This window comes from Aedes aegypti, chromosome 2 (assembly GCF_002204515.2).
Source record: "Aedes aegypti strain LVP_AGWG chromosome 2, AaegL5.0 Primary Assembly, whole genome shotgun sequence".
NCBI lineage: Eukaryota > Metazoa > Arthropoda > Insecta > Diptera > Culicidae > Aedes > Aedes aegypti.
The window spans coordinates 434,478,183-434,622,361 of record NC_035108.1 but is presented as its reverse complement, the minus strand read 5'-3'; the positions used below and the strand labels follow the sequence as shown (position 1 = coordinate 434,622,361).

Sequence of the window (144,179 nt, the reverse complement as noted above, 5' to 3'; positions counted from 1 at the left end):
CCCATTTTCAAAATTCTTTCACGTTTTAGTACGATAAGAAATAAAATGTTGCTAGGGGTTTTCAAATTTCCCCTAGAGCAATGAAACCAATACAATTTTTCCACACGCTAAAGCGGTATTGGAATCGTGCTAAGTTTCACCGCAAATGTTATAATTTAAGGTTTTTCTAACCTGGTTACCCTGGTTACCTAGAAAATAATGCATGTGAAGAAAAAAAAAATATTTTGGGCATCACTAACGATGCAGATTTTTGTAGATCGGGAATTCGCATGCCAAAACCTTTGGTGCTGTGAGTATACATGCTAGAGATTTAGAAACTTCAACAAAGTATCTCGGACTTGATTTCGGACTAAGTTGCACTACATTATGATCCCCTTAAAGGACCACTTTGGTTTGATAAAAACAAGTTATAGGATAGGTGTACCATAGGATACGATGGGCAGGGCATGTTGCAAGACTGCCGGACAGCAACCCTGCAAAATCGTTGTTTGCTTAGGATCTGTTTGTTACAAAAAGGCGTGGAGCGCAACGAGCCAGGATCAAGTGCGTATTCGAAGACGAAGTGACGTCTGTTTTTTTTTCCTGGTAACGGAGTAAATTTCTAATCTAATAATCATCAACAATTGGTTCTATGCCTCGATCTTTCCAATAGAAATATTAGTAGAAGAACGCTAATGGCGTTGTTATCACAAAACTGATTTTAATTATTAATTTTTATGGATTTTCATTGTTTGTTCAATACCATGTTGTTGTTTTGATTCCTAAAATTAATCTGACACTTTGAGGCCCGGTACTAGAGCTGTCAGTTCGTGGCAAACTAGATATTGGTAACACGAACAGCAGCGACATTAGCATTCTTAGGTTAATGCTTCTACTATCTTTCCCTATCTCGATGGTCCCTTCGATATCGAGAAATGGAAAGTCGACTATCATGCCAAGTTTTCATTTTGGTGTCTTACAAACAGTCAATTACTATTAGCTCCTTATTTCGTAAATTTAAATTCTATGAGGAATCATTACTGCAATTTTGGAGCCGCATCCACCGCGCACCCATAGTCACTCTACTGGATGATTGTGACTTTTATTATTTTAGTCTTGTTTAAAAACGACACACAAAAAAATTCATTCAAGGCAAGAAAAACATTTCTTTGAAAATCTTGTTTTCTTGGTAGTAAACACAATTACCTATCTTTTGACAAAATTTCATCGAAATAAAAAATGGACTTTTCTAAATCCATACGATATTTTTTTAAGCCACTTCTTACTCAGTTATCCAGAATTTTTCGTTGAAATCTGGAGAGGATGCTACCAACATATGTTCGAGCTGGCGCGAAATGCGTCAAATTTTTTGACACCGAACATGTGTCATACGCAGGGCTGGGAAAAAAAATCTGAAATTCACTCTACAGTAGCCAAACAAAGTCAATCACAGTCAGCGAAGCCAGTTAAACTCACGCCCATCGCTGCTGTAGGCAAAAAGCCTTAAAAATTGCAAAACACCCGTTGCTAAGGGCAACCCTAAACTACTGTAGAAAAATGTTCTATTTCCCACATTTAGAGCCTTCAATGACACTAACGATTTAGAAAATTCATTCTTCCAACATAGGCTACTTGATGAGATTCACGTTTTTGAACTACTGTACTGGGAAGAGCCACGTGACTTTCTCGAAATTCAAGCCTACTACTATTACCGGTTCCAGCACTGGTCAAACGTTCAAATCGAAGTTGGAATTGCAAAAAAGAAGTCCGTACTTCGTTGGGTTTCCAAACCACGACTCCCTTTTCACTAGATGGGCGCTTCGACCTAAACGCTGCAATTCGATTACTTCAAAGGTATTATAGAATTTATTTGGTAAAGTACTCTATTTAATTTTTTATTTACTTACTAGTATTTCCCTAACAGTTCGAACATTTATTTTCAAGTTTAATACCCTAATTGCAGTTCTTAAGACTAAAACGTAATTATTAATTTACACCCTCTCCAAATTCACCCCGACACAAGCCGTCCAATAGCTCTGAAATATACCTTTCATCAAGCACAAGGTCAAAAATGTCCTTACAAAACCTCTCGTCCATGCTCATCACAAGAAAAAATTCAAGCTTACTAACGCGTGTCCATCAAGCTGATCGAACGCATCATACTTCCAACCCTCCCGCAGTCACTTTATCCTTCAGAGCAATATGATTGCGAGCGGCGCATGGTAGCAGGTAGCTTAGCTAGGTACACACAACATCCTCAATGAACACCAAACTTGAACTTCCATCCGACCATCAAGTCCGTCATAATGCCCTCCCCTTGCCGTCTCGCCACCTTCAACGTCATCATCACTCTACAAGTTCAAACCTTTGCCACAAAACACAGCATCAGCTTCAAGCGACCGAACCGCTAATCGTCACATCATAATGCAGAAAAAATCGCACAAATCTCCTTAGGTAGCCGCCCGGCTCTCGTTCACCACTACCCGTCCTACGCTTGGATATAGGTAAACGCGGCAAAGACATTGAATTGGCTAGTTCTGTTGCGCAACGCAGAAAAATGTTTAGTTAGGCCGAATACCACCATAGCAGGTAACCATTTGGAGGAGGGTGATCGATCACGAATCGCACTTCAGCTCACCGGCTCAGCTGCTGAGCTGCATCCTTCCCCTCAGACTCAGCGTGTGTTCGCAGAGTCATATGTGTACCAGCAGAGTCGATTCTAGCGTTGCGTTCGCTACGAACATTTTTTGCGACTCACAATGCATTTGCCATCACGATTGACCTTGAACGTGCATCTCTTCGGAATTAACTTGGTAGTTTTCCGATGCGATCACCGTGCGATTGGAAATTTTCGGCAATTTAATTTCCGAGTTTAATGAATTTAATTCCACTCAATTGTATACACATTAACATTGGCGTAAATAGGGTGGGGCCAGGGGGGGCCTGGCCCCCCTGAATCATGGGGTTGGCCCCCCCGAAAAAAAATTGAAAAGTAATGACTATATAGTTAAAAATACTGTTCAGTATCAAAAATTCCCTTATGATACTAAACACGTTTAATGCATGTTGATTGAATGTACTTTTCTGGATGGTCATTGTTTGACAGGTAATAGCAATATGTAGTTGTAAAATATCACATACTGCCATACTGTTTCCTTTCCGTCCTTTCCCGATTTGAAATTCATTGAAGAACGTTTTAAAATTGGCAGACCTGGTTCGATCCATTTGTAGTTCTATTGTCAATTAGAAAACTAAAGTCTCTTCAAATTTTAAAACAAACTGCGATATTTTGTGATCCATTATCTAGAACGTATTGTTGTAACTGGGAAATATTTGTGTATGAGAGTTATGGTTAATTAAAACAAAAATGTCCCAAAAAATAAAAATTGATGCATCAAGCCAAGTTTATATTTTCACGAACTTTGAATTATTTTGTATTCAAATTCAGGAGTCATTCGATCCCAGGTCCTCGGCGTGTGTTCTAACCACTACACCAGGTCCGTCCCCATATCAATCATGTTCAGAGTTGTTTTATTGTTTTAAATATATCTGCATTCATGTAAAATTTCCGTAATTAGAAGACGTTGCGTTACTTAGATAAAACTTGCCTCTAGATTGATGACGAAATATCGACGATGTACTGCTTTGTTTTATGTATATTTTTTTATTGCAAGTTTGAGCAAATCTAGAAAGACTAACTGCAAACGGTTTTCTGTAAGTTACACTAACATTAGAATTTGATGCATGTAAAATCACATTTTTTTTTTTCAAATTTCTGTTGGCTCAGATTCCTTATTTTACCAAGTTCAACGACACAGCCGTTTGTTAGACATTCACTTACATCTATGTCAGTCTCCCTTATGAAAATTTATTGTTTTTCAAGAATGAGATTTTTTATTTTTCAGTAAATATGTATTTTTCAGTCTTACATTTATTTTGAAACCGGATTTCTTTTTCGATTTTTAGTAGCCCAAAATTGAACAATAGAGTAACGTGGGCCAAAGTTTCGAGATTTGGAAAAAAATATAGCTATTTGTTGTATTTTAACGTAAAAATTGTAATTTTTGGTCAAACTTTCATTGCATGAAAAAAAAAAAAAAGGATAAAATCTTCTTCGATTTTTTATGTAAGGGCGTTTCTAAGCCTATCATCAGGATGCTCTGAGCTATATTAGTTACTACATAAATGCTTGGAATCAATTTTTGGGCCATAGTGTGGCAAAAGTTCGAATCAGCAGGACAAAAGTTCGACCCACATATAAACTCGGAGAGAAATTTACAAATTACTCCAAATCCACATATTATTTTTAAGTTTAGCAAAATTTGCCTGATTGTGTGGCCAGCGGCCTTTTGCCTTACACTAGATTCTAACTCTTGCTCCATCGGTGGGGCAAAAGATCGTTTAAGACAATCAATTTTGAAACTGATATAACTAAAAATGGGTAAATATGTTGATACAAGTTTGCTCAGCAAAATTATAAAAAAATTAGTTGATGGTTCACTGTGGGTATTTATTTATTTACAACTGCTATCGTTCTTATGAAAAAAAAAAATGATTATACCACTAAGTTTGAACTTTTGCCCTACTCTACTCTAATTGGATATTATACCTTCCATTTTGCTTTCTTCAAACCACTGTAATCGTACGAGTTTAATGAAGACAGTTTTTTGAAAATATAAAAAAAAACTTTCAATCCTTCAATATGATGATCGCCAAGCAGCTTTAAGATGTAAAGTCCTTAACTCTAACAAAAAATGGTATTACAGTCGAAGCTCGTTATAACGACAACTTTTATAGCGACAAAAGCTCTCTATAGCAACATTTTTCGATCTTTTGAAAAATATATTGATGTTATAACTATTCTCTATACAGGGTGTCCGCAAATTATCCGAACAGCAAAATATTGGAAAGATTATCTCACATTGAAAACAATGAAAAATCAATGTCCATGTACCTTTTATAATACATCTATATGTTAACACAAAATACAACTTTAAAAAATTTCAAAATGATTGCTTGTTACTGAGGTAAGCAAATTTAAATTTTTCGGAGACGTTTTTCCTGAGGGCCGCTAGTCATACTGGGGATGTGTTATCCCTAAAACCTAACAGAGGTGAATCCAAATTTCCTATTATTATTTGAAGTAATCTACAGGTTAGTGGCTTTAAGTTAGACTGGAAATAGAAAATTGTATGGTTCAAATCCAGCGAGCTCTATGGACATTTCTCTTCCGTCATAAAGCTCGGAAAACAGCTCCCTTTAAGATACCTAAATACATTTGGGTTGGTTTTGCAATAATTTGAAATCGGAAATGTGTCAAACTTATTTCTTAAGAATATAATAAGCCAATGTTCAAAACCATGCAAGAATATTGAATATATTATGCTTGATTGTATAGAGCCAGGTCTTCAAAGTTTGTACGGATAATTTGCGGACACCCTGTAGTGACAATTCCTTATTACGACGGTCCCTTGCGATGTCGTTATAACAAGCTTCGACTGTATTCAATTCTAGGTTAAAATTTTGGTTTCGAGAGGTTTAGAGAAATGAAATGTCGAGCAACAATAATTCATATTTTCTAACGAACAAGCGGTTTTTTTTTCTTTAAAGGCTAGGTTTTTTTTGGCTCAAAAGGGTAGAATTTCACATTGATCTTGAACCTTGATTGAGATTGGGTTGAATACGTCATCTAGGAAATATAAAGGAAAAAATAGATTTTTGAATACGTTTACTATTTTTCCATAAAAGTGACATTTGATAGCATGGAAAGTTGATCAATCAATTTTAGACGATTTTTAGGTTTTGGTAGAGATAGATCTGTATGAAAGTGCGCCACTTTAATCAGTTCACTAATATTATCGAAACAAACACTGTAAACTTATCTAACTCCTTTACGAATTTTATCTCTCATGAGAAGGGGCCGTGGCCCCCCTCAAGTCTGACGGCTATTTACGCCCATGCACATTAAATGTGAATGCAATCGCAGGACTGGTAGTTAGTCTCTTTTTAGAGACTTGGTCACTTTTTTGAACGAATTTTCTTGAAAATCTCTATTTAATTGAAGGGCTTTGAAGTCTTATTTTTACCAAAATAGTCTCCAAAGTCATTTTTCTCCTTATTCATATTGTTTATTAATTTTGGTGCCAAATCTAGAAGCTTCAAAGGTGTCTTCAGAGATTATAACGCGACTTTTGTGCAAGTTAAAAGTAAATTATATGAAATTTGAAGGTTCTTTAGGAAATTATTTTCAGTAAAAGCTCCAAGAATTCTCATAGTGGTTTCTCCTTAGGTTTCTTCTGCAATACTTTTAGTAACTCTTGCATTGATATTTCCAGAAATACCTCCTCCTTCAATTCTTCAGAGAATTTATCCATAAATTTTTCTAGGATTTCTCAAAAGATGCTTTGAGAAATTAATCCAGAATTTATCTCAACATGTTCTCCAGCATTCCAACCCAATCAACGCTCATTCACATATTTCATAATGCTCAAATTGAACATTTTACATACCCACCCACCCCCTACGCAACGCTTTTTGAATGATCTTTTTTCAGTTTTTGTATTAACCGTAACATTATTAGGAAACCTCGTCCACCCTATCGAGCATGATGAAATTTGTAAATGGACCAAGCAATTTACGCAGGAATTACTCAAAAAAACATTTCCAGGGACTATCCCGAGATTTCCTCCAGACATTTAACAGTTATTTTTTCACTGATTTCTCCAGTTGATACTCCTGATAGATTGTTCAAAAATTCATGCAATGGTTCTTCCAAGAAAATCCAATATGGTATCTTAATTCAATTGTGTTTTTTACAGAACTCCAGTCTATGTGAGTATTAGATTTTGTCCCTTAATTTTAAAAGAGTTATGTTCCGAATGGTGAAACAAGCCAGGTTTGGACGGAATAATAATGTAATTGAGGCGATAACCCAGCATGTTAACTGTGGAAATACCGAAAACCTCTCAGAGATTTTATAAGAAATCTCTCCATTTCTTTTAATTGTGCCAGGATTGTTTTAACTTCATACCCATCCTCGACAGCGACCCACGCTCTCGAGGTCCTGGTACACTTCAAACCACCAGCTCGCTGCCCTCCTCGCCTTCTTGTGCCAACCGGATTCGAAACGATCACCATATTTGCAGCTTTAGCCACCTTCTAGAGTTGGGCGAGCTCGTGGTTCATCCTTTGCCGCTACATACCGTTTTCCTGCCAAATATATGCTACACCGCCAAATATCGTCCTGAACACCAGGCGTTCGATGACTCCAAGTGCTTACAAGTCCTCCTCGAACATTGTCCACGTTTCAAGCCCGTAGTGGACTACCGGTCTAATGAGCGTTTAGTACATGGCATATTTGATGCGGCTGTGAAACTTTTTTGACCGCAACTTTTTGTGGAGGCCTTAGGCGTAGCTAGAGTTTTGGGGCCTAGTGCGGAGTTCGATTTAGGAGCCCTCAGAATGAAGGTGAACGCCGTCTCAATATAAGACGCTAATGTGAAACCGACTGTTGAAACGAACATTGAACAAATAGCTTTTGTAGAATTATGACTAAGGTGATAGAACGTATTTTGATATGTTGATATGTTATTGTAGTTCAATGACAAAAATGTCAATTAATGAGCCCGCAGTTTTACTTTTCTTAATTCTTGTTTAGAAACACATTAGTTCACTGAAAATTATCGAGAGGACTTCTAGTACAGTGACATGTAAGTGGAAATATTTGCTGGTGAAGTAGCACTGGAAAGCTTTGATTCATTACACCTTTAATTAGGTATTCTAAGAAAGTTTGGACATTTCCTCAATTTTGAGTTTTTGCATTGGGATTGATTTTCCAATTCGTGATGAAATAAATGCTTGTCAGATCGATAAGTTTGCCTAAGGTTTAATTTAAATAAATTACCAAACGAACTGTAATGATTTCTTCAGTAGCTCATTTTGTTATTTTTTTTTCATTTTTTGTTTTTTTTCATGGACTTCCTAAAGATTTCGTTTAAGACCTTTAACAATTCAATGTAGAATTTTTCTAGGGGTATTCATAGACGAAACCTCAGAGATTCCATCATTAATTCCTTCAAAGATTCTTTCAGACATTGTTCAAGAAATCATAGGTGCTCAATGAATGTAACCAATGATGTTATCATCATTTTCTCAAAACTTCCATCAAGATTCTCGTTTACATTCTCCAGGGTATCTCTAGCATTTCTTTAAAAACATATCGTCTATATTTTAACCAATAAATTCCTTAAGAAATTTCTCCAGTGATTGTTGCTAAGATTCCTTCAGGAATTATTCTAAAAATTATAGAAAAGAAGTTCTCCAGTTATTTCCCAGAAGTATCTCTAGGAAGAGATCAAGATTTTTTTTTTTAGAAATTATTGGTGATTTTTTTCAAAAATCCGAGAAATATTTCAGAAGAACATGGCAAAGTAACATCTGATGAAACCCGATTTAGTTTGAAAGGACCTCTGGGTTTTTTTTTTTATTATCGTACAAATTGGGCCGAAGGGTCTCAGATTTTCATGAAACTTTTTCCACAGGCAGGGCTCATGGATATATGAATAAAAAAAAATTGAGAAAAATTCAGAGTCGCCTATTTTTCCGGAAAACTCAGGTGGAAATTTTTTGTTTTTCCTTGACACTACTTACTTTGAAAAATCATAACTCAAGAACGAAGCATCGTAGAAACAAAGTTTTTATATGAAAATTTAAGCAAATTTTCTCAGAAATCAAAAAAAAAATGAACTGGAAAAACTTTTCCACAAAACTTTTCACCGTTCGGGAAATTTATAAAGAAAAGCTGGAAAATCTATGCCCGAACTCGCGGAAAATTTTTATTAAAATATTTTTGAGAAGGAAACTTTATAAACTTCAATTCTAGTTATTTTAAGGATGTACTTTTTTTTTTTGTTCCTGAGTTATGGTCAATTTTGTGAAAAATGACCATATTAGCCTTTTCTTTGAAACCCCATATTTCAATTGAAGCATCAGAAAAACAAGTTTTTTTTATCAAAGCAATTGCAAATTTTCTAAAAGATCTGAAAGAATCCCATATTGGTTTTAATGAAGTATAAGTCGGATTGGATGATATTTTTCATGAAACATTACACCGTTAAGCAAAGCTGAAAAAACTGTTTCTTTTCCATTCCAAGGGATTCTTTCTTTTCTATGGAACAAATAAGATTCTTTTTATATTTTTCTTTAATTTTATTTATTCAATTATTCAGTACATAACTTACATTTTATCTTAAAACTATCTATTTTTTCAACCGGGAAGATTGCCTTTGGTTGCTACCACCAGAAGATTTTCGTTTCTTTGTAGTATTAAGAACAAAGCATGCTGTATTTTCTTGGTTTTCATGTGCATCTGAGAATTCACTCGCAAAAATGCTTCGTTCGTCTTTTGGAATAAATGAATGATATTTTTTTGTTCCAGGAATTGGAACAAGGTTAGAAAATCTCTGCTGAAGTAATTTTTCAGCCTCTGAATAGTAATTTTCAGTTGCATAGATGAATTCCCAATCTTTTTTTAAATTGGTCTTTCACCTTTTGCGACACAGCCCAGTCAAAAAGTTGTTTGGCTTTATTAATTTCCGCTGACTCTCTAATACTAGCATCTCTAGCCATTCGCTTAATATTGCCACCGATACCATCACATGGACATTTTCCATGTGAGGTTGGGAAAAAGTGCCATTCTGCTCTAATTTTAAAATCATTTTCATGGTTGCATACATTTTTGAAATTTGATTTATTTTTGTACTGCTCTCCGCAACCATCAGAAAGATAAATGATTTTTTCAAGCTCAGGAAATTTATTTTTCAATCTTGAAATTAGTTTTGTTTGAAAAGCATAAACTGATGTCATGTCAGCAATTACAACAAAATTTAAGACTTTGATCGAAGATTTGTCTTTGTAATAAATTACAAATGGATGTATTGTTACTTGAGGTCGTACAAAGTAATGGCTCTGAGTGGAATCTTGTATCACGCACGAATTATTTTCCGCGAAATCCATCTGGCACATTATTTCTTTGTTTTCAACTAGTGATCCCTTTTTAGCTCTTATAAATTTATTTTGTTTATCTACTTTGAATTGATGCACAAGAAACTTCTCTGTGAGATTTTTCAAGTTTTCTATAAAATCATTTACATTTTCCTCTTTGTTGATTTTTTCACAACGAGGAGAAATAATCCAAAAACAATACTTAACTTCTTCAACGTTGTTTTCATCTAAGCGATTGGCAACAAAATCTAATTTCTTTAATTTACAATCCTCACAGGACCTCAAGTAACAATCATCATAGTACAGATGTACATATCATTTGACTAGTCAAAAAGGTGTTAAGTTTTTTTCTGTGTTATGAACTTCAAGGCAATTAGTTTTTTTCAATGCATCAACCATGAATTGCATATTCTCATGTATCATGCAAACACAAACATTCATGGCCGATGAATCCTTTGTATAAACACATTGTTTTGGTTTAAGTTTCCAGAACGATGTGAATGAGACAGATTCCTGTTCACTCTTACAGGTTTCCAAATATTGTTTATATAAAGTATCCAAAGGGTCAAGCAAAAGGCGTTTTTGAACGTTTTGGCGCACTCCATTGGGTAACTTAATAGATATGGTATCTTTCAAGCCAGGAAATGGCCGACTGATATCATCCCTTAGGTAAAAATTTGAAACTATGTCTTGGACATCTGATCCAGGCGAGGGTCGTCCTACTTTTGAAAGTGGTTGAATCCCTAAATTGTATTTTTTTGATTCAGTTATAACGTGTTGAGACACGTCAAAATGAGCTTTAACTTTGGCATATGACCAATTCCTAGGAAGTAGTTTTAGAAGTTCAATTTGCTTGTCAGGTTCGGCTTTTGTAACAACTGAGTTCAAATTTAATAAAACGTAATTAAAATCTTCTGTAACATCGACAATATTAGACGGAAACCAAGTCTTTATTTTACCCAAAATTTGATTGAACATTTCGTCAATAGAAGCATTGCGATAGTTACTATTAGAAGCATCCAAACGTGAAGATTTTACTTGAAAAGAAATTTCCAAGAATTTAGCAAGCTCTTGTATTTTTTGTACATTATTTATAGAACCAACTGACTCACCCGAGGAAGGAGTTTCCTTTGGCGACGCCAACGAAGATAGTGGTGAAACTTGTTCCTCAAACGCCATTGCTTCTGGAAGATCCGTTACGAGAGCCTTCTGGTCACCGGTAATGGAGCACTTCACGCAAATTTTCATCTTCTCCGTAATCCACCGAACTCCATTCGAATGAAGCTTACTGATGAGGCCTTGGCTGATCGATCGTAGATTTGTCCTTACTGATTTGTGGCCGTCCAGTCCGAAGGGGTTACAGCATAAAGAATTGTATTCGTAATATTAAACTTTGCCCATTTCAACAGCTTCGGGAAAACTTTTTTCACTTTCCAAAAATTAATAACGAGGAATATACAGCTGATAGACGACACTTGCACTTTCTCACTGCTCTTTGTTAGTTTTTGGTAAACTTATGATTCTCAAGCCATTTCAGCGCTTTCAACTTGAATTTGTAAATACCTATTTGTCATATTGTCTACCCATTTATTTAACTGTCAATTTTGTAGTTACCTAACAGGAAAAAAATACCTACATTCTGATTGAAGAAAACTTTGTTTCTATGTAGTTTCGTTCTTAAGAAATTTTGTTTATGAACTTATAAATTTGTAAATATATGGTTCAAACATCTCATCCTAGCAATATTTGATCATGTTTTAGGAACGAAAAATGAGCGTATTGAAAAATATTGTAGGATTGGATCTTATTGATCGCTCTTTTCAAATATACTTTGTTTGAAAGCTGGAATAGCTAATCGGGGTTTCATTATTTGTTTTCATAAACAGTGAAAAATGTCCTGGGAAACTGATTCCATTTCAAAAATTTCATATTTTTTAGATAATTTGAATCCGGTTCGACAAGTCATCATGACTCATCATGAGTCTTAAAAGCAGGGTTTTGAATTATCGTATCAATGATGCGAAATCTACGATTTTTCGCACGTAAGGAGAATGCTTTTTCGCCTCACGTGAATATCTTTTTTCGCACACACTTATTTTCCCTAGAGTTACGATGGAGGATAACCGAAAATCATTCCACTCCGGGGATAATTTCTTTTTCACCCCATCATATTTTCGCTCACCAACTTCTCCCGAGAATTATCACTATGTGGATAAACAACAACCGGTGCCGCCGACGGGATTCGAACCTACAACATTGCTAAAATCAGCCGCGATGCATGCACGCTATCCTTGCAACCACATCAACTTGACGAAAGTAGTAGTTAATTTGATGCATAGAAGCAACTGCTGCTTGTGGCGATGGACACATGAAAAGTTCTCCATGGAGAGGAGAATGATAAAATAAAATTCCCACAGCTGTGGAGTTGTGCCATTATCTATTTTCGCTTTGTTTTGTAGACGGATAATTTCGCAAGGCAGCTTTTCGCTGAAAATTGTGGTGATGGAGAAATCCATTATCGTGAGAGTGAGTGAGAATTTGAAAGCTTGGTCTTGAGTCATGATTTTTAAACGAAAAGGCATGTATGGCAAATCTTTGCATTTTTTACAAAATTGACCATAGATCAGGAACTAAAGAAAAGTACATCCTAAAAGTTACCAGAATTGAAGTTTATAAAGTTTTTATCTTAAAAATATTTTATTAAAAAATTTCCGCGAGTTTGGGCATAGATTTTCCAGCTTTTCTTTACCCAACGGTGGAAAATTTTTTGGAAAACTTTTTCCAGTTCCTTTTTTTTTAATTTTTGAGACAATTTGCTTAAATTTTCATATAAAAACTTTGTTTCTACGATGCTTCGTTCGTGAGTTATGATTTTTCAAAGTAAGTAGTGTCAAGGGAAAACAAAAAAATTCCACCTGAGTATTCCGGAAAAAAGGCGACCCTGAATTTTTCTCAATTTTTTTTTATTCATATATCCATAAGCCCTGCCTGTGGAAAAAGTTTCATGAAAATCTGAGACCCTTCGGCCCAAACCCGTACGGTAATAAAAAAAAATCCCCTGGTTCAAAACGACCGAATTGGTGGGGTAGAATGCCATTTAGTATGGAGAACTAGGAGTAAGCAACCATGTTACTCTATGAGTTTGCTCTGTGGTTTGGAAACGCTTATTCGTTAAAAAAGTCCTCAAAAAACCTTAATATTTAAGCAAAAAGTGAAAAATGTTGAATTTCACCGGGAATTTAAGGAGAAATCAATGAGTTTATGTTCAAGGGTTGTAGCGGCAACTCTTGGGTAAACATATTTTAACATCGTTTGGCAAAGAATACAAATGGAAACGCTGTAGGAACGATTTAATGAGGTGAGCTATTTTACCGCATCAGTGCGTCTTGGACCATGTTCCCCAACGTTGTTTTTGACGCATTCAACATCAAGCCGACTTTTGTCGTCCATGATTTTCCATAGCTCTTCGCGGTCGAAGCCGCTCTAAAATCGATGAACATGTCAGCTTTACCTTGGATTATCAATAAAAATTTAAAAGTTCTTGGCGTATCTGTACATATACTTCAATACTTGTTGCTTTTTAGAGAGGCTTTCCTAGAGAACAAGTACCGTGATGCATCAATACCCGGACGCTTTAGCAGTGCCAAATGTTCTGATACTAATTTTAAATAATATTCTTTAAATTTTTGAATGAACCGCCAATTCACAAATCATTTCGACATTAATTTTTATGAAAATAACAAGTATTCATGTTAAAATAAAGAATTTAATGCAAATATAACGAAACCAGTTGCACTAGTCTTGTTTTTAAATCCGAACACATGAATCAAAAAGCCGGACTCTTTTGGATCAAATTTCGGACACCCGTACCGTGGTGAATCAAAATCCGGACGGTACCAATATCCGGACACTCTGATAAGTATCATTAATTAACTGTAGAAACGAACAATATTTTGGATAATTTTATCCTTAACTTCTTCTTTCAAGGCTATTAAGCATTTTAGTTACGTTCATGATCTAGTTACCTTTGCCTGATAATTAATAAAAATAAAAACAAAAATGTAGCTTCAGTTTGACGTGATTTCTCTGCAGTGTTGGTCATATTTAAAAGAAAGCCTTGACGAACGCACAACTACGCGTTGCAATGTTCAGTTGACAATAACATGTTTAATCAACCTAATTCTCGAAGTGTTCTGAATAATAAGTGAACGTAACGTATACTAACGAACATCATTGGAGAGCACTGTATTTTACTTTCGTAAGCCAATATTTTTAAAGTTGATATACTAGAAAGGCAAAAAATATTAAAATTAAGGTGTTACGAGTGATTATAAGTGCTAAGAAAATCAGTGCGATGTGTTATTTGATGCTTATTAAACACAAAGTACCCAATCGCATGTGTTCGCAAGACTCCTGGACAAATAGAGGTAAATTAACCACAAACTCACTGAAATTTATTTCTTTATGTGCCCCACAGATAAAACGCTTGCATCAAATTTTCTATCAAATGATCCTGTAAGTTAATTAAAATGCAATTTTATCGATTTTATTCTAATAATTCATGTTGCGATACAGGTGTCCGGATTTTGATTCACAAGTGTCCGGATTTAAAACCAAGGTATGAGTCAGATGTCCGGATTTAGGGACAGAACATGGTTGATTATTTTCATGTTTTTCATTATATTTTCAACACTCTTGACATGAAAACCATCGTTTATACTAAGATCTGGTATATATCTATATGTGTCAATATTACATTTCAATTTAAATCGAAAAATACTTGTCTAAAACTGAGTTTAAATACTTGTATCTACTTAAGTGTCCGGGTATTGATGCATCACGGTACTTAAGCTCGCTAAATTTATTTAGAGTTAAAAAAAACGCATTTAAATGCGGCTATTTAACTACAATTTTTGAAGTTCATTACATGAAAATACAAAATAATGCCTTCAAACATGACCTGGTAACAATATTCATGTTTCGTTTACTTACTTTCTGTGGATGTAGTTGGACTCAGGATTACCTGTAATTACCAAGATTGTTGGAACAATTTTCAGAAATTATCTCATTTTTGAACCGTTCATACACTTTTTCTCACTATCCTTTAAGTTTTTACCGCGAATAGATATCTTATCCAGCAATATATAACTTGAACGCGGGGCGTCCGGATTTGAAAACCATGGTTCACATAACCGGACACTCACTAATCGCTCGAAAAACTATTCTTTTGTACTATTTTCGCCACTTAGATATGTTTAAATTGTTTATTACTAAGTTTTTACACACTAATGTTCTCAAAAATTCACAAACAATGTATTTTCAACGAATTATCGTTCACTCAACTTGCACTTTGTTTGCAGGCAAGCTTGAACAACAAAAACTGCACTATGGAAAAACACTGTCAGACCGGGGTTACAATTATGTTTTTGTTTTTATTAATTTTCTGCCAATGATTACTAGATGATGAATCTTACTAAAGTAATAACTGATGTTACAAGACTCAGATGTAAATAGTTAAAAACACATTATTATTCAAATTCATACCTAAATTAGCTAATATTATTGGAGTGTCCGGCTATTGGTACCGTCCGGATTTTGATTCACCACGGTATATCTTAATGTGTGTATTAAATAAATCATCAGTCAACTTATACCGTGCCGCATCAATACCCGGACACTTAAGTCGACACAAATGTTTGAAATACGTTTTGAACAGGTTTCATTCAAAATTAATGAAACTCTTTTTATGTAACGGACACTTTTATGTTTAAATTTAGTAAAAATGATGAGTTTTCCGTTAAAATTGAAGTTTTTACCATAAAAATAATCTAAACGATGAAACGAGTTCTGTTTGATCTTTCGACCTTGACGCTTGCTTTTGCCGGAGCGAGCGACGAGGGCAGGATCAAATATGTCGCGCGTCGGTCTAGTAAGTGAAAAAGTGGCGTGATCGGGGAGTTCGGTTGGAGTAAGTGAAAAAGTGCCGCGATCGGTTAGTTCTGTTTGATCTTTCGACGACCTTGACGCTTGCTCCTGGGCAGTGCGTCAAGAAAGCCCGAGCTGTCGTCCGTGTTTTTTTTTTTTCGGGTCGCGCGCCTATTTTTTTTATTTTTTTTTTCTGAGTGCTAGCCGAGCAAACGAGTGAAGCTGAAAGTGGATTGTGGCTGCTCAGTCAAGGATAACGGATCAATTGGTGAGCTCGTTTCATGCTACTATTTCTAATCTATAAAATATGTATGACTGCACATTTAATCGTTACAATGGTGGGATGTAAATATGATGTTTCAACAAACTATGGATGGTTCGTCACTGTGAGTGTCTCTGATTCATGATTTATTTATGTTTAACATTTTTTTTTCAGAACACCCCTTATATACCTTTATTTTTGTAATTAAAAAAACTTTGAATGGTTCGACACTACAAGTGAAGACTTGCGAAAGGTTCACTTTATTCAACAAACTTTGGATGGTTCGCCACTGTAAGTGTCGGCATAAGAATAAGAGTGTTCTATGATGTCCCAACCAATTGAGTCTTTTGTTTCTTTTCAAATGAGTAAAATATAATAACACATGCTTTCGTACTGACAGCTGTAGGAATGTTACATTTTTTTTTCAGAACACCCCTTATATACCTTTATTTTTGTAATTAAAAAAACTTTGAATGGTTCGACACTACAAGTGAAGACTTGCGAAAGGTTCACTTTATTCAACAAACTTTGGATGGTTCGCCACTGTAAGTGTCGGCATAAGAATAAGAGTGTTCTATGATGTCCCAACCAATTGAGTCTTTTGTTTCTTTTCAAATGAGTAAAATATAATAACACATGCTTTCGTACTGACAGCTGTAGGAATGTTACATTTGAGTATTTGTTCAACAAACTTTGAATGGTTCGTCACCTCAAATGTCGGCATAATTTTCCTCTACACAGAAATTATATGAACAATTATATTTACGTATAAGCATGTATATATCTCACAAATCATTGTTTATCATGGTCTAATCGCTTATCAAAGTGAATCCTTTGACCCAACGATCCTCCCCATTAACAAACATCCCTCCCAGTAACCTTTGTGGAGATGCAGAGGCAAACACGGTCTCCAAATAGCAAAGGTTACACACTAACATTCCTTCCCTCAATCCCACCTGACTGCAAGGACGTGGCCGGCGCCGTTATTGACCTTGTATAAATAGAGGCACTGAATTATGCACACTGAAGAAGATTATGGCCAATCCCAGCTGAACTTCTAGTTGATTCTTTGTGCATTTTCACTGACTTCGGTCAATCACGGAATAGCAACCATTGATATGTGTAGTCAGTCTAAGCTAAGCTAAGCTAAGCTAAAAATAATCTAAACGATGAAACTTGTCTTGTTCTTAAATCCGTACACCTGCATTGAATCATGTCTATAAATCCGGACACTAACGAATCAAAATCCGGACATCTTACAAAACATGCAATTATTCACAGAAAAACTGCAACATTTTCAAATCAACTCAATTTTTCACGCTCTTAGGAACATGTTCATGTTCTGTGATGAATAACACATTTAAATATATGTAAAATTGGTAGTTTACGGTTACCTGAACTGAGATGACTGTGGTTTGAGCTGCAACAATCACTTACTAGTACCAATGAGTTACATAGAATATCCAATGTTGAAACATTGGAACAAATGTCAAATAAAATTATCAATAATTTCAGGCAAAAATCGTTACAATCTTCTATTGCCACGATTAATGCATTATATGTTTAGGTTAAGTTAGGTTAAGTATATTTAAAGCGTTTTCTTTTTCTCTTATAAGCAGGTGAAATCAACTCACCTGTAAAAAATCTGAACTGCTACGGCAAATGAAATGTTATATGTTGTTAACAAAATGTTAATAAAATCTTAAATTTGTTTTACCAAATTAGGATGATAGTGTTGTCTAATAACACAGAACACCTAGATATAAGAAATGAATGTAATGTTTGGAATGATACTAATAAAGAAATTAAAAAAAAAAAAAAAAAATCACTTACTAGTTCAATTTTCCTGCATAAAATAACGCATAGCATTTTTTATTACTCTTTCCACGTTCATTACCCAGTGAACATTTTGGTTGGTATAACTTTTGCTGTACATCATTCTATACGAATCAATTCAATCGTATAGAATGCACGAAAAGGCTATATACCTACCAAAGTGGAGGCTATATGCGTACTTGGCACGACTTTTTCGGACTTTCTGCGATCAGATATACGATGCCACAAAATTTGGAAGAAAATAAAAAAAAAGATTCCAGCGAGTCTCGAACACGGGACCTCTGGATCCGGAATCGTGCACCTTACCATTGTACCACCAAGGGTTACTTGTCAGAAAAGCGAATATTTGCCAATCTTAATACATGTTTCATGTACAGCAACACATACTTTGTTGTTCTTTGAGGCCCATCGTCAGCAGATAGACAAAGTTTGGGTGGCAATTTTTGCTAAGTTATTGCGATTTCATACGATGCTTACTGGATTGATATATGATCTGTCAAATTATATAACATAACGTGATTCTATGTTGCACTATTTACGACATGTTTTGTTGTCAACACAGATTGTTGTTTATGAATCGTATTGGGGATTTATATACAACTTGTATTGACATTGATAACGCTTAATATGGCATCTTGTGCAATTCTGATTTTGGACGTATGAATATGTGATTTTGGATGCACATTCTTATACGATACGTGGTTCACTGGGTAGTAACTTTACAAGTTTTCTGTCAGTGTTCTCATGCTTTATAAATGAACAATTTAATTGCAATGTCCTGATTTAAAAACACTTGGCTGCATTCCCGGACAACCTCTTCTCCTTGATATTTTAACTATTTTAAACGTTGATTTACTTCATATGTCTGCAATGTGGTAGAACTGTACACTTAAGCCATCCTTTGATGAGTTGTTCAGTGTAAACCACTACATGAATGCATAATTTTCATATGTTCTCTTCAACTAAACATAATCACTTGCCTCACGAAGAAATGACGTTCAACCGAGGCAACTTTTTAGTTTTGGTTATTTTCAACTGATTGGCAATGATAACTAGATTATAAATCAATGTAAAAAGTAGAAGCATTAACCTAAGAATGCTAATGTCGCTGGTGTTCGTGTTACCAACATCTAGTTTGCCACGAACTGACAGCGTGAGTACCGGGCATCAAAGTGTCAAATTAATTATAAAAACCAAAAAAACGACATGGTATTGAACAAACAATGAGAAACCATAATCTAAGGTAATAATAATTAAAATCAGTTTGGTGACAGCAGCGCTACTAGCGTTCTACTACTAATATTTCTATTATGTAAAAAGATCAGGTATGTTCATAGTACAAATTGTGAGTCGAAATTAAAATATTAGTATTTAATTTTGCATTTAATTAATTATTATCATCAGAGTGTCCGGATATTGGTACCGTCCGAATTTTGATTCACCACGGTATCATTAGGAATTCTAAAGAAATCTCAGTAATATCCTTAGAGAAATGTCTAATTATATTCTCTGAGGATGTTTCTGAGAACTCTGTTTAAACTGGGACAGAGCATACTTCTCAGCGTAGTGTTCCTCAGAGCAATTCAACTGTTTTCAATGTACGAAGATACACTATGTCCTGGGAAGGTATCTGAACCAATCAGTCGCTACCAGTCCTACAATATACGCTCTAAAGCAGCGCAAGGATCCGGGCACGTCACAAATGATGAACGAAGTAAAATTCTCCCTCATAGCTCAAAGCAAAGTTCGAAACGCCGTCACCAAGAGCCAGCAAACTTTATTTGCAGACATTGAACGCAAAGAACCAAGCGTAGAAGAGTGGCCGACTGACTGCCGGTTGAGCTGCCGGGCACTTGTCCAATTCTTCGTCACGCGGTTCCCATCTGAGAGCATGGCGGATGGTGGAAGTGTGCGAACCATAATGAATAATTGCGCTTAGCCACTTGCGCTTTCTATTGTAATGTTTTCAAGATCACATGCGTCTCTGTGAGCGCCACTCAGTCAAAGCCGGTGGCTGTGGAGTTTTTTTGTTCCTCTCTCTCACAGATGGATGACGGTCAACCCTGAAAGAAACACAATCGATCGAACGTTTCAAATTTGTGAGGTTCGTTTGAAGGTACAATTGCACGAAGCCGGCCACCCATCGCTGAACAGTGCCGAGCGAGATGAAGTTGAAGTACAGCGGTAATTTAATTTGAAGGCGATTAAGAAGAAGACCTTTGGAATCGGTAAATGGCGTTCGGAGAAGAGAAAAAGTGAGTTGGATGTCCTTTAAACAGTAACGGACTAGAGCAAAAAGTGCTGAGTCAGTATCTAGCATTGAACACAGGAATTAAAATCGAGCTGCGGTTAGTGGAGGTGTTAATCAGACCTTATGATCGATGAACACTCGGGCATCAACGAAGAACAGTACAAAAATATCACTCAAACTGAAAATTACTTCACTGCATGCACAAATGTACCCTACATCATACATTGTAAGAACCGTCTCGAAGCCGAGCATGATTGGATGTGCTAAAAAGTTATCGCATCGTCATCAAAATAGCCATTACGCGATTCGGATTCACCCATCATTTAGTAGCCCAGAAACCGCAAAATGCTTCGGTCGGAGCCAGCCGTCTGTAGTAGCTCGATGACTGATTCAGCTTGACATGGCCCAAGGCCTGATAGCCCCGCTTAGCTGTAGCAAAACAATATTGCCGCGAACCTTCATTTGGTTTAACTTAGATTCGTTGCCAGACGCCGGTGAACTTTTGGTGGGCTTCTTTAGCAGTTGTAGCTGGTGAGGTAACGAATAAGCTTGAGGGTTTCACTTTTGCCGTTAGTGATAAGAAGATCTTTGTTATCGATGTTAAAGCAGAGCTGCCCAACATGCAGCACGCGACTTCATTTTATGCGGCCCGCGGATTGTTCAAAGATTCTTCTCATAATTGGCCCATTGACTGTTCTACCAATATGAAGTTAATTCAATTAATTTTCGAGTTTATACTCTAGCTCTGTATTTATAATTTTCAATTATTTTTCCGAATCTTCTTAAATATTAGATTAAGGAATTTTGTATTCATGTAGTTCAAATCCAAATTTACATTTTTCAAAATTTCTGGATGTTTCACTATTATATTTTAAGCTAATTCAATTCAAGATTTAAATAACCAGTTAAACTGTTCTACACATAAATCTGACTTGAAGATCGATTTGAAATTATACGATTAATCTTGTAAGAATTGCAGCAACATTTTTTTTTCCCATTTCAAAGTAACTAAATCGCACTTCAATTCACACTCCGTGTTAATATATGAGGGTTATTATTGAGCTGAAAAGTTAAAAATGTGTTCGTGATTACTAGGTAGACTTTCTTCACCATTAGATAAATAATTCATGAACAAATCCATCTCCAAAAGGCTATTATGTTAAACATAATTTCATTGAATTCAAGGATGATATTCTTACCAGTATTCTGTAAGCTTAGTAACTCCCAGGAGTGATTTACGCAAAATGTTTGGTGCAATTTTTAAAACATAGACATGTTTATCACAATTGTGATTTAAATTAATTTAAATTAATTATAAAGATTTAAATTTAATTGAAATGAATTTTTTTAGATTATATTAAAAAAATGATTTCGTGAAAACAACTACCGAAAAGCTAAACATTACATATAATTTGCAATTGGATTAGATGGACAAATTGATGAACACATCAATTTGTCCATCTAATCCAATTGCAAATTATATGTAATGTTTAGCTTTTCGGTAGTTGTTAAACTTCCACTCGGCTGGTTGGCCGTAAACCACGATTCATAATTAAAAACAAGGATTTCGTGAAGTTTTCTAATGTGGAGAGAATTTTACCAAAATCAAAAAGGACGCAACTCAAAATTTCGACGATCTTCTAAAAAATAATCCCTTCCAGAGGTTACAAATAACTGAAAACAACAGCTGTGACCAAGTTTTGATGGCATACTTCTTCTGATAAAATCAGTCAATGAAGTCCCGCTCATATTTTCTTTGAATATGTGGACTGATACCATCGTAAATGTGTAATTTCATAACAGGCCCTACGATTTTTGAAATATTGTCCCGACATGCCATTTAGCCATAGAAAAGGAGTAATGAGCTCAGATTTTAAGGAAAATTTCTGCACGGGCTGGGGAGCACCGTGTATTACTATTGTTTGTGAATTACAGGAAACGATACTTGCTTTTATAGACGCATTTCGCGACAAATCGTATTCCGAGCTGGCAGCACACTCTCAGATTTCACTGGAATTTTCTAGATGTGTAGACCTTGACAAAAAAGCCGCTTTGCATTCCTAGTTTTTCCAAAAACAATCTGGATTATCATTAGAAATGGGCCAAAATGTTTGAATCAAAATACTAAAATTTTTTTTTGTAGCGAACACTGAAAAAAAAAGGCTGAGAGCGTCGAAATGCTTTGCAAATATAAATAATCTCAGCTGAAATCGAAATAAGCGGCCCGTAGCATCGTCAACGATGCCGGATGAAATACATTCTATGAAAGATTACCAAGAAATTAATGAAACGATGATTTGTCGTGGTTGTGGTTACGGCTGTGCCTTTTTTAAACCTTTTTCGGAAATAAAACGGATTCAATAAATGGAATGGAACTAAAATTGCAATGTAAGAAATCCATAATGCAATAATGAAGACAACCATTACCAAAAAAAATCTATTCATGACAAGGAAAAGTTTTTTTTTATGTACCCATCTCGCAATGTATGGGTGGTTGCAATTACCTTACATGCGACAAAATTCCATTCAAATAAAAATGGCTCATGTTTTTCAATTGACATAGAACTTTTTTTTTTTATCTTCAGTGTTGTAGGCCACAAATGAGAGCAAAAATATTTACATTTATATATTAGTCATCCATGCAATACTTTTTCTTAGGATTTATTTCGATTTTTGAAAAAAAAGGTTGCCCCTGAGAAAATTGATTTCATCGCAGTTACCATCGGGGTGTCAGTTAAAAATAATACCTCCACTATTGGTACACTGTTCCTTTAGTTGAGGTAAATTTTTAATTTGTGTTCCTATAGTTGCGGTATCCGTTGTTTTCTGATGGGATCCTCCATTATAGGTACACTTCACCGCAACTATTGGTACAAGTGAGAAAAGTTTAAGCAGTTTTGGTGGTATTTCATCAATTTTGAAGCAATTTGAACGATGTTTTCAGTCATTCCGTGTATCAATAAGCCAACACGTCTAGTGGCGGTTGTGGATCTGCAGCTAATTCAATTAAATCAGTGTTAATGGCACTACCGCAACTATAGGAACACCAACAACTAATGGATTACTTACCCTTTTCGGTTTCGTTTACTATTCACATTCTTTTGAAAAACGTGCGGTTGATATTTTTGATTATTATTCAAGTAAATGGCGTAAGGGTTTATGAGGAAAGAAGTTGATTGTAATAACTTACACGCATTTCAAGCAAATGATAACCTAACTTCATGTAGAGACGAGGAGTGTTGGAAATCACGAAAATTTATTCAAATACTTCATATGTAGCCATTAGCACATGGTTAGCAAACGGGTGTGAGTCAGTTTTCTTTTCGTTTCAGAGAGCGAGTAATGGCGTTTAAGCCTAGGCTCCAAAGCCAGGACACAAGGGAGAATTACCTGTGCTCCATTCCAGGAAATGGACCACAAACAACAATAGAGTACGCATTGCCATTTTTAGCTATACCACTCCCAACGATTTTGCCTATTGTCCCCGTTTCTTCCTCCACAGAATTTGAAATTTTTTCGTCTATCAAGATATTCATTTATGAATAACCTGATCGCCCTAAATTTTTGAATTACCTTCAAACCCCAAGGCTGCAAGAGCGAGCAAAGGCGCTTTAACCAAGGCTCTAGAACCAGGACATAAGGAAGAAATGCCTATGTCCCATCCCAGGAGAACAACAATGAGGTGTGCATTAACTTTCTTAGCAACGCCACTTCCAACGATTTTCCCTATAACCCTGAATCGAAACGGTTGGTACGGTTGTCCCCGTTTCTTCCTTCTTTTAATTGAAAATGTTGCGTCTATCAGTTTATTCATGCGTGAATAACCTAATCGTCACGATTTTTTCAATCTTTTTCAACCCCGAAGTCTGCACAGTGGGCCTGGCCATTTTAATATTTGTATCATATCATTGATATTCTGCAAATATTAATACTGACAAGAAAATACCTGAATAAATTTAGGTATTTCCAGGATGCTTTTCAATATTGGCTGTGCAAGGGCTTAGAATAGAATAGAATAGAATACCTTCAAACCCCAAGGCTGCACAGTGGGTCTGGCCATTTAAATATTTGTATCAAATCATTAATATGCTACAAATATTAATGCTGACAAGAAAATACTGGAAGATATTTCGGTGCTTCCAGGATGCTTTTCAATATTGGCTGTGCAAGCGCTCAGATTCGATTAGATTAGATTAGAAAAATTAAAAACTTTTTATCTTTAAATCTGATAGCTCTACACAAAAACTGTCTTCAACAAACTTGACACTGTTGATAAAAGAGATTAAGGTGAAGATGAATCGAAGCCAAAGTTCAAATTTTCAAGAGCACGGATCTGGAGAACCGAACATCCGTTCAAGCTGAAAACTCAATCGATTGGTCACTAGCTGGTGGTGACCAATCGATTAGGCTTTCAGCTCAAACGGATGTTTGGTTCTCCAAATCCGTGCTCTTGAAAATTTGAATTTTGGCTTCACCTCAAATGTATTAGATAACATTAATACCATGATCATGTTAACATAATTTTATTTTTGATCAAGAAGGCGGCGGTTTTCATGCATCGCTTCAATACAGAATATTGACATGTTAACCCTCTAATACCCAATTTTTTATTTTCGATCTAAATATCATTTTAATTTATCTAAAATCGTTCTAAACTTGTTTTGGGAAATGATTTATTTTTATTCTCAAATCTATGAATTTTTGTTTTTTGTTTTTATAATTTTTATTTTTTAACATCCCTATCCTTTTTTTTTTTTTTTCTTGAAGCTTCTTCTATTATTAGTATTAGAGAGTTAAATGATGAAGCATATTGTTGGTATCTAGCTGGTCTCCGGTAGCTAAATTGTTATTATAGCTAAGCTTAGCTTAGCTTAGACTGACTACACATATCAATGGTTGCTATTCCGTGATTGACCGAAGTCAGTGAAAATGCACAAAGAATCAACTAGAAGTTCGGCCTGGATTGGCCATAATCTTCTTCAGTGTGCATAATTCAGTGCCTCTATTTATACAGGGTCAATAACGGCGCCGGCCACGTCCTTGCAGTCAGGTGGGATTGGGGGAAGGAATGTTAGTGTGTAACCTTTGCTTTTTGGAGACCGTGTTTGCCTCTGCATCTCCACAAAGGTTACTGGGAGGGATGTTTGTTAATGGGGAGGATCGTTGGGTCATAGGATTCACTTTGATAAGCGATTAGACCATGATAAACAATTATTTGTGAGATATATACATGCTTATACGTAAATATAATATTTTCATTTGATATGAACAATTTCTATGTAGAGGAAAATTATGCCGACACTTGAGTTGACGAACCATTCAAAGTTTGTTGAACAAATACCTAAATGTAACATTCCTACAGCTGTCAGGACGAAAGCATGTGTTATTATATTTTACTCATTTGAAAAGAAACAAAAAACTCGATTGGTTGGGACATCATAGAACACCTTTATTCTTATGCCGACACTTACAGTGGCGAACCATCCAAAGTTTGTTGAATAAAGTGAACCTTTCGCAAGTCTACACTTGTAGTGTCGAACCATTCAAAGTTTTTTTTTAATTACAAAAATAAAGGTATATAAGAGGTGTTCTGAAAAAAAAAAAAGTTAAACATAAATAAATCATGAATCAGAGTTTGTGTCGACACTCACAGTGACGAACCATCCATAGTTTGTTGAAAAATCATATTTACATCCCACCATTGTAACGATTGAATGTGCAGTCATACATATTTTATAGATTAGAAATAGTAGCATGAAACGAGCTCACCAATTGATCCGTTATCCTTGACTGAGCAGCCACAATCCACTTTCGGCTTCACTCGTTTGCTCGGCTATAAAAAAGCACTCAGAAAAAAAAAAATAAGCGCGCGACCCAAAAAGAATAAAAAAAAAACTGTTCGGACTTTCTTGACGCACTGCCCAGGAGCAAGCGTCAAGGTCGAAGGATCAAACAGAACTAACCGATCGCGGCACTTTTTCACTTTCTTCAACCGAACTCACCGATCACGCCACTTTTTCACTTACGAGACCGACGCGCGACATGTTTGATCCTGCCCTCGTCGCTCGCCCCGGCAAAAGCAAGTGTCAAGGTCGAAAGATCAAACAGAACTCTCTCCGGTAGCTAAATTGTTATTATAGATCAAAAACAGATATGATAAAAGGTAAATTTAATTATGTGTAAGTAGATGATATGTGTAAGACATACACAAGTTATAATAAATGAATTGCAGTTGCATTGCAGTTTCTAAAGCTTCTGTGAGCTTCACAGCAGCAGCCTCTAGATGCAAGCAACAATTACATCTATATAAATAAAAATGGAGTGGTGTTTGTATGTCACGAAATGACTTGAGAACGGGTCAAAGGATTGACGCAAGTTTTTCACCGTTACACTCTACAAGGGATGCGACGTGTTTGTGCGTGGTAAAAGTTCGGGAAAGTCTCCGGACCAATTGGGAAAACGGAAAAAGGCTAAGGTTCATTTTGTATGGAGGAACTCTTGACGTTTTCCAACAGCCTACTTGATGGCAAGACGAAGTTTGCCGGGACCACTAGTAGGATATATAATCCTTCGTTCTGGACAGAGGTCTCATCATCACACTAGGGAGATTGAAAGTACATTAACATGTTCAGGAAAAAAAGATACTGAATTGTTTTTCTTCTCATTTGTAATCAAATGTCGGTATTGGAACTTGTACTGCCGTGAATCGCTAGTCAGTACCATCTGTATTTTCGTTAAATTTCAGTTGGGTTCAATTTTCACCATATCTTCCAATACTTTTTCAAGCTGCACTAATGATACAATATGATTTGTTTGGATTACTAGTCAAATTGTCCCATAATGAAAAGTAATCGCATATCAGTCCCACTACAGATTTCCACCCGTGTAACACAAAAATAAACCGCGTTTTTATCATCTTTATATTTTTCTCAGAAAGATATTGTTGTGAAAAGCAAATTGTGTAAGTTTCATTAAGATTTTACAGATGGGACTGACTTGCGATTCCCGGCAGTGGAGCACGTAAAATACGGCTAAAGGTTTTCTGTCTCCTGTTCCGTTCCCTGGCTCAAAAGCAGACAGCTTAAGCGCCACCTCTGAAGAAAGCCGTCTGTCGAGTTATGTTTGTCACAGTGAATAAATTGTCACCCAACACGCAGCAACAAAGACATTTTCACCTCCTATTCTTGTTGCAACAATTTTATTCCGCAACATGAGTTTGTCATCACCTGAACAGAATATGACAATGATCGATCACCACGTGCGCGGCGATTTTCTGGGCTTCGCTTTGCAATTTTCGAGAACTTTCTCCGTGTTGGTAAATATTGACACATTATCAAACAGCATCCATAAAACAAATTTGGTTTTGTGTTTAAAATTACTGATTAATCGCGAGTTGAAAGGTTGTAACAATATTGCGCTTTGTGATTGTCATGACAATTCTGCTTTTAATTGTGTCCTTATCCGCAACAGTTGTGACAAACGGTTGTGAGCAAGCTTGCTTTGTTGTTTGTTTTTCGTCTATTTTGATGATAATTTGATTCACTGGGCCCGGCAAGAAACCAAACCTCAGGGCGGGCTTGTTTTATAAGAGTCCAAATAGCAATTTCGGAAACGATACAGAAAACTCAAAAGGCAATGAGAATATATACCGAGGTGAGGAAGAAGACATTTAGTGTGCGTAACATACGTGTACGGTGCAAAATATTTCACTACTACAAGCGAGCGAGTTCCCATAAGAAGCCGTGTAAATTAGTGACGTAGATAATTTTGTTTTCGTTTTTTCTCTTTACTAATACAAAGCCATTGCTTCTTCTACTACACCTTAGTATAAATATTCTCATTGCTCAAAAGGTATAGTGTATCGATATTTCTCAGTTATAGAGGTCACCTTAAGCGATTCTCAAAAACAGATGATGCAGACCGTAGTTCTACCGACACACAAAGACACCACTCACGAGTATCATCACTGGAAGCACGCATACTAATTCAATTTTCCCTGTCCGCTTCAGACGCGTGAGTGAAGAGACTGATTTTCCAGGCAGTCTGTCCTGGCGTTCAAAAAAAAAAACGGAAAAAGAAACAGGTAGAACGAAGCAAAACCTGAGGAATCTCGAAGACCAAAAACTGTTACAGGGAAAAAAAAAACATAATTTGGTTGAGAACAACAAAACATTCAGAAGCTTATTCAAATTGGATAACCTAAGTTTTTATTCATGATTGTGTAGAGAAACTTAAAAGTAGATGGAGTACCGTGTACCTTTTAATTCCGCTCCTAAATGCTTATCTTTGACAGATACGCGTATTTCGACTACCACTTGCAGTCTTCTTCAGTGTCAGTTACTCGTATCCAGTGTGGATCCTAAAGAAGACTGCAAGTGGTAGTCGAAATTTTAAGTTTCTCTATTTGAGATTCTGCTCAGAGGGTTCGAACATTCATTAAAGAGTCATGATTGTGTGTTTTTCCTCTTCATTCTTCTTCCTACTTTCCCTAATGTGTGTGCGGTTTTTCTAATCTTATTCTATCCACCTTTTCTTGTTCGATTGTAGTTTGTCTTGGTTTTTACTCACGGACCCTTTTAGAAGCTGCGATGAATGCCACCGGCAAAGCAGAAGTGTCGGACGAAGAATGCGACGGCAAAGCAGGATTTCGCATTTAGCACATTGACGATGGTGGTATTGCGACTACCACTCCAAATATGACAACGAACTGCGACTTTTGGATTTACCAGATAATGAAGTGTCGCACGCTGGTAAACACATGCGTCAGTGACGGATGGCGCAGCTGACGACGGTGGAGATCGTCGGGCTTGACACGTGGCTTGTCCACACTAATAGGAATTTGTAATGGCCGCTCTGTCGTAACGGTTTTGTACCTTCCGGCTTTCCCCTCAAACCGTGTCTTTTGAACGCTGAAGCGTGGGGTCGAGAGCAGCATTTAGCGAGTTGACGCGGTGTGCCGAGCTTGGGCCGTTGATCGTTAGATGCAGATCCTGGATAAAAAGCCGTTCGGCTGTGCGATAAAAAGCCGTTACGGCTATTCAACGCATTTAGCAAAAAGTTCTCCACACAACAGCAAAATTCACAAATACCTTTTTTATTCACAAACGCACGCACGAAACTAAAAGACCGCACCTAACCTCTTGACTTAGGTTATTGACTTTTCTAGTCTAACGAAAGGAACAAAAAGTAACATTAATTTTAATCTACAAGACTTCTCACATTTTAAACTATTACCAAATTTAACACACCGCGACACTAAACAAATTAACACGCACTCTCGCCTCTTCCACGGTCCAGTTCAAAATGGACGAGAAGAAATTCTGAAAGTCCTCAGATAGGATGTGAATTTACATCTTCGTGAACGGAAGTACGTAAAATTACCGAAGTAATTTTAAAACCTTTTCAAACGACGATCCTCATCAACTACGAAAGAGAATCGATGTATGTGTAATGTGGCAGCTGCGGTAGCTTTTTGTTTGTTCGTAGAACGGAAAGTTATCTCTTAAATTGCAATATATCTAGGTGAACTATTGAATTCTAGTAAATTTTGACAATGACATAATATATGGTTAAATGAAAATCAAATTAACACGAATAATAAATTAACATTGAAGAACATGAAAAACTTACATAATAATATAACAATTTATGTACATTTACATATATATCGAATAAATCTCATAATAATATTTACAAAAAAGTGACCATGCTACAAATTTGGATTTTAGATAAAGTTTGCAGTACCTACATGATCTACATAGATCGAGTAGACTTGAAGCATAGTGTAATATTCATTACCTGAGAGTCATCTTTTTGTCGTCGTTGTTTTAGACTTATTACTGAAATTGTAAAATTTTTCGCTTTAATCGCAGCTCCACCTCCCTCTCTTCCAAGTATCCAGTGTCTCCTGGTAGTGTATCTACAAATTTACTATTGAGGTATTTAATATTATGGGTTATTTCGTGGGGGTCGACTAATACTAATGAAATGGGTGCGAGTCAATTCAACTCATCTCACTTCAACCAACTTGCAGAATAAGTCTATTGAAACAGAAACAAATGTTAGAAGTTCTATCGAGCCCAGTTGCAGATTTGGTCATCAAGACTATTACAGTAATACCTCGATATAACGTAAATCGATTTTTATCTTCGTTACGTTATATCGAGGTAACGTTATATCGAAGCGAATTTTTTTTTTCAGAATTTCGATCATCATGTATTATTTGGTGAGAAAATGGGTCTTACATTGATATTATTGAACTAGCAGGCATTTTCAGTTTATCTTACATATTTTTTAAGAATATTTTTCGTATGAAATTTTTTAATATTTTTCTTTTTGTTTTATTTTTTACTTTTACCTTTTAATTTCAGTATTCCCTAATGAAATGTATTCAGGAAAAAACTTTGGAGGAATCCTTGAACACTCGGAGAAACTATACAATAAATTCATAAATGAGATCTTTCAGAAATCTTTGAAAATGTTAATGTTGAGCAATCTATGAACATTTCTAGCAAGCAGTTATGGAATTTCAAGAATTTTGTTATGAGGAACTCGTGGTAAAACTCTTAAAGCAAATCTTTTTGTAATTTCTGGACAGAATTTTAAAATGAATGTCCCAAGAATTCTTTGAAAAATGTTTTTTTTTAGAATTCATGAAGAAATCACTAGAAAACTGTCAAAAACAAAAACTATCTTCGAGTAATTTTTCATGCGAAAGTTTCTGAACGAATACGTTGTGAATTTTCGGTAGTGTTTTAGGAGAGATTTCTGGAGGATCTCCGGAGGAGGATGCTCAGTTTTTGGAATCCCTGAATATATTTTTGTAATAAAAAAATCCATAGAAAAATTTCTAGACTTATCGTCTTTAAGAATTACTTGAAGAACCCAATGAAATCATTGGAATCTTTCTTCAGAAATTCGTGTTGGAATCAATGAAAGATTTCATTTCACATAGAATCCTTGAAGAATCTAAAGTAGTATATAGAATGGTTTCTGCATAAATATTTGTAAAAAGTTCTGCAGAAAATCATAATTAAATTGGTGGAGAAATGCCAAGAAAATTGTTCTTCAGGTTTTTGGACGAATACCTGTACGGTTTTTTAAATAATTTGTAGAGCATTCCAAGAATCATAACTGGATTGTTCTCTAAAAAGGCCGCTGGAAGAATTCATGAAAAAATGCTGAAATAATTTATAAATTTCTAGACTCCGGAAAAGTATAAGGTATCATATGTGGAATTGTTTGTAGAATGTATAGTTGAATCCACTTTGTATCCTGGAGAAATAACACATGAATATCTGGAGGGTCGACTTGTAGAATTTCTGGAATATCCCTGTCGGAATAATTTTAAGAATAGGTTTTAAGTTTATACATGAATACCAGGACAGTTTAAGATAAGCCCATGGAGCAATTATTGTCGGAATATCTGAAGGCACCCTCAGAATCCGTCGAGAAATTTCGATATCGATTTATGACTGTATTCAGTGATAGTAAACGCTTGAATTGCTTTGATTTAGTATTGGTTGGTGTTTGAATCTTGAAAAATGTTTAAAGCAGTTCATAAACCATGTTTTTGATAAAAATTGTAAAAATAAATGGGGTCAAAAAATAAGTTACGTTATATCGAGGTAAAAATTACGTTATATCGAGTTACGTTATAAAGAGGTTACGTTATATCGAGGTTACGTTATATCGAGGTATTACTGTATCTAGCATGATCTTAATTCACATTTGCTGTCGCGGAAGTTATCACAACATGTGAAACAACCGTGCCTTCATGATTATCGAGTCACAAAAGTAGTAACCAGCACTTAAATGATCAATTACACATCTCAAAAACCTTGAATTTTAAATATTCATGCTAAAAACTGTAAATTACAGTGGGGGGCCGAAAGCCGAAAAGGCTCAAAATCCGTCACTTCACACAAACAGTAGGCATTTTGTATGAAGTGGACGGATTTCGATTCCACACGGTATACCTGCTACAATACTTTCTAGTTTCTGACAAAAAGCGTATTTTGATTGTGGCGCGTACCTCATGGCATATGGCATACTTGTTCTATCGCTGAATGTTTTTAATGAGTATTAGAAGTATTGGACAGTGCGCATCGTACCTTCGTGCTGTGCGTACACGAATTCTCTCTGCTCTTGGAAGTTTTCTTAAAAACTACCTAAAGCAATAACAAGTAGTTTTCAGTGCTAAAATTAAAAACGGTACTTTTCAGTGCTACTTAAACAGTACTTTTCAGTACTATTTTCTACTATTGATCCCTTTACGATCCTTGTTTGGACCCGTGCCTTCGATTTTTCGTTGGACCAGTTGGCGAAAGCTAACGGTGGTAATCCTTCATGGACACCGTCTTGGGAAAAAACCTCTCGAAGGTCACGTCTTTCTCGTTTATTAACTAAACATGGTATCAACAACTAACAAAAGGAAGGGTGAATCTCTGAATTCACTACTTCCTTCCAAAAAAGTGGGTTTTAAAACTGTCACTACACGTGGCAAGAATGGAAGAAAGGACGCTTCCCCGGAATGCGAAGTTTCTTCCAAGGGTGAAATGAATAATTGTATTGAAATGAGCAATCAGTTCGATGCTCTAGACAAATTTTCCGAACACCAAATCGAAGCAGCCTCTAGCCCAGGCTCTTTGATTCAAGTGAGGAAGCAAAGAGTGCCGCCTATCGTGGTCAGTTGTTCCGAATTTGGGGGATTTAGGCAGGAGATCTTGAACTCCATTAGGGGAATCAAGGTTTCCTTCCAAATCGCAAAGAAAGGAGACTGTCGCGTTTTGCCGGAAACTCTTAAAGATCGCGAACTTCTTCTCAGACATCTTGAAGAGAAGAAGCAAAATTTTTTTTTACTTATAACGACAAAACTGAACGTTTGTTCAAAGTTGTCTTGAAAGGTCTCTCAAGTGACTATAAGTCACCTGAAGAGATCAAAAATGGAATAAATGATTTACTTGGATTTTCCCCAGTCCAAGTAATCATTATGAAAAAGAGAACCCAATCTGGCATTGTTCGGAAAGGGCTTTCTCAAGAATATTATTCAGTTCACTTTAACAAAAAAGAACTAAATAATATTAAAGCTTTAGAAAAAGCTAGACTTATGTTCGATGTCCGTGTGACATGGGAACATTTCCAGAAACCTGGAGGAAATTACCAGAACCCCACTCAGTGCCGTCGGTGCCAAAAGTGGGGTCATGGTACAAAAAATTGTCGCATGGATGCTTAATGCATGATTTGCGGAGATTCTTCTCCCGCTAAGAACGTCTGTTCTGTGAAAGAAGATACCAGAAAGTTTGAATGTGCCAATTGCAAGGGCCCTCATAAAGCTAACTTTTGGGAATGCCCTTCACGCAAAAGAGTCGTTGAGGCTCGTGCCAGGCAGATGAAGGATTATATTCGTTACGATAACGGTCGTTTCCGGAATTTGCCTGGTAGAGTATCGAACAATGCTCATTTTTCAGTTAACGATCGCTTGATTAGGAATCATACCCACCAGGAAGATCATAATCATGCTCATTCACAAACAAATTTTAATCCGTCGGGTAGCCGTTCGAATCTTTCAATTTCGAATGTATCTACCCACGGAAAATTATTTGCCGATATCGTAGCAGGTAATTTGAACTCCTCCCCTGTTCGTCCTATGAGTTCCCATTCTACTTGTTTCAAATCAAATGGAAAAAACCCTACCGCCACAGGTAATTCCAACTCCGCTTCTTCGTCTTCCAAAAATTCCAATGGGAAACCATTAGATGTACCCACTTCAAGTGATATGTCTGCCTCTGATTTTAATTTTCTAACTGAACAATTGAATCTAATGATTGATGCAATGTTCAAAGCCACCACTATGACTGAAGCAGTCCAAATAGGTGTAAAATTTACAAATCAAATTGTTATTGGATTACGTTTTTCTAATGGATCCAAATAATAATTTAAATATTTTAAATTGGAATGCTCGTTCTCTGGATGGTAAAGAGGACGAGCTGTTTAATTTTCTTACAGCTAATAACGTGCATATAGCAGTTATTACTGAAACTTATTTAAAACCTGGATCCAAACTAAAAAAAGATCCTAACTTTTTTGTTTATCGTAATGATCGACTTGATTGGGCATGTGGGGGAGTTGCAATCATCATTCATAGGCGTATAAAACATCAACTGTTTTCGTCATTTGAAACTAAAGTTTTTGAAGCTTTAGGTGTTTCAGTTGAAACACAGCTTGGTAAATATAGCTGCCTATTTGCCTTTTCAATGCTCTGGGCAGCAAGTTAATTTGCTCCAAACTGGCTTGCGAAAATTGACTCGCAATAAGTCAAAATTTTTTGTCATTGGTGACTTTAATGCCAAACATCGGTCATGGAATAATTCTCAAAGTAATCCCAACGGCAGAATTTTATTTGATGAGTGCTCTTCAGGATATTTCTCAATTCAATACCCTGATAGCCCTACATGTTTTTCCTCTTCTACGATTGACTTGGCCTTAACCGACTGTAGTCATCTTTGTAGCCAATTAGTTACTCATGCTGATTTTGATTGTGATCATGTGCCTGTTACATTTCAAATATCCCATGAAGCGATTCTCAATCCTATCAGCTCCACTTTTAATTATTAACGAGCCGACTGGAATATATATGAAACGTATGTTAACTCTTATCTTGATCAGTGGATACGAGTAACTGACACTGAAGAAGACTGCAAGTGGTAGTCGAAATACGCGTATCTGTCAAAGATAAGCATTTAGGAGCGGAATTAAAAGGTACACGGTACTCCATCTACTTTAAAGTTTCTCTATTTGAGATTCTGCTCAGAGGATTCGAAAATTCATTAAAGAGGTCTTATCTTGATGTTAACATTTCTTTAGAAACTAAACTTGATATTGACAATGCTCTTGAGACTTTAACAAATTCCATTGTTGAGGCCAGAAGCATTGCAATTCCAAAATGTGAAGTAAAATTTGAATCCGTGATTAGAGACGATGATCTTAAACTCTTGATCCGTCTTAAAAACGTGAGGAGAAGGCAATTTCAATGCACTCGTGATCCTGCTATGAAAACTATATGGCAGGATTTGCAGAAAGAAATCAAGAAACGTTTTGCAGATTTAAGAAACAAAAATTTTGAAAATAAAATTTCTCAATTGAACCCTGGCTCTAAGCCCTTTTGGAAATTATCTAAAATCTTGAAAAAACCTCAGAAGCCAATACCGGCATTGAAAGAGGAAAACAAATTATTACTAACTAATTGCGAAAAAGCTCAAAAACTTGCTATGCAGTTTGAAAGTGCGCACAATTTTAATTCAGGACTTACTAGTCCAATTGAAAATCAAGTTACTCAGGACTTCGAAAATATTCTCAATCAAGAGAACGTTTTCGAAAATTCCTGGGAGACTGATTTGGAAGAAGTGAGAACTATTATTAAAAAAATCAAAAATATGAAAGGTCCTGGCGATGATGGAATTTTCTACATCCTCATCAAGAAACTTCCAGAAAGTAGCTTATCATTTTTAGTTGATATATTCAACAAATGTTTTCAGTTAACATATTTTCCTGACAAATGGAAATTGCTAAGGTTATTCCAATTTTAAAACCTGACAAAAATCCTGCAGAAGCTTCTGGCTATCGTCCAATCAGTTTACTTTCCTCCATCAGTAATCTTTTGGAAAAGGTCATTTTGAACAGAATGATGCCCCACATCAACGAAAATTCAATTTTCGCCAATGAACAGTTCGGATTCCGCCAAGGACATTCTACCACTCATCAACTCTTACGTGCAACACATTTGATCCGTTCCAACAAATCTGAAGGCTATTCTACTGGTCTTGCTCTTCTAGACATAGAAAAAGCATTCGACAGTGTTTGGCATGAAGGTTTGATCGTAAAATTGAAGAACTTTAATTTTCCAACATACATTGTTAGAATAATTCAAAGTTATCTGTCAAATCCTACACTTCAGGTTAATTATCAGAACTCCAGATCTGAAAGACTTCCTGCAAGAGCTGGTGTTCCTCAAGGCAGCATTTTGGGACCAATTTTATACAATATTTTCACATCTGACTTACCTGAGTTACCTCAGGGATGTCAAAAATCTTTGTTTGCGGATGACACAGACCTCTCCGCCAAAGGACAAAGTCTGCGTGTCATCTGTTGTCGATTGTAAAAAAGTTTGGATATTTTTTCGTCATACTTGCAGAAATGGAAGATTTCTCCTAATGCTTCCAAAACTCAACTAATAATATTCCCACATAAACCAAAAGCTCTGTATTTGAAACCTTCAAGTAGACATGTTGTCACGCTGAGAGGGGTTCCAATAAATTGGTCCGATGAAGTTAAGTATCTAGTAATGATGATGAAGATGAAGTTAAGTAGGGCTCATGCTAGATAAGAATTTAACTTTTAAAAATCACATTGAGGACATTCAAGCCAAATGTAACAAATATGTAAAATGTCTCTATCCCCTTATTAATAGAAAATCAAAACTTTGTCTTAAGAACAAGCTTTTGATATTTAAACAAATGTTGTAGCAGTTGTAATACCAGGAAGAAAGCTCCGCAGAGAATTCAAAATAAAATTTTGAAAATGATTCTAAGGCTTCCTCCCTGGTTTAGTACCAATGAGTTACATAGAATATCCAATGTTGAAACATTGGAACAAATGTCAAATAAAATAATCAATAATTTCAGGCAAAAATCGTTACAATCTTCTATTGCCACGATTAATGTGTTATATGTTTAGGTTAAGTTAGGTTAAGTATATTGAAAACGTTTTTTTCTCTTATAAGCAGGTGAAATCAACTCACCTGTAAAAAATCTGAACTGCTACGGCAAATGAAATATGTATATGAAATATTAATGTTGTTAACAAAATGAACACCTAGATATAAGTAATAATGAATGTAATGTTTGGAATGATACTAATAAAGAAATTAAAAAAAAAAGTGTTGGGAGTATTAATCCCGCTATAAGGCAGTGTCTTGCCCCTAGCCCTGAAGTTATTTCTTCAATGTGTTCAGTTATGTCAATTATAAAAAATCGTCAAAACCTTCACTTCTTTTGTCAAACCGTTACTGCTTTTGAACTCGTGTGTTAAAATTTGTTAAAATTCAAGTAATGTCTGACGTTATCTGAAAATTTCATTCGAATCGGTCCATAAATAACTGAGATCTATCTTACCAAAGTTGGTCAAATTCGATATCATAAAATTGCTCCGGAATGACAGAAGCCTAGTACAAACAAACTTAAAAAATAGGGTAGGTGTACCAGTTATGGCCATAGTGGTTCCCTATTTCGCCATACGTGATATCTTGTATGCTTTTACATTTTGAAAAATCTTTTGTGTTTTAGCAGTAAAATTAAGGATAAATCTTGATGTTAAAACATTCAAAAAGATTAAAAATGTAAAAGTTATCTAATTTTTACATATGGCCAAATAGGGAACCACTATGGCCATAACTGGTACACTTTCCCTAAATATTTTCATGCCAGTCTTTCCCTAGGTGTAGATTTCAGAATATTTATCTGCTCTTTTCCAAATCACTTGAATGAGCAAAACAAATCCAAATTCCAATTTAAAAAAAAAAAATAACAACCAAACTCCAACTTGTTGGCTTCTTCTTTTATTTTTCTTATCATCATCGAACCCACCCCAAATTCATCAAGATGTCGCAGTAGTACGAACTTGAGTGAAGATTCCGTCGGTCACCGGTCAGTGATTTTCGTATATCTTAGCGCGTGGTGCTGCTAAAGCTAAACTAGTCGCTCGAGCCCGACCACGCTCCGCTAATGATCGCTTTTTAATTCGTCGCCCGACGGTCGCACCTTTTCAGTTTAGTAACAGATTTGAGCCAAGCTAGTTCGAGCTACTAGTGGCTAGTGGTGCGTTTTTGTTTCTGTTTCAAGTGAATTGGTCGTTCCCACCAGACCTAGGACTTTTCTCGGTTAGTGAACTGAATCCGACGATCCGGCCATCTCGAGATCGAACCCACATCACACCGTCAGTATATGGTTCTGTTTCTCGTTCATATGTGTTTCCGTGTGTGAAGCTGAGTCGATTGAGCGAGAGAAGCAAAACTCGCGCTTCCATCCCAAGAGCAGCAATTGCAGTCTCAATCGATGTGTGATTAGTGTGTTCTTGAGTCGTTTCAACCCCTTCTGCATCCAAGCACAAGTGCGGAGTGAGCGTAAGTAAAGCGCGAGTAAAACTACCCCCTTTGGGGCGGCCTGCGATTGACTGACCGGGCGCGTGAGAGAACGAAACCCCCCAAAAGAGAGCCGGAGAGATGCACCTGAACTGCGGGAGCTTTTATAAAGTGCCGTGTTGTTTTTATCCGTACGTTAATTTATTGAGCTTCTTCCAGCGGGTCGTGTCGCGGATCTTGCGAAAAAGCCCCGCGAAAAATTCTTTCATTCCCCACCGCGCGCTAGATTGAGAAGAAAAGCAGAAGTGTTCTAAGCGCCAAGTCGGAGAAACGGCTGCTGCTGCGTCTGAATCCTGTTTGGTTCTTGCTGTTTTTGGGTGAAGATCGACCAAACCAGATTCGCAACGTGTCTGAATTTAGTGTTGGTGTCGGTGCGGTGAAAATACGGTCAGAACTGAACGCCTGCAGCCAGTAGTGATCGACAGGTTGACCGGACAGGAACCGAAATCGGGCTGCTGGATAAAATTTGCTCAACTCATCCAGGGTGGTGATCAGCTGATTTCTAGCGCAGTGCAGGTGTTTTTTTTTCGAAACCCAAGTGATTGCCGGTTGCATGTCAGAAATTGTTGTTGCTATTTCACGGAAGTGCCAAAAGGATAAACTCGCAGTTGCGCAGTAGCAGTCAGCCACCCCGTTCCCTACACCGTACCGTACTCTACAACTTCCAGTGAGTGACACAGAATCGTGAGCAAAAGTGCATCGAACCGTGAATTCGGAGCACATATTCCGTTTTTGGTGGAACTTGTAGTTTTGCTGCCGCGAATGTGCGGTTTTTGTTTAGTGAATTGATTAGCGGGACGGAACTGGAATTCGGAATTCGCTAAAGAAGCTGAAAGACTGAAACGTGTGGAATATTCTATAGCAGCCCACGGGTAGACCAGAATCCAGCCCGGTTGTTTGCGTGCTCTAAATGTGGTAAGTTAGTTGGATGATGTTTTCTTTCTGTGATTTGTGATATATCCGGGTCCAGTGACAGTTAACGTTTGTCGGTGGCAACGGAGAGGAAGATTCTACTCTGTGTATTATAAAATTACGTGATGTCTGTGAGTGGTGATCTGTGTAGTTGGATAAGGTGAATGAAATCTCACATTGAGTCGTAAAACAAAACATCAATTAGTTTGATGGGAAATAAATGCAATGCCAAAGACACTGTTGTTGTGACTGGAACAGAAGGATGTTAATTGTCGTAATTGATGTTCATACTATTATTATTATTATCAATCATTTATTAACTTAAAGCAAATTCAAAATATGGTTTGTTTTCAGAATCAAACTAGTATCGAAATATGGTTTCGATTACCTTAACTATGAAGGAAATTGAATTTTGTTAATATTTTAATTCATCAAAACCATTGAAGTTGGAGGAAAAAATTTATTTTTGAACGTGCATTAAAATATTGCTTCCAAGGGTTTGAAAAGTGGGAAGCACCTGTAGGACATTTCCTGCGCATAATGAAAACCTGGATAAGACAGTCAAGGGATTGTCCTATCCATGATTTTATATGACTTTAAACAAAAGTTGACTAAATATCTATTGAACTATGGAATACTGTAAACTGTGTATACTAGACTAGTTTACTGTTAGGTTTTCATAACAGATCCCGTTCCACATCAAATTCTAAATTTGCTCGTCAAAATTAGTATCTTCTCTTGATATTTCACAAAATCGATTTGATTCACCTCAAACATTTTATCAATTTTTGACAGAATTTTCAATGCATGGGAAATTTGTAATAATTGAACATGTCTAGTGTATAAAAACATAATAAACTTAGTCAATGTGGGCAACTTCAATATTTTCTTAATTTTTGAAAATTTTTCTTGTACTTTGCATTGCGAATTGAAGAGCACACTTAGTCAAACTCGGTAATTTTGGCACCGAAATTAATATTTCATTAAACAACTCGTAGATTCATTATCATTAAATTTCTTGCGAAATGCAGCTGAATTGATTAACAAAATCAAATTGATTATTTTAACCCTCCAGCGCCCAAAAGTGAACTGTTATAGATAAAAAAATAATACCAACGGGAGGTGAAACGTTATGCTTAATCTAGTTTTTTGATGAACCGGTTCAATTTACCGATTCACTTTCGAACCGGTAAAATCCATTTTTTTTTATTTCAGGAGATAACCGCTGAAGTTTGCTGCTATAATTTGGTAGCAGTTTAATCGTAAGCTCAAATGTGTAACTATTTGACCGTTTCATTCTACCGATTCACTTTTGAACCGGTTGAAAAATATATTCACAACTAACAATTTTAGCGCTATTATCCAAGATTATTTGCTTTGTGCTGTATAACAGTTGAATTGAAGCAGCGAACGCAGCAAAAAATGAAAGCTGTCAAAAATAGAACGATTAGCGTTAATACAGCTGTAACGCAAACGATTTGCTGCTACAAATCTTAGCTGAATAAATTTCGTCAGTTATCGCTTTTGCTGCTTTCACTAAGCTGTAACTCAACACCGTAAAAGATAGCAACCTAATGATGTGGAATAATACTCGCTATCATCAATCCGGCTGCTTCTATACAATATGATTTGTTATGCTGCTCAATATATATTTAAGAAGCGCTTCGTCGTTAGCTATACAGCGAGCATACAGCAGTATGCTGTAAAACAACAACTTGTGGCGCATCTAATCAGCTTGTTGGATGTAAACATTGCGTTTGACGTTTCGCACCCTATTACAGCCTGATGAAGTGGTGTAAGCGCGGCTATGGCATCTTTTACGATCATTATAAAATACTGTGTGAACCGTTTTCGATGTTGAACAAAACGGTGTGTTTTCTTTGCCTTTCGATATAGACTGTGGTGGCAACAAGGGCAGCGTCGAGACTTGTGGATGCAGAGATCGTGAGTTCGATTCCAAGCTGTGGCAGGTAACGTTGGGAACATTAAATTCAGATACTTATGAAATGAATTCCGGAAGCTGTGAAACAGCTTGAAAATAATATTTAATCGATAATACAGCGAAGCTGTATAATAATTATTCAACAGTTGCAAAATGGTTGAGAAAGCGCCTTCCGAAGATGTTACACAGCTACTTCTCGTATAATTGTCGAGATAGAGCAATGATCGGTATGAATAAGAGCTACCAACACAGCTTAAAAGTAGCTGAGTAGATTCGCCAGATTTGTTGGTAAAAGGATCGCATAGAAGCTTTCGTTCGTATGTACAGCGCCTTTACTCAGCATAAAGCCGTGTATAAAGAGGGCCTAGAGAATGTTTACATTTGCACTAAATGTTAGTTGGGTTTTTATTTCAAAAAACATTCCGTGACAGTTAACTAACATTTGATAGAAGATTAATCCTACAAATGTAATGTGTAACTTATTAAACTGGTTCATTTTACCGATTCATTTTTGAACCGGTAAAATATTTTATACAAGATAATTAGAAAAAAATGCTGTTTTATTTTGATGGATGAAAAGTCGTTCGACTGGAATGCGTCATATTTTGAACCGGTTCATTTTACCGTTTCATTTTTGAGGAAATTTATGCAGTCTTCTTCAGTTGGACGTATTTATAAAATAATGAGAATCAACGTGTAATTTTATATCTTGTTATTTGATGAGCCTGTTCATTATACATACCTATTGATTTAATCAAAATTTAATTTCGATGTTTTGTGAAATAATAAATCTTGTTTTTTTTTTGATAAACCGCTTCGGTTTACCGGTTCACTTTCGAACCGATAAGATCAATAATTTTTATTTCAGAAGATTACCGCTAAAGTTTGCTGCTCTAATTTGTAACTTTTTGAACCGATTCATTTCATAGATCAACTTGTGAACCGGTAAAATCATTTATCTTCATTTCAGAAAATAACCCGTGAAGTTTACTGTTATCAATTGATAGCAGGTTATTCGAACAACTGAAATGTGTTGTTTTAAAACCGGTTCATTGTACCGATTCACTTTTAAGCTGGCATATAAGAAAACTTGTGCAATTAGTAATTCTTCAGTTAGACGATAATGATGAAATATGTTTGATGAAAATCGAAGTATAATGTTAAATGTTATTAGATGAAGCGTTTCAGGAGGTGAAACGTTGAGAAAAATCTTTCTTTTTGAATCGGTTTATTGTTAAAGCGGAGTTGGTAGGTTAAGCGGATTAGCCAACACATCTATGATGTTTTACGTTTTGGCTTTTGAGTTGCGTGAGCTACAATCCATTCGAGAAAAATCTGAAGTAAGAGGTATGAGCATTTGAGATTTTTGCAACGCTATTTAGACGATAATCGCTGTAGTTTGCTGCATGAATTTAGTATACGTTTTGTCGTACAACTGGAATGTGTAACTTTTTGGACCGGTTTTTTTTTCTCAGAAGATAACCCGTAAAATTTACTGTTATCATTGGATATCAAATCAATCATACAACTGTAATTTTGTACTCTTTGTATTAGTTCATCACTTTTATCCTGTACATTTTCCATTTTTAGTTTTGAAGATTCTCAGTATAGTTTGCTGTTTTATTGTGATGGAAGTTTGTAACTTATATGTAACTTTTTGAACTGGTTCATATTACCGTTTCGCTTTTGAACCGGTAAAACCATTCATTTCTTATTTCACAAGATTTCTTTCAGAATATAAGCGGTAAAGTTTACTGGCATTATTTGATGGATATTTAGTCGTATAACTGAAACGTGCTACCTTTTTGATCGGTTCATTTTACCGATTCCCTTTAGATCCAGTAATATCATTTTTATTTTCAGAAGACGACAATTGAAGTTTGCTGTTATATTTTGAAAGCAGGAAGAGCCAAGCCAAGGGCTGAAAGTCTCGTTAATAAAGACAATTCATTCATTCATTCATTCATTGAAAGCAGTTTAGTGGTACAACTGTAAAGTGTAATTTTTTGAACCAGTTCATTTTATCATTTCACTTTTGAACCAGTAAAATAAAAATATTGGCATTTAAGGGAAGTTGTGCAGTTTGCTAATAGAAATTTGATTATACGACTGGAATGCGTACTGAAATGCGTTACTGATCTGTTTATGAAAGGGTTTGACAAATATGCCATTATAAAATCAAACAAATCATGTTTATGATTCTACAGTCAACTCACAATATTGAACGGACCATCGAGCTAGGGAGATATAGTTACAGTTCAGAGCAACTGCGATTTAAATGACCAGCGAGGTAGCGATGTAAACTTACTTCTACTTTTGTTTTTTACTTCGAAATCAAGCTACAGAACATAGAGTTAGGCAAAGTTAATTGTATTTCGATTGGAGGTATAATTATAAGATTCAAAAGATTTTATTGAGTAGAAGCGTAACGTTGATATTGTTGATACACTTTTGAACAATCAAACAATATTGAACCATAACGAAACCATTCATAATTTACAACAAATATATGTAAATTATTGAACCGGTCCATTTCATTGCTTTCAAAAGCGTTATATATTAAATATATGTACCTATATATGACATATATGTCATGTAATAAAAAAAAAATATTGTATTATTAACTTTTTGTTTTTTTTTTGTATATTGATAATAATGAGAATTTAATAACGTACATTGTTCTATGATGAAGTTGTAGTGAACTGTTTGCCCTACAAGAAAAATAGCACACTGAAAAAAATATTTGATGTTTTTTTATGAAAAATTCATTTTAGCCGATTTTTAAAACGTTGTGTTTTTGTCAAAATAAATACGTTCTGATAGTGCAATAAGAATCTTGAAATGATTCTAAACCATGATGATTATAACGATAATTTCTCTAGAAGTAGCCATTTTCCAATTATATCGAGTTTAATGCAAAAAATAATTATTAAAATATTAAAATAGGTAATTTTCATTAGTTATTCGCGATTCTTCATCATTCTCAAAAGTAAAGACCATATATCTTTTCATTTACTTATTTTCCTAAAACTAATGAAAATGGCCTATTTTAATATTTAAACAACTTTTGTTGCAATAAACTCGATGTATTTCAAAAATTGTAACTTCTAGAGAAATTGTCCATATATTCATTATGTTTCAGAATAATTTCAATATTCTTTTTGTATCATCAGAACGTATTTATTTTGTCAAAAAATCAAAATTTTAAAAATCGACTGAAGGTTGTTCTTAGAAAAACTTTTTTATCAAAAATTTCTCCATCATGAAACTTTGTCCCAAACATCTGTTTACTATGGTGAAAATTAAAAAAATATTAAAAATAAGGTTTTGTGTAATCTAAAATTTAAGTTTTATGTATGATTTTTATTATGAAAATAAATAAACTATTTTTTTCTGTGTATATATTTTTCTTATAGTCCCAACGGTTCACTACAACTTCTTCATAGAACATTTTTCTCTAAAATCAATAGTTTCGGAGTTAGAATTTTTCAAATAATTTGCTTGCAAAAAATTATAGGCCATTTTCAAAAGTTATTCTTGAGTCAAAATGATCAATTTTTCTATGGAAAACACTTATTCTACCATAGCAAAAACATGTGCAAATCGAAGGCTATCGAGTACGATTTTTATTTGTTTTTTTTCGACTCATTCTGGATGGAAGTCGTCTTATGGGACTCTGAGGTGCTTCCCAAAACAGGTTCTGGGTACCATAATTAAGACCGCGGTGGCCATTTCTGATTTTTCTCGACATCTTACGACTATTATTAATTGCTTTTTATAGTTACTATCTGAATATTATTGTAATCCATTGCCATGTTAAATGCACAATCGAAAACTTGTCAGAGATGAAAAAATCGAAATAAAAAGAACATACTGTGTCCAAAAATTTAATACCTCAAATGTATACGAAGCACAGCTGAAAACATTGCAAACCACGTTTGTTTTGGAATAAAATGTCGTTTTGATTTCCTATTATAATAGAAAACAGAAAATGGACATTTTCTGCTTGGAGTCGATTCCCGGTGGCCACTCCGTATTGATGTGGACCACTTTAAGCAAAAATCAAACTAGATAAGTATAGCTTTCATTTACAATTAATTTCACGGAAATCAAAGAAGAATTAAATTTTTGACAAGCAAAACAAAACAGGTGTCACCTAGAGGTGACACTGGGCATTGGGGGGTTAAAAAGCATCAAATTATGTTTAGAAATTTTCCGTAGAAGCATCTCTATGTTTATCTGCATTTGATGGTAAAATATATTATTTCAAGATTTCTGTAATGATGTGAAGTAATGATCCTTTCATTTAACGCCAATTTATTGCATTGGTTTTAAGGTTGGTTGTGATTTTGTCGCAGGTTTCCCATTGTCCTTGACATGACTCCAGTTCAATAAAATTGCCTGTCATATCGGACATGGGATCGATTCTTGAAAATGTCACTTATTTCAAGGGATTTTTCTATTCGATGTTCTCCAGAACACCTTTTTTAAGTCATTACATTTCCTTATCATCTACTTTACTTTCTTGATGCGTGATCAATTTGACGCGTAAACTTATATGTTTGAAAAACATCTTTGGTTTTGTATAAATTAACTGATAGCGCGTGAGTAAAATAGCTATGCGCTTATGTGAGAAATTATGAAAAAAAATCGTTTTGCTCAGGTGTGATTCGAACCACAAGTCTTGCATGCTAGACGAATGCTTCGCCTACTATGCTTCTACGCCACATGATGGCTCTATAGCTCAGAATATAACAAACTTCGTATTCAAATCTCATAGCTCATGCGGCGTTTATATAAGGCGGCATCCACAAATTACGTAACGCTTTAGGGGGAGGGGGGGAGTAGGCTCAAGCGTTACGGCTCATACAAAAATTTGAAAATTTTCATACAAAAAGCGTAACGGAGGGGGGGGGGAAGGGTTTCCGAATTTCCGATTTTAGCGTTACGTAATAAATGGACGCTGCCTAATCTTCTAATCCACCCATATTATTTGGATTTTTCCATAATTTCACTCATGATTTGTCTATTTTTATGCACGCATGCAATAAGTTATCTTATCTAATAACCAAGCAGATTAGCCTACCAAACAGATTTTCTTTGATTTTAAGTATAGTAAGTAATTGCTTCATAGATTCTTTGGAGCACTCCGTTAATGCTTTCCCGGAAAAATATCTTGATAACTTAAAAAAAAATCATTTCAAATTTAAGACAAATCTCCATTGAACTCGTAGTGAAACTTGTAAATTAATAAACGACTTATTGCAAATAGCTTTGAAAGTATCACTTAAATAAGGGGTAGCTTCTAAAAATTTCATAAGAATTTGATATTCTATCCATTGGAAAATAAATCAATATTGCTACCGTTTATCCTACCTACGGTTTCATATGTGGCCGCGCCTCTGATTTCTTCTCACATTTTTTTAATTCAACATAACAAAGTAAAGGTTTTCAATGAATTAGAATCCTCTGAGCAGAATCTCAATAGAAAAACTAAATAGTACATTGGAGTACCTTCTACCTTATCTTTGACAGATACGCATATTTCGACTACCACTTGCAGTCTTCTTCAGTGTTAGTTACTCGTATCCACTGAAGATGATGAAATTATGCTTTCTTTTGATGTTGAAGCATTATTTTCTAGTGTGCCAGTCAAAGAAGCCATAATAACCTTTTGGAAGAATGGCTTCTTAAAAACCATCATAATGAATCAAATTGGGAAAACAAAGTTCGGTATTATATCAAACTAGTGGTTCCGGCAAACTCCGCCTTGCCATCAAGTAGGCTGTTCAAAAATGCTATGGATCGTCCCATACAGAATGACAGTTCCGTGCACTCTCATTTTTCAAACTTCCCCGGTGAATATCCTGGGATTTTTATACACACAAACACGTCGGAAACCATGACGAACAAAACGGAGAAAGAATCATTCAAATGCGTTGACCCGTTCGTAAGCCATTTCGTGACATACAAACATCATTCCGTTTTTATTTATATAGATAGAAGATAGATATGCTTGGCTGATATCAGGCTAGATTTTAATTTTTTTGGCAAGATCTTCATGGATACCGTCGATGGGGGTGACAATGGGTCTAGGGGTGAGATTGGGTCAACACGAAAAATCATGGTTTATAAAATATTTCAGCTATTAACGCTGATGTCACTAGAATTAATTGTTCATATGATAGGGAACATATTATTACATATAATTCATCACAATATACATTTTTAGAATTAGTAGTTTTTGTCTTCTATATCAATAAACTTGTATGTTGAAGCTAGATAAAATTTACAACATTAAATTTCTCCTGTGCAAAGTATAACATTTGTACTTTAACCTCTATCGTTGTATTAGTAGAAGATTGAAAGTGTTTTCACTACACTTGACACGTATTTTCCGGTATCTAATTGATTTTTCCACAAAAAAAAAATTTTTTTTTTCGGTACGGTGCCTAAAACATTAAAAATGGGGGTGAGATTGGGTCAAGCAAGAACGATAGTAAACGAAATTGCAAGACCACTTTTTTGACATTTTACTGTGCCGGGTGTTCTCATTCCTCATTAAGATGTGTTTATTCTTTCTAAATACAGCATCTCTGAAACATCAAACAAGTCTACTTCAGGATTCCGTGCATCGAATAACAATGCAATGCATTTTGACAACTTCTCAAACCAGCAACTGTGATTCGTGCGCAGCAACATCGTAAAATTTTATCAAATGATTTTTTTTTTAATATAATTATTTATTAGTGTTTTCATATTAAAGAAACATCTCACGAAAGTACAAATGAGTTGGATCGCTGAAATACCGGGATTATGACGTCAACATCTGCCTAAAATGTATTGATCGAAGAATGTCGCACCAAAATATAACTATTTGCGAAGGTTTAAAATAATCACTGTTTCAGTAGACCTTTGGAAAAACTGAATAGGCTTTATGGCAATGGGAATGAGACTTTGAAGATAATTTGAGGAGAAAAAATACAAGAAAATTTATGTAAACTTGACGATAAATGTTGGTTCTCATATTTTTTCTCATAGCTCTTCAAATTTTTGGTATAATCGTTCTATTGAGTGGGTTTATCATACTTATGAAACATCTTAGATTTCTTTTTGTCTCGTTTGCATCGTATTACATCAATATTTTTCAGCTGTGAATGGTTTTGCAATCATTTTCTCAAAATTAATTTATTTCAATAACAGTGACCCAATGCACAGTGGTCCAGGAATCAGTTTTACGCGGAAAGATGCATTTTGAGCTTTAGAATGAAACATTAGACAAAAACGGTCTTCTACAAAGTTGTTTGTATTAGTTGAGCCCTTTGTTTGGTGTTATTGAAAATTAGAGTGGACCACATTTTCATAGAAATTGTGTAACTAACTTTCTTATTTGTAGAAATCATATTATACATGCTTCAGCAAAGTTATAGACAATTCAATTTCAAGCAACTTTGCCAAAAAAGTTTTTTTGTATCTCTTAAATTGACCGATTTAGAGCTTTTTTCCTGCAGTGACATAGGGTGGTCCGAACAAAACTGGTTTTCTGGCTCTAGAGTTTTCAATTCAAATTTCTCATCAAAGTAGTCTATGAAACACTTTTAGAGCTTTAAAAAATGCGTAATTTGGTGAGTGAAGAATTTCGCTATCTTCTTTCGTTTAGGAGTTATTGTTGTTTTTCTCTCAAAAACATGCCTACTTTGATTGTGAATATCTCTGATTGGGGCAAACATAAAAAATATCTTTTGACGGCATTCAAAAGACAAAATAAAATTGTAAATTAAATCAAAAAATTAAAGATGTGTTAATTTTGTAACTCTAATAAAATGCCTTGAAATACAGAAGATTTTAAGCAGAAAGACTTTAATAACTTTTGAACTAAAATAGATATCAACAATCTTTTTGCATGAAAATTTGCGTTTTGATAAGTTCTAAAAGTCGTTCATAGACCGCTTTGTTGAGAAATCTGAAATAAGAAAGATAGGGCTCTAAAACTATTTTGAAGATTTTCATAGTATGCATTTCTTTATTATTTTGCATTTTGAGAATGAAAATGAAATTTTAGACAAAAACGATCTTCAACAAAATTGTTTCTAAAAATAGAAGCTTTCATACTGTGTCATTTGAAACTAGGGTGGCCCACAATATCACATAAATAATATATACTCAACTTTTTTATTTGCAAAAATACTGGTATATGCTCTTAGGCAAAGCGGTAGAACTTGAAATTTTGATCAACTTTGCCAAAAAAGTTTTTTTGTAGCTCAAAATTTGACAAGTCTAGAGCATTTTTTCCTAATCATCGCAGGGTGGTCCAACAAAAATAGGTTTTCAACTCTAGTTTTTTTAATATTATTTTCTCGTCAAAGTCGTCTATGAACGGCTTTTAGAACTTATCAAAACGCAAAATTTCATGCAAAAAGATTGTTGATATCTATTTTGGTTCAAAAGTTATCAAAGTTTTTGTGATAGAAAATATTTGACCTTCAAGATTAGAGTTACAAAATTAACACACCTGTAATTTTTTGATATAATATACAATTTTATTTTGTCTTTTGAACGCCGTTAAAATATATTTTTTATGTTTGCCCCAATCAGAGATATTCACAATCGAAGTAGGTATGTTTTTGAGAGAAAAACAACAATAACTCCTAAACGAAAGGAGATAGCGAGTTTCTTCACGCACCAAATTATGCATTTTTAAAGCTCTAAAAGTGTTTCATAGACTACTTTGATGAGAAATTTTAATTGAAAACTCTAGAGCCAGAAAACCAGTTTTGTTCGGACCACCCTATGTCACCGTAGGAAAAAAGCTCTAAATCGGTCTATTTAAGAGACACAAAAAAACTTTTTTTTGGCAAAGTTGCTTAAAATTGAATGGTCTATAACTTTGCTGAAGCATGTATAATATGATTTCTACAAATAAGAAAGTTAGTTACACAATTTCTATGAAAATGTGGTCCACTCTAATTTTCAATAACACCAAACAAAGGGCTCAACTAATACAAACAACTTTGTAGAAGACCGTTTTTGTCTAATGTTTCATTCTAAAGCTAAAAATGCACCTTTTCGCATAAAACTGATTCCTGGACCATAGTGCAATGTCACCCCCTCTATGGGGTGAGATTGGGTCATTTTTCATTCACTTGTAGTGCCGCAGTAAATAAATATTTTTCTTTAATTTTTTGACCAGTTATTAATGTACCATCGAAGTACATGCATACCAAATTTGAAGTCTATTGGAGCTAAATTGCGATAGTTATTCAATAAACAAATCGTACATATGCCTTTTTGACCCATTCTCACCCCCAACGACGGTACTAGGAAAATCCTTGGAGAATAATTCAGCAAGTTTTTCAAATCTTGCTTGTACTTTTTGATTCACTTTGGTAGAGGGTTCTCTAAAAGCTACTGAGCTCATATTTAGCAATAATTTGCCCTGTATATGAATGCATTTTACTGATGCTTTTCAGATAATTTTTCCGTTACCAAACTTTCCAATGTGAAAGTGAATCATTAAGGTGCCTGAGTAATTCTTGTTCATAATTCTTCGATTTGTTCTAATTTATTTAGGGTAACTGAGGGTAAAACGCGCCCTCTAAGGAAGGAAGCGTTTTTAGCTATGAAGAACATTATTAGAAGCCATTTTTTATTCATTATCTCATAGACAAACATGTTTTCTACCAAATAGTAGAAACAGCCATCCATTTTCTTTTTTCTGGAGTTAATAAATCAATTTTTACAAAATGCTTGCTTATCTGCATTTTTATTTTTTGCGGGGTATAACGCGCCACCTGATCTCGGCGTTAGTCGTTCACGCACACGCATGCGCAATCATGCTTGCAAATACGTTGCATATATTAGGGCGTTTGATCAGATGTTATTGTTCGATTATAGTATAAATGCTGATTCGAAAAATGTGCATTTGTAAGGTTCGAATTGGCACGTAACTACAGCGTGCCATTACATTTGCTGGAATTTGAATTCAAACGGCTGTTTTGGTGTTATGAAATAGGTGTGGCCGTTTTGCCCCACGAGTTGATTAAAGTTTAAGTCCTTCAATACGCTTTTTAAGGTTGAATTCACCACTTTTTTCGCATGCAATACAAACTATGGGAGTGCACAAGTCGATACTCGATGATAGTTTCAAAAGTTTTGTTGTTTATCGGCCTGAAAAATGGCCTAGAAAATAACACAAAATTACAACGAAAACAGCGAAAAACGTTTTTTCGAGTTTTTCACGATTTATGCCAGGAAAACACTTAAAAATATATCTAGAGAAGCATTTTAATACATTTCCATTATCTCGGGTGAAAAACAGCGTCCCAAAGCACGTCGTTCGTTCAAAACAAGGGTGGCGCGTTTTACCCCAACGGCGCATTTTACACCCAGTTCCCCTATGTCCTTATTGGAAAGCAGGCTTCTCAAACGAACACCGAACACGTTGATTCTTCTTGTTCTGTTCTGTGCTCGTGAAACTCAAACATGTGTAAAGTGAACATCGGTTCGAACGCCGGTTCGAAAACTGGTCTATTTATACATCGACTGCAACCGCGGTTCATATTTTAGTGCAAATCTTCGGTTACATCTGAGGTTCAAAACGGTAGCACAAAACGGACAGATAGAAAACCAGTTGAAATCCACGCTTATCAATTTCTACTTATCGTGTCTTGTTGTATGATTTAGTGAAATCATTGTTTTTTCATGAATTTACCGCTTAATGTTACCTAAAATAACAATCTGAATTGATTTGCTTAAATAAAACATCTATTCAAGCCTTAACGGTCTTGCGATTTGTACCAAGAAGTTCCATATATAATCGTACAAATTTATCCGCGTGGATTTCAACCGTTCTCTGTCTGTCTGCTTTGCGCATTATTTGAAGCTAAGTTTGAACCGAAGTTTGAACACAGGTACCGGGTTCGGTTTGATACACTGGTACAGAAACGAAGCGCGTTTCGGGTTCAACACAAGTTGCAAGGTTTAAACCAAAGTTAAGCATCGGTTCTGTTCATGGGAAGTCTGTTGAAAAGATTTTCTCCCAAATGTCAAGTATTTTTGTTAAATTATTCTAGAATCTTCAAAAGGTCGGCATAACCATTGATTTGAAGAACATCCATATTTTGGAGGTCCGTGGGTTGAGAGGGTAGCAGATTTTAAAAGGTTGGGAACCACTGATGTAGAATAAAACATTTCTGTAAAATCCATTGTATTTGAAATATTTTCAATCAAAATATTGTCATTTCTATCAAAATGGGACATTTATGGGGGTAGTTTTGTTTTTGGAGCGTTGTGATTTTAATTTGGTAAATTTCAGGCAACATAACCGTTAAATTTTGGAAACAAGCCAAAAAAAATCGCATAGCCTAAATCGAACGGTTGTTTGTAATAATGGTAACGAATTAAAATCACCTATTCTGAACATGGTTAGTCTCCAAAAAGGTTTACTGACATACTGAGATTAACAGAAACCCATGATTCATTTTTTGTATATGCATTTCCGTGCCGCCAAAATCGAATCGTGCCAAAATCTAAGCATGTCAAAAACGAACTGTGCCAAAATCGAACGGGCACTGTAGTCAAAGTATTTCGCCTACGAATATTGAAAAAAAAAACATCGTGGTAAGGAAGATATTAAGTTCCAATGGTAAAACTATAATCTTAGCATAAAGGAGTCGATCACAATAGCAATGTTTTACATAGATTTAAGGCAAAGAAGGTTGTCATTGAAATTTGTACGCGTTGTTAATAATTGTTTCAATAATTGTCAAAATTTCGAATGAATGAATGAAAATCAGTTGGTATTTCACTGATGCATCTGAAAAAGTATCAGCATATAATTTGCTTGTCAGCGCATATAGTGATACTTTAACGGTTATTTTGAAAATTTTTAGTTATTAGAAATCCTTGCCACCTGAGCTCTTCGAACGAAATTGCAATATCTATTTTTTAATGTCATTTATATAAATAAAAGAATCCGTAGCGGTAAACGCGCAGCTATTCAGCAAGACCAAGCTGAGAGTCGTGGGTTCGAATCCCACCGGTCAAGGATCTTTTCGGGTTGGAAATTTTCTCGACTTCCCAGGGCATAGAGTATCTTCGTACCTGCCACACGATATAAACATGCAAAAATGATCATTGGCAATGTATGCTCTCAGTTAATAACTGTGGAAGTGCTCATACGAACACTAAGCTGAGAAGCAGGCTCTGTCCCAGTGGGGACGTAACGCCAGAAAGAAGAAGTTATGACTTAAAAGAATTTTGTGCCAAATTTTGGATTTTCATACCAACTAGGCCAAAAACGTACGAATGGGTTGAAACCTAGAGGTAGGTTGAAAACTGGTTATCTTCCATCATAGACTATATTCTTTCTGAGTTAGATTATTAGCATAGCATAGCATAGCATAGACTGACTGTACAGGTCAATGGTTGCTACTCCGTGATTGATCGGAACTGGTAAGAATTGCACTACGATCCAAATGAATAAGGGATGGGAGTTTCCGCTTACTCTCGAAGTGCAATTTTAGCAGATCTAATATTATTGATCAATAACGGCGCCGGCCAAGTCCTTACAGTCAGTTGGGATGGGGAAGGAATGTTAGAGCGTAATGATTGTTGCTTCTAGAGACCGAGAATACCTCTGCATCTCCACAATCACCACGGGAAGGGTGTTTATTAGTGAGGGAGGAAAAGATCTGGGAGTCACCTCTGGTCGATGATGCGATCCATAGACAAGGGGGAAATATACGACTTATATTTAAAACAAGTTTTTATTTTTGTCTCGAGAAGTTTTTGGTAGAAGCTTTATAAAATACGTCAACATCTATAATGTCGAACAATTCAAAAGATGTTTTTATTAATGACGAAAACTGAAAATAATATGTATGTATTTTAAATTATATGAAACAGAAATAATGCCGACACTTGTAGTGACGAACTATACATAGTTTGTTTGAAAATTACATATGAGTATTACTGTGCATTTTGTCTCAATATGGTAGAAGTTTTAAAAAAATTTCAATTTTGTCTGAATAGTTGAAATTTTAAGCTTTCATTTCATACAAAAAGATTGGAAATCGGTTAAGCTGTTCAAAAGTTATAATTGTTTTTTAAACATTACAAATCTAATGCGCTGAGACCTACAGTGTGTGCCGATAAAAAATGACTGATTTTTTATTTTCAAAAAAAATATATCTCAAAAACTAAAAAACATACATCGCTGAAAATTTGACAGTTTACGTAAAATTTTCTGAACTTTTGAGAAAAATGAGAGCAGCAATAGCCCCTTTGGTCCCGAGGCCTTCAAAACACGAAAAAAACGGAAACTATTGAGTTTTTTCATGTAAAAAACACAGTTTTTGTGAAATTTTAAATTTTTCCCGAAAAGTCAAAATCTTCATTTTGTCCAAAAAGATTGAAAATCGGTCGAACGGTTCAAAAGTTTTTACAAAATCGCGATTTTTCAGGCCACCCTATTTCGGAAATGGTCACCCTAATCAAAAAATCCAAAAATACGTGTATCCTTATTTCGGATAAGGAACAAAATAGCAAATTTTCACGGAATTCGGAGACCCACTAGATCGGTTTTTCATGGAATGGCTGTATATTGAAATTGTAGAAGAAAAAAGCAAAATGCCGACACTTATAGTGACGAACCATACAAAGTTTGTTTTAATATTCCTAAAATGTTACGCTTTCAAGAAAAAAAAATGTGCTATCACAAGCATGAAACGAACTCACCAGTTGGTAATCCATCCTCGACTGAACACAAAACTGACACTGACAGCAAAACTTCTTGGCGTCCCGAAAACAAACCGTCTTGCTTGTGCCTTCCCAAATACCTACTCAGCAAGACGCTTCAAAACAGAAAAAAAAATAATTCTTCGGCGACGAAACCACGCACGAAACCGTGAGCAAAATCTTTCGGACGACGCAAAACCGAACTGTCCTGCTTGGGCTTCACGAAGCACTCATATTATTTCTGAGTTAGGTTATTCCAGAAAAACAATATTCTTGTTTGCTTCTTCTTTTCATAATATACAGTCACCCTACAGTTATGGATCAACTAAGGGTCATTTTTCACAACAAAATGTGATTAAAAATCATGTTGACGCTGTACAAAACCGGATTACCTCCCTGGCACTGCGGAATATAGTTGTTTTAAGAAATACACCACAACATTTGCGTTCATTTACGAAAAAGTGTCGATTTCGATAGAAATTTCAACCATTGTCCATCCCACAGATGTGGATCAGTGGGAGAGGTGGTTCCTTATTATGGATTAGGGACGTTCCGATATTGCAAAGTATCGATATTTGATTCGATACGATTATCGAATCAAAATATCGATACCACCGATATATCGATCCAAAATATCGATATATCGGAATATCATTTGATATATTCAAATGGAGAAAAATTCAAGATTATTGCTTTTTTGACCGACATTAAAATAAATGTCTTCTTTTTAGATACTTTTTAGTAGAATTTGAACGGAAAATGCTTCTTTAAATCTATATAAATAAAAATGGAATGGTGTTTGTATGTCACGAAATGGCTTGAAAACGGGCTATCGGATTTTGAAAATTCTTCCATAGTTATGTTCCTGAGGTGTTCCGACGTGTTTGTGGATATAAAAAGTAAAGGATATTTAACGGGAAAGTTGAAAAAACTAGAGTGAATGGAACTTCCATTTTGCACGGAACGTTTAATGGCGTTTTTCAACAGCCTACTTGATGGCAAGACGAAGTTTGCCGGGACCACTAGTACAAAATAAATAATAATATATAGAGAAAACCCTACAATTGTTGTTGGTAAGCGTAAATAAGTGTTTAATCAATTATCATTTCCTATCCCTTAGCTTTCGCAAGGATGTGGCCACGACAGTTTTCGACTGCCAGAAAATGCGTCAATTTTGTCTAAGAGGCAGATTTGTTCCAAATCTTTGTCTATGGTAACGGACGGGAACCCTTTTCCGTATAATCTTAGTGACATAAGTTAGTAATCAAATACTATTTTTCCATGGCCCAAGTTTGGAGATCTGTATCTCAGCTTTTGGTAGTCCGAATTGCATAAAATTTGGATGAAGAAAAAATATAGAAAAAGAAAAATAATCTCAAATTTTGTACATACTGAGATCATTCAATTCCAGACCTTTTCCAAAGTGTTTCAGAGGGTTATTCAAACATAAAAGTAATCAAGCGATTTTTTTATTTAATCAAAAAGCGATAAATTGTAATTGGTTGTGTGGTATTCTGTAAGTTTATGTAACTTTTGAAACTGAACAACTTTGCCGAACAATCTAACCAACTTACCATTTCTAAAGTAATTAAAAAATCTCTTGGATACTTACTTTTTCCTTTGAACAACCCTCTAAAACTCTTTCGGAAATGTCTAAAATTTAATAAGATCAGTATACACAAAACTTCAGGTTATGTGTAGTTCGCCATACAAATTTTACCCAATTCGGACTACCAGAAGCTGAGATAAAGATACAGATCTCCAAACTTGGGCATTTTGTATGGAAAAACAGCCTTCAGTTACTAACTTTTGTCACTGACTGTATTAATGTACGATATATCGGAAGGAAATATCGATATTACCGATATATCGAATAGAAATTATCGATACCAAAATATCGAATATCGAAAGCAAAATATCGATATTCCGATATATCGGAAGTATCGGAACGTCCCTATTATGGATCAAACCGACTCATATTATGGATCAACACACTATAACAGCAACTTATCTGCGAGGTAAATGAATGGAGTGTTAGTGAAAGTATACTTTTTGGCGTTTCTTTTGGAATCGCCTTATCTTTGATTCATAACTGTGGTATGGTTTTCAATACCCCACAGATATGAATCAAAGCTTCTAGGAATATGGTAGACATTTTATTTCCTAGGAAAAGGGAAAATGCGTAAACGTCCATTATAATTGACTGCGATGCTGTATAGATTTATGGTTAACGTAGGTAAAATGTGCTCTGCGTAATTGCAACTTAATTCGATGAGATATTCTCCGTTAAATCCAACAATGATCCATATCTGTGTGCTATCCATAACTGTGGGGTGACTGTAGTACACTGAATGTATACTACTCTATCCGTGTTTTGAACACATTTCCGCGGGATGTGTATTATGGTAAATTATATACCCCATTTAGTTTTCTAGAAAATCATTGAATTCTTATAACATTGAATTTCCTTAAACATCTTTGATTTTAAATAATAAAGAAATTACTGTTTAAAAGCTTTATCAGAAACCTTAAAATAAAAACAAACAGACATAAATAAATCTATGAGGGTTTCCAATTTGCAACACAACTTAGAAAAATTAAATGTCGAAGCAAAAAAAAATTCTAAAATTGGTTTTCTTCCTATTTTCTCGAAAGAACTCCGTACTTATTTCCTTTCTATTACTATTCGACCTTGCGTCTTTTGAGTCTTTTACCTGGACATCCCAAGTAACCAGTAAGCACGATAATGCGGCACGGTAACAGCATTATATGCGCATATAGGGTAATAATTTGATGCATGCCAGTTTTATATACGCATATAATGCTATTATAATGCCAGAAAAGGCGAAATAGCGTGCCATTATAGTGCCAAGATATAGCCGTGCTTCTCTGCACCACTAATGCTGATATAAGACGACGTGAGAAACGTCAGTTGTTTTCGCCCAGATTTTAGGGCGAATATTTTGTGCTTTCGCGTACGCAACCAGAGAGCTTTCCCGTATGCGGCCAAGCAAGTGGTACACGAGGTAAATAAATGAATGAATGAAAACGGAAACCTATAATAGTATGCAAAAAATGTAATAAAATGATACAGATAGTACTTCTCCGTATCAGACATATTCGTTTTGGTAGTTTTCATCCTTTTGAGGACATGCAATTGCCACATTTGGATCCTCGTTATGATGATGAAATTCCTCATTTTGCGTCTCGAACCTGCGACACCCGTATTGTTGAGTTGTTGTTCTGTTTCTTTGCTCCTACGGCCACATAAGATGAATAGTATTGGAAAGAAAAGTGACCAATTTAAACCATCACTTTTCCCCGCCATAAAACCTGCAATTGACTCCCTCTTACCACTATATGCAAACACAAAGCACGTGATATATCTGTCAAAACACTGGATGGCATTTAAACATGCCCTGTATTCGAATATAAAGCCAATATAGTGCTTATTTAATGCCTGTATGCATCAGGCTTAGAAGCATTGATGATGCTGTAATAGGGTTTCTATGCAGCGGAAGTGCTGCTATAAGGTGGGTAAGCATTTGTAGTGCTATTATAATGCATGTACACATCTATGATGCTGATTAAGGGCTTATTATTAGTGCTTATGGTTACTTGGGATTTTGTTTTTTATCTTTCAACATTAATGCACTTTAAATTAATCCTGAAATGAATACTAATCTGAATCTCGTCTGTTACACTGCATCATTGTTGATTCCCAAATAATGTTTTTTTTTTTCAAAAAAAAACCTTCATTTATAGCATCACCAAATGCTTTATACCACAATTCTAACTTCAACTTGCTTCCGAAATAGTTAATTAAGGAACTTCCCTTAGAGTTCTTCCAAAATTGTAAAGACATTTTGAGTAAGGAGTTTTGTAGAGAATTCCAGGCGCCCTTTAAGCTACTGTGATGGTTTTAATATTTTCAATAAATCAATAAAATTATCTTCAGTAGTAAATAAAACATGTCTACAACAATTCTGCTGTAATTTGACGATGTGACGTTAGCGCTATTTTGGGTTTCAATTTATTTTGTATTATTTTTTTTTCTATTTTTTAAAAAGTGATAAATCTGTAACATGGAGTTCCAACTATAATTGCTCGTTGAACACATCTACTCAATGTTTTGTCATCATTTCTGAAAGTACTATGCAGGAATTACAGGATTTTTTTAAGAAGCTTATGGAGTAAAATATGATGAAATTTGTTAAGAATTTGTTGGAGAACTTTATGAAAAAATAAGGTGGTGCATGATAAACAGGCTTGATAGAAACTCCTATGCGATGCAAAGAACAGGTGATTTTGCCGTTTTTCGGGGGAGAAAAAAATTAACTCAAAATTTTCAACACAGATCCTCAAGCGATTCGAGTGAGAGTGCAGAAAAATGCGAGGATTTTTTCAGGCAATCTCTCTCTCTCTCGTTGCGATGCTCATCATCACTCACACTTCAAACGAACTCTCGAATCTGCCGCCCGAACAGACAGTTCTCGGGGAGTTGTGAGAGCACCCTTTTTTGATGGAATTTTACTCGTTTTTTTTGTGCTGCATCTTTCTCGCTCATTTTTCGTTGCCTCTCTGCTTAGCATTTTTTCGCTCCCTCGCAAAGAGGCAAAGGCAGCACGCTGCTCTAGAGTAAGTCACCGAACTCTGATGATGTTGAGGAGAATTATCAAGCCTGATGATAAGGATCAGCTTTTGGAAACGATTGAAACATTGCCGGTGGAATCTATGATAAATTTCCTGGAGGTAGTTCTCAAATCCATGAAAGCCTTGTGTTTCAGTAACAATATCTAAGAGCTTTCTGTGAAGAATTCAAAGAAAAGTTCATGGACCATGCGAAAATAAGATAATTTTAGCAAATATTATAAATCATGTTCTCCGCAGAATTTCCTAAAAAAAAGTCTGGTAACCTTCCCAAACTAATATTTAAGGAAGACTTGGAAAGTCTTTAAACTTAAAACATGAAAATTATGAAAGGTTTGCTGAAAAAATTCTGCAGTTATTTTTAAAGAAATCCGTAGAAAAACTTATGGTGGGAGATCTGCGCTGCACATAGAATAAAAATACTCTGATTAACAGCACGGAATGTTAGTCTTTCACAAGTCAATTTTGTTGGGCTCTCTTCGTTTCGAAAATAAGCAAGACCGATGAGCGAAATCAACCTAAATGCCTCAAAGAGGTTGATTTTCCCAATTGAAAATGGTCAGTTTTCGTTCACTTTACGCCATGGAGTAAAACTGACATTTTAGTGCCAGAAATCATCACTACATTTAGTAAATCGTGATTATCCTATCATCAGTCAACCGCCTGAACATAACTGTCTCTATGTCTCCTCCAAAATCCTTACATAACCGTTCCCTCAGTATGTTTATAACTTAATGCGAAAAATCCCCGATTGTCAGTAGTACCTATACTGCATGCACCATCGCTCATCGTATCTAGCTCAAATAGCTTTTTTGGGACTTTTTCGGTATTCGGGGCTATAATTTGCCGAGATTGTCGCCAACCACATCTCCCACTAGTTTGCACTGCAAAATTGTTTGAACATTTAGAAAAAAAAAACACTTATAAACAGTTGGGCCGAACGGTGAAAGGAACTTGTTCGATGAGAACAAGTTGTCTGAGAGACTTTTGTTCAGAGAGCGCCAAATTTTTCCAAATGATTACATTTTGGCTCAAAATGTGTGAAATTACCCAACATTATACGACTTTCTTCGGTTAAAGATTTGGGGTGCATTTAATTAGCTTGTAACCTTTGCCGCTTGTCGTGATACATAAGTGAATTATGTCTCGTTAATGACAAATTGAATACGACTCTCACGAAATCGGGGATTCCTAGAGCAACATTAGATTGAATTAGATTGACCAGCAGTGAAAGGTTGAAGCTTATGTATGAAAATGGATCTCTTGGTTACCTATGTTTTATTACAAATATTCGAAAAGAGAGTCGTTTACTTACCCCTATTTGCATTAATTTTTGCGTGTAGAAAAGTGTTCCCGGAAATTATTACACCTCATTGTAAATTTTTAAATCATTCCTATCCTAGTTCTTTTGCAATTGCATTTTTCAAATTTTCCAAGATCTTTTCCAAATGTTTATTTTAAACTTAATGCAAAATCTTCCTTGTTTTTCAACAATCAATTTAAAAGCGTCCGGTTTGGCCGTGAATTTGCGTTGTTTGCGGGATGGGATAATTGTTGAATGGAACAGTTTAGCACATGCAACAGATCAATTAATCAAAGATCATGCAATTGGAGATAAACCGGCTCAATTCCATTTGATATTCCCATACTTGCGCATACAGGTCTTATCAACGAGATCCCGAACTTGATCAAACTAATAATTAATGCACTAATAACATGTTTCCATGAAAAAACGGTTCAGTCATATCGTAACGCAATCAAAATTCCATTTCACGTGACCTGGTATCATTTTTTTCGGCCCTTCGAAATCATCGGTCAGCAGGTAATCCAATACCCAGCGTCATTTCGACATGCTCGTCACTATTCGCAGCCAGTCCCATTGGTCCCAATCGATCATCTACTGGCAACCAGTTCAACCTTGACTTAAAGCTACGTAGCTGCTACTAAGCCGTTAGCGCTGCAAGTCTCGGTCCGGTCTTTGGACTTTGTGCGCAAGATCCAGTCGTCAGTGTCTGTCAAAACAAAAAGGGGCCAACTAGACAAAAACTAAACGCAGTTCCAGCCTCCCAGCCCGCGAGTGTCGATTATGTAAAAACGATCAGAAACAAATAATCGAGGAAAACCAGTGTGAGTCAAACCTACAATCTGAACCGAAGTTGGAAAGTATGTCAGAGTCACACGCTTTTCGGCTGCTTAGTAGCTCTAAGACTCCGTGGAGCATGTGGACATTGTTGACAAAGGCGACTTAGTGCAGTGGTTCTTAAATTTTTGAAGTTGAGGCCCCTTTCAAGTTTTTAAAACATCCCGCGGAACAGTGTAAAAATAGATTCTTGGCAAGGAATTCGATATTCTTTCCTCATTTCACTCAAAACGCGGAATCCTCTCGAAACTATGAGCTGAATTAATGGTGTGATTTTCGACAGGAATTTCTGCCAAGGTCTTTGAGTAGTTCCTGCAAAAACTTTCTATGGCTTCTTCTTACAATTCATCGTGGACTCCTATGAAATTTCTTAAAACTTTCAAAACAGCAAATACCAGCACAATTCTTAAATTTTGTATGGAAGATTTAAAGATGAGTCGACAAGATCTTTTGCTGAACTCCTAAAAAAATTAATTGAAAAAATTTTTCTTGGCATGATCTTTGTGATTTTTTTTTCTAGAAATGTTAGAAAATTTTCCAAACATAAATAAGTTGTTACAATCCCCTAGAGGTCCAAGGATCACCGATTGGGAAGCCCTGACTTAGTAGCACCACACTCTTTGATCCGAACTTTGTTCTCCACACTAAACGCATCAAGCACAATCGATCAGGCAAGTGCCGTCTCATTTGGGAATTAAACGAACACTTTTTCGTAGGATTTTGCCAGGGTTGACCTCGAGAAAAAACTATCGCCAAACTGTGGAACATTGCGGATTGCGTGTGGAGCTTTTATTTTTTCTTACTCCTATGCCGGTTCCATGGACAACAACAGGTGGAGTGCGATTCATCTTGTTGAGTATCATTGCGATGGGTTCGAGGAGTGAGGCTGCCTCGCGAGGGGCAGATTGGTAAATATCGAGCAAATATCTATCGTTTTGTTGCTAGCTGGGGCCAAGCTACCAGGCACAAGGGGTAATAAGCAGGCAGCGTGTGTCATTGTCACGCACAGTCGCACAAACTGTTGTAAATGTAACGCAACTTTTGAGACACACGCGCAGCACGGGTCGTGTCAAAGGAGCAGTGACATTGGCGGGAGATTTCGTATGATTTGTGGATTTTTCTTCTGTATGTTTTGTGAGGAAATGTTGAAGCATGGGTGTGACTTAATCGACCGCAATTATGATTGCCTGTTGATCGTTTTAAAATCTATTCTGATAGTTCGTTTCGCTACACGATATAATAATTCCCTGAACATAAGATGGTTTACCCTTGTGTAATACCTTTCAGTTTTAATTTATTACCCTATCCTATTCCTATCCTATTCCTATCCTATTCCTATCCTATTCCTATCCTATTCCTATCCTATTCCTATCCTATTCCTATCCTATTCCTATCCTATTCCTATCCTATTCCTATCCTATTCCTATCCTATTCCTATCCTATTCCTATCCTATTCCTATCCTATTCAAATATTTTTTTGACCAAATCCTAAACTTTGCTAATCTTCCTGACACTTGTTCTTTTTTCAGTTTTTCTTCATCAGCCCTTCTAGATTCTTCTATTCCATGGTTGTTTTTTTTTTCGGACTGCAATCGCTTATTTCTTTCTGCTTTTTATCGATGCTATCAGCCTTTCAGTGCACACTGGGCCAGGAACATTACCCAGACAAAGCCTCTAGCGCTCTAGGAGTGCATTTTATCGAGTTGGTGACAAAGGAGACTTGTCTTGAATTTATTTGTTCCTCAATTTGATGATAAAGGTTAATTGCAAATTTCGCCCCATAGATAGCGCTGCGATGCAAACTTTTTTATTTCGCGTCCTAGAGCTTTCGAGTACTACGATTTCAAATATCAAAGTTTTGGTAAAAAATGTGTAAATCACTTAAATTTTACGTTTTTATACTTTTACATCAAAATCGTAAAATGCTTCATCTATATAAATAAAAATGGACTGGTGTTTGTATGTCACGAAATGGCTTGAGAACGGGAGAACGGATTTGCACTATTCTTTCACTGTTGTATTTGACAGGGGATGCGACGTGTTTGTGCGGAGAAAAAGTTTAAGAAAGCCTTCTAGATAGTCAGAAAAAACGGGAAAAAACTAAGCTGTCGTTTTGCATGCGAGATTTCATGACGTTTTTTAACAGCCTACTTGATGGCAAGACGAAGTTTGCCGGGGCTTTTTAAATGAAAATCTTGTTTAAATTTAAAAAAAAAAATTTCGACAAATTATAACAAAATCATAATTTTCAACATAATTTTACTCAAAAAGTGACAAGAACTGCAAAAACTTATGAATGTTCCGAAATACGATATATTTGATCTACCAAATGACGGATTTCACGCCAACTCGACAAAGGGATTGGCAGCACCCCTTCAGAATTCAATGAAACTTTATGGGTGTGAAGACTATGTGAAACTAAGATACTTTACATACTTTGTTTTTTCAAAATCGATCTAGACTAACATTTGGAAAGGGTCAAAGTTTATTTTTACTTTTTTTTTATAAACCCGTATAACTCGAAAACGGTAAGACCTACAAAAAAGTGTTGTATGGAGGACTGTCGTGCAATTTCCTGACGTTTTAGAGAAAAATATTAAAAAAATAAAAACACATTTTTTACACTGAAAAAAAAAAATATTCAAAACTTTAAAGTCGATTTAAAAAACGGCCATTTCAGATTTGGATCATCCTTAAGCAAAAAGTTTCGTTGATAAATTTACTAAAAAACGTCCATACATTGCAAATTTGGCATATTTTAGGGAAAAAAGTTTTTCTAACATCGAATTTTTGAAGTCCCAAAGTTTTTTTACCTTTTTTTTATAAACCCGTATAACTCGAAAACGGTAAGACCTAAAATAAACTGTTGTATGGGGGACTGTCGTGAAATTTCCTGAAGTTTTAGAAAAAAAATATTGAAAAAATAAAAACACATTTTCTACACTGGAAAAAAAAATATTCAAAACCTTAAAGTCGATTTAAAAAAAACGGCCATTTCAGATTTTGATCATCCTTAAGCAAAAGTTTCGTTGATAAATTTACTAAAAAACGTCCATACATTGCAAATTGGGCATATTTTAGGGAAAAAAGTTTTTCTAACTTCGAATTTTTTAAGTCCAAAATGAATTTTTTATTTTTTTTTATTTCGCTTTAAATAGTCTAGTACATATGATCATATTTTCAAGTGATAAATGAGTTTTAATCACAAAATAGATTATATTTGTTTTATTGGGAGTAGTTAAAAGAAATAAAACGGAATTATACAGTTTTTTTTAAATTAAATTCAATTGATCTTAAATCGACTTTAAAGTTTTGAATATTTTTTTTTTCAGTGTAGAAAATGTGTTTTTATTTTTTCAATATTTTTTTCTAAAACTTCAGGAAATTCCACGACAGTCCCCCATACAACACTTTTTTGTAGGTCGTACCGTTTTCGAGTTATACGGGTTTATAAAAAAAGTAAAAAAAAAAACTTTGGGACTTAAAAAATTCGATGTTAGAAAAACTTTTTTCCCTAAAATATGCCAAATTTGCAATGTATGGACGACTTGCAGTTAATTTATCAACGAAACTTTTTGCTTAAGGATGATCAAAATCTGAAATGGCCGTTTTTTAAATCGACTATAAAGTTTTGAATATTTTTTTTTTCAGTGTAGAAAATGTGTTTTTATTTTTTCAATATTTTTCTCTAAACGTCAGGAAATTGCACGACAGTCCCCCATACAACACTTTTTTGTAGGTCTTACCGTTTTCGAGTTATACGGGTTTATAAAAAAAGTAAAAAAAACTTTGACCCTTTCCAAATGTTAGTCTAGATCGATTTTGAAAAAACAACATATGCAAAGTATCTTAGTTTTACATACTTTTGACATCCAGAAAGTTTCATTGAATTCTCAAGGGGCGCTGCCAATCGCGTGTCGAGTTGGCGTGAAATCCGTCAAATGTTAAAGTTTGCCGGATGTATATTTGATATATTGGGGATATCTGAATTCAAAATAACCATCTTTTTTATATATAAATATTCTATTAACTCAAATGGCGGACTTGGATCCATCCAGGTGTTATAAATTCGGTTCCGGTAGGGCTCAAATGGGACTTTTTTTTTAACCAGAAATTGCTCCAGGACTTCCTCCAGGAATACCTCATTAAAAACCTCCGAAAATTCCTCCAGGAATACCTCTAGGACTTTCTCCAAGACTTGCTCCAGGAATACTTTCATTCATTCCTCCAGAAATTTCTCCAAGAATGGCTTCAGAGATTCCTTCAGGGCTACCTCCAGCGATTCTTCCAGGACCACATCAAAGGACTCCTCGAGCACTACTTCCAGGCATGTCTCCAAGATGTTTTCCAGGAATACCTCCAAAAGCTTCTCCAAGCATACCTTCAAGACTTATTCCAGTAAGACCTGAAAAGATCTCTTCTGAGACACCTCCAGGAGTTCCTCCAAGAATACTTCCAGGGATTTCTCCAGGACTACCTCCAATGATTCCTTCAGGGATATATCCAGGGATTCCTCCAGGACAACCTCCAGGGACTCTTCGAAGAATATTCCTACGAATTACTTAAGGCATATCATCAAGAGTTGCTCCTGGATTGTCTCCTATGATTGCTTCAAGAATACTTCCAGGGCTTTCTCCAGGAATACCTCCAGGGATTCCTCCAGCAACTTCTCTAGAAATTCCTCCAGAGATATATCCAAGGATTCCTTCAAAAATACCACCAGGGACTGCTCCAGGACTACCTCCAGATATTACTTGAGGAATATTCCCATGAATTACTTAAGGAATATCATCAAGGATTGCTCCTGGATTGTCTCCATTGATTCTTTCAGGAATTGCTCCAAAGATTGCTCCAGGAATACTTTCAGGCATTCCTCCTGGGACTCCATCTAGAATTTTTCCAGGGATAAAGCTTTTTCCAATAACTATACAAGGCTTTCTTTCTGCAGTAATTCAATCATAAAAATCGGTTGAGAATTAACAAAGTTATTGCAAGTTAAACAAAAAAATATCGATTTTTTATGTTGGTACCGTTTTGATTCATATTACGGACACTTAAGGCCTCAGTGAAGTATAACCCAGCACACACATCATTCTGTATGATTTTTTAGCGTTGTCGAGCGTCGGAAGCCCTAGACTTTCGGATGGTGGGTAAAGAATACGCGTCCGCAACTTGAATAATTTTAAATAATCAAAACGGTACATAAAAAACGGAACGTTTTACCCTTAAAAGTTCGTGACGAACCTTGAAAATTTAAATGGTCACAATTCGGAGACAAGTAAACCAATTAATCTATATAAATAAAAATGGGATGGTGTTTGTATGTCACGAAATGGCTTGAGAACGGGTCAACGGATTTGAATGATTATAACTTCATTTCGTTTATCAAGGGTTCCGACGTGTTTGTGTGTATAAAAATCACAGTATTTTCACCGGGAAAGTCGGAAAAACGAGCGTGAACGGAACTGTCATTTTGTATGGGACGATTCATAGCGTATTCCAACAGCCTACTTGATGGCAAGACGAAGTTTGCCGGGACCACTAGTTTGAAATAAACTTTGAAGAAAATGTGGTTAGTTGGTCTTACAATCCCTGGGTGAGACATCCCCTTGACCCCCCCCCTCCCCCTCTTTTCATGATAACGGAAAAAACGTGTACACGAGTTCTCCCAAATTTTCCTCAAAAAGATGTTGAGATAATACAATTGGGGTAGAAAGTAGGTGTCTTCGGCAAAGCTGTTCAGCAGATCAAGAGGTACCTGTCGATGAAGAGTCTGATTGGAAATTAATCCGCTAGGTGGCGCTAGTTAAAGTTCTTTACGTCAAGATCCTCATCAGCTAGAAGGTTGGTGTCTTTGGTAAAGATGTTCAACAGCTTTAGGGTAAAACATATTGGCGATAATGAATGTTCGACCATAAATGTTCAAAACTTTGTAGGGGTATGCGTCATCACCTAGCAATAATAATCTCAATTAGATTTTCAACCTCCCAGATAGCCCTCAATCTGCTGAATATCTTTGCCGAAGACACCAAATTTCTAGCTGATAAGAATTTTAAGTTAGAGAAGATTGAAGGTTTCTTTTGACTAGTGCCATCTAGCGAATGATTTTCCAATCAGCCAGATAGCCCTTGATCTAATGAACTGTTTTGCCGAAGACATCAACCTTTTAGCTGATAAAGATCTTGAAGTTTAGACAATTGAAGAAACTTTGTTACTAGCGCCACCTTCAGACTTTTCTGCGCCAGATAGCTCTCAATCTGCTGAATATCTTTCCCGAAGACATCAACCTTCTAGGTCAAAAGGATTTTGAGTTAGAGAAGATTGGATATCTTTCCAATCAGACTACAGACAATTGAAGAAAAAAAAATACTAGCGTCACCTAGCGGATAAACTCTCATTCAGACTTTTCTCCGCCAGATAACCCATGATCCGCTGAACAGGTTAATCCAAGACACCCACCTCCCAGTTGTTAAGGATCTTGAAATACAGAAAATTGAAGAGAATTTATCACCAACGCCACCTAGCGTAAAACTTCTCAACTAGCCTCTTCACCGCCAGTCAGCCCTTGCTGAAGGGGTTTGTCGAAGACACCAACCATCTAGCTGTTAAGGATCTTGAGATACAGATGATTGAATAAAATTAGTCACTAGCGCCACCTAGCAGACTTATTCTCAATCAAAATTATCAACACCAGATAGCCGAGGACACCAATTTTCTAGCTCAATTGCAGATTGGGATATGTTGAGTGTCTTTTTGAGGCCAAATTTGTATCCCTCGTGTCCAGGCTTTTTCCGTTATTTAGAAAAGGAGGAGGATTCAGGGGGGACGTCTCACCAACTAACCGCGTTCACCTTTCAATTTATTTCAAATTAAATGATCTACTAGTCTTGGAGTTGTGGCCATTTAAAATTTCAAGATTTGTCTCGGGATTTTAAGAGTTAAGAAACTGTTCCTAGATGTTCATAATAAATTCACAGTGAAACCCTAATTAAGTTTTAAGGCCATTTATGATGCTTCTTGGAACTTGAATTCTCAGTATCAGCATACCATAGCCTAGTAAGCAGCAAAAAAAAACTTGAAAATTGAGGCTAAATACGTGCCTTTGGGCTCTTCAAAAATTCAATGCTACATCAATGCAAATCAATAGGATGTAAAACATGGAGTTATTTAAACCTTAACGGAAAATATAATTAATATAATACCGGTGACCAAACTTCGATCTCAATCATCGATAAACAACGCATGGAGCAATCTGCACCATATAAATTACGAACTTTTATCCACACGAACAGTTCACAAGATCACAAAATAATCCGCTATCTTGATTGTAATCATCCCCGATTCATCCCCAAATGAGATTCCTTTTCACCCTACTTGATTATACAGCTCGCAATACATAGTGACGCCTCATGCACGTAACGCCCCGGCTCGAATCGCGCAGTTTTCACAACTACCGGCAACCCCGAGGCGAATTCTAATCAATCTGCCTGCACTTAACTTACAATGAAAGTCTCTCATTAAAGGCGTTGTCATAATCAAATGACGCGCCTCGCCACCGCTGATTGATGATCTTTGCGCTGTTTTGCAACACCAGATTCGAATCGATCCGATCTGTCGCTGAACTTTTCCGAACGACCTATCTAACGTTGAGAGGGTCTCTTTGATTACCTTTCTCGTTTTAGACCAATTGACATCTTCCGATGTGCTTTTCTTGTCGAGGATTTTGCCTTTCGATCTGTAGTGAACAACTTTCCAAAATCGTTAGTATTTCACTGTCATCATCAGAAGAGAACGAGAGAGAAGAGAATTTCTCATTATGACATAGGTCGTTCAGAAAAGTTCATCCCGATGTGATCTTTTGGCTTCCGTATTCATCTATGTGTGGCCGTATTTCACAAGTTTTAGTCACCAATTATCGATCATCGAATAATTGGGACGGTCATCCCTCAATATAGAACTGTCGGACGCTAACAATTTGGCAGAATTTGGTTTCCTGTCTGGCACTTTGGCACACGCGCACAAATCAGAAATGCCTCGAAAAGTTTCCACTGGGAAGATGCGCTGCGCACTGCCTTCAAAAGACGACGTCATCCTTACAAAACCGTACACCTGCAATTATCTCCACGAAGGGTGAGATTTTGTAACTCATTTTTTTTCTTATTGCATTACGGTCGACTCCCGATTAGGAATGCATAACTGAAGCAAAAATATTCATTAATATCAAGAGTAGTTATTTAAATCAACATGTGTTACACTGCACAATATTGATCTGAAAACATTTCCCGCGTAACTTTTCAAAAGGACCAATGTAACAATGAAATATTATCTCCTCTCTCGCTCTCTTTCGATTATAACAGTGCAATACTTGAGCTTTTGAGGCATTCGCTAGTTGTTATCAATTTGTCATTACATTCTGATCGGGCTGGCTCTCGCGAGAACCAAACAATGACTTGCTATAAATGATCGAGGGAAGCGTGCGAGCGCCGTCGTGTCGCGATGCGATGTTCTGGAAGAAAAACGAAAGTATCGTAGCAATGGACAAGACAGTCATTTGTCGCTGTTCGAATCACTAGGAAAACTTTCCCGTCCGTCTGACCACGCCCTACGAGTTGGAAAACATCCGTCGATTTATAAAGGGGTTTCCCCGCGCTGAGAATCCGGAACAAAGGGGTACCTAGAACTGCTAATGATGGGGCAGAGTGCGATAACCGTAGAAGCATGATTAATAGATTTTCGAAGTTAAGCTTTGTTTATCGACGCATTCCAATTAATAAGAAGATTACAATTATGAATTGTATTATTGTGATTATCAATTAGACAACGTAATTGTGTGGCGTTGATCATACTCTTCATGTATCAGATAGGTGAAGAGAGAAAATCACATAAAATGCCATAATAGTTGGGTCAATCGTGGCATTCAACGCTCTGACCAAGATACTGAAATTCTTCATTAATAGATTTTTCAAACACTTCGCAACCTTTGAAGATGGCTTTGCCCTGTACAATTTTGTTTGATGGCACGACTCCAAACTATTCCAATGTAGCTTGTGCTGAGTTTCCGCCCAAGAATTAGTCTGAAGCTTTACCCAGCACTTCGGAATTGGGATAGCTGACTTAGATCCTATGAAGTCATGCGAAGTTTCCATTGCGAGCTAGCTCATCAGCCAATTCATTTCCTGCGATGGAAGAATGGCCAGCTACCCATACAAACTTTACAGAATTGACTGAATTCAATTCCTCTATTTGAGTTCGACATGCGATAACAAGCCTCGACCTTGAGTTGGACGAACCAAGAGCTTTTATAGCAGCCTTACTGTCTGAACAGCAGTATATGACTTTACCCATTACGCGCTGTTGAAGTGCTGATTGCACTCCACACATAAGAGCAAATATTTCCGCCTGAAAAACGGTGCAGTTTCTACCAAGTGAGTAAAACTGCCCAAGTAGCACTGGTAACAAATGCAATATATTAGAAAAATAAAACAAATTACATTGCCGTTGCATTTTAGATAATTTGTAGCATATCTTATTGATGATTGGTTACTAAACTATTACATTGTAACTTACGCTTTGTTTACATTACATAGGTGTTGCATTGTTACTTGCATGTAACTTAACCTAGAGCTGTCAAAATGAATAAGTTACATTGAAATTGAATCTGTGGTTGCAAAGAAACAAATAACACGCTAGGTTACATACAGAATGCTAAATCACATGTGTGTAACAGCATGAAGTTTGTTTACCATTTGTCATAGGGGAAGGGGTGAAAAAATGAACAGGATGGTAAATGAACACCAAACTTGTTACGCATGAAAAACAAATTTCAATAATTTTTATTGCGCACGGATGATTTAGAGCATAAATAAGAGTGTTTTTGTTAATACGGAGATAAATTGAAGTCAGAACCACGTTCAGAAATTAAAACTGATGTAATTTAAGGTACGGAGATGTTGAAGTTTTTCAATGAGGTGAATATCGTAATGATATGATGTCGAAGCAGAAACCTTTAGAACAGTTTTCGAAAGGATTATAATCACTCATAGATGTTTTTTAGGACCGTGATAAAAAAAAACAAAAATGTTTGTTTTGCTCGTGTATTTTACCACCAACTTTAAATGAAAACATTTCCATAATATTTTAATGACGATGAAAGTATGTGAAAATTTAGGTGTCTTATGAGCGGTTTCTTCACTACCGCTTAGGCCTTAAACCTGGCTTAATCGTGGTTAATGGCTTGAGCAAAGGTGAAGAAATCGGCCCTTAGACTTAATTCGTATCGCTGTGTTAATTAACATCTCTGATGTTGTGCGATAGAACTAGTTACCCAGTCAACCACGTATCGTATAAGAATGTGCATCCAAAATCACATATTCATGCGTCCAAAATCAGAATTGCATAAGATGACATATTAAGCGTTATCAATGTCAATACAAGTTGTATATAAATCCCCAATACGATTCATAAACGACAATCTATGTTGACAACAAAACATGTCGTAAATAGTGCAACTAAGAATCACGTAATGTTATATAAACTGACAGATCGTATATCAATCCAGTAAGCATCGTATGAAATCGCAATAACTTAGCAAAAATTGCCACCCAAACTTCGTCTATCTGCTGACGATGGGCCTCAAAGAACAACAAAGTATGTGTCGCTGTCCATGAAACATATATTAACATTGGCAAATAATCATCCATCGGATAAGTAATCCTTGATGGTACAGTGGTAAGGTGTCCGATTCCTGATCCAGAGGTCCCGTGTTTCGAGACTCGCTGGAAACTTTGTTTTTATTTTCATCCAAATTTTGTGGCATCGTATATCTGATCGCAGAAAGTCCGAAAAAGTCGTGCCAAGTACGCATATAGCCTCCATTTTGGTAGGTATATAGCCTTTTCGTGCATTCTATACGATTGAATTGATTCATATAGAATGATGTATAACAAAAGTTATACCAACCAAAATGTTGACTGGGTATAATTAATAAACAAATTAATAAATGAAGGACAATTTCTGCAAGTAGACATATCACAGAACATCGAGTTACATTTGTAATTTTCTCTTTTCTACTTTTGTGGGGAACGCCAAACTTTGAGCCGATGACACGGAATGACGAGAATTCGTTTAAGGGGGCAGGATCCGTCATCAACTCGATAATTTTCAAAAGCAGTTTTTCCGTTAAAAATCATGAATATATTCATGTGTTCACTATATTTTATTCTCCTACCGCAACACAGTAAACACATTTTCGATGAGTAAATTTCAGTTTTGAACAGAAAAATGGCTGTTGAAGTTTCGATGATTATGATGACGGATCCTTGAACGTTAAAGTGTTTTGGGTCCTCTAGACAATTTGTAATCACACGGCAACATTACACCGCAAAATCGCTAGTGTTTGGAGGTGATGTTTACTTCAAAATTTCGAAATCAATATCTCCAACTTAGTTCTAATACCCTCCGTCCACGAATTATTGTGGCGCGTCGATCGTCGCAAGTTTCTCGTTAAACTGTCAATTATTGTGTTTTGTTAAGCTTAAGGCCCAAGTAAAAATGGTGCAAAAGTCAAAAATGAAAAAGCAGTCTTCTCTTTTAAAATAAACAAATCGAAGAAAATAGAAACACACAGCTCTTTTATTTGCCGAATAAAAAGTCTGTGTGTTTTTATTTTCATCAATTTGTTGTTTTAAAAGGAGAAAACTGCTTTTTCAGTTCTGACTTTTGTGCCATTTTTTCTTGCACCTTAATGACTTTAAGACGACAGCAGTCAGTGGCTGTCTTCTTTGTTGAAATTTGTTCTGGGATTCCAACTCCCACAGGGTCCACTTATTCACTGTCATAGTTTGTATTACGTACAATAAATATGTTAAATTTGTCCTCGAAAAACTTATCGAAGGACTTAAACTTTAATCTACTCGTGGGGGCAAAACCCCCACCCCCCTATTTCATAACACCAAAACAGCTGTTGAATTCAAATTCTACCAAACGTAATGCCACGCTGATGTAACGCGCAAATTAGAACCTTACAAATGTAAATTTTTCGCATCAGCATGTATCTATCATTGAGCAATAACATCAGAACAAACGCCTGTAGGTATGCATTATATATGAAGAATCGATGAAGAGAAATCACTCATGTTAGTTAGGCCCTATTGAAGTGACAGCACAGAAATGCACAAAGGGCTACCATTAACAACGCGGTTATTTTTTCCAAATTTTAGACCCACCTTCCTCCTAGTAGTCATTTGTCCATACACAAAATTTACAATTTGTATGGACCGTGGTCGTTGGGTAGAATCTCTACCCTCCCCCAATAAATGGCTACGTGGTTTATGGATGACCCAAAAGCACGCATTTTTTTAAATGATTTATTAACCCTAGAAATACTCAAATGGTTGGATGTTGTTTCTACTATTTGATTTGTATATCCGATTATAATAAAAAAAGCATGTTTTTCACATCTAAATCGCTATTTTCCTTATCATGGGCATAATACCCTCAGTCCCTAATATTGGCACAAATTGATCAATTTCTAAATTCAATTTGTTGTTTCACCTCATGGCGCAAGATTGCATTACTTCCTAGCGTCTTGTAGTGAAAAATTGTTAACAAACCCGCATCTTGTCACCTTTATACACAGAAGAGAGGATCGATGAAGAGAAATCGATCATGCGACTTGCGCCCTTATTACATCACACGCTTGAATTTGCCTTCTTTCGAGCTATTTGAGCCATTTAAGCACGTCACAAACCATGTGCTTTCTTGAACGGATCATTTAATTTTCATACTTTTGTGAGGTTCCAGTCAATTGTCGTTTAGGTGTTCATTCTAATATACCTTCCCCTATTGACAGCTGTGTAATTTATTGGCAGTTTCAGTATAGTTACACATCAGTTTCAAAATAACATAAGATTTCTGGGTAACTAATGTGTAACAAACGAGTAACTTGCTGACAGTGGTCAACACTACATGTCAAAAATTTTCATACGTATTGTGAATTTTGATATAAGAACTTTACTATTTTATGACTAGTTATTGTTTTCATGGATATTTTTCCAGTGATTAATTAAAAGTGTTGAATTTACAATTTGCAGCCTCCCTAACAGCTTTTCAATAGTTTCCATCATTTTAGATTGGCTGTCCTCAAACAGTTATTCGGAAGTGTTTCTGCAGCAAGATGAAATTAAATGGCGATTTATGATAGGCAACCCAGAAAATTCAACTGCGGGACACAAAACAACGTGATTTTAGAATCATAATCTTCACAAACAATTAAATTAAAATAAAAAACACTGCTGATTTGAGTATTAGTGCCAATTTATATTTTTTTGTCAGTTCTAATGGAATAATATCTCAACAATCCAGGTATCATGCGTTATTCAATATAAAATTATTATCTATTTTATGAGCGTGTCAATTTTGAGTAAGTAAAATGATTGATTTCACCACAAATTCAAATCGGCATGTGAAATCTATTATGTTCTTGTGAATAATTACGCGTTCGAAAATCATAATTATTACTTTTATTGACATTCAATTCTAAAATGGTTCTTTGGTTCCAAAACTGTCAGAAAGTAAAAACAACTTCAACGCCGTTTCATTTATTTTGTCGCAGAAAAACCCATGCGTAACCAACAAATTACATAGCAGTCGCTCGTTAACTTCTTATGTAACGAACAAACAAGTTACATAAGGCTCGACAGTTTGCGCTTTTTCGGTTACTTAGCAGTATTTTTTCATGTTGAAAATGTACCATATTGTAACTTTTGAATATGTTAAGTAGCCGTTGCTGTAAGCTACTTGTAACAATATGTGCTGCTTGGGTGATTCAGCCTTAGCTCACGAGAATATACTCCTGCACCAGCTCTACCTTCAAGAAGGGAGCCATCAGTGTAACATACTATATTGTTTGATATACTTCTTTCCAAATAGCCCGTGAAGGGAATTGTGTGGTGAATGTCCTGTAAGGAAAGTGACAAGCACTCCAGTACCCATAAACGGTAAGAGCAAGAAAGTGCTTCTTGTTTAAAATGTATGTGTAGTGGTGCAACGTCGAAAAGAGCTCCGAGTACTACCATGGAAGTCGTATGGAACTCACCAGACATCGTCATCAAGAACATTCTTTGGAGATGGCCTAATTTTGATTGGATTATTCTCACTTCGCCTTTTTGCCACTATACAAGACATCATGATGCCAATACTGCAGTTTTGCATCTCATCATGTATTGCATCATATCCAATTGCAACGAAAATTGTACATTAATACAATTTAAAATGAACATCCTTATATGATCTCTGGTTTGCTGGGTGGTCGAACAACGGTTGTTAAATCCATTTGATATACTTGTGTTTGAGGCCAAAAAATTTACCAAAGGTTCGCTGGCATTGACCGAAGGCCATACAAGCTTTTTTTGACTCTGAAACCAATGTGAGGTGTCCAGGAAAGTTTGAAATCTAGAATGACTCCGTCGTACTTTACCTGATCAGTCATATTAAGTTCAGTTGACTAAGGAAGGCCCCTGAGTCTAGTCAGATCGAAATTCCACCATGGGGTCCCTCCATTAGTCTTCACGGACTGCAGAGGATACGCTTCTTCAAAAGCAAGGATGTTGTAGTGTCAACGGCATCATACAATTCACTTGGATCCATGGAATTTAGTCGCAACCAATTTAATATAGATGCCAGTTTGTTGACCGGGAATTCCTAAAACACAAAGTCTGCGAACATTTAATGTTCAAAGAAGATGTAGCGATGAACAGATAATGATTCCTCATGTGATACCTGCCAATTCTTCAACTCGTGTCTGTTTCTATTCGAGTAGAACGTAATGGAGACATTAAAAAAAACCGTATATAAGTTCTTAGGAAAATACTTGGAAGGATTCCAAGAGTAATCCCTGTAGGATTTTATGGAGGAATCCCTAGAGGAAATTCTGGCAGAATTCTTGAAAGAATCTCTGGTTGAAATTCTGGGAAAAATCACTGGAGAAATTCTTGCAGGAGTATTTGGAAGAATACCCAAGAAAATCTTTGAAGGAATTCCTGAACAAAAAATCCCTAGAACAAATTTTGGAGGAGCCATAAATAGGGTTTTCTGGAGTAATCTCTGTAGAAATAAACTGAAGAAACTACTGAAAAAATCTCAAAAGGGTTACCTGGATAAATTGCTGAATTATTGTAGAGATTTTGCTGGAGAAATCACTGTCTATATTTTTTCTGGAAAAATCCCTGGAATAATCCTAGGACATATTACCAAATTCATGCAGAAATACCCGGAATAATCTCTTCCGGAGGAATCATCGGAGGATTCTCTGGAAGAAGTCTCTAGAGAAATTTCTGGAGTAATGAAATGGAGCTCTATCAGAATTGGTCTTAAAAATACGGTTGTGATTGAAAGTTCTTCTTAAGGATACTCCTAGAGTAAAGATTTGGAAAATATAATGAACAATAAAACGACATACTGGATGGCAATAAAACGTTAGTCGTGCCAACTAGTCAAAAATGAAATCCTGGGAGTTTTTTTTGTGAAAATTCTCAATAAATTTCTAGAGAAACATTTGAAAGTATCTGAAAGAGTTCCTGAAAAATCCCTGCAGGAATTATTAAGGGATAATTTAGACGAATTCCATCCATTCCGTTGAAAATCGAGCACGATGATCTTCGATTTGGATCAAATTTCACACATGTTTTCAATATGGTAGAATAAGTGTTTTCCATAGATTATTCGATCAGTTTGACTTTTGAAAATCATCGTTTTTTGCAAGCAATTTATTTGAAAGTTTCGAAATTATTGATTTTATAGAAAAATGTTTTATGGAGAAGTGTAGTGTATGGTTCACTAAGTCCATAAGAAAAAAAATCACACTGAAAAATTATGTCATTTTTGATCATGTAAATTTCAAAACTTGAACATAAATTTTAAATACACAAAAGCCCCATATTGGAATATATTTTTTTAATTTTCACCGTAGAATTTTTATAAAATACAGGTGTTGGGAACAAAATTTCATGAAGTGTTGATTTTTTTCTAAATCATAATGATTATCACGAACACTGCTCTAGGAGTAGCCATTTTGGAGTTATTTCATGTATAATGCAAAAAAAAATTTGCTTTAATTATAAAATAGGCCATTTCCATTAGTTATTCGCGATTCTCTATCATGAAAAATAAGCCTGCACAGAGAAATATAATAAATACATATATAGCCTATGCTCTCAAAAATTTTATTGTTCTTGATGGAGAACCGTGAATAACTAATGGAAATGGCTCTCTGAAGATGTTTATTGTATCATCAAAACGAATTTATTTTGGTTAAAAAACAAAGTTTTGAAAATCGACCATATGTTGTTCTTAGAAGTCAAAAATTTCTCCATCATGAAATTTTGTCTCAAAAACCTGTATCCTATCTATGGCAAAAACTGAAAAAAATAATCAAAAATGGAGTTCTTGAGTAACTTAAAGTTGAGGTTTATTTTTTGAAATTTTCACAATAAAAATTAAATATTTTTTCAGTGTATACTTTTAATGTAGCCCAAACGGTTCACTACAACTTCTCCATAGATAATTTTTCTCTAAAATCAATAATTTCGGAACCAGAATGTTTCAAATATATCTCGGAAACTTATTCAAACAGATTCAAGTCAAAAAAGTATTCAAACTTACCTTATCGATTCTACGTGTTTCGCAGACAAAATTCTACACATTTTGCTCTAAACCAACTCGATTTTTCACTTTTAGAACGTTTACTTTCCGGATTTACAAAACGACGAAAGTAAGATGTTCAACTTTCGCTACCTAACCACTACTCTCGCCGCTCCGCTGTATGGAGAGACAAAGTGACTTAACCACGAATGAAAACAAAACATTACTTGAGTCGATTATACACTGGTATAAAAACGTCGAAAGTAACTGAATAAATCGGCTTATCATTTTGTAATGAAATTTTTGTGGGAAATAACAGGAACTGCACGGGTAGAAATCAGAATCCAAAAACAAGATTATGACTCATGATATCATGATTCCAGCGTGTTTTCGTCTTATGAAAATACACCATGATTTGGACTCATGATATCATGAGTCAGATTGCCGTAACGCAACACACGCGTTAGGTTTTTGTAGCTGATTGCTCGGAATCATGATTCAAATGCCAAAAATGCTGAGTCGCGCATCCGTTTATGATCGAGAAAAATAAAAAAAAAGTTAATAATAGCATACACTAAGAATCGATCCAAGAACCTTCCGATTGTGAGTCACGTACTCTACCACACAACCGCTTCGTCATCTTGAATTGTGAGTGATCGATACGAATGTGATGAAGCAAAGGGCGCCGCTTAGTGTTTTCACACTGGATGTTACGCTTATGAGGAATCATGATTATGACTCCAGGAACCATGATTTGTGATCCTGATATCATGACCTAACCAATTTATGAATTTCATGATTTGTAAATCATGGTGTGGGGATCAGATTTTTATCCGTGTGCCTAGTTTTTGAATGCGAGCTTATTGTATGCAAAATTAAAGCAATGTACACGGCGAAAAAATGTCAAAAAGGTGATTCATTTTAAAACAGTTTAAGAAGAATTAATTTTCTCAAAACCGTATGGAAGTTACTTACGTCGATTTGAAAAAGTAATCGAGATATTATTTGTAAATAGCCACATAGGTCACATTCAAAAGTTTTTCGTGACGCAAAATGATCGATTTATCTATGGAAAACACTTATTCTATCATACCGAAAACATGTTGAAAATTTAATCCAAATCGAATTGTGTGATTAATCGATTTGACAAGTAATTCGTCTTTGGTAGAATTACTGAACAATGCTAAAATAAAATCTCGATGAATTTGTAAAATGTTTTTGGAAGCCTTTGGAGTTTTCTGAAAAATATGAACATTTCCAAATGCAACCCATGAAGCATTCCAAAAACAAGTCATCGGCAGTATGTGAAGAATCTTTATCCAAATTTTTTATTTGAAAAACGTTCCTACAGTTTTCTAATTTAAAATTTAAAATTATTTGAAAATGTTTTGTAAATTATGATGAGCTGTACTATAAGTCGACTATATTATTTTTCTTGTTAAAATAAAAACAGGAACTTATTATAAGATTATTTCAAATATTCCTTTTTAAATAAGTCCGAAGATTTTAAATTATTTTTCAAAGTTTTCTTCAAAGAATTCCTCCAGGATTTAAGGAACCCGTTCATAAATTCTTTCTTGAGTTCTTTCAGTAATTAACTTAAAGTTCAAATCTGGCAGGTAACTTGAAATTTCTCGTGCTTCAGTAGTTTCAGTATCAGTATTTTTAGTAGTTTCTTCCGAATATTAGGATAAATTTTAGATCGCAACCATCTTTCATAGATTGGTTCCGATAGGTCTCCAAGAACACCTTCTGTAATTTGTCCAGAAATTCTGCCAGAAAATTCCTTTCAGGCATTCTTTTGCAAGAAGGTTCCTAAAGAATTCCTATAGGAATAAATGCTTCCAATCATTCCGCCAGTAAAACCTTTGCTGGAATTCCTTCTAGAATTTATCCAATGAATCCTGCAGGGATTACTCCAGAGATTCTTGAAGCGATTTCCCATGATATTCTTTTAGAGATTTCTAATGAAGAATTTAAATTCAAGAGACTCCACCAAGGATTTTCCCAAGAAAACCTCAATATAGATGCTTGCCGAAATGTTCCTCTGCTTCTCTAAGAACTCCTCCAAGGATTACTCGAGATATTTTTCCAGAAATTCCTCTATGGGTTCCTCCAACGATACTTGCCACCTCTAGGGATCCTACTAGAAATTCAACAAAGGATTTCCCAAGATTATATCCAGGAACTATCCTAGAAAAACTTATAGAGAAATCGCTACAGGAATAATTACCTGGATTTTTTCAGAGAAATTTTTCCAGGAAAAAATACAGAATACAGCTTTCATTGAGGAAGTCAATTGTAGGACTCTTTGAAAGGATTCTTGCGAAAATCCTTTGAACATTTTTTGGGGGGGGTTCTATTTGGAGATTTGTCTGGAAAATTGTCTGGAGGAATGCCAGGAGGAGTCTCTGGAAATATTCTTTAGGGAATTTCAATAAATTGCTGCAGAAATCCCTGTAGGCATCTGTGGATGAACCTCTGAAGTAAAGGAATGGGGCTGTAATCAGAGAAAAAATCTCTGACGGAATTTGTGGAGTAATCACTTGAGGCATTACTGCAGAAAACTCTGAGCAGTTTCCAAATAAATTACTGGAGGAAATCCTGAAGAAATCACTGAAAAATTACATAGAAATCCTTGAAGACATTTCTGGAGGAATCACGGGAGGTTTTCTTGGAGCCCTATCTGACCCTTTCCCAAAACTTCGATTGCGGGTGAGTTTTCGAACTAATTATAAATTAAATATTTCTCTACCAAGAGTATTTACTATTAGGTAAAATTTATGAATTTTGATTCGTGGAATGGTACAGATTAGGCTGATACAAATATAAATTTTCCTCTATGTCCGACACCACTTGGAGGGTACGAGGGGCGGGGATAAAAATAAATAAGGAACAAACAAATAAAAATTAATAAATAATTTCGAATTTTTATTTGTAACGATAATTGTTAAACTTTTTTTAATCGTCCTTTGGATTATTATTTTACCTGTTTTCCACTTTAAAAACAAAAAAAAACTAACTGATGTCAAAAAAATGATGAATCTTGTTTTCTGCCCATCAGAATTTTTGAAGGGGGGGGGGGGGGGTGACATAAAAGAAAATTAATATATGTATCAGCCTTAATATTTTTATCAAAATTTGCTAATTTGGCTATTTCAAAAACGATTCCGTCTGGCGTCTATTTAGATAATGACAAATCATAACTTTTTAGCTATTGTTTTATTTAAGTATAAGATGGTTTGAAAAAGGTCACACCCTACAGGAACCGACGACGGAATATTCCGGCTAAATCTAACTGTTGGTCCTCTTGATTCTCTCGTATACCATTTTGATTCATATTACGGACACTTAAGGCCTCAGTGAAGTATAACTCATCAGAAATCATACAAAATAAATCATTCTGTATGATTTCTCTGTGCTATCGGGCCTTTGAAACACCTAACTTTCAAATGGTGGGTAATGATTTTGATTCCGCAACATGAATTATTTAAAATAAACATATATGTGTGGACTTTTCATGATTCTTATTCCGGACGCTTCCTTACTTTTGACTCATATTCCGGACACTTAGCTTCAAATTCCGGACAGCTCAAGAAAATCCTAAATAGAAAAGTCAAATCGCCAATTGAAATCGCCAAACAACTAAAGAGACGTATAAGATAGTTGGGCATTATGAATTTGCATAAATATCTATGGAAAAAACTTATTAAAACGTATCTCGAAAGTAAGAACTTTTGAGCGGCAAAAACTGAAACATTTCATGTGAAATGTTTCCCATACAAAATAGAGTGTCCGCAATTTGAAGCTGTGCGTAATATGAATCAAAACGATATTTTAATAAAAAATCATTAAAGTTGATCCGTCGTATAATTGCCTATAAATTTTTGAATATGATATGTACCAATTCCTTCTGAAATAAATTTAAGGTGCCATTGTGTCCACTAAAACAATTTTTTAAACAATCTCTGAAAGAATTTTGTCGTTTTATTTTTTAAGTACATTAAAAAAATTGAAGGTATTTGTAGAGGAAATCATAAGGAAGCAATTCCTGTAAAAAAAAATCTGGAGGAAGGCTTGCAAGAGCTTTTGAAAGAACCAGAAGACATTTTTAACAAAAAACATTGAAAAAAGCTTTAGATTTAGAGAATCTTTAATACTCAAATTTTAAATCATTTGGTTCAGTTTGATTGACAATTATAAACTGTACTATTAGTTGACTGTATAATTTGTTCACATAAAAAATGAATAGGAATATTTCCAGGAAGTAATCACTGGCTTCCTTCAAAAAAAAACTATTATTATTTCTTCTAATGAAGATATTTAAGAAAATGATTTTTAAGGAAATTTATAAAAAAATCTTGTGGATTATTTTCCGGTATTACTGCAAGATTCCATTATGATCTTTTTCATGAGTTTTATTTTACTAATTCAAAAATAAAAACAATCAATGAAAACGATAAAAATGAAAACAATCCTGAAGGTTGTTGGTAATTTTCCAGGTAATTCACTACGAATCCCACCAGGACTTTTTCTTCGTGACCTTGCGGTTAGCAGCGTCAGTCGTCTGGGCGCATTGTGCCACGGGGTGTGGGTTAGTTTCCCGCTCCAGTCGGTGAAAACTTTTCGTCAAAACGAAAAATTCATCGCTGGGCTACTGGGTGTTCCGTGTTGTCCGTTGCCTAATGTTAGTGATCGTTCAGTCTGTGCAGCCTTTGTGCTGAAGACGGTGTAAATTGTCTTATTTTTAATTTCTTGTAGTATTCACCCAAGAGTTGTTCCAGGAGTTCTTATAGAATTTCTCTCCCGTTTATTTTTCGCAAAAAATCTACGAGGATAACCTTAAAAATTTCTTATGAGTGCATCCTAGAATTCTTCCAGCGAATATTTCCTCTAACTCCAAATAATTAATTTAGGAATTGAAAAAAAACCTTTGAACATTATTGGGATTGGAAAAATTTATCTTATATGTGCCAGCAAACACTGTTTGAGGAATCTCGAAAAACTATTGAAAAATCTTCAATAATTGTATAGAACAAGATTGTTGAGAAACGAAGAATTCCTTCTAGGCTTCCAGGACACAATTGTAGATATATTCGGGGAGATATATGTTGAGAAGCTTATGAAGTTTTTTTGAATCAGAACAGATACTTTTGAAAATGTGTGAAGAACTGCTTTAAAAAAGTTTTTTCCATAATTTCGTAAACAATCTTCATCAGCAATGCTTGAATCTCTATTCCAAATACATTTATGCCTGGTAGAGGAATTCAAATAATCATAGAACAAAATCTTAGAGTAAGCGCTAAAATGGTGGAAAAATGAAACGAAACAAACAAAACATTTTTAATTAGTAATTCATGAAGAAACGATTAAAAGAACAGCAGGAAACATTTGTTTAGAAATCTTTCGAGAGGAGGAAACTCTAAAAAACTTTAAATTTCTCGAGATAATTTTGGAGGAATGGGATGTAGCAAGCTAAGAGATTTACTAGTACTATCTTTCTTCATATTATAAAATTTTACGTAAATGAAAAAGATTCCTCCGAAAATTTGCACAAATGTTAGATTCCTTAGAAAACCTTTATTTTTGATTTGGATTGAGTCTTGACGATTTAAGGTGAAAATTCATGAAAGATTGTAATGCAATATGTAAATTCCACAGTAAAACCCAACAAACTTGAAGGAAACATTGAAAAAATTGAGCACGCAAACTTTGTATATGTATGGGAGGATATGCAGCAACATTTAATAGACGATGTCCTCCATGAATTTATAGAAATCGTGAAGTGCTTGAGTTTTTCCTCGATATTTGTTTTGGGAGATTCCTCAAGATAATCCAATACATTATTGTATGGATTTTTGGAAGGATATTTGATGGTGTTTGTAGGAAAATTCCTCGAAAATACTCCTAGAAATATCATTGATACACTCCTGAGAAATATTACAAATTCATACATGAAAATGAAGAAAGTTTAGTGTAGGGACATCGTTCGTTAATTATATATTTTGGTAACAGCAACAGCAGAAGTATCATTTTGACGATCAATAAATAAATCACAAATTGGTTGCTACGACCATCAGTCGTGGAACTACAGACGTGTTTGTTCACGGTTCGAACACTGGCGAACACTTCGTTCATGCAGAATCTCGAACAGTTCGTGCGAATATTGAACTATTGTTTTTTTTTTCGTACGAACGATCGTGCGATTTATATTGATCTGAACTATCCTAACCGTAGCCACTACTCGAACTAGGCAGGATAAGGCTTTTTGCAATCTTAGTACGAAAAAGACTAGCTGCGCAAAAACAGATAAGTATCTATTAAAAGTCGCCAAAGGCCAGAAGAACAGAAAACACTGTATAAACGGATAATGCGAAACTATATTTAAATTAAATATAAACATATTCATAATCCCACTTTATTAAGTCTCAGGCTTAAGACTGAGGAAAGGTAGCCGATTATCTCGGAGTAACAACACCGGATCAAGCAGTCCGTAGTGTTAATTTTAAGCCAATTGAAACAACCTCTACCGACACTACTCGGCTATCTAGGCTGATCGGGAAGATTTAATTTGGACTTTGTTTATCCTTGCATTACAATAGACTAGAGAATTATTGATGTTACCTGAATTATTATAATTAAGAAACAGACAACGTTATTAATTAAAGTCAATGCAGTTGGCGTCAATCGGCTCGTGAAAAAAGTATTAAGCTCTATCGAACAATGCTTATTGCACAATCCAACAGATTATTAATGACAAAAATGGCACCGCTGTAACATCTAACCTTCAGCTCGGCGACTTCTGTGCGGCTTCTACTTTGCATCCAATCAGTCATCCGCATCGTCGCGTCGGCTACCGGCCGAATGAATAGACGAAACGGTCAAACTGCCTTCCTCTACCGATTGACGGCTGACTGCGTGCCATTGTGCCAAGAGCCAAGTGCGCCCGCTAAGATGTGTGTGGCACACTGAACTTGACCGCTAAACACACATTCACCCCTGACTCGGACTCGGACGGAACGCTGGCTAGTGGCTGCCGGTCGTCTACCGCCCCGGAGCCACAGTCAATAACCGAGCGCCGCGGACCGCAAGAAGAGAAAGAGAGAGAGAGACTCTCGTCGTTGACAGCGAAAGTAAAGGGGAAGCGACGAACCTCTCGGAGGAGCAAAGCAGATGAAGAGTGTTACCTAATATGGATGATGTTTGGCGGTATGTTAGTGTTTGGTCTCAAATTCCTAACAAAATTAAATCGAAATATGGGAAAGAATGAACACAGTGTTTGACATTTAAAGCAAAATGTTTTACAAATTGGATGCATTCAAAGTCACTGTTAGCCTCAAGTGTTCGGTATAAGCCATTTTACGAAGCCTGGTCAAATGACAGGAGACCTGGGATTTTTCAATCATCGTCGTCAGTTTTCGCGATGATGATGGTTGATGACTGTGCGCATCTCTAGCGTAGCTTTTCATCCAGGCGAAAACTTAAATGGAGATAAATTATTAAAATATTTCTGATCACAAAAGTGCTTTTTTATGTGCAATATGGGTAACACAGAGATAGCTGATACAATAACTAGGTGTAATGTTGCAGTAACGAACATTTTTGGATCTCATTTTTGTCATTTTCTCCATGTCCACGTTTGGTAAGATGAGGCGTTGTTGAAAATCACGCTGGATTTAATCCCAGGTCTCCTGTCAATTGACGCCGTTGCGGCGATCAGCTGTTCCGAAACGTCTCGTAAAATGGCTTATACGAGTAAAAACGATATTAGGGTTGTTTGTTAGATGAATCTTGCAAGATACTTTGTTTCGAGTTAATCGCGACGACAATCGAAATGCATCAAAGCTTAATGAGATTTTGATTGCAACCATTCCAATTTAAGCGCTGCTGCTGGTGTGAAATTGTGTCAAATTGGTGGAAAAACACCCTTCCAGCTAAGTTACGGCAATAAACAATTGAACTTGAGGGATCAAATCTGCGGATTGATACATCTGAGCATGGAGAAACATTGAAATTAGGCAGCAGTAAAGTCATTAGCGTCTTTTAATTGGCGGTTATGCGATTGCAGCGATCTTTGACGTTTTTGCTTGGGTTAAGGTTTTGATTGGTAGGTACGTTGGTTGCAGGCGACCGAAACCAAGACGTAACCGGTGGTGTGATGTGCGTTATTAAGCTGGTTTTCCGTGACCGGAACAAAATGTTTGAGATCGTGGTTATGGAAATTTTTTTGATTAGGTACCATGTTGATGAGATGCCTACTCAGGAGGATTGATGAAAACGTTCTCTACTTATCAGTTTTTTTCTATTTCAATGAAATTATTATTCGTGAAGCAGCAAATGTTCATCTGTCAACAGCTCCTCGCAAAAAATCGACTGAGTCATAAAGATTAACTGCAACTGCAATAAAAATGCGTTATTATTATTACTATGACGGCGTTGTTACTTTGTGGCGATTATCAAAAGACTTGTTGTGGTTTATGGTTTTATAGTATCTATTATCAATTTTTGGTTTTTTGTCTATACAACCAGATCAACGGTAAACTTATACATTTTGAAACTATGAATGGATAGTTAACATAAAACATTAAAAATATTGAAAACCTAAGCTCATAAGGGTTTACGAGTTACATAACATTTGGACAATAACAATTCAAAATTATTGTTTACGTCTCAATTTATGTGGAACGAGCTTTTTTTTAATTTTGTCGCACCAATTAAAACCATGACTCCCATACAAATCATATCAAAGCTAAACTGCTTTTTCTGTTCTATCATTGCAGGTATGTTCCATGAAATCATCAATCCTCGTTTGGCACCAGTACTGATTTGCAAATCAGCAAAATAAGAAATATTGAACACGCTTAAACAAAGTTACACAACATTGAGTACAATTTGCACAAAATTGAGCTCTTCTAGACCAACACATCAGGTATATTATTTAAGAATACGCTAAAAAATGCATCTCTAGACCTCCTAAGATTTAAAAAATAGGTAAAAAACAACAACAAAAATGCAATTACTTATAATGAGTGTCAAAACTTAAATGTTCACTTTAAATTGCACTCATATAACAATTGTCACTTTTTCATAGCTGTGTGAGTTTGATATCCCATTCCGATGAATACATTTATATAGCTCCCACCATATATCGATGTACAAATTTCAAATGCGCCGAAACACATCTAAACCTGCAAATACGGTAAATGCCCTGATAACGAAAGTGAAAACCTAAAACCACATACACCTATTCATCGAGCTATTAACAAACATCAAACCGCTGCATGGAATCGACATCGCCGTGGCGTGGGAGTAACAGACCACCTTTAAGCATAATTTACCTATCACCGTCATGAAATAGGCAGCAGGAACACTTCCTAGCAGCCATCGACTGACCACCACACAGCACCTACCAAACCTATCATCCAACATAATCCAAACAAGCAAAGAAATGCACAGCAAAAACCGACGAAGACGAGGAGAAGGTGGTCGTGGAAAAATAAAATAAACACCGCATAACAACAAAACTTCTTGTACCTTAACTGCCGACTGCTTTACGACCAAGGCAAAGTATTGCAATCGGACCGCTAAGTTTGCTTCAACGAAAGCTGACTCTCCTTGTACTTCAGAGTGGATAGCTCAAACGGCGCAAAAATCCACGCGAGGTTCTGCTTGCACTCAAGTCTAAGGTGTCGGCCAGGGTAGACGCGTCACGCGAAGCGACGCGAAAATCCTTTGGAGTTTGACATTTCATTATTAATAATTGTTATTCCTTCCCGTGCAATTTTCGCTTCGCTTCGCAATTCGCGTCTACCCTGGCCGCGCCCTAAGACGGTCGAGATGACCGTGGCATTAGCCTCTAGCCGAAAAGTCCGACGGGGAAAGCCCTCCATCGCCACAGTGGTTTCGCCCATAGGACAAAAATCGTTAAATTAGTTGTCTGACGGATAATTATAGCAAATCCATTAATGAGACTGGATTTTTCTGATTTTTAAATATGTGAAAGAGTCAAAAAAATTCAGCATTTTGTTCATTACTACAGTTTTTGTGAACAAAAATCAATTGAACTTTCAACCAGAATTACCACTTTCGGTACATATTAACCCCATCGATCGGTGGCTCCTCGAAGCTCCATCTTCGTCGGTCTTGGGCTATACTTCCAGTTGCCTGATCGTTAGGGGTCGCCAGTTCCTCTTCCACTAAGTACAGCCAGCGTATTCGTGGTCTTCCACGAAGTCGCCGACCTCTACCTGCTTCCCTGCTGAATAGTATATTTGCAATTCTTTCTGTCGACATTTGCACTAGGTGGCCAGCCCACTGAAGTCTGCCGTATTTCACACGCTTGATAATATTTGCATCTTTGTACACTTGATACAACTGTTGATTCAAGCGCCTGCGCCACACACTATTTTCGAGTTTTGCACCGAGTATTGTCCGCAGCGCTTTACGCTCAAAAACACCGAAAGATTTCCGATCTGCATCTTTCAACGTCCACACTTCGTGCCCGTATAGATCCACCGGGAGAAACAATCAATGTTTTATACAGAGTGAATTTTGTATCCGCTTGCATGTTGCCTGGCCTAAGCTGGTTACATAGTCCGTAAAAGGCCTTGTTCGCATCCGGATACGTCTTTTAAGTTCACGGGAAACATCGTTATCACATGTCGCAAGTGTTCCAAAACAAATTCTTCAATAACTTCAAAAACATCCCCATCAAACACTACCTCAGCACCTACACCACCAAGCCTTAATCTATCTCTACCTGCAACCATGTACTTCGTTTTGATAGAATTAATAGTCATGCCTATCCTCACTGTCAACCTCTTCAGAGGCACAAAGGCTGCCTCCACTGACCTACAATCGATCCCAATAAGGTTGATATCGTCCGCAAAGCCAAGGAACATGCGCAACCGTGTGATAATAGTTCCGTTTCTCTGCCCGCCAGATCTCCCAATAGCACCCTCGAGCGCAATGTTAAACAGTAAGTTCGAAAGTGCGTCTACTTGTTTCAATCCGTCTAACGTCACGAGCGAGGTTGACACCTCGTCTGTGATCCAAACACTTGACTTCGAAGGGGGTGGGACATTTCGCATAAAGACGTTTCACATAAGGACGATTCCCATAAGGACACTTGGCAAAATGGACATTTGGCGTATTGAGAATTACATGTAGATGAAAAAAACGAACTTTACCATTTAATTCCACTAGAGTTTGTATCCTTTGACAGATACGCGTATTCCCAGTGAACCACGTATCGTATATGAATGTGCGTCTTGAATCACATATTCGTGCATCAAAAATCAGAATCGCACAAGATGTCATATCAAGCGTTATCAATGTCAACCAAAATTGTATATAAATCCCCACTACGATTCATAAACGACAATCTGTGTTGACAACAAAACATATAGTAAACAGTGCAACATAGAATCGCGTTTAGTTGTATAAACTGACAGATCATATACCAATCCAAAAAGCATCATATGAAATCGCAATAACTTATCAAAAATTGCCACCCAAATTTGGTATGTGCTGACGATGGGCTTCAAAGAACAACAAAGCAAGTGTCGCTGTACATGAAACATGCATAAATATTGGCAAATGTTCAAGTCAATATTAAGTAATCCTTGGTGGTACAGTGGTACAGTGTTCGATTCCTAATCCAGAGGTCCCGTGTTCGAGGTTTGCTGGAAACATCTTTTTTATTTTCATCCAAATTTTGTGGCATCGTATATCTGATCGCAGAAAGTCTTAAAAAGTCGTGCCAAGTACGCATACAGCCTCCACTTTGGTAGGTATATAGCCTTTTCATGCATTCTATACGATAGAATTGATTCATATAGAATGATGTATAACAAATGTTATACCAACCAAAATGTTGACTGGGTTTCGACCTCAACTGTAAGGCTGCCTTCTATGAAATGCTACTTGTTCTTGTATGAAACTGCATTATGCGAAACGTCCATTATTCCAAACGTCCGTATGCGAAAAGTCCATATGCGAAACGTTTTCATGCGAAATGGATCACCTCCGATTTTGAACCATCCAGCGTAACACGTATCAGTCAAACTAGTTTCGATAGAAAACCATGTCCAGACATTATTTGTCACAGCTCATTTATTTCACTGAGTCGTACGCCACCTTGAAAGCAATACACAGATGGTGAGTCTGCAAGTTATACTCCCGGAACTTATCTAGGATCATTCGCAAGGTAAACATCTGATCCATTGTCGAGTAGCCCTCATGAAAACCAGCTTGAAGTACACCGACGAAGGACTCCTCGAGCGGTCTCAGTCTGTTGAATCGGATGCGCGACAGCATTTTGTACGTCGAATTCAGCAGGGTAATTCTTCTGTAATTGGCACTCCAGCCTGTTCCCTTGCTTGAAGATAAGGCCATCCAACCAGCCGGTGGGCATTTCTTCGTCCTCCCATACCTTCAGAAGTACACGGTGGATCGACTGGTAAAGCTGCTCATTGGTGTGCTTGAGAAGCTCGACCGGGATCTCGTCCTTCCCAGCAGCTTTACTATTTTTCAGCTCTCTGATAGCCTTTTTAACCTCTCCTATGGTCGGTGGGTCATCACTGTAAACTCCACAGCTTGGTCGTCATCATTAATGTTTATCCTGTTCCTCGCTACATTTCCATTTCCACAGTTCAACAATTGCTGAAAGTGCTTCTTCGACCTGGCAGCCACCACCGTTTAATCGGTCAGCATATTTCCTTCTGGATCATTAAATATGGCGAGCACTGGTACCGTATTGTGCGTGCGCCATTTACCGTAGCATAAAATCTCCGCATATCGTTCTAATTCATGTTATCTTGCGCTTCAGCTACCACATTTTCTTCGTGTTACCTTTTCTTTCTGTGGTAAATATACTTTTCTTCGCCTCTTGCTGAGCTGTACCGCACTCTGATCTATCGGGTACCAGCCACAAGCATACGGCTTCTGGCGACATTATCAATGTCTGTCTCTCTCTGGCACTCTTCATCGAACCAGCCAGTATGTCTTCGTCATTGACCAGTGCCAATCACTTCCTGTGCCGTTGTTGTCCCAGCTTCGTGGATAAGGTCCCACAGTCTGGTGACATCTCCAGAAACGTTAGTACTTCCCAACAGCTCGTCTAGCTGCTGACGGTACTATGCAGCTACCTCATCAGTCGACAAGCGTTGGATATTGAAACGCAGTGTTCTTTTAGTTCTGGAACTCGTGACGCTGGATAACAGCGCCCGAATTTCAACTACAACGAGATAATGATCCGAGTCGATATTAGGGCCTCCATAACATCTCAGAAGTGTTGCCCATCAACCAGCACGTGATCCATTTGGGAGCAGGCATCGCCACTCGGGTTTTGCCAGGTGTGTTTACGGATATTCTCTCATCCTCCACACACATATCCGGTCGTTTACGAATTTCCATAGAATAACTCGTTTCATATGCTTCCCAATCACTATGAAGTCAATCCACGTTCTGCTCTGTCGTCGCCGCTGTAGTAGATACAATACTTGAATGAAGTGTTGGTGATGGGATCCACCGCTCAGAATTCATGTTCTCCGGTTTTCGGTTAGCGTATTTCCTTGAAAGCTGCCATGTTCACGCTTTCATTCCGCAATTTACGAGCCAGGAGTCCAACAAGCTCGGGTTCATTCAAAGTTCTTACTTTCTGGGATCCTTTCCAATAGTTGTCTTTTATTCGTTGCCGGGTCTGTTGCCGTAGAATCAATTCGTTTGTTCTACTTTTGCCTCTTTTGGTTGGTGAAGAGTCTTCGATAGACCTACCTAAGCAGGGTTACGCTACCTACATCGTGCTATAAGGGCTGTCGCCTCGGTGCTGACACGATACAGCATTGTCCGTTTGTTCTTTACATGATGAATTTTATGAAACGTAACAGGTCAATTCAAAATGAATCGTTATGCCGTCTTTCAACTGCAAATGATAACTATGATCGGTGTTGTTAAATGTCCAAATGCTGGGAATATTCCACCGCTTATCGCACTTATCCACACGGAATACAGTATCATCATATAATCCAACCAACCAAAAAATATTTTATGATGATGATGATTGACGATTAGGTATTACAATCATTTGTAGCAGGGTTCCGCCTATAGCACTGGAATAATTTGAGGTGCGATTTGTTCATCATTTTACTGTTGTTTGTGAGCAGTGAGTATCCTGTATGAAAGGCCAAAAATGGATGGGCGAACCCGTAACACGTGTACGAAACCCGCAGCAGGGAAAGAGATTCTCCTTCCAGAAGAAAGTTTTCTCGAACAACTGATTAACAGAAGATCGAACAACTTGGTTAACAGAAGCTCCCAATAGATGGGGTCGAAGAGCCCGCCACTTCCGAAAGTGAACAACTTTGCCGAAGAAACTAGTCAACCAAAATTTACCGTTTTTGAATTGAATCGAAAAATCTCTCGGTTACTTACTTCTCTGTTTGACCAACCCTTCTGCAACTCCTCTGAAAATGACTGAAATGAAGTGAGCTTAGTATACACAAAATTTCGAGTTATTTGTAGTTCCGTCAATCCGTCATCCAATTTTCAGCAAATTCGGACTACCAGAAGCTGAGATACAGATCCCTAAACTTGGGCATTTTGTTACTCTTTTGTCACTGACTGTAAATATCAATTTTACAAGCTTTACACTTTCATCAGATATCAAATTTTTTAAACTGTAAATCATAACAAACACTTTGGCATCTTTTTGTACATATTACATTATTATTATCGGCAAAACACACTTTTTCCGATAGATCGTTGCACGCTTGACCTAACCTCGAAACTCCATATAAAAAAAATGTCAACAATTCCAGCAGTGAATGTCAACTCCATATAAAAAAATCTAAACAATTCCAGCAGTGAGTGTCAAAGAGCAGGACAGTCAATTGAGCGTGATGAAAGAGGGACAGAGAAGGAGAATTTTTCGTGACGTCACCATGCACTCTTCTATTAAAGGCTCCCCAAATCAACGCCATATTTTTCAGCTGCAGCGACGCATAATCGCAACTATTTCGTTATTGTGTCACTGCAAGCACTCTTATATAGAACCATCCAGACTGACACGACGAAAGCAAAATCGCATCACAATGGTTTAGACACGCTTATGAAATTATACATGCAGCGAAATCGCGGCGATTGCTTGTCGCTGTCGCTGAAAAAAATCGCGTTAATTTGGGGGAGCCTTAATTTGTCAGATCGTTCAACATACCTACCAACCAAAGACAAATTAAAGACCTCGATGTCCCTTGCAGTTGCCCAAAATTTTATGGCTCATAAGCTAATCTAGAATGCCGTGAAAAGTGTACTGCGATCTGTCAGACTTGGGTACCTTTTGTACTACCGAGGGACCAAATGCAGTACTAGAAGTGGTACACAATCTGAGCTCGAGTGTGACGGACTTGTACCAACTATTTATTATTACTTCTTATCGCATAAATAAGAACGCGGAGCCGTAAATATGAAAAAAGCAACTGTTCGCACGCACAGTCAACTATGACGATACTAAATAAGATTTTTCTTCACTTATGCAAATGTAGAAGTTATTCTGTAACCGCTTGCCTAAAAGTCAACAAAATTCTTCCTCGATTTCTCGGTCATCATCAAACTACAAATACAACCAAGACACAACATTGCGATGGAAAAAATCATTTGCGAAAAATCATTTTTTTTTTTCAGATCAAAGCCATATTTTTGACAAGATTTTATAGTGGTGGCGTGATAATTCCTTGTTAAAACATCTCTTGGACATATTCTCACAAAATAAATGCACAGAAACACAAAAAAAATACATAAAAATAATATTGACCATTGCACGAATTTTTAGATTTCAATGCAATTTTTCTTTTGCCAGATACAACTTGCACACTCGCTAAAACCAGTAGGCGTATGTTTCAAAAGCTATGACGTTTCAGAATTATTCAAAGCAGTAAAATAGATGTTATCAAAACTTGTTTATTTTCACGCACGTTTTCACGTGGTATTGTGAATAAGTATTATTATTTAAATATAGGGAGCATAGTTTTTGAACTTTTAATTCACTTCATTGGTCATTGGTGTGTGGTCATTTTTTGTAGCCATAAGCGTCATATTGAGGGTTCCAAATGCTTATCATGACGCCCATTGGTACTTCGCGTACCTGCAGAAATATAAAACAGACCCCTATGTGTGGTCCTTAGTCTCCAGTCGTGCCACTCCTATCTCTATCTCCTCAAAGTACTGGCCAGGTACAAGAAACATTAGTGAAGATCGGACAACCAACCCCGATGGGAGCTTAGGTCATATACTGCTAGGGAAAAATGGGGGTTTGCTTCTGCAGTATCTGTAGTCCATGTCAGGGACGGCTGATCATCGTCCGAATGCTAGGAATCGGTTCCGGAATTTCGGCATTCTACCGGAAGAACTTTAAGCAGACTTAACCGTTCAGGACCGAACTGAATTACAGGATCACCATGGTCATCTGCAAGGGTAATTTCTGCACTACTCACTGGAGCATTTTTCCAGCAGCATTTCTGGCAATGATCGGATTGTATTCTGAAAATTTAAGATGTTGACTAGAATAATATGCGTTTCGAGATTCAGAAATACGTTCGCGCAAAGACAAATCAAAACAGAGACAAAAACGTTGGTATCGAAGCAACCTTCCAGGCTGTATGTGTGAGGTGTGAAAATGTTCACTGTGCAAAAATTATTTGCACAGTAGTCTAATAAGGTGCAAAATGCTCAATAGCCAACTATTCTACGCATCCGACACTTGGCAGTGATGCCGAAAACTCTTACTGGGAAAAATAAATTATATTCAAAAAATGGATCTTAGGTCATTCACCAATCCAGTTAATCGCAATATTTCTGTGGACCTTTTCATGGCTTAGGTAAATTTAATTCGTGGTCATTAATACGGTAATTATTTTTTAATCAAATCAACCTTTCGTTTTTGGCACGTCTGGGCATTGTATTCAATTGTCAAAGTGATAAACATGATATTTAACCAGGTCCGTTCCACTCGGGCTCAGATTGGGTACCACTTCTAGTACTGCATTTGGTCCCTCGGTAGTGCAAAAGGTACCCAAGTTTGACAGATCGCAGTACACTTTGCACGGCATTCTAGATTACTTTATGAGCCATAAAATTTTGGGCAACTGCAAGGAACATGGAGGTCTTTAATGTGTCTTTGATTTAACAGTACTGACTATGATATTCGAAGTTATTTTAAAAACACATCAATCTATTTAAATACCAATGGAATGTAAGCCGATCAATGGATTTCCATAATTCTTTCACTGGTGCATTTGTCCATGACACCGACGTGTTCGTGTACATTAGAAGTTGAGGAAGTATAGCAGAAATGTATAAAAAAAACTTAAAAAAAGGCCTAAATGAACATACATAATCAGACTTTTTTTTCCAAAATACCTATCAAATTTACTCCATTCTACGGTACATCTGAAATGATTTCATAACCCTACTGAACAAAATATTCCATCATTTAGTTCATTTAGAACAATGTTTTCCAACCGGTGGTCCGTGGAGCCATTGTGAAAAAGTATAATTTTTCTCGATTGATGAAAAAATATGAGTGGCTCTTAGTTCACTGGTTTTTATGGAAGCATTACAAAAGAGTTGCAAATTTTTTTAAATGTTTATGAACTTATTTTGTTAAGGTTCTTACTACGCAGAAACTGATAATATCGGAGATAATACTGTTCAGGAAGGTGCGCATAGGAAATCCCTAGCGTATTTTTCAGCTTAACCTTGGCAGATTTCACCATCAACATTCGTTGGGACCCTAGTATACTATTGGCGGGATTGAATAAAATTAGAATTTCCATTATTTGCACCTAAAACATTCCAGGAATGCTCTCAAATCGAATTGTAGGATCAATGATTTTCGACTGATATCTATAGTAGTGATATCCTAAGTAGATTTCTATAAAGTATTTCGACGGATATCTGACAAGGTTTCCGGAGAGTTTTTGGTGAAATTTTCAATGATTTTTTTTTTCGATCCCAAGAAGCTCATCGTAAAATTTGGTCAAATACTCATGTGGTTGATACCTAACATTCTTATTAGAATACTTATTGGCGCAATCTTTCCGGCTTAAAAGTGATTTTCTGTAAAACTCTGGCAAGATCGTTTTGGAAAGTTACTGTAGGACTCATATAAAAGTACTTGGTAGACATCTGACTAAAATTTCCATAGACTTCTTCAACATAGGATAACTGAGTTCTTACATCATTTGTGATGCATAGCCTCGGCCTTCTAAGTATAAGGTATGTGTACCAGTTTCAGTCATAGTTCTTCCTGATTTTATCGAACGTGAAAATTTTTATAATTAAATCAAACTTAACTATTCAAAGTTTGATTTGGAATTCACAACTTCACATCTCGTTATTTACATATTATGAATGATTTAAACCCTAAAAATGTTTGAAATTATACGTGCAGCTAAATTGAGGATCATTAACCATCATAACTGGTACATTTTATCAGTCTGAGATTTCCGGCAGGTTTTTAAAACTATGACATCATGCACATCCGTTTTCAGTTGTCCACGGGATGTTTGTTAAACTTCCAAGAGTGTCGCAACTTTAAAAAGGTTGGGAACCACTAATTTAGAACACTGTTAGAGAAATGTTGACAGTTATTTTCTGTCTCATAAAATCTTCCACATACTCCCAATAATTCATGTATGAGAATACAATTTGGACGCTTATAGAAGAAGCGAGCCGAATGACGTAAATTTGAGCCGAATTTTAAATATGTTAGTGTCTGATTCGTTAATAACAATTACGAGAATGGTTTTACAATTTCCGATGGTAAGCTGAGAAACAGGCCCTGTCCCAGTGAGGACGTAATGCCAAAAAAATAGAAGATGTTAGGTGATTTATGACCGCTTGTTAGAACAAATGGAACCACTGTGCATCGTCGTAGTATCCATCGATGGCACGCGTTCGTCCATTCATAACCGGGTAGGGGAAGGCACCTACCCTGTGTGTGCGCGCAATTAGATTATCGGAATGTGCGATGCGCGCTGCGATAGGTAATGCTTTCCCCCGAATCTAGTTTCTGCTCAACTACGGTAAAGCGCGGGTTGCGCTGGTACTAAACCAGCGCACGATAGATCCAGTTGACCTGACCTAGGCCTTGCAGACGTTCTTCTTTTTTCGATCAAAGGCGGAACCAGTGCGCGACAATTAGCAGGGTTCTTCGGCTATTACGTAGTGCTTCGCCTGGAGTTCGAGTTCGCGTCAACGAGACACGAGTGCTGTTTGCCTGAGGATAAAGGTGATGAGCGGTTGAAGTGTATGAAGAAAATTGTGGAACAAGTGAATAGTGTCCCAAATATCGCTTAAAAGTAGGTCAAGTGAAGGTGATCGTGGTGTGACCTAATGTTGTGTCTAGCCTTGAAAAGACTAGTGATCGAATTGCTCTCAAAACTAGATCTCTAAAAAAGCAATTATGTTTTATGGTCGACCCTTTTACGAGCAGCTTTGAAGTGTGTTACGCAATCACCCGTTCCGATTTTGATTCGATCTATTTAGAAACAAGAAATAAGCGATATCTAAGGTTTATGATTCCACACGTGTTGGAGCGGTCATCGCAACCCATCGAAGGCGTTGTAGTCTGCATTCACCCGATTTATTTTTTGTTTTATTATCGAATCATCATCAACGGACCGTAAAATGCAACGATAAGCCAACATCGCGACCGAATAAATTGAAAGTTGCAACCGTCAGCGCGGGGGGTTTGTGTCAGTTTAGGCTTTTCCGCACGATGTCGACATGGATCAAATTCCAAAGCGCCTCGACTCATAAAGCTTGCTTACTAAACCCAAACTGTGCGGTGCTTCGGGTACTTGTACACTTGTTCGGAGGGGGTGGGGTGAGGTATTGGCTGTAGAGTGGGGCCATAGCACCATATTTGATAGATCAACAGTTCGAAACGTTGTTTATATGCTAAGAAAAAAGATCTTTAGTTTTTATTCTTATAACAATGTTAAAGATTTATTAGTTTTGGATGCTTTTTCATGAATAATAATTTTGAAGGATTCGGTGTGCCATGGTGTTAGTTCCTCTTTTTATTTTTGGCATTATATAGCACATGTCCCCTGGGACAAAGCCTGCTTATCCACTAAGCTGATGACCACTTCCATAGTTAAAAACTAAGAGCTTTCTTTGTTAAAGCTGCCATTTTTGAAATAGTTTATCGCGTGACAGATACGATGATATGTTATGTCTAGGTTAGTCAAGGAAATTTTGATTACGAATATCTCCTGTACCGAGCGGAATCGAAACCAGACACCCTCAGCCGCGAACTTTACTAATAAGAAAGGCCTTATGAATTATGAATACTCACAATAAACTATTCAAATAATGTACAGCATGTTTTTAATTCAACGATCGTTTGGTTCTTCGGAAACTTTTTTAATACTAGACCAACAGATTAACAAACGTAATCAGTGATCTGTTGAAGGTTAATGAAGTTGAGAGCAATATAAACAATAACATTTAGTTTCGACACATTCCATATAGGTTTAATGACTGAATAATTTTTCACTCCTTGGGCATGAACTAGTGATTTTGTATAAAATCTCATGCGTGAGTTTTACGAAGCAGATCTCAAATGAGTTTGCTATCGCGGAAGAACTCAATGATTGAGATTTGAGTATGAGTCTTCCAACACTGGATCACTGTCGAATTGGCTCACACAGAAACTTTATCGCAAGTCTACTGCGCACGCTATATCTGAACCAGACGATTATAAAAATCGAATGTGTTTTTCCTCGCTATAGAGTTCAGTATTTGGGTTATATTTTCAAAATCGGAAGGTTTTAAAATATTCTATCGGTGAAATTTTGATTTTTTCCACTTTTAAGCTATTTTCAATACTAAAACCGATGAAAATCCCATTTTCGATGCATTTCAGCCCATACAAAATGTATGGAAAAAAATACTGATCCCATGCGAGAAAAAACTTGATGTACATTCGATTTTTATAATCGTCTGGTTCAGACATAGCGTGCTACGTTCTTTTAAAGCATTCTCTGAGAAGTTCTCGAATAGCCTTAGATTTTATAATGGAATTGCTCAAATTGCTTGGAATTTACACCATTCCACACTGGTTCAGAGCCCGAAAAAAGTGTGTTTTTTAGAAGGTTGATGTATTCTGATGTGTTGGAGGGTATTGCTTAAGCTTTATTTTGATAAAACAATAATTGCTTTAAATGGGTCCATAAACAGTAGTTCCTAATGAGCATTGGAACACGACGGAACAAAATGAAACAATGCCTGATCGTTAGCTTAAAATAATATCTTTCAGGTGGAAGTTGTTAGGATTGCCGCTTTTCATGACATAAGGACAAAAAGTGAATATTTTTTAACTAAAATTGTTAACAACTTTAAAAGCAGATGAGATAGAAAGTTGGTGGGCTTCATGGCCGTGCGGTTAGTGTTACCAAGCATTTAGCCGGATCGTATCAAGGAGCGTGGGTTCGATTCCCACTTCAGGCCGGAAAACTTTTCGTCAGGAAAGTATCTTGACTGTGCCACTGGGCGTTGCATGCTAGTCCGTTGTCTAGTGTTTCAAAGGGCAAATCGTCCACTGGAAGCTTTAACGTGTCGGTGCCTTAAAAAAAAAACCCAAAGATGTTCCGATTGTTGACAACTTTCTAGAATAAACATTTTTGCTCAAACCGTTATAAAAAAAAGTTGTTTTAAAAATTTGGTTTTAGGAGTTTTTTTTATACAAAATGCTCTGTAACTCTTGAATAAACACTTGTACAAATTTGGTGTCTTAGAAGAAAAATTTTCAATTATCATTATCTACAACTTTGCTGAAGTCTGCTACTTGGTTTGAGCAAATTTGAAAAATAATATTTTCACACTGCACTGCTATCACAATTATTTTTATATCCTCCAAGTTAACTCTTCACAATACATCGCCCTTTTTAAATTACGTTTCGACATCGAAAACTAAAAAAACGCACGTTTTTTCGAGCTCTGAAACAACAACAATTCTTTAAAAATGAAAATTAATATTTGCGAAAAAGTTGTATTGCATATGAACTAAAAGCGTATGTTTGTTTGAGGTTATGGCTTTCAGTATTCAATAAAATTCAAAATACGGAGTTATTTAAAGTTTTATTTAAGAAAGTCATAACCTCAAATATCAACATAACAGTCGCACCTCCTAATAGCGTATGTTCTTCCTTCCGAAAGAAGTGTGCTGTGCTTCCACAAACTACGAAAAATATAATATTCTTCAAAACGTAAGTTCAATGTTAAACCAAATATTCGAAGTAAAAAATGAAGTGAAAATAAAGTATTTTTTTTGTGTTTTTTTTTAGTTTCACTTCGTTACGTTTATTCAACTACCAAGCAATGTTGGATGCAATGCAATGTCTGGATTTTCTGTAGATAAACTTTCAAGTTTGTAATTCAACTACCTTTCTTATTGCCCCGGAATAAACTCAAGATGTAGTACAGTCAACTCGTCATAACTTGATATTGAAAGGACCATCAAATTAGGGAGGTATCGAGTTACAGAACACAAAGTAGTGCAACTGCGAACCAAGATACCATCGAAGTAGCCATGGAAACCAACTTGTACTGTGGTTCTTTAACTCAATATCGAGATACGAAATATCGAATTATGAATAGTTGAGTGTATATCTAAGTAACCAGTTATTAGTGCAGCATCATCATAGGGTAGGGAGTAACTGACACTGAAGAAGACTGACTTTGAGTGTTTTTTCGTCTTCATTACGACGATTTACATATTTTGATCCAAGTTATATGGTGATGAAAATTCTTCATATGCTTCTCGAACCTGCGACAGTCCTGCTTCTTCACTCCTTCGGCCATATAAGATGAATGTTATTGTGGAGAAAAGATACCAATTTAAACCATCACTTTTCCCTGTCATAAAATCTGCGATTGTGGTAGTGAGAAGATTTATGGTTTGCTTCCTTTTACCAATACGTTCAAACACAAAGCACGTGGTGTATCTGAAAAACCACTGGATAGCATTAAACAATGCCCTAGGTGCGAATATAGAGCCAATATAGTGCCTATTACATGTCTGTATGCCTCAGGCTTAGAAGCATTAAAGATGCAGTAATAGGGTTTTTATGTGGTGGAAGTGCTGTTATGAGACTTGTCTGTATTTCTAGTGCTACTAAAATGCCAGTATCCATCTATGATGCTGGTTACTTGGGTCGATCCAAAGCCTGAACGCATTGGAGATGTTGGATATCCTGCAATAGTCGCAGTACTTGAAACAAGTCTTCATAGAAAATTTTTGTTTGGACCTGACTCGGTTCAAATTGCAATCATAAACTGTGAGAAATCACTGTGTGTCTTCGTGAATCTGATGAAATGAAGTCCAAATGGTTCTTATGTAGGGAAAAAAATCTTGGATCATCACAAAAGGTGTGGGCATCTCATTCAGTTTTAGTTTCATTATTCCTTATACATGTTGATGTGTCTTTATTTCGATGCTATAGAGCTGTATAAACTTACGGATTTTATTAGTGTATTATTACGTAAATAAAATTCACTCAAATACCATTAATAAACATGTCTTCAATGTAAAAGGAACTTTAACAGGGGTTCAATGATGTGTTCGCTTCGCATTATCAAACCGTTGTTTTGGCGGCTCAACCTAGACAAAGGATCGATCTGCAAGGATTATGATCAAATTTAAACGAAATATTTATTTAGTCCTTACATGCAAAAAAAAAAATCAATCTTCTTGCTGATTGGAAAATCTCTCGACCCATGGGACCTCTCTCCCTACGACGAGCTTTCTCTCTTATCTATATACATATCATCCTCACTACCCTTCCATGTGTAATGCTTGCATAGAGATAGCTTGCATACGATTTATTGGTTCAACTATTGAACCAATGTTGGCTGAGCAGTCTTCAGGGAATTAAAAACGCAATTTTTTTATTTTTCCCTGAAGACTGCTCATACAACATTGGTTCAATAACATAACCTCAGTCGAAGCTCATCCAAAAATATTGGTTCAACTTTATTTTAAGTTGTTTCAACGCAATTTCGTAGTTGAGCCCAATACCGAATTTTCACTAAATTTCACTTCACTGTGTTTCACTGTGGGCCAGGGACGCAATCTGGTGGGACTAAATTAATAACTTGATAGCAAAGCATTTCTGGCATTTGGTTTCTAAGTTAAAATTTGTTTGTAACAACAAGGACCATTTACTGATATAAACCGATAGTTCTTAAAGCGTTCGCATAGGTGGCACCACAATTTTACTTTTTACTTTGACGTTCTAGAGCATAGTTTCCCAAACTGTGGGTTGCAACCTCCTGTAAGCCAGTCTTTGGTGGGAAAAAAATCCAAAATATAAATTTATTTCCAATTTTTTTATGTTTCTCAAAACTAATCGAATAATTGAAACCGTGTGGTTCCGTGAGTCAATATTGAGCAATGGAACAACGACTCATGGAGGTTTAGCTTAACTGGCTTGAGTTTTACGAGAATATTATCTATTTTTTATAAAGTTATGATAAACGTTGAAACATACAAACAATTCTTAGTGGTGTTGTAAGAGTTTTGTATGTTAATATTTTCATCTTGTGATCAAATCCCATTCCCAACAAAGTAATAACGGACCTCAGAAGCTTCAGTACAAAACTTGTTTCTGGATAATATTTCATTGGTGGATCGCAAGGAATACGCGTGTTGGCTAGGTGGGTCGCGCAACCAAAAAGTTTGGGAACCTATGTTCTAGAGACTTGGAATCTTCGGTAAAGTTGTTCATTTGATAAAATAAACAAATCTTTTGAAGACTTCAAAATTCCAAAGGCTACTGATTTCGAGTTATAAAAGGTAAAATAAAAAAAATAGTGAAAAAACGGTTTTATCGCCGGATTTGAAATTTTTGTTAAAAGCCATATCATATATTATTTTTCTGATAAAAAATAATTAACACAAATTTTAGTGAAAAAATTATAACAATACGATTCATAAAAATTAGGAATTAAGGAAAAAAAATGAAAAAATAGAGCAATTTTTAACTTTAACATCTTTGAAAGCGCAAAAAATCGCAAGCTCAAATTTTTAGGCAACATAGATACAATACTAGATGAAACTGAAGTAAAAATTTTGAGGGGTTTATTATGGATTAATGAGATTTTTTCAACATTTTTTTCTTTTTCATTACGCGATAAATAATTTAAGTTTAATTTAAAATCAGCGTGAAAAATATAGTTGATACTTTATGAAATAATTACATTTGCCTTGCGTACAAACAGGCTTCGGATTTCATCTGGGTATTCGTCTGTTACAATTTTGGAGGCTTTCCATTTAAGGAAATTGTCAGAATTGGTCATGATGACGATAATTTACTGACACATGATCAAATTTTTCATGGCATACTAAGCCATTTGTATCATTGAAAAATACATGTACCCAGTTTCAATCTATACTTTCATCTACATTGTTCGATATCATGAACTCAAGGCACAGCCCAAAAACTGAATTTCAAGGCTACTAAAATGGCCCTTTTGAACAGTTTTCTAAAAGTATTTGTTCCATGACACGTAATTTCTCTATGTCGATGATCCCTTCAGATCGACATTTGGAAATTCAACTGTATTGGAGAAATATAATCATTGTATTAATGGAAATATCTCATAAATTCACACCCCTCTGAAAATTTGACATCTGTTTCATCTAGTATTGTTAACGCTCACTCTATTCACAGTTTGGGGAACAGAAAACTCCATGAACAGGCAACTTTATCACGTTGTAGTAAAATTGCTGGCAGCTGAGCAACAGTGACCTTCTTGTTTGAACAATGACAAAGTAATATTTTTTTCTCGATCAACCAATGAGTCTCATAAAAGTCACATTTCGGTGAATATTTTTGAGCTACACTTTGGTTTTAAAACAAATAAAGTTTCGGTTTAATTTGTCCTCTAATGCCATTTATTTCTTATTATTCTTTGAATCATATATTTATACGTTCATAATACTGCCCACCGATTCAAGCACCTGTCATGTTCGATTGGCTCCGATAGTTCTATCCACCAGACTGTGAATAGAGTGACTGTATTATTGTTCCATGTTGACTCAAGAGATTTGGTGATATGAAATTTCAAAAATTGCTCTATTTTTCAAGTTTTTCATTATACTTATTTTGCATCGTATTACTATTTTTTCACTTGAATTGTATTTGTTATATTTGTATCAGCAAAAAATATTATAGGGCATGGCCTTTGAGAAAAATGTCAAACTCGGTTGAAAACCGTTTTAACCCTAATTTGGTTTTATTTTGCGAGTGATTGGTAAAATAAGATCAAATTAGTGTAACAGTAGCCCGTGGATTCGTGAGGAAGAAAGAGAATAACGAGGGATTTTGAGTTGAAACAATCAATATACCTCATTTTGAGTAGAGCAAACTTATTTTTATTTCACCGTCTGATAGATAGGGTAGGGGTTTAACAATGGCACTGAATGGACAGCATGGGAAGTGAAGAACATAATTTGTTGAAATTCCTCTTAATTTATGTCATCCATACGTTGAAGTGAAATAGTTCAAATCGTTTTTTTTTAAACAAGATATTTATGACTTATATGCCTCTGCTTCCAACACTCTGTCGGTCAGTGTTCAGACAAACCGGACTAAATGATGTTTTGACTAAAATATCATTTTATTTTTTGACTAAATGATAACATAGTTAGTTTTAACAAACAACAATATGTCGACCTGACCTGTTTTTTAATGTGTCATCAAAGAATAATTTTTATACTGCATGCATTAGTTAAATACCGATAATTTTATACTAAAATTATCACTTTTCTTAATAAAATGCTCTTGTGTTACAAGCTTATCCAGATTACTAACTAACACTGTACCTTTCTTAAACATGAGTAACAGTGTTGCTCCGTAAAATATTATGATTTATGTTTTAATACGATGGCTGAAGTTAACCAATGCACATTAAATTGAAATCAAAGCGATTCAAACCGTTTCTTGAACGATAACGTAAATTATATCCAGCAAATAAATAACACCCACCAATAAAGACCACCCTAGTGCCCAAATCCGACCCAAAGCGCGACACGATGTTACATTTGCTGCTCAGGTGCTAATTATGACCTGCGCCAAGTGACCGCCTCTGCGGCTACCCGAGGCAACGTCCGGAATGTGTGTGAGTGCAGCAGAGTCAGCAGAAAAAAAAAATGTCACACTCACTTAAGGGACCCACCGCCGCCAAACTGTAAAACAAATTGATCAATCGTCGGCAGTTTACTGGATTTTTGCAACTACTAGCGAGCGCAATTGGGCAACAGTGTGGAATTTGGCTTGAGTCGGCAATTGAGAATTAGGTGGGACGACAAGCAGGTATTATCGTTGGGGAAGTGATTTTTTTTTTGCGTGGCTGCTTAAAATTAGTGCTTTTGTTTTTTCGGTAATCGCAAAGGGACCTTGACTGGGACGGTGATTAAACGGCGTGCTTTACGGTCACTGTAGTCACATGTGTAGCTTAAATAGTCGCGAGAAGGTTCTATATTAGGTTCTATTTTGCTTTCATGGTCACACAGTGAGGGGGAATCAGCGTCTTGATTTCGGGGCTTTATTGGATAAGCTCTGTTAATCACAACGGCGGTACAATGTGATGGTGTGCTGAAAATCCTCGGTGTTGATTGAACCACATATCTGAGGCGCAAAGGTAAGTGGGGGTAAGTTCTTGGTTGATGGTTCTCAAAATGCTGTCTGGCACATCCAGGGATGCCACGGTTGGAAACCCGAGTGAAATTTTTATTTGTGTTACCTTCTACAAGCTATTGTTATCAGCACTATATTGTTTAATTTTAATTAAAGACCTATTGATCTCTCACCACAACCCTAATCAACGTTTGGTAAAGCTTCGTTGAGCTCAATTAGATCCACATTTCTTCTCATCTCTTTTGGCATTACGTACTGATTGGAACAGAGCCTGCTCATCAGCTGAGTGTTCTTTTGAGCACTTCCACAGCTAATACATTAGAGCTTTCTTTGACAATTAACCATTTTTAGCAAGTGTATATCGTGTGGCAGGTACGAAGATATTTTATGCCCTGAGAAGTCGAGAAAATTTTCTTTACGAACAGATCCTCGACCGGTGAAATTCGAACCCACGACTCTCAGCTTGGTCTTGCTGAATAGCTGCGTGTTTATCGCTACGCACACTTAACTCAGGATGCCGAATCTCGGCTAATTTTAACCGCGATCCGCACAGCCGAGTAGTCGGCAAACAAATTTCCTGGGATCTCAGGAAATAAAAGCCGAAATCAAATACTTTGTCTAGAGGAGTATTTCCAATTCCTTATACAGTCAACTTTCCATAACTCGTGTTGAAAGGACCATCGAGTTAGGGAGGTATGGAGTTACAGAACACAAAATCAGTGCATCGAGGTAGTCATGAAAACCAACTTGTACTGTGGTTTTCTAACTCAATAGCTATATAGGGACGATTCAAATATGACGTCCACGTACTGTCAGTGGTTTTGGAAGTCAGAAGATATTTATTAGACTTTTTTATAATTTGTGGGCCAAAACAAATGAAACGATTTGGCAAAAACAGAAACTCTTCTAGAGTATTTTGCAGTGAATTATCTAGTATTTTTTTCGCTAATGTCACTAGAAAAATTTCTTGGTATCCTTCAGATACTCATCAAGGAATTCATTTATGAATCATTCTCCAGAGATTCCTCGAAGGAGTTGTTCAACAATTATCACAAAAAAATGCTGCAATGATTCCTCTAGTAAGCTTACACAGATTCCAAGAAGGTTAGCTTCTGCTATTTTCCCAAAATATTTTCAAAAGATTACTCTAAATCCGCGGTTTTAAGAAAACTCTGTCAGGAATTTCACCAATAATTCATAATTAATTATAAAACCTCCAAATATTCTTATAATAATTCTTCCAGGGTTTTCTGCTGTAATTTCTTCAAGAATGTGTACTAAAATTCTTTCATTTTTCCAAGATCTTCTGCAGCATATAACCCCAGAAGCTTTGAGAGATGAACTCACCTAGGGCAGTAAATCACTTCAATAAAGTTGAACATGCTTATTCTAGCAGAAGTTCCTTTGAGAACAAATCTTCAATATGTCTTGAAATTTACCCAAGAGGTTTCCGGAAATATGGATATTTTTTTAAGATTCGTCTTGAAATTTTCCCACACATGCTTTCTTGAATTACCTAGGAGTTACTCCAGGAATTCCTGGAGGAATTCTTCAAGTCGTTCCTTGACAAAGTTCTTGTGAAGTTTTCCGAGGATCTAGATTTTTTTTGTGACTTTTTCGTGCCCCTATCTCTGATAGATAAACTCTATAGAAAAAGGAAATACATCCAGAAATTCAAAAGAAATTGCAGAATAATTGATTACCAAGCATTTAGACATTCACAGAAGATGGCAAAAAAGATTTTTAGAAAAATTCCTAAAAAGAATAGCCATTGTCACTTTTTGAAAGATGAATTTCTTCAAAAATGAAGAAGGATGGTGTACCGTTTTGATTCATATTACGGACACTTAAGGCCTCTTTGAAGTGTGAACCACCTAAAAGCATATAAATTATATCAATTTATATGATACTTCGGCGTTATCATGCTATCAGGACACTTACCTTTCGAATAGTGGATGAAGATTCGAATTCCACAACTTCAATAAATTTAAATAAATAGAGATGAGTGCCCTCTTCAGGATTCTTATTCCGGACACCCCTTTTCTTTTGCTTCTTATTCCGGACGCTTTGATTCGAATTCCGGACAGCTCATGAAAAGTAAAGTTGAAAAAGTTTAATTGTTAAATAAACACTACCAGCCATTAGAAAAACTTCAAAACTAGTTGACCATTGTATATTCTCATGGATTGCTATGGAAAAATCTTATTAAAACCAGTTTCCAAAATGAGCGCTTTTGAACGGCAAATTTTGAAACATTTCCCATACAAAGTAGAATGTCCGGAATTTGAAGCTGTTCGGAGTTTGAATCAGAATGGTATATCATCCTCTTTTTACGCCCCTTGTTTTTACGCTCCAAATTCCAATTTACGCCCCTCTTTTTACTCTCGAAATTCCAACCTACGCTTCCTTTTATTACGCTCCAAAAATTCCAAATTACGCTTTGCCTCATGACGACCTACTAGACCTATGTAATATGAGTAGTTTTGGAACAGGACCGATGAGTAGATGAATGAAATTGATGTCCAACGCCATTTTGGAATCCAAGATGGAGACTTCATACCCATATTGCATGGGTTTAAAGTGATTTTTTACAGTCACCGTTTTGGAACCCAAAATGGAGTTGGAATGGATTTACGGCATCTGTCCCTTTTAAAAATACCTACAATGCATGGGTTTCAAGTGATTTCCATAAACCAGTAGTCGTCATCTTGGAATCCAAAATGACGTCAGACTATGGTTTCCATCATCCCTATTGGTTACCCTTGAGAAGCACCACGGATAAACTCCACCTCTTTGCAAAGCTTCTGGGGAACAAACGAAAAGCTTTTTCTTGCTTCTCATTATTTTTCCGCTCGAAATTTGAACTTACACTCCTTTTTTTGGGCTCCTACAGTAAAGGGCGTAAAAAGAGTTTTGGCTGTACCTGTGTAATCTTTTATAACAAGTTGTATTATAATCATGCTTTTAATTGGAACAAATTTAAAACACTTTTTGTTATTATAACTAATTTTTTTTAATCATGTTGTAATTTCATTCACCAAATTAAATGATTTTTTCAATAAAACAATTAATTTGTTTGTTTCAAATTTTTTTATGATTGTGATACAATTTTGTTGTGACCCACTGGTCGGGATCTATAAAAGAGATGACATTAAGACCTGCTGTAAGTATTCTAGGAAAACCAAAATTAAGTTGTTTTTTAAGCAATTGCAATCATAGATATGGGTGTTACTAAGAAAAATGTATTAGATACCCTTTGCTTGTTAATTGAACCACTGTACAAGGAGTACGTGAATTTGGAATTACGTCAATCACTTAAAAAGCGATGTAAACAAGCAAAAGCATGTCGAATTATTTGAACTTTTATCTGTTTGCATTCCAAGAGTTGTTTTCAAAGTGAATCTTCGGTGGAATTTTCATAGAAAATCTATAAAAATAAATGTTTAATAGATATTTGCTAGGAGAATGTTCTTAGGGAAATTCTTTCGAGAAATTATTGAAGAGTCCCTGAATAAATTTGAAGATTAAGGTTTCTCAAGAAAACCATGGAAAAATGCCTGATAATTTTCTGCTACATTTAATGAAGAAATTTCACTTGTAATAATCGAGTTAAAAAAAATTAAGAGGAATTTCAGAGAGGATTTTAATGAGATAAATTCAACACTGAAAACATCTCCAAGACCTATTTGAGGGATTCCTTCTGAATTTCATAAGACATTATTACTGTAGCGCTTTCTATTTCCACACCCCTATCTTTAAGCGATTCCCAAAAAAATCTTTTTTTATGTTTCTTGAGAAACTTTACTGGAAGAATATGCTTGAAACCTCGTTAACTTTCCCACTGTGCAAGGAGACGAAGCGTGAACTTGACATAGCATCAATTGCTTAAAAAGCTAGATGAATAAGAAAAAACATGCCGATTTCTTCGACCTCTTCTCTGCGTTGCATTCTAAGAGTTGATTTCAAAGTGAACCTTTCGAGAAATTTTCAGAGATATCTATCAAGAATGTATAAGAATATGTTATTATTTTTGAAGGAGTCCCTGAAGTTTTTTGTAGTTCCAACTCCAGCTCCAACTCCAAAATCGAACTTTTTTTAATACTTTTCAAAAGTCCCTAAAAAAAATTGAAGATTGAACCCTATAAAATATACTAAAGGTTTCTCAAGTAAACCGTAAACAATATGATTTTTTTACTTTTAGTCTTAACGAAGATATTCTGCTTGTAATTATCGAAGGAATCTTAAAAATAATGTTTAAAAAATCGAGATGGATTTCAGACGAATTTCAGAGAGATAATCCATGTTAAAATTTCAAGAGGAATCTGTGAAGAAACTCTTAGATGTATTCTAGAAAATTCGTCTTAAATATGTTATTTGAAAAAACTTTGCTAAATCGAACTTTCAATAAATAAATTGAAACTCATTGAATGAATATTAAAAAGAATCTATGAACAATATCTGGAGATATCGTAAATAAATTGTGGTACTAATTTTGATTTCCAAATGCATCCATATCGGAAAGGAGTCCATTTATAATATCATGGAAAAATTCCTCGAAAGTACTGTTTGATAATATACATAAAAAACATAATCGGAGCTCTTTGTAGATGAATCAAAAGATAAGGTGATCGAATATTTTCTGGGAATTTATTAAGCATTCTGTGGAGGAGTTCATTAAGATTTTTTTGTGATCGAAGTCAGGATACCACTGATCATATTGAAAGCACATTGAAAAAAAAATGTTTGGATCAGCTGTTGTGTGACAAGCATAGTTTGAAAACAGTGTGTTAGAAGCATTATTTGCAGATAATTTCTAAGGATATTTCAGAAATAAATCCAATGGAATCCCTGCACGAGTTCTTACATAAATTTTTGGAATTTTTCCTAAACGGAGGCATTTTTCAGAGAATAATTGAAAAAATATTTGAGATAATTATTGGAGAAATCTCAAAAGAAATCCTTGGAAAATTTTATAAAAATTCATGGAAAATTTATGTTTAATTTTTGGATTCGTTCACAGAGATTCCTATCGATTTTTTTTTTTCAAATATCGAAATTTTACCAACATCTTTTTCTTTTTCTGAAATTTAAACATCTTTATGTCTCCTTCAATTTTAAAAATTTCCCAATTCCTTTTTGATCACTTGGGCTATATTTCGGATTCTACTTTCGGCTTTTGTTTGAATAGATATTGAATATTTCTGAAAGATTTCTTGAAGCAGTGCTTGAGATAATTCTTGAGGGATTAACAAAACAAAAACCAAAAATTTGTTTTTTTGAAAAAGTCTATTATTTGCATTTTGTGGAAAAAACCAAAGAGGTTCAAGTAGAATTTTTCTTTTAAATTTACAAACATTATTGTTCTTCAACAATATATTGCTTTTACCCAACATCTGCTTTTTTCTAGATTTCCTAAAGAAGCAATTCGCGCATAACGTTTCAAAACAACCTATGTAACAATGAGAGATTATATCCTCTCTCGATTACAACAATGCAATTCTATACCACGAATCGAAAGACAAATGTCCTTGGGTAGCGTTTCGTACGAAACGCATCAGAAAACACTAATATGCAGGGTTGGGAAAAATCTTGAAATTCACTCTACAGTAGCCAAGCAAAGCCAATCACAGTCAGCGAAGCCAGTGAAACTCACGCCTATCGCTGCTGTAGGCAAAAAGCCTTGAAAATAGCAAAACACCCGTTGCTAAGGGCAACCCAGAATTACTGTAGAAAAATGTTCTATTTCCCGCTGCATTTCCCGCATTTAGAGCTTTCAATGACACTCATGATTTAGAAAATTTGTGCACCCAACATAGACTACTTGATGAGATTCACGTTTTTGAACTACTGTACTGGAGAGCCACGTGATTTTCGCGAAAATTCAAGCCTACTACTATTACCATTCCCAGCACTGCTAATATGGCTCAGTTATTGAACAAGAAGTAAAGTAAACGAAGAGATCCTCTCAATTTTAGATAGGTCCTTTTGAAAAGTTAAATACATTCATGATGCTTCTGTAGTTCTTTCAAGAATTTGTAGGAAGAAGAGATAAATTTAGGTATTTTGATGATAAAATTCCAATCAAGTTGCTGAAGATACTGTGGAAAATTTGTTTAGGGATCGCTAATTGTTGGAGTAGTTAACAGTATGGAAGTTAAAAGTGATCCTGGAAGAATGTCTTATTAAACTTGAATGAAGGCCTGAAATAATTATTGGTGGTATTTTCAGTTTTATTTTTGTTATCTCCGAGCAAATTTTTGGAACTAATTTATGTTGTTATTCAAAAAAAAAAACATTAGCTGAATTTAATGAAGCATCTGTGTCAAATATGTGGAGAAATAGTAGAATAAACCTGGAAAAAAATGATTTCTTAACAAATCTTTATCGAAATGCCTAGAGGAAGCAATTTATGATATCATGGAAGAATTACTCGTTAATGTGCATGGCTCAATAAATAGAATGGGTAGGCTATTTCGTGACAAGCATGGTTTGAAAACAGTAGTATTCTGGAGTCATTGTTTATTGATGATATTTTAGAAAATATTGTGAAAAATTATAAAGGAACTCCTGCAAGAATTCTTACAGAAATTTCAGAAGTATCTTATTCTTGGAGGAACTCCAAAAGAAATCTTTTTTGAAATTTTAATAAAATTCCTGGATATTTTTAGTACCAATTCATGGATTAGAATAGAACGATTCCTATCGTATTTTTTTTTAAACATCCATATTCTGATTTTTGCTATATTTAGTTTAGCTGAAAAAATGAGATTGTATTTGGATCACTAGTGAATATGCAACCAGAAAGCATTGGAAAAAAAATACCTGGCATCCCTAGTCACACCTCATTTGCACACCGAAATGGCCTGAACATTCTGAAACACCTGTTAGATAGATGAATTAAATGATAGCGCATGATCGCAACCAATAGCCAAATTCAATTAAGTACCGTTTTGTCTCAAATTCCGAACAGACTCATATTCCGAACACTCGGTTTTTGTATGGCGATTTGATTGAAATGTTTCGCTGAAATATGTCATCAAATTACAAGGAAATGGCAGTCACTTGCATTTCATTTTTTCGTCTTCCAATCTATTTAGTACCACGGAATTAGTGATGATTCTCTAGTTCGAAACCAGTAAAAGTAGCCCTGATAGATTTACTTGTAAAATTATTCATTTTAATGCCAATCATTCGTGCTGTTCGGAATTTGAATCAAGGTGTTCGGAATATGAGACAGAATGAACACAGTGTTCGGCATTTGAAGCAAAATGTTGCTCCCTACTTTTACGTAAAAACAATACTAAACAAGTTTAAATAAACAATTTTATCGACACACCCAACAGCTAACAGTTAGGCGTTGCGGAGAAATTAAATTTTTTACAAATATCTGCTAATGTATGCCTCTTAGATGCATTTGAAGTCAATGTTGGCCTTAAGTGTTCGGAATGAGTCAAAACGGTATTGCTCAACTGCTCGATTAGTTCCTTCAACTAATACCGGAAAGTACATCGCTACTGTTTGCTTTGAATGCATTCCGCGCGTTTGCACAGTTATAACCTCAAGGGCTTCTGATCGTTCTGCAGCGTAAACCGCCAAGTGTTTTTCCGCTAGCGAGCGTTCAAACCCAAGCCCATATCATCCATCAAATCCATGTCGCACACAGCGAAACCCGGCAAGCGTGAATCTAGACAAAACTCTGTTCTCCGGTGGCTTCTAGAAATCGACAGCGGCACGATCACGATCGACGATATTCGCTCGTAATCTGATCGACCCTTTGCTCATCGAGCGAAAACTTCCACGACTTGGCGGCTTCAGCCGTGTGGAGATGATATCTTAACGGCAGTGCTAATAGAACCGCTTCTAATCGGATTAGCTATGGTGGAAACGCTAATACTTGCGGTGCAGATCCGGAGGAATCCGCTTATCCTTGCGCCAATTTGTGCTGTTCGATCTGAAGGAAGCCCCTAACTCGCATGCTGTATCAGAAAAATTTCATAACTTCCCATCCAGCATCGGCGGCAGTCGATCGACACTACCGGTCTAACGTAGTCGCTTATTTTGCTTCCAATAAGTACCCACATTCACTTACCTACTTGCATCTAACCTTGAAGTTTTGTTGACATTTGCGCTAAAACCGCTCAGTGCATATTCAAATACTCCAATGTGTGACCACAAATCGAAACGACGACGCGTTGCAACATAACCTGTTCCCATTGGCGGGCATTTATTGAATTATATGTGTATGCAAAACCATTGGGACCGGTAGCACCAACCACCGAGAAGCGCGCAGCTATACGGAATGTGCAGTGCACTGCGCGAGTGGCTGAAGTGTATGCTTTCTTGTAAATGGGCATTAACTGCCGCCTCGCGCATATCGTTGCCGTCCCATGCCGGTCCGATCGGTCGGTCACTGTGCTCTAGTGCGTGATAAACGGCGAATCAATCACCTCTGGTTACAGAGTCGACCGCAGGGGGTTGTTTTCCATCAATAGAGTACGTTCAGATGTTCTATTCTTTCATTAGTATTATTTTAAACATAACTTTAATTTCTTATATCTATCTGTTCTGTAAAAAAAAACATAAAGAATTTAATAAAGTAAATCTAAATTAGGCTATTATCATTTTTTTTTACCAATGTACAATCCAATCTATTTAACAACCGTTACTGAAGGGTCTTCAAAAATCAGTAATGGAAAAAAATACAGTAATATTAAAATCAGATGTCAAAAGATGCAACGGCTAGATGCCAAAATACAGACTCAAGATAACCAGGAAAATTTTAGGCATTGTTTTGAGAGCTCTCCTTAAATTGAGTTAAAGACAATTCAAAATCATAAGTTTACAGCAAGATAGAAGAATAGAGTCTTCAACAAGGTAGGAATTGCTTCCAGTTCCAGTATACAATTTCTCCTGTAGGGTTCAAAATTATTTGTAATCCGGCATCACTGCTCAAGTAAAAACAATAGGCTCAATTATTAAAATTTCCTGCAAGTTATCTGAAACGAATCTTTTCAGTAAAACAGAAGTTGACTCCAAAAATTGTTAAACATGTAGAACATATTTGAACATATTTGAAAGCTGGTATCACGGCTTAAATTAAATTGAAAAAGAAGAACATCCCAAACTTTCGATTAAGACATTCAGATTTGATATAGGCGTTAAGTGTCATCCTGTTACACACAAAAAATTCCCTATGTAGCTTGCAACATCACTGAAATAAAAAGGAAAAACCTAAGTATTTCAAAACATAAAAAGGTAACAAATTTGATTGATTGGAAGAATTGGAATGTGTATCAAATGTCTCATGTGAGATATCAAACTATATTTTTAGCTGGCAGCACTGCTGATATGGTTTCCAACAGGGCTTAATTTCAAATCAATCAACTAAATAATCCGAATCTTTCGCAAATTCTACATAATAGCTTTCAAATACCCCAGCAAGGCATTTTTAATTGCTTCAAACGATATTATCTGAATTCTTAAAACTTCACTAGTGACTAAGGCGATAGAGTCAAAATTTTGCAGCTTTGTCACGGTCCCATACTTTTGGTCACATTTTACACAAACGTGTACGTAAGTATTTAGTGAAACTATTTCTCAAATGTGTAGATTTAGCGCTATTTAATAATTTCATTTTTTTTTTGCATATAAAGGCGCGTGGTGTACGCACAGGTCTATCGATTGCAAGGTTTTTGGAACGATTCCAGGTTGCCGCGAAAATTTTGATTTTGATTTCATAAGGCAAAGTTATGAATTTCAATAAGTCCAGTCAGATTTTTGGAAAAAAATAAAATGTTTATAGCACTTTTCTATTCGAAATTTACCATCAGCAAATATTTTCAACCGATAGTAATTCGGAAATAGTCACCGGGAAGAACATTTTCCGATGACTATTTCCACAGGGAAAGATGATATTAGCAATATACAAATGTCCAAGTCACGTGATATTCATGACATTTAACAGCCCTGATTTCAACCTGATTACTTGCGGTGAATTTTCATAAGTGGTATCTATGTATTTCGATAGTCCATTTTCCTCAAACTTCCAGCCAAGGCGTAAATAGAATTGGAGTTTATTTCGATAACTCCTGTCCATTACCAACCTTAATATATTCAAATTTCTTTTCAAATCGCTTTAAAATCCAACATGCCCCATAGACACAATTGAGGGGTTTGAAGCAGGCTGAAGGGCATTAAGCCGCATGCCGTTAGGCCGAAAGATCCGTTAGGCCGAAAGGGTCGTTAGGCCAAAATAACATTTGATAAAATACTACCATTTTGATGAGCTGGTGGGGAATCGACTGTATGGTTGTAATCAATTATGTTTTTCGGCTACGCAGTCTTAATTTTTACAACGGCTTATTTATTTGCCCGACGTTTCGACACGGGAATTGTGTCTTCCTCAGGGGGTACTGTAATTTAATGTTTATACTAAGTGTGTTTTACATGTTTAGTTGTTGTAACTTACAATATTGTTGTCGTTTGTAGTCTTATGTTTTGTTTAACTTTAACTGTCAGGTCGGGATATTTTGGGTACATGCTATAAATTAAAATTTGGTTTAAGTGGATAGTTCTTATAAAATGCTTAAAAATATACGTCAATCTTACACTTAGCAAAAATAATTATCTTATTAACACAGCTTGTACTAGCAATGGCGCAATTTCTCTTCTTTACTGGCCACACTTTGGTCTATCCTATCTGTTAACTGTTGTGCCCTATCGGTAAAAATGACTCTTGCTCTTCTATGCTATTCTCTCTCCTATTTGTGTCACCTTCATGTTCTCTCTCATTCTTGTCTTGTTCGGTTTTGCTCTTGATGTCGTGCAACACTGCTGCATATGTTGTACTGAGTTTGTCTATGTCCGTTCGTTTGTTGACTGTATAATTAGTGTTGGTGATGTGGCACATTTCAAGAAATGGTAGTGTGGATTGTTTGTAGCTATGGTCAATTACTTGTGTGTGTTCTAAATTAAACCTATGATCTAGTTCAACACAATGTTTAATAAGAGCTGTTGTTGTTTCTATTAGAGATGTCTTTGCTGTTTCGGTATTGGTATTGTTGTCGTTTATGAGTTTTTCTAGTCTGTTTACATTTGATCGGTGTCCTGCTAGTCGCTTACGTAAACTATTGGTGGTCATACCAATATAGCAGTTTTTGCAATTATTGCATGGAATTTTATATATAACATTACTAATATCTTCTTTACTTACAGGATATTTTACTTTCGTGTGGAGCTGTTTAATGGTGTGAGATTGTTTTGTTGCGATTGTTATGTTGGGATAGTCTTTGGATAGAATTTTTATAATTCGTTGGGAAAGTGCAGGTATGTACGGGATGGCTCGGTATATCTTATCGTTATCTGTTATTTCAGGCTGTTCTGGTGCAGGATCATCAATTCTGGAAGAACCTTCGATGTCACTAGTTGTCGGATGATCGTTTTCGATTGGTGTTATTTGGGGCATGTTGGATCGTAGTTGAGCAGTATAGGAAGTAATTTGCAGGGCAGAAAGCGGCTCGATTTGTGTTTCGGGTGTGGGTATTGCTGGTCAAATGGTCGGTGGGGTGGGAGGCTGACATGATGGTTGGCTTTGGGTGGTATCGGCGGTATTCAAAACCCATCTCATCTGGCCGTATGCTAAACTTCAAATCATTTCACCAGCCTAAGCATAAAATAAACGTAGCCAACAACTTCATACACAGGGTATGGTATCTCACACGCAACAAACCTAAGGAAGCAATAGTCAACATTATTCACCGTCACCTAATTATGAACAACTATCCTAAACAATTAGTCAACCGATTGCTCAACCTATACGAAAACAAACGTCATTCAAGTTCACCAACCAGCCTACCGAATAATCAGCAACCAGCAACAATCAACGAAATTACCGTCAACACTACAGAAGCCACCCAAAGCCAACCATTGCGTCAGCCTCCCACCCCACCTACATTCATCGAGAATGCCGCCGATACCACCCAAAGCCAACCATCATGTCAGCCTCCCACCCCACCGACCATTCGACCAGCAATACCCACACCCGAAACACAAATCGAGCCGCTTTCTGCCCTGCAAATTACTTCCTATACTGCTCAACTACGATCCAACATGCCCCAAATAACACCAATCGAAAACGATCATCCGACAACTAGTGACATCGAAGGTTCTTCCAGAATTGATGATCCTGCACCAGAACAGCCTGAAATAACAAATAACGATAAGATATACCGAGCCATCCCGTACATACCTGCACTTTCCCAACGAATTATAAAAATTCTATCCAAAGACTACCCCAACATAACAATCGCAACAAAACAATCTCACACCATTAAACAGCTCCACACGAAAGTAAAATATCCTGTAAGTAAAGAAGATATTAGTAATGTTATATATAAAATTCCATGCAATAATTGCAAAAACTGCTATATTGGTATGACCACCAATAGTTTACGTAAGCGACTAGCAGGACACCGATCAAATGTAAACAGACTAGAAAAACTCATAAACGACAACAATACCAATACCGAAACAGCAAAGACATCTCTAATAGAAACAACAACAGCTCTTATTAAACATTGTGTTGAACTAGATCATAGGTTTAATTTAGAACACACACAAGTAATTGACCATAGCTACAAACAATCCACACCACCATTTCTTGAAATGTGCCACATCACCAACACTAATTATACAGTCAACAAACGAACGGACATAGACAAACTCAGTACAACATATGCAGCAGTGTTGCACGACATCAAGAGCAAAACCGAACAAGACAAGAATGAGAGAGAACATGAAGGTGACACAAATAGGAGAGAGAATAGCATAGAAGAGCAAGAGTCATTTTTACCGATGGGGCACAACAGTTAACAGATAGGATAGACCAAAGTGTGGCCAGTAAAGAAGAGAAATTGCGCCATTGCTAGTACAAGCTGTGTTAATAAGATAATTATTTTTGCTAAGTGTAAGATTGACGTATATTTTTAAGCATTTTATAAGAACTATCCACTTAAACCAAATTTTAATTTATAGCATGTACCCAAAATATCCCGACCTGACAGTTAAAGTTAAACAAAACATAAGACTACAAACGACAACAATATTGTAAGTTACAACAACTAAACATGTAAAACACACTTAGTATAAACATTAAATTACAGTACCCCCTGAGGAAGACACAATTCCCGTGTCGAAACGTCGGGCAAATAAATAAGCCGTTGTAAAAATTAAGACTGCGTAGCCGAAAAACATAATTGATAAAATACTACTATTTCAAATGACTAACACATTCATCAGCGCTTTTTTTTCTTCTTTTCCTGTTTTTCTCACAGCGGTTATTGTAGGATTCTATGTAATGCAAATTATCCTAAGGCGGCATCCACAAATTACGTAACGCTCTAGGGGGAAGGGGGGAGTAGGCTCAAGCGTTACGGCTCATACAAAAATTTGAAAATTTTCATACAAAAAGCGTTACGGAGGGGGGGAGGGGGTCAAAAATTTCCAATTTTAGCGTAACGTTATAAATGGACGCTGCCTAATCTAACAACTTCACAGTTAAAAATAATGAATATTACACGTCATGTAAACTTCATTTATGCGATGTAAACATGACGTCATGTAAATTTAAGTCTGAAATCGTGTAAAAATGTGTTATATGTCATGTAATCACACGGGATCCTGCTGAATTACATGACATATAATTGAAGTTTACAAGACATATCATGTAAATATCCATGATATTCCACGCTCCGATTATGTGCATTATATGTCTCAGAAATTTACATGTTTCATTCGAACTGTGTAGCCATCTATTCGACCTGAAAATTCATCCGGCGGCTTCAAGGTAATGCAAATTATCCTGATCTATACCTATTAATTACCCATTCGACTTTACGGTTCATTAAAATAATCGGCCATTTTCGGCCTAATGACTCTTTCGGCCTAACAGCATTCAGCTTAAAGACATTCGGCCTAACGAGATAAAACTTGATTGACCTGCTTCATATTTAGCTTTTGAGCGAAAATGAAATAGTTTGAGCAATACAGTTGAATCTCCGATGACGATTTTAATGAAAACAAATTATGATTTAGCCATTTTTTCATCTTTTTAACGCTTTTATTGTAAATTAAGATTTAAATATCCCTAAAAATGAGTGCACTCACTAAGATTTTTTTTTTCATGATACGAAATTAAATCATGATGAAAACTAGATGCACGGTTAATGGTCACACAGAACGGTATGACGCGAACTTAACATGGCATTTGTAAACACAATTTTTAAGTAATTTTTGTAATACAGTCGACTCTCCACATCTCGATGTTTCATATCTCGATATCTCTCCCTATGTCGATGATTTCTTCGGTCCCTTCAGCCTGCCTACATTTTCTCCCTCCATATCTCGATATCCTCTTTATTTCGATATCTCCATTTCTCGATGTACTCCTGTTGATTTTTTGTTTCAAATTTTCTCTCCGTATGTCGATATGACCATAATCAAAAGTGACTAGACTAGATTTTAAGGATTCAAAACAATTTCAGAACGCGAGATGACGTCTGCTTTTTTATTACTTTACTGTGTAACGGAGTGGTTTTCAATCTAGTGTTCATTAAAAATGTGTTCTTTGTCTCAATCTCTCCGTATTTCGATGATTCCTTCGAAATCGAGACGTGAAAAGGCGACTGTACCTAGGATACAAACACCATAAAATTACCTCAAACAATGCAATAATTAATCAGTTCATTGCTTTTTGGCACTTGGTCTACTCTGTCAGCACAGAAATTGTTACAATTTCTGACCAACTATCCAAATAAGGTAAACGGCAAGAAATCAAAAGCAAATGCTTAGAATTATGTAATACTAAAGAAAGATGGATGAGAAAAAGACGTATTGCATGACGAAAAAACTGAAAAATCACTTGAAATGTCATGAATTTTCTTGAATTCCTTAGCGCGCTGCTCGTTTTAGTTGTTATGGTAAAAAGCACTTGGTTCACTCTAACTGCATACTTTTATTGATTTTTATTTCTCATCTAAAGTAAATTTGTTGCATATCTCTCGAAGTTTACAACATTCATCAAATCTGATCAATGTGAAATGTAAATATGGCAATTTTGCATCTAATGACAGAATAATCCGTTTTTTTTTAAGTTTTGTACTTGGTCCACTCTGATTTAAAACCGACCAATATATTCCAGGAAATTCTTAGATGACTTAGAACATCTCTTAAATGCAAGACAACAATACATCAACAAAATCATAGCAAAACATTGCTCTGTACTATTAAAAGATTTCAAATGATCATAGATCTGGAGATTATATTCCATAGTATTCTGGAGTGTATGACAGGTATTTACGCAAAATTTATTATTCCAATGCATGATTTCCCATTTAATCGCCTTAACTCAATTTACAAAGATGCAAAGATGCTACGTAAATTGAATTTACGTAAAAGAAGACTTCATAAATTGAGGTTTTAGCGTAGCGGAGCTTCTCTATAGGCCAGGGGAAGTGGTTCACCCAGAGTGAGTTTATAGCAGAGAAAAATTTACGTAAAAGAAGACTTCATAAATTGAGGTTTTAGCGTAGCGGAGCTTCTCTATAGGCCAGGGGAAGTGGTTCACCCAGAGTGAGTTTATAGCAGAGAAAAAGTAGATTTTGTATGAAAATTGACAGGAAAATGAATGACAAGTTCATCCACTTCTTCTGGCCTATGTATCATTTACTTTTCTAAATAGAAGGATCATCCCAAACCAAACTTTTAAGCATGTGAAAATTACACACTTGATGTATTGGTCCACAAGTGGTTGATTTGACAATCATCAACTCAATTTTGTGTTAATCGATATGACCGTGCAAAACCACCCCTACGAAGCTCCGACCCTGTCTAATTGCTATTTGTACCAAACCATGCTGCGCAGCTCCTCTTCCGGCGATCCAACTAATAAAGTGCACTCACCACCAGAAGTGCAATAACGTTGTGGTCCGGCTTAAGTAGATGTACCTACAGCTACACGATGTTTTTGCCGCAGGTAATCGCGTCGATTGAGTGTCGCCTGGTTCTTTCCAGGGGGGTGCAGTGCAGTGAGCGAGCGCCATTAGTTAGCAGTCTATGATCTAATGATCTGCGCTCGATGGTACTTTACCGCGGCTGACAAATTACGGCCAAGACGATGCTGTGACATTGAAGCAGTTGGGTACCGTGAACCGGGGGTGAATTGATCAGTATTTTACAATTTTTTTTTCTTCTCGGCATTACGTCCTCACTGGGGCAGAGCCTGCTTCTCAGCTAAGTGTTCAAATTAGCGCTTCCACAGCTATTAACTGAGAGTTTTCTTTGCCAAATTTGCCATTTTCGCATTCGTATATCGTGTGACAGGGAAATCAAGTAAATTTCCATTGCGAAAAAGTCCTGGACCGACCGAGAATCGTATCCAGACACCTTCAGAATGGCTTTGCTTAACAAATTTGTAGCCGTAAACTAAGGAAGGCCCTATAACTTTTTTTTGTTATCCTCAGGATTTCGGAAATAATCGAACAATTTTCGAAAAAAAAACAGTACTTCGTTAGAGAATAGATGGTTTTATGATTTAAGAACTATGCTTGTAAGGCTGTATGATTTCAACAATGAGTTCAGTAGTTCACATTCAATTTTACACTATATTTCTATCACTCAAAGTTTGTTTGTAGGCTTGGTACAGTATAGCTTACACCTTCAAAAATTGTGAACATTTCCATGCAAAACTTATCTTATAATGAAATAAAATAATTTAAATCACCAGAAGACATCTACAAACTAAAAATGTAAGTGATGCCAACGAAACATTCTGCATACTTCGGAGGAAATGCTATTTGGCCTCAGTGCTCAATTCGACCCCGGTTGACGGTACTGCCGGTTGGTCGCACGCCGCACCACTTTACCGTGTCGACGCTCGGTGTTGGTCTCTCTGTAAGACGGCAGGGGTAGGTATACACCAGTAAAGTCGTGACCGTTTGTATGTTTATTTGCTGTTGACGGTTTTTTACCGCCTTGCCTACCGTTTGATTGGCGCTTCTGGCGGGTCAAATGTGAATCGTACACGGAGGGCACATTAGGTTGACAGCGTGCTCGCGCAAACAGGTGACGCATGGATTGGGTTCTATTCTATGATTGCATGAATGTATCAATTGCGGTCTTATTATTTGAACTCGAGTCATTATTTGCGAATAGTTCTATCGTTCCGTTGATCGGTTGTAACGTGAAAATCTCTAAAATAAACGAACTATCATTTAACTCTTAGTAAAGAATTTGTTTTGTTTCTATCTTTATTAACGAGATTTCTAACCCTGGGCTAGATCATCTCGAGACCATCGGCTTTGATTTCATTCCGAAGGAAGTCATCAATATGACTCTTTGCGTCATTAGTGACTATTTAGGGGATGGGATTAGATTCCAGGTCCTCGACGTGAGAGGCGAGTGTTCTAACCACTGCACCAGGTCGGTACCCTGCCATATAAATGAAAATTAAAATATTTTCATATAACAAATGTTTGTTTTTTTTTTTGCTACATATCAACTTTTAGACCGGGTAAAGAATAAAAAAAACAATTAAATTAAAAAATAAAACAATAAAACCCAAAAAAATGTTTAAGTCAAATTTTGTTTTTTTTTTTTTGGGGACAGTACAGCATATTGCTCCGAAAGCTACATCAAATACTAATTGTTGGAGTTTCAATGTCTCTGAAAATCAGAACTTCATTAGGCTTCAGTACGTGATCCATAGGGCCTTCCTTGGCCGAGTGGTTAGAGTCCACCGCTACAAAGCAATGCCAGAAGAAGAAGAGGAACTTTGAGTTAAATTGTTAACTTCATATATGGATTGATATATGAGATTTGCATATTTAGAATGGTCAAGTCATTGCTAATAACCTCAATAACATCCCATTCAGTACGGCCTTTAAATCAGTAATTTATCTTGCTTCTCATGACGAACAATAAATGTTCTGCAAATTCTTCCAGCAGCGCCAGCAAAATGTTACTCGCTCCATAACTCAACGGTTTGACACCTGAAGGTCGATGAACTTACCATACGTATACGAACATACTTCCCAAACATAATCGCACTAAAGCGCACCAAACCACCCCGAAGACCAACCCGCAAAGCTCCAAACACCGCATCCAAATCGTGTTGACCACGCTGCAGTCTTGCCAGCGAGCGGAACTTAATTGAAAGTTGTTTGCACTGGCAAATATGTTTCTTGCATCGTCCAATCGCCGCACGCATAAAACCGATTCTAACCCAGACCGAAACCGCAATACAAACAACACTGTTCCGCCGGTTGTCGTCGTCGTTGTCATGGGCACAGTGACGCGTCTGGTTGCAAAATTTGGACAAAACCTCAAAATTGTTCCAAATTGATTGATAATTTACCAACTTTTCTTGATGCTTAAAATAATCTACATCTTCTTCTTGGCATTACGTCCTTATTGGGATCTGATGGTAGGGTGACATGCTAGTTTCCATCGTATTAAGCTTTGATCACCGAGAATTTCAATATTCCTAGTTTTGCAGTGAATGATGCTAATACAAATTGATGACAAACAATTCTTTTCCAAGCCAGCTTACGCTTTATGAATAAAGGTATATATAAATGTTTATGGTTGATTGGAAATAATGCAATTTAAATTCTAACCTTCCGTTGCCTATATCCATGGTATCCATTTCTATTTCGGTCGCAGTCAGTTTTGATTCGTCTCACAACTAACGGTTCACTGCAATTTAGTGAGTGGTCAAAATAAAGGGCAAACACGAAATAATTGTGACACCAAAAATGTCATGCCAATTTTCTTGTAATGTTTAGAATCAAACTAAAATTTTAGGGTAGTTTTATACATATATTTACTTCAAAAATCAAAAGAAAAGATAATTGATGGAGCCTCGAGTGTAAAATTGAAGGCATTTTCGATTGATGCCCTCCATTTGAGTCTTTGCAGTGTCATGCGGTACCAGTTTCTCAGTTTTTTTTTTCCGTTTTCTTAACATGTCCTTCTCGCCTTTGACTTTTTTTTGTTCTTCCGAAGTTTCCGCTTCATTATTGCCCGTACTGCTCCACCGGGCGCAGCTCCGGACAGTTTGGCGGATTCAAGTCCTTTGGAACAAAATGGATAGAATTGGCCTCATACCACTCCACGACACTTTTAGAATAGTGGCATGATGCCATATCTGGCCAAAATAGCGGAGCTTCGTCATGCTGCTGCAAGAACGGCGAAAGGCGCTTCTCTAAGCACTCAGATTTGTAGATCTCGCCATTTACCGTGCCCTTTGTCATGAAAGGCTCACTCCTCAGTCCACAAGAGCAGATGGCCTGCAAAATGAGATATTTGGAGTTGAACTTCGACATTTTCTTCATCTTAAATTTGTCGTACACATCGAACTTGCTCTTGCCGGTGAAAAACAACCTCGGAATTTGCTTAAAATCGGCTTTTATATACGTTTCGTCGCACATCACACAGCAGCCATATTTTGTCAGCATCTTCTCGTAGAGCTTCCGTGCCCAAGTTTTAGCCGTAGATTTTTGCCGCTCATCGCGGTTTGGGAAGTTCTGTACCTTGTAAGTATGTAGTCCAGCTCTCTTCTTTGCATTCTGGACGTAGCTCTGCAATATGCCGATCTTTTTAGCCAAATCACGGCTTGAGACGTTGGGATTTGCTTTAATCATCCGCTTCACCTTTCCCTCTATCTTTTTGTTCTCCGTTCCCGGTTTTCTTCCGGCTCCTTTGTCGTGGTCCAACGTCAACCGCTCCTGGAACCGCTTCAACACTATGGAGACGGTTGAATGGTGAATGTTCAACATTTTTTCCAACTGCCGGTGCGACAGGTATTCCAGATATTTGGAAAGAATTTGTTCTCTCGACTAGCGTTGGTTTACCTCCATTTTCGTTGAATCGAAAAACACGACTTCGAGTTTGACAGCATGTAAACAATACACATCAATGAGAAAGTGTGCAAAATTTGATTAATTTTTACCCAATGGTAGAAAAGTTATGCCCTGTTGAATGTATTGCAATTATTTCATGTTCGCCCTTTACAACTCTTCAACATCAAAATAAAATGATTTACTATGTGTTGCGAGCATCGCTCTCCATTCGAACAGCACGATGAAATATGTGGATATCCCTTAAAATTCATGGGCCCCAACAAAATACAGCCTAAACATATAAGCACAATCACTTTTGACCGAACAAATGAAGGCATATGAAGGCTCACAGTGCAGTGAAAACAATCTTTCACACCACAATGAAGGGAGACGTTTTCTACGCCGAATATTATGCTTCTCGAGAATTTTTAGCATTTCGATCATTTTCTCTTCACTTCTTGTGTTATGCGCCAGGGTCTGGTACTAGTTGGACACTTTGCCGCATGGGCCATCGGCGCGCAACTTGTTGGACAATCTGCGGATTAAAGTAATGATTCGCAATAACACACACTCACATTGATGCGCAACAGTTTTTTTCTCAGTCCAAAAGATTCGTTGAGGGAATTTATAAAAATTTCGTGAATTTTACAAAATTTAACGGCGTGTGATTAAAATGAAATCTATTAGTTCCATAGTTTTCCATAGTGTTAATAACTGCCCAGCGAAGTAAGTCACACAGAAGGGTTGGAAGAAATTTGAATCGTAATGTGGCGAGGCTCAATCGATCGTTAATCAGTTTTTGCTCGGTTGCGGTCCATGCGAATTCAGTAAAAAAAAAGTGTGAAGTGGATATTTGAACTGGAGTTAATTATGGAAATATAGTTGTTTTATTGCAGTTTTGGTGTACAAGTGGATGAACCATTTCAGCTTTAACAAAATTACTCCTGAAAAATTAATCTAGTGTAGATAAGCTTGAATCCACCGTAGTGAAACAACTAAAGTTTGATACGACGAATATTAGCGTTTGCGACGAAGTGGATCGAAACTCTAGTTTATTTAAAATTCTAACAAACTTGTGGAACAAGATTTGTTGATCTTCATTTTATGCGGCCCGCGATAAGTTTGAAGATACTTTATATATCTGGCCCTCTAATAATATTACCAGTTTTAAGTTAAAAATATCAAAGCTAATTACTTCAGCATTAAGTTCAGTATCAATCAAATACATATTTCAGTTTACCGTACTTCCTATTCTGTTTGCCAATGTCTAACACAAGTTTTCCCCCATAACTATTTGTTGAAAACAACCTATATTTCTATCAAACTTAGACTTATGTTGCGGCCAAAACGCCTAATTTGTCATATACAGTTGTGTTCAGAATAATAGTAGTGAAAGCCGATTTTCATACAAAATGCTCAACTTTAGCATGCTGTAACTTTGTTTCCATATGAGCTATCGGCATGAAATTTTGGCAGTGAACTACAAATATACTCAATTTACAAATTTACAAAATTTAAAAAAGTTCACACTACCGGCTAAAAAGTTAAGCACCAGGTGAAATCGCTCAAAATAATAGTAGTTTTTCTTTTGCAAATTTTTGTTCAGCAACAATTTTAGAAAAAAATTGGCTTGTTCATACATTTATGGCCTGGGTGGAAATGATTAAAACGATCAATAAAGAAAAATTTAAAAACTCAAAATACAGCAGATATTTAAATTGTTAAAACTACTATTATTTTGAGCGATTTCACCTGGTGCTTAACTTTTTAGCCGGGAGTGTAAAAATTTTCAAATCTTGTGATAATAAAATTGAGTATATTTGTAGTTCACTGACAAAATTTCATGCTGATTGCTCATATGGAAACAAAGTTACAGCATGCCAAAGTTGAGCATTTTGTATGAAAATCGGCTTTCACTACTATTATTCTGAACACAACTGTATAATCTTTTCTCGTGGAATCTTGGGCAAACAGTTTCAACAACTTTTTGAGAGATTTTTGTAGAACTCTTCAAAGGAATCGGGAACACAAAAGAACAGTTTATATTCTGGATATGATTTTCTCGAAAAAACTTAAGAAGGATTAAACAGGTTAAACAGGTTTCTCAGATAATTTTGCCAAGAATACCATCGAATCCGAGCCAAGAAAACTCACATGAATCTAGGAAGTGTTTGTCGTGACCACTCTTTTCACCGGTTCACTCAATTTTTGAAACAACAGCGAATTCTACAATCCGCCTGTCAATAATCGGTGAATGTCAAAAATCACGTCTGTTTGAGCAAACTTTATCCAACAGAATGATGTCGCAGAGCCGTCAGAGTGCTTTCGCACCTTTACATATACTTCGTTCCGATTAACGCGCTCGTGGCTAACCTCGTGTTTTTCTTCGTGTAAGTGAATATCTCGAAACCCAACCGATTGCTTTCCAACACGAGACCTAGTTGCCGTTTGATCGCTCCCTGTTTCCACCACACTCTGGATATTCATTCTCTACTTATGCGTTCTCAGAGAATCTTCTCCGGTGTATTCTAGTTCATACGCTCTCCATCGCCACCCTTCTCTCGATTCTCTGATCGCATATAACACATACATACGGTACCATTGCCAATCATCCGAGGCCAAAACCCTGGATGATTTTGCGCCAGGCCTCTCGCTCTCTACTAGCACGACGACTAAGCATTCACATCGACCCGAACACAATACAAATAACCAAATCGCAGGCGAACGCGCTCTGCGAGATATTTCAACAAACGATGAAGCTATTCTTATAGCTTATTCTATCGTTTAATTTTTCTTCAACGGATATTGTAGCATACTTCAATTTATTTTGAAACACGCTAAAATTCGCTAATCATATTTCATCACTATTAGTTATTGTCCACTTGAGCTTTTTCTACTACAGGGTTCACATAATCACAGGTCAATTTCTGATACTATACTGATCAATTTTATATTTTGCAATCTTAAGAACTGAATTTTAAAATGAATCTTGCCAACATTCTTCAACTCAAGGAACAATTTTCATTCTCAAAAATCCTGCACAATATTCTCACAATGTCAGAGATAACCCTCTGGACAAGATTTCCAAGGTATCTTAAGAGAAAGCTTTAGTAGAGATTAGAGATGGGCAAAAAGGAACGGAGCCGTTCAGAAGATCCGGTAAAGAACAAGTAACCCGTGGCTTTTTTTTTGGCGAGAGGCAGTTCATTTGATCAGCACGGATCAGATAAAATGTTAACGGGAAAAAGAACGGAACGATTTTTTCCCCTATTTCCCTTCGTTTGTTTCTCGGCTTTGCTACAACGCTTGACACGTGCCTTGCTTTGCGCGCCACGCTACACATGCAAGCAAAGTTTTCCGCTGTACCGTGCGCTCTGTGCTTTTGGCATAGACACACAAATTTGTCCCGCTCACTTGCATACAGGAATTTCTTTTGTCCTTCATAATACTATCCCAAGATTTGAATTATTTCATCTATAGAAAATTGATGGATTTTATCTATGATATCTTCTGAAACTTCCTCGGCAGTCCAGGAGTTCTTTCAGGAATCTTTGTTTATTCATAATTGTTTGTTTGTTTATTATTGTTTGTTCATCAGAGGATACTTTATGATTTTCTTTAGAAATACCCTACGGTATTATTTTACTGAAAAAAAAAACTTGGAATTACCCTGGGGACATTCCTGGGGGAATCTCTGAGAAAAATAAAACCTTTCAAAACTTACTTTAGAAAATCACAAAAAATTACAGGAGAAATATATGTAGAAATCTTAGAAAGAATCTCTGGAGCAATTGCTGAAGGTATCTTAAGAGAAAGCTTTAGTAGAGATCATAAGAAATCACTAGAAGTTTCTGTAGAAGTTATTGATTACAGAAGATGTTTTGTCCAGGAATCTTGGAGGATGTCCCAGGGAAACCGATTGATGAAACACTGGATAAAATTTTGAAGGAGTTACGATTATCTGAAAAACTATCTCAAAGAATTTTTGGAGGAATTCCAGTGATTTCTGAAATAATCTTAAGAGCAATTCCATTTCTGAGGTACTCCTTGGAAAACCCCAGGTTAAATTCTTGAGGTATCCTGAACAAAATTCTTTGAGAAATTCTCTAGGATTCTTCGTGGTGAGAGTACTTGGGTATTAATTACTAAATATATTACTTTAGAAATTTCCGGAGTAATACCTGAACATACCTAAAATAATTTGTAACGAAATTTCTAGAGAAAATTAGGGAAAAAACATATACAATACTTTTCGTAATGTCATGAGGAGTTCTTAAAAAAGTCTTAGATCTTAGACAAATATCTGCTCTGATGGTAGGAAGAATCGAATTCTTATCTCCTGGCTCCTATTTTGTTTTCATGGTTGCTGTTCGGGTTTTTTTATTTGGTATTTTTTTCAGGCTTAGATTATAGACTTCAATCCAATTTCTTATTTTTAAGATCCTCAGCCTGGTGCTGAATATTTCTTTTTGAATTTAAAACATGTACTGGTATCTAAGTTTTCGATTAAAGTTGTAATATTACTTAAGGATTAATCAAGAATGTACGTATAATTTTTCATATAATCGGACCTTTAACATTGGTTTTAGAATAAATTTGATAATTACTATATACATAGGAAAAGGCATCGACCGTGATTGTTTTTATTTTATTTTGTTTTATGGCTGTAGCGGTCATGCGACTCAAAGCTAATGGGAGTCTATAGAAGCAAATGATGGAAATTAACAGGTGGATAGGCGTCGCAAAGCAGCGACAAGACTGAAATTTAATTAGGTGGTGATAGTTGAGCAAGCGTTTTTAAAGTCAGGAAGCATCGTCCTGTATTTTGCCTAGCTTCTCTACTGGAAAAGAGTTGGCTCAAAGCTTTGAGCTTTACTACCAACACAGGCAAAATACAGGAGACTTCAATGTGCTCTTATAATGACGTTGATACGGTTGATTGGTGAAATTTAAGCAATCAATATTTCCAGACTTCTCCTCACATCAGATGGCTCCAAAAATTTAAAACAATCCCGATCATTATTCATTTTGGGGAAACATCATTCAATCATCTTAAAAAATATTTACAAACAATTTTGAGAACTTCATTTTTACAGCTTTTGTCCACCCGTGCGCCACTGTGCATCGCGTCGTAGCTGGTGTAGTTTTTGCCTTGTTTCACGCTGATTCAGGCAAAGGAAATGTGTTCGTCTATTCTGCTATTTTTGCCGAGCCGATGCAGAAAAGCACACATTGCCTGGCACTTAAGGAGACATACGAGCTTAATTTGAACGATCAGTTGGATGGCTGGTGTAGATATTCCGTTCAATGCCAACCACATTAGCGCACTCGGGTATGATTGGTATGTTGCTGCCTGATGCCTTTTCGAGAGTAGTCACTCTCGTCCTATTAGCACAGATCTTTCTATCACCGCAATGCAAACCGAAGCTGGTATTGCGAAGGACTCCAACATGCGCTTATATCGCGAAAGAGCAGTTTTGTTAATCGTCAGGCTCTCATTACTTAGAAAGCAATATTCCTAACATAAATTCTAACAGATTTGCGGAAAAGAAACTTGTTCCGAATCAGGAAGCGACTGTCATCCAACTCTGTCATATTCATTCTTTAATTGCACTCCAGCACACGATTCCGATTTCCTACATCATCTTCCTGCTTTGGCAAATGAATATTCACTAACGGGTTTCACCTTCTCCGATCCCTTTCCAGATAACTAACGGACCCAGCTGCAGCAGAATCGAGAAACTTAATCTTCCACGAGTGTGTGCTACACGATAGCCTTACTGTAACCGATGTCAATTACTCGTAGTTAGCAATAGATCCAATTCGTAATAAATCGCCCTAAGCTAAGACGAGCCTTCGTGCTTCCGAAAAAAACGATCAAAGAAAACCTTACCTTACCAGTGAGCCAAAAAAACCCCAAAAACCAAAATGTCGTCCACAATCAATGGAACGGCGTCCGCCAACTACTGGGACTACATCTTCACGGATTTGGCCGATCCGCGGACGAACCACTGGCCGCTGATTTCGTCGCCGGTGCCCGGTTTGACCATCATTGCCAGCTATCTGTACTTTGTGCTCAACTTCGGACCGAAATACATGGCCAACCGGAAGCCGTTCCAGATGCAGCGGACCCTGGTGGTGTACAACTTCATCCAGGTGCTCGTCAGTGTGTACCTGTTCTACGAGGTAAACAGACAGAACTTTACGTCAACCCTAGTTTCTTGAGAAATTTCAGCAAATACTTACTCACTTGATACTTGATGGGCTACAATCCGCTACGTTGAATCTACGCCGAATGGATAATTCTTCTCCACTGGACTCGGTCCTGAGCCAATCGCTTTCAGTCGCCCTGAACGCTAAGTGCAAATATTCCTAGACAAATTTTGGTTGAAAAAATCAAGCATAAACTCTTTCAATAATTCTTACTTCAAATTTTGTATAGTAAATTCTTTCAAGGATCTTTCTTGAGTTATTCTCGAGGATGACTTTATAAACTCCTCCAAAGACTTCAATAGGATCATTATGAGCAATTTCCAAAGATTCTTTTTGGGATTCCTCTGGCAGTTTCTCTGCAGAATGAATAACTGATTTCTCAAAAAAAAAAAACAGATATTTTCAAGGATTGTTCCACAAAACTGAGAAGGTATTTCATCAGAAACATTTCCATTCCATTCTCTCAGGATTTTTTTAATTGATTCCTCCAATCTGCTGTTATCAACGCTAATTACTGAAGGACTCCTGGAGAAATCTCGGGAGGAATCCTTGGAATAATCCTTTGAGAAATTTATGAAAAAAACAGGAGAAATCTCCGGAGTAATTCATGAAGAGTTTTTACGAAAGCAATTTATGTAGTTTTTACTGTAGGAATTTTTGTAGAGATTTTTATAGTGTAATCCCTGGAGAAATTCTTAGAATAATGATGAAATTCATACGGGAGTACATGGGAGAATCTCTGGCAGAATTTCAAGAGGAACTCTTGGATGAATTTTTGTAGGCTCAGAACGAATCCCTAAGGAATCCTTCAAGGTTTATCTGGACAAATCCTTGGAGTAAGTCATGTTGTGATTTCCTTGGTTGTAATGCTGGGAGAATTCTTCGAGGAAATTCTTGAGGAATCCTTTGAGAATTTCGTAAGATGTAAAAACCTAGAGGAATTCCTGGACGAATTCCTGATGAAATCCCTGGAGCGATGCGTTTAGGAATCCCGTAAGAAATCTTCGGAAGAATGCCTGGACGAATCTTGAGATGACTACTTGAGGATATCTTTGTATGTATCCGTAGAGGAATCCTCGGAAGATAATCTTGAAAAATATCTTGAGTAATCCTTGAAAAGATTATCCTAGTGTAACTCCTGAAGGAATTCCTGGAGAAAGCATTAGAGATATCTCTAGAAGAGTTTCTAGAATAATCTCTGAAGGAATATCAGAAGAAATCACTTGAAAAAACCCTTGGTGAAATCTTCGGAAATATATATTATGAAACAGATTCTGGAGGAATCCATAGAGAACTTCCTGAAAAATCCCAGTAAAGACTTAACTGGAGGAATCACTGGATACATTCCTGCAAGAACTCATTGTGAAATCTCTAAAAGAATCTCTGTAGATATGTTCTTGAAAGAATTTTTGGAGGAATCTCTTTGGAGGACTTACTGAAGGTATTTCTGAAGTCCTATCAGAACCGGTCTAAAATGCCTCAAGTTGAACAAAAGTTCTTTCTGAAAGAATCACTGGCAAAATCCCTAGTGGAATTGCAGGAGAAATTGCTGTATGAACTACAGTAAATGTTATCTTGGAGGATTGTCTAGTAAATTCTCTGGAGAAGTCTTTAAAAGAATTTCTGGAGAAATCTCCGGAAGAGTCTCTAGTGATATCTCGTGAGAAAATGTATTCCTTTAAAAGGTTTTTTAAATGATTTACTGGTGCTCCATATGAACTTAGCTTAGCTTAGCTTAGACTGACTACACATATCAATGGTTGCTATTCCGTGATTGACCGAAGTCAGTGAAAATGCACATAGAATCACACAGCAAAAAAAATCCATTCTCGTATCCGTGAACTCGTCAACAAGCAAAAACACATCGTGAACTAGATCACGTTTATGCGTAAACATGATGGTAGTTCATGGTGTATTTTTGACAGTTCACGTTTTGCAGAATTTTTATTTTTAGCGTGCAGTGTGCATAACTCAGTGCCTCTATTTATACAGGGTCAATAACAGCGCTGGCCACGCTTTTGCAGTCAGGTGGGATTGGGATAAGAAATGTTAGTGTGTAACCTTTGCTATTTGGAGACCGTGTTTGCCTCTGAATCTACACAAAGGTTACTGGGAGGGATGTTTGTTAGTAGGAAGGATCATTGGGTCACAGGATTCACGTTGATAAGCGATTAGACCATGATAAATACTTATTTGTGAGATATAAACATGCCTATATGTAAATATATTTTTTTTATTTGATATGAACAATTTCTACATAGAGGAAAATTGTGCCGACACTTGAGGTGACGAACCATTCAAAGTTTTGTGAACAAATAAATAAATGTAACATTGGCTATTCTTATGACGACACTTACAGTGGCGAACCATCGGAAGTTTGCTGAATAAAGTGAACCTTTCGCAAGTCTACACTTGTAGTGTCGAACCATTCATAGTTTGTTGAAAAATCATATTTACGTTACACCGTTGTAACGATTAAATGTGCAGTCATACATATTTTAAAGATTAGAAATAGTAGCATGAAACGATCTCACCAATTGATCCGTCATCCTTGACTGAGCAGCCACAATCCACTTTCAGCTTCACTCGTTTGCTCGGCTATATAAAAGCACTCAGAAAAAAAAAGGCGGGTCAAGGAGAGGGAAAAAATCTGACGACTGCTCGGGCTTTCTTGACGCACTGCCCAGGAGCAAGCGTCAAGGTCAAAGGATCAAACAGAACCCGATTTACTGGAGCTCCATATGAATTGTACAAAATTGCGATTGCTGTCAATAGTTATAATTTGTCAGCGATAAAATGTCGTTTTACTCATATATAAAAAGACATGAACTATATCATGTCGAATGATGTCAATTTCTAAAATATTTTTTTTTCTAATTTGGCTGAATTGAAAGGGTAATCAAGTATGCCATATAGCCTACATATCCGTAGCAGTAAACGAGCAGCTTCTCAGCAAGACCACGCTGAGGAGCATGGGTTCGAATCCAGGATCTTACTATAGCATAGAATATCTTTGTACCTGCCACACGATATACGCATGCAAAATGGTCAATCAGCAAAGGAAAGACTCAGTAAATAACTGTAGAAATTCTCATAAGAACACTAAGTTGAGACATAGGCTCTATCCTGGTTGGGACTAGTGCCAAAAACAAAAAGAAGAATTTTATTTTAGATTTATGGCATTGTGTCTATTCTGATCTGGAAATTCATGACTGTAGTTATAACTCCTTTACCGTGCCGATTGGCCTAAAATGACTCCAATGCACAATCAAGGAAGGTTAATGTGCACATAGGGTGCATAACTACTCAGGCACTTCCATAATTCAATTTACGAACCCCCGAATAGTACCTCCACCTTCTATAAAAATATTGAGTAACCTTGTTACCACAGACAAAGAGACGTAACACTGACGAAATTTCCATCGACCACTCACATAACGATCAATTCTAAGAAACGCGCGTAACGTTTTTCTTCGTGTTTGACGTTCAACACTAGAGCCTTTTATAGGTCTTGTAGCACTAACCAGGATTTCGTGCAACATGATCACCAGATGATGATGGCGTGAAAAGAGCGATGGATGATAATGAAATGGGGCTGTCCATACACCACGTGTTCATTCTTTATATTTCCAGACCCCTTGGTTCCGTCTGTCCATAAAAAATGTATATGGATTCGCCCTCCATAAACGACCACGTGGTTAATGGACCCAAGGTAAGGGGCTGTCCATTAATTAGGTAAGGGGTTATGGGGGAGGGGGGGTTTGAGATTTCTTACGTGCCATACAATTTATTTTGGATTTTCATACAAAAAAGGGGGGGTTGAAAAATCCCGAAAATTGTCTTACGTAATTAATGGACCGCCCCTAACCTAAAAAATCACTTGCACAAATTACATCACACCCGCATAGCACGGTGCATGAAATCTGTTGATTTACGAGTTTTCTCACTTGTACTGCGTACATATCAATCCGAAGCAGCTGTTAAATCAATTTTGTTATAATAAGTTAAATCACATAAGATTACAGATTAGTCCGTAATAAAATCAATGCACTCACATTATATGTAAAATTTTACCATACAAAATATGCATATATATCACCAGGGCCGTCCATTTTCAATTCATTGAAAGCATTTTCAGTCCCCAACTGACTGACTCAAGCTTCCCTTTTGATTGAAACTCTACTGTTTCGTTTCAATCCGACAAACATTTCCTTTCATCGCAGCAAGCGTAGTCTCGAAAACTTATTCATACAGACTCAAGCCAAAAAAGTATACAAACTTACTTTATCAATCCTACGTGTTTCGCAGCCGAAATTCTACACGTTTTGCTCTGAACCAACTCGATTTTTCACTTTTAGATTAAACGTTCCGGATTTACAAAATGACGAAAGTAAGATTTTGAACTTTCGTAACCTAACCAGTACTTTCGCCGCCCCGCTGTATAGAGAGACAAAATGACTTAACCACGTATCAAAACAAAACACTACTTGAGCCGATTTTACACTGGTAGAAAAACGTCGCAAGTAACTGAATAAAACGGCTTATCATTTTGTCATAAAATTTTTGTGTGAAATAATAGGAACTCCATAGTTTTTGAACGCGAGCTCATTGTATGCAAAATTTAAGCAATGTACATGCCGAAAAAATGTTAAAAAGGTGATTACTTTTAAAACAGTTTTAGAAGACAGGTTGTGATTCTTCTGAATTAATTTGCTCAAAATCGTATGGAAGTTACTTACGTCGATTTGAAAAAGTAATCGAAGTCTTTCATTTCTTTCGTGCTGCCTGTGCGTTGCGCGTCATGTATCAGAGCCTCACCACAGCGAGCTGGTCTTTCAATCGGTAGTCTCTAACTTTAGGAGCTGATTGATTCAAATGAACGACGTGGTGGCCCGCATACTTTCTCTATCTTAATTTATTACCTAACAAGTTATATACATTACTATTGCAAAAAAAATAGGTAAAATCCAATTTGAAACATTTTGATAGATTTCAATAAAATCAAATGAAACGAAATTCTTACTCTTTCATTTCACCTTTCTTGTGCTCTGCTTTCAATCAGGCAACGAAACGAATGAGTGGTGAAAGAAGAACGAAGCGACGCAGTTGTTCGTCACCATCGAGACGACGCAACCAAGCCTTCGTGTTTCACAAAATCCTTTCAAAAATGCACAGCCCTGCGGATGAAAGTGGTGGTGATATTATATCACCACCACTTTCATACGTATAAGGTCTTTTGGGGACATCTTATACGGAAACATTGCACATATAATGCACATTCAATTTAACCAACTTAAATGAACTTTATGAGAATTGAAATTTGGTTAATTACTAGAAAATGAGCTGCTTAAGCCAAAACACGCCCTTTAATCTGAACTTTTGGTTGCTTGGGAAGGCAAAAGGTATTTTCGTTATACGTTCATTATGATTGTCTGGTACAATCTGGTGGTTTGGCGTGATGACATGCCAAACATCCTTCAACGTTCTTTCTAGAAATATTAAGTGCAATTTGAGCTCAAACCTAGAGAGAACTTGCCCCATAAAATGAAAAAATATCTATTATGCAAGATCTTAGCATAAGAGTTCCAACTTTTGAGGGGGCTTCAATTTTTCTATGGTGGCGTATACGGGAAAAAATCTGATCCCCAAATCATGATTTACAAATCATTAAATTCATAAATTGGTTAGGTCATAACACCAGGATCACAAATCATGATTCCTGGAGTCATAATCATGATTTTCCGTAAGTAATAACCGTAATAAGCGTAACATCCAGGGTGAAAACACTAAGCGGTGCGCTTTGCTTCACCTCATTCGTATCGATCACCCTTAATGCAATATGACGAAGTAGTAATCTGACTTATGATATCATGAGTCTAAATCATGGTGTGTTTTCATAAGATGAAAATACACTGGAACCATGATATCATGAGTCATAATCATGTTTTTGGATTCTGATTTCTAACCGTGTAGCTTCCTGGCCCCCAACTCCGAAAATTTTTACCAAGTATCTTCTGCATGTTGATATAAGTGTTCAAAATAACTTGCTTATGTAGTTTTTAAGTTCTCACTATGTAACTGGCTTTATAAGGTATCCACAATAATCTCAGGTGGAACTTTTCGAGTGCATGTCAAAATTCCATTGGAAGTATTAACAGAAATCTAACGAGAATAACTTCTATGAACATCTGCCAAAGATATCTTCATAAATCTTCCTTAAGTAACAGACAAACAATCTGTAGTAAGACATCTGCTGATAATTTCACAAGGATTTCACCAATAATTTAAATATAATCGGTGAAGAATTTATAAAAATATTGGTATTGAATTCCACAAATATTTCAACTAGCAATTTCTCAAGAATACTCAAGGATCTCTCCCTGAATTGAATGCAATTAATGTCATCGGTTGAAAAACACTGTGCAATGCAGTCAACTCTACCGTAAGTCGTTTTCAATGGAACTGTCACTTGTTATGACGACAAGCAGTTTAGTAGGATTTTCTGTAAAGATCTGATTCATTGTCGAGTGGCAAGAAACGCAGCCTAAATGAGATCTTCCCATGAACTCAATTACTATAGTATACAAGTGTATACAAGTGGCGACAGTCCTACGAGCCAGTTTTGAGGAGTTTAGTTATGAAACCCTGTCCGCTTGTTACTATATTGTTCTTGAGCTATTAAATGACTTCAATGTGGAGGCTTCAAAATGAAGTTCATTATCCACTGGACTGCTTCCACCTATCGATCACTTGACGTTTGTTGTGACGTTGGTGATCCTTAGATGGTCTCGAAAATACTTGTGAATATCTTGACAAAACTTGTCCAGACTACCGTAAGAAGACGAGAACATTACTATCGGGGATGTCAACACTCAGTTTGGAAGAAATGGTGCTTTGCTCAATGATTGGTAGGAAAAACCTTCATTATTGGGCGGACCTCCTGAGCGTTGGCTTCCCCGATGAATAATTTTACCTCAATGTGAGATTTTTTAGAAGTTAAAATATAGACAAATTGTATCGAAAAGAAGAGCATGACGACCGTTGCGTTCCAATATCCGGGGCTTATCAACAGACGTTGTATCGGCTGAATACCACGGTGATGCATGGTTTGAAAGTTTGTGAAAGTGGTGACAAATCAGTAAAGAGAAAGAGGCTGTGGAAGATTAACATAAAACATGGTTTTCCGAAGAAAATTATTAGACTGTTCGTTCAACTTTAGATGGCTCAAATCAAGTGAACATGTTGCGGATGGGTTTTTAACTTACTTCGTTACTTTTAGATGGATTAAATCAGAGTGATGTACTCCCAAACCTTGGCATACTAAGAAACAATGTTATCTTAAAGCAGAAGAACATGCTGCTTAATGACATGAAGGAAATTTACGGTTTATCAACTTTTCTCGATGTTTTTTCAATATTTTAAACTGCAATCACGTTTTGATTTTTTTGTTTTCACTGGTTATTAAATGCTATTATTGTGTTGTTCTATTTTTTCCAGGGCTTGGATGGCGCCTGGCTGCGACACTACAGTTGGCGGTGTCAACCGGTCGACTGGACAGATAATCCGCAGTCCATGCGGGTAAGTCAAATTTTAACCATCCCTCATTGAAACACATTTCAACTCCCTTGTTCCGGCAATTCCCTAATTATCCCGCTCACAGGTCGCCCGAGGTTGCTACGTGTACTTCCTGGCCAAGCTCTCTGAACTGCTGGACACAGTGTTCTTCACGCTGCGGAAAAAGGACAAACAAATCAGCTTCCTGCATCTGTACCACCACACCGTGATGCCAATGATCTCGTGGGGTGCCACCAAGTACTTCCCGGGAGGACACGGAACGTTCATAGGTTTGCTTCGCGAATGACGTTTGTAAATGGGTTCCGTTGAATCGTTTATACTGATTGGAATTTTACTACCATTCACAGGAGTCATCAACTCGTTTGTGCATATCATCATGTACACCTACTACATGCTGGCCGCCATCGGACCCCACCTACACAAGTACCTCTGGTGGAAGAAGTACATCACGGATCTGCAGATGGTAATTTTACGAATTCTTCGCTGAATCCCTCTTTCCCTAACGCCTTTGATATCCCTCCCCCAAAAATCAGATCCAGTTCGGAATGGCCTTCATGCACTCGGCTCAGCTCCTGTGGACGGACTGCGGCTATCCCCGTTGGTCGGTTTGCTTCACTCTGCCAAATGCCATCTTCTTCTACATGCTGTTTAACGATTTCTACAAGAAGACCTACACCGTCAAGCGAGCAGCTCGTCTGGCGTCCGCCAAAGCCAAGGCCGAAGAACTCCGGAAAGCGAAAGAGCTGGAAAGCTTAAAGGCTGCCAATGGAAAACTCGCCGAAAAAGAACTGTAGATAGTGTCCCGAAGTTACGTACGTGTAATGTGTTAACTGTAGATGCCACCGTTTGAATAGCTACTTCACCATCGATCTTCCCCTATCCCTGTTGTCCCATTTCCCCACATTCACAGTCCGTTCCTAGAACAAGTAAACCCCATTTCACTTGCTCATCTAACTGATCCTAAACCAAGTCTTTACTCATAAGGTAACTGAAAGTTGTGTGCGAATGCCTTCGTTGTTTAAGGAAGGTCTTTTTTTTTCCTAGCTGTGTAAGGTAATTTTAATTTGAATCTAGTTGAATGAAAGTGAGGATTTTAATCTGATTAGCAGACGAATAAAAGAATGACAAACTATTATTAAAGATCTGAACGAAAAATCAAAACTCGCAATGACTCAGCACTCTCTCAATCCGAAAGCCCATAGATGACGTCAACTGTAGTGTCGCCAATACTCACTCATGGGCGTTACTGTAAATTCCCGACCAGAATCTTCCCTAAATTTCAGCAAAACCAGTTTTGTCCCAAAATCTGTTTATTAAGGCAGACGAAGATGCCGTTCCTCATGTTAATAAATTCTGGAGAACAGGATCCCACTCTGGTTGCCAATAATCAAACTGGTTCTCAAGCAGCAGCATCTATGATTGAACCGCAACAATATGAAGGTTGGAATTAGAAGAAAATTAATTCGCACTCCAAAGCACGAATTTGAGCTGGCGATGGATGGACTTTGGACGTAACGAAACAAACGCTTGGGTCGGTCGACTATGGGCCAGAGATCGAAATTTCGAAGCAAAGTTTAAAGCACTTTTCTAATGAACAATAATCAACCTGAAAGTAATACAAACTCAAATATGGATGGAAAAGTTGTGATTTAGGTTGTTTATATGCATTTTGAAATGAATTGGAAATAATTGGCAGGGTTATGAGTTTTAGAAAAAATGTTGATTGTGGTAGAGTATATACTCTAGAACTATTGTTTCTCGATTACATCACTGATCTATTTAATCACACTTCATTTTTTCACACTCGACTTAAGCGCGGGCTTGCTTTCGGTTATATCACGCCACGATAATTTAATATGCATCTATTCACTCGATTTATGTTGTTTTTCTTGTGATTTCAAAGAAAATTGTATGGCAAGAAACTACTCTTTCATTATATCACGCTCTGATTTTTTTTCGGGATCCATGATATAATCAAGAAATTACTCTACTTTTTATTCAATTTGCTTCTTCTTCTTTTCTGGCATTACGTCCCTACTGGTACAGAGCCTACTCCTCAGCTCAGTGTTATTTGCCATTTGACCATTTTTACATGTGTATATCGTGTTGCTAGTACGAAGATACTCCATACCAGGAAAGTCAAGAAAATGTCCAACCTGAAAAGATCCTCGACCGGTGGGATTCGAACCCACGACCTCGACCAAGCTGATGGTCTTGGGCACGCTACCGCTACGGCTATCTGGGCTCCATGTTCTACATCTATGATTGATTAGGTCCCTTAATTCTGCATATAATTTTCTCTTTCCATATTTCGAAATCTTCCTCATATCGATACCTCCAAATCGTGATCTCACCTAGACCGGCCCGCAATTAACACTTGGTCTTTCAAAATGTTGATGCTCGTTCGCAATCTCGAGTATGTCAAATAAGTAAAGATGCAGCTATGACGGAAACCGTTTTTGAGGATCTCCATTTTCAGACATTTTTTCTCTCACTTAAGCTGTCATAACTCAGAACCCCTTCACAATAATATACTTTTGGAAAAAAGAGAAGCTTCATTTGCCAAAAAAAAAAGGCGGCCATATTGAATTTATCCGAAAACCTGACTTTTCATTAGTTTCTCAACTCCTTCCTTGTTCATTGTTCCTTGACTGTAGCCGTAGTGCCACCCCATTGTAGGACCTACCTGTTTCAGTGAAGAAAGATTTAGCTACCAACTACTTGTTCGTAAATTGAAGAGCTGGAGAAATTTTATGTAGTGGGAAAATCTGATACAAAAAAATTTGAAAGCAGATGATCCTGATTAAGAAGACTTCAAGCAGGTGTCCTATTTCAATCATCGAGGAGTGCTTGGAATGACGATTGGAGAAAGAAGATGTTGAACATCAATTTGGTGAGAGAATTGCCATGTATGAATGCCTATTTTTGCTCCTGTGTTTTCCATACATTCATTTGTTCCATAATGGGAATGGGAATGTTTTCTTTTCTTTTCATTTCAAAGAGCGAGTAATGGCGCTTAAGCCAAGGCTCTAGAGTCAAGGCATAAGGCAGAAATACTTCCCAGTGAACCACGTATCGTATAAGAATGTGCATCCAAAATCACATATTCATGCGTCCAAAATCAGAATTGCACAAGATGCCATATTAAGCGTTATTAATGTCGGTTCCGGGTCATTTGGCCGAATGCCATTTGGCCGAATGCCGTTTGGCCGAACGCCATTTGGCCGAAAGGGTCATTTGGCCGAACGCCATTTGGCCGAATGCCGTTTGGCCGAATGCCGTTTGGCCGAAATTGAAAACAAAAGTGAACTACAGTTAGCATGAATTTATTATGAATTTCAAACAAGTTATTCAGTTTATTCATAAAATAGGAAATATCATCATTGATATACATAAGCTTTTTAGTGTTAGTTGAAGAAACAGTCAGAGCTGAAAGAAGAACATATTAAATGTAAGCAGTTGTTCAATGCTATGCTAGTGGTAATAGCCACCAACAGATGTTTTGGCATCGCGTTTGAACTTTGGACTGTAACTGAAACAGTTTAAAACTGATTCGTTCTTCTGCTGGATCGGCTTGCTTCGATCCCTCGTACTAAGTAATATATGTCATAGTTCTGACATCAACAAGTCTTGGCTTCTTCTTTTCACAACGGAGAAACAGTGTACTTCTTTGACGTAAGTGTTCACCGAGTCGTTTATTGCTATATTCAAGAAACGGTGCAGTGTTCAGTTCCCAAGTTGTAATTTTAATCTTGGAGGAGAATGACATCTCATCTACACTCTTAAAAATAATGAAAATCACTCCGGACGTAATTCGCATTATGACTGAATGGCACATTATGTAAGTGATGAAATGACGTAAAAATGGGTTCTGAAAGATGTATTGAAAGAAAAATGTAATTTAACATGATGAAGGACATGAAAACGATGCCGCTATGATTGAAATTTCCCGAATCAGACATCATCGTATTTAAAATGAGACACAAATTCACGTCATTTGGCTCGCTTCTTCTATGTGCATCCAAAAGACGTAAAATCGCATGATTTCGGAGTGTGTAAGTTAACCCTTGAGCTAAAAAAATATGTTCTGAAAAGAACGTATTTTAAGCTTTAATTAAATTAATTATGAAAAATATTTCCCTCTTGAAAGAACAGCCTAATAACAAAAGAAGGATAAATCTCTTATGAAAATTAAAATAAGTGCAATGCATATAATAATTTATTTCACCAGTACAACAACAAAGAATTGCCGATGATTTAAAGAAGGAAAAATTCCCAATTAAAATATAAAGTCAGTCATTGCCGATAGTAATGGAACCAGT

General features: G+C 36.4%; 1 protein-coding gene across 4 annotated transcripts; it reads left to right on the top strand.

Moving 5' to 3' along the window:
• The first annotated feature begins 38,184 nt into the window (after window positions 1–38,184).
• Window positions 38,185–141,018, top strand: LOC5575560 (elongation of very long chain fatty acids protein AAEL008004). 4 transcript variants are annotated; one of them, XM_021847807.1, is made up of 7 exons: window positions 97,538–97,758; window positions 106,051–106,178; window positions 131,776–132,255; window positions 139,780–139,860; window positions 139,943–140,126; window positions 140,205–140,320; window positions 140,391–141,018. In XM_021847807.1, the coding sequence occupies exons 3-7, from the start codon at window positions 131,998–132,000 to the stop codon at window positions 140,649–140,651; spliced, it is 900 nt and encodes a 299-aa protein (XP_021703499.1). In that variant the 5' UTR covers window positions 97,538–97,758; window positions 106,051–106,178; window positions 131,776–131,997; the 3' UTR covers window positions 140,652–141,018. The 4 variants fall into 4 exon arrangements, with proteins under 4 accessions (XP_021703498.1, XP_021703501.1, XP_021703499.1 ...); XM_021847806.1 differs by lacking the exons at window positions 97,538–97,758; window positions 106,051–106,178 and adding an exon at window positions 38,185–39,366; XM_021847809.1 differs by lacking the exons at window positions 97,538–97,758; window positions 106,051–106,178 and adding an exon at window positions 87,256–87,399.
• The last annotated feature ends 3,161 nt before the right edge of the window (window positions 141,019–144,179 follow it).

What these genes read in the sequence shown, in the direction of transcription:
- LOC5575560 (XM_021847806.1), top strand. Translation starts at nt 131,998, where the DNA reads ATGTCGTCCACAATCAATGGAACGGCGTCCGCCAACTACTGGGACTAC. An exon ending in GTGTGTACCTGTTCTACGAG is followed by an intron (nt 132,256 to 139,779) that starts GTAAACAGACAG and finishes TATTTTTTCCAG; the next exon opens with GGCTTGGATGGCGCCTGGCT. An exon ending in AGGACACGGAACGTTCATAG is followed by an intron (nt 140,127 to 140,204) that starts GTTTGCTTCGCG and finishes TACCATTCACAG; the next exon opens with GAGTCATCAACTCGTTTGTG.